Genomic DNA, 144,179 nt, shown 5'->3' with positions numbered 1-144,179 from the left:
TGTTTTTTGTTGTAGGCCTGTGGCAGTCCCTCCGTGATGTGGGCAGTGTGCATGACACGAAGGGCAAGGGAAAGGCTGTAATGAAGGACCTTTCGATCAAGGAGAGTGATGAGCTGGATACAGGTGAGAACCCTTCGACGGAGAAGGGTGTTGAGCTGTATGCAAGGAGTGAAGGGGTGGATGAGGGCTCCCAGCAGATGCCAAATGAAAGCATGAAAACAATGGAGGAAGGCGGTGATGTGAGCAGGAACTCAGAAGATGAAAAAGAAGATGATTTTTTTGTCATGGCTCCTCGTGTGCTAGCGATGCCTGCTGCAACTTACAAAGCAGAAGCTTCTGAGCAGACAGTGGCTAGTGGCTCGAGGGAAACTTTGAAGAATGACAACATAGAAGATGAGCAAGAATTTGGTGACAACAGCCCTCTCGAGGGTTTTTTGCGTAAAGCTCAGCTGAAAAGAAAAGTTGGCCTTGAAGAGGTACCCGAAGACATTGCAAGCACAGCCTGTGGTTCAAACAAGGCTGAAAGCTCCAAAGGTGAAAAGAAAGCCACCCGCTCAAGAGCTTGCAAAAAATTGTGTTAAGACTTATTGCTCCCTACTCGGTTGTGCCCTTCATTGTATATGCTAGACCATTTTGAAACCCAAATGCGTATTGTAACTGACATGCATTTTGTTTTCCAATGAAAATGTATTTTTGTGCAATATAAATCTGAGCAGCAATTCATTGTAATAGTTCATTATAATTTTTGCGGTTTTTTTTTTAACTTGTTCATTTCGTATCGCGGTTTCCTTGCAGAGGAAGAGAAACAGGCATTAATCGTCATGCCTGATGCAACTACGGCCATGCAATGGCAGAAACTACGGAGATGGCGAGTCCACAAATCCAGGCAGTTAAGGAGACAGAAAATGGATATTGAAAAACTCCTTGAACGATATTCATAGCTTGCCCGTAGTATTATTGAGCGCCTAAATTATGTGCACCCAAGTGGGCCGGTTATTTTTGCTGAATGGTATCCTCTACCAGACCCAATATGGGTGCCTAAGCATTTATGTGATGAAAAAAGGGCTCTGGTGCTGGACCTGAACGGTCTTTTGGTGGCAGTGGTAGAGCCTCGCTTTGGTGAAAAACCCCCGGCATATGCAGATGAAATGCTGAAATACGATGTACTTGATAAGCAGGTGTTCTGTCGCAAGGACAACCATTTTTTTTTAGACTGGTGCTTGCAGTTCTTTAATGTGTTTATATGGAGCACAAGCCTCCATAGTAAAGTCATGAGTATTTGCCGTACTGTTTTTAAAGAGAAGTGCCAAAGATTACTGGGTTTTTTGCTCAAGCGCACTATACAAAGCAATCCTGGCATATCCAGAGAAAACCTGTGTTTATGAAAGACTTATCCTTGTTCTGGAAACACACTTCGGGGTACAATGCCCAAAACACACTTATAATCGATAATAGCTTCTACAAAGTGTTTCAAAACCCACCACAAACTTGGCTTGTTACTCCCAGTCTAGAGCACCAGAGTGCTGAGCAGAGGGAAAAGTTCCTTATAGAAACTTTGGAAATCCTTGCTTTTTCTTTAGCTGCAAACGGATGATCGGGAAGCATATGTTGCTGATAATGTGTTTGAGACAGGCTCAGATGAGTTTTCTGATGCAGTCGTCATACGTTTGCTTGACATTCAAAAGATGGATTTAGAGGCTAAAAGACTGGAAGAAATTCATCACAAACAACGGGAAGTTGACCTAGAAGCAGAAAGAGAGAAAGAAAAGCTGGAGAGGGAAAGAAGAGAAAGGGAGCAACATAATGCCAACCTAGAAGCAGAGGAGGAAGCAGAGAGAAAGGAGGAAGCAAAGAGAAAGGAGGAAGTAGAGAGAAAAGAAAAGAGGCAGGAGGAAGAAGACAAACAGCGAGAAGGACAGCCCGGTCACTACAAGCGCCCTCCGAGGAGGCCTAAAGGGTTTTGGGGGCAGTGACTGTCATTGTAAAATTGAACCCTATGTAAATAATTTGATGTTGGCAATTAATGTAAACAGTTTGATAGTTAGCATGCTGAGCATGCTGACACAAAACCAACTTTATAATAAAACTGCATACCCTTACAGCAAAGTGGTATATAGAAAATCCAATGGATACAACTTAAAAGTTGAAGGGCATGCTATTACAGATTGCTTCATAGCTTTCTGGAGCGATTGTGTACACATGCCTTCTCCTTGGGACATGCTTCATGGGTATTTTGATACATCGCACCAGGTGTGAAAGTAGGTGGATGATAGGCTGTCTTGAAGGTGTATGCATCCAATTGCTTGTAACACAGTCCTTGCACAACATATGAGCCTCTGTCAATTACATTGCTCCATTCATCAATGTACCCCTTCTCCACCTTCTCCTTTTTTGCAACACACTTGACCAGATAGAAATCCACATCTTCGGCGTTGGTTAAAGCATCTAGATTTACAGCAAATGTGTCTCCAGAACATAGAGCGCTACTCGAAACATCATGATGACCTTCGTATGTGAAGTAATCATAGCCAACGACTTCCTCTATCGAAACTTCATCTATTTGCTCAAGTAATGGCTGCAGAATCTGATAATCCCAAGCCTCCACGTGAGCTTTATTGATGTAGCGATTCCACCTTCCATTCATGCATGCATCACAGAAGCATGCCAACTTTCTTGTTGCAAGGGCAGTTGGATCCTGTGGGTTGTGACCACGAATAGCATGCAAAGAGCGAGTTTTTGCCACAGTGGCACAATTCCACTTAACTTCCCTGTTAACATCTCCCTCTTTAACCTCCCAGAACACACGAGCACATTCCCTTTCTTTTGAAGGATATGATGCACGTGCTCCCTACGATAGGTTGGCCTGGCGATAAGAAACCACTTATGATGCACACTGCAATATAGCTCCATTAGGTTTTAGTTGTTCATGGGTCAAGGTTCTTTTCACAACTGCTCCTGCACCATCATGCTCGCCCTTGTCATGCCCTGATCCAAAGAAGAACCAGCTCATCCCAATCCCTATGAGTCCACCATATCTTGCAACAAAATAGAAAGGCCTGGCTCCCTTGAATTGCGAGGCCGCACCATGTGACCACACCCAATGTTGTTTACAAGTGACACCCTCTTGTTGTAACCAGTCACGGTGTAGCATGAAGCAATGTTGCACAAACAGTGTGTCATGCACCCTATCATTTGATATGAAGAAGTGGATTGTTATGACTACCTCCCCTGCCTTGCGGTAGTATATTATGTGTACAAAAATAGTTACTTGACTAGAGTGCCAATGCATTGACTGAATCTCATTTTGCTTCTTGAAGGCGTAATTTTCAGCAAAGTCAACAATTGAGACAATGACATCATCCGGAAAGCAAAGTATACAATCCTTAAATTGTTGTCCTTGCCATCATGCCACATAGTTATGAGTGATGAAGAGCTTCAACTTGGTCTGCAGCAGTCGAAGAAACTCCCAGGACTGCATTTCTTTATGCAAAAGATCTTTTCTTTTCTTACTGTTTCTATGCCTGTCTTTTGCTTCTACATACGCAAATACTTTCACATTAATACTCTTACCTGGCTTTGTTGTTTCTAAGCAACATAATTCTAACTTCTTTACTCCACATATCTTACAGTCTCCCATCAGGCATTCCCTTCTATGGAAAACTGCATCTGCTAGCTTTGGACAGAGAACGGACTCCCACATCTGTGTGACACCTTTGAATGTGTGATGTGAATCCAGGCAGCCGCTGCTAATGTTCTTGCCTGCAGCCCAAAAGCACGAGAGCACATGTGGTTCAGTGTGTCTTTCAAAAAGGTCATCTGCACATGGTATTCGCAATAGATTGTGTACCTATCCTTTAGCCTCCTGCAAAAGAATGGCTTTAACATCTCAAACATCCTTATGCCAATCTTGCAATCTGGATGTTTTTTTTTTAATCTTTGAAAGAGCTTAACCTGCAATATCCATATTTGATCAGTATGTTTACTAGGAGAAATAATCCAAACAGGACTATACGCATTGCTACTTAATACATCCACCATAGAAACAAATTGGTGTGTTAAACAGCACATTGTATGGTCCTAACATGCATGTAACTGGGTATGGTCCTAACATGCATGTAACTGGGTATAACATTGTATACTAAGCATGCTAGTTAGCATGCTGAGTATGCTAACTAGCATGTTGAGTATGCTAACTAGCATAGCTGAGTATGCTAACTAGAATACTAGTTGTGCTAACAAGCACAATCAGTGTGTAGTGTAGCATACGATGCATACTCATCAGCATGCTAGTTAGCATGTTGAGTATGCTAACTAGCATGCTGAGTTAGCATACTAGCTGTGCTAACTAGCATACTCATCAGCATACTAGTTAGCATACTCATCAGCATGCTAGTTAGCATGCTGAGTATGCTAACTAGCATACTAGCTGTGCTAACAAGCACAATCAGTGTGTAGTTTAGCATACGAGGCATACTCATCAGCATGCTAGTTAGCATACTGAGTATGCTAACTAGCATGCTGAGTAGCATACTATCTGTGCTAACTAGCATACTCATCAGCAAACTAGTTAGCATACTAGCTGTGCTAACTAGCATACTCATCAGCATGCTAGTTAGCATGCTGAGTATGCTAACTAGCATGCTGAGCATGCTAACTAGAATATTGTTGTGCTAACAAGCACAATCAGTGTGTAGTTTAGCATACGAGGCATACTCATCAGCATGCTAGTTAGCATGCTGAGTATACTCATTAGCATGCTAGTTAGTATGTTGAGTATGCTAACTAGCATGCTAAGTTAGCATACTAGCTATGCTAACTAGCACACTAGTTGTGCTAACTAGCATATTTGTTGTGCTAACTAGCATACTCATCAGCATACTAGTTAGCATACTAGTTGTGCTATCTAGCATACTCATCAGCATGCTAGTTAGCATGCTAAGTATGCTAGTTAGCATAGTTGAATATGCTAACTAGCATACTAGCTGTGCTAACAAGCATAATCATTGTGTAATTTAGCATATGAGTCATTGTTAACCACATGAATGTGTGCTAGGAAGAATAGAAGGTATGCTAACTAGCATACATATTGTGTTAACCAGCACACTTATTATGTTGAACAGCATAGCCAACACACTACGAATGCTAACTAGCATAAATCAGCTTACCCATTATGCTACTTAGCATTCTCATCTGTGCTAACTAGCATACTCATGAGCATGCTAGTTAGCATGCTGAGTATGCTAGTTAGCATAGCTGAATATGCTAACTAGCATACTAGCATAAACCAGCTTACCCGTTATGCTACTTAGCATTCTTAGCTGTGCTAACTAGCATACTCAGCATGCTAGTTAGCTAGTTGAGTATGCTTACTAACATGCTGTATTGCTAGTTAGCACAGCTGAGTATGCTAACTAGCATACTAGCTGTGCTAACAAGCAAAATCAGTGTGTAGTTTAACATATGAGTCATGGTTAACCACACAAAGTGTGCTAAGAAGAATAGAAGGTATGCTAACTAGCATACATATTGTGTTAACCAGTACACTTGTTATGTTGAATAGCATAGCCAGCACACTAGCATAAAAGGTGTTAAAGTAGCATACATATTGTGCTAACCAGCGTAGTCCTCAAGATCACTAGGCATGCTAACTAGCAGAAGATTTATGTTGAACACCATACCCACCATACAGGAATGCTAACTAGCATATACCATAAACAAGCTTACCCATTATGCTAGTTAGCATACTACGAAAGGTAGCTAGCATACTCATTGTGTCAAAGAACATTCTGAGCATGCTAGTTAGCATAATAGGTATGCTAACTAGCATAAAGGGTGTTATAGTAGCTTACATATTGTGCTAGACAGCATACTTATCATGCTAAACAGCATACCCATCATACTAGGAGTGAGACTATGCTAACTAGCACACATGCTAGGTGGCATACATAGCATAACATATTGTGATAACTAGCATGCTCTGTATGCTAGGTAGATTACTAGCATGCTAGAATGCATAAGTTATGGTGCAAGTATGTCATTGATCACCTGAGACTCATCCAGCAGGTGCACAGGGTGTTTTATGTATTTCCTTCCCACTCTCTTTCGACAAACATCCTTCTTGTTGGGTGAAACACGAGTCTCCTCTGTCCAAAATGTGTAGACCAATTCCTTAATTTCATCTGTGATAGGGCTATGACGGTGTTTCTTGTGATCCAGCCAATGAAAACAGTCGAGCATTGACACCAGACTTCACCTGCCGTGATTTTGCTTTGAACAAGCTGCGACGGTCGACTTTTAGGACCCTGGAGAATTTGGCAATAGGCATGTTTTCCTTTGACTTTATCATCATCTGCAATGCTCCATTCTTCAAAAATAGCTCCTCGTTAGAAGCTGGTTGCTTGACGATAGCTAGTGTGTTGTGGACATTGGAGACAATTGCACTATGCACAGCAGCCTCCTCCTCTAAAGACTACGGATTGCCCGAACAAGCGGATGTTGAGCAACAAGATTCCAGATTTCACACTTTGCTTCTTTGTTGAGACCTTCAGTCTTGCTCTTGAAAGCTTTCACAATCTCGAAGGAGATTTTCCTTTTCTCCTCATCGTCGACGGCATGATGTCCTCGTTTCGTTGTCATCTGTCGTTGCTCCCGCTGTTTACGCTTTCTTTGTGTCTCATATTTCGTGATAATAGAAAGAGCTGGATGCTGGTAGTTGTGATTCATTTCCTGTAATGGCTCCCTTCTGTAATGGCTCCCTTCTGTCCCCATTTCTAGTGGCAATAATGTTGTCTGCTGGTTTTCCATATCTGTAAGTCTGCTAAGCTTTGACAACTCAACTTCGAGGCAAGAAGCAATGCGAGAGAGAGAGAGAGAGAGAGAGAGAGAGAGAGAGAGAGAGAGAGAGAGAGAGAGAGAGAGAGAGAGAGAGAGAGAGAGAGAGAGGGGGGGGGGGGGGGGGGGGGGGGGGGGGGGGGGGGGGGGGGGGGGGGGGGAGGGAGGGAGGGAGTAGGAACAGGGCAAACTGCAAACTGGTCTGAGAGTGAGACACAGAGGGAGTCTGCACCGCACAGAGAGAGAGAGAGAGAGAGAGAGAGAGAGAGAGAGAGAGAGAGTAAGAACAGGGCAAACTGTAAACTGGTCTGAGAGTGAGACAGAGAGGGAGTCTACGCCGCACAGAGAGAGAGAGAGAGAGAGAGAGAGAGAGAGAGAGAGAGAGAGAGAGGAGAGAGAGAGAGAGAGAGAAAGAGAACAGAGGCCACACCTCACGTCGTCGTCGTAACTGAAAACAGAGGCCACACCCCATATGGGAGGGAACAAATAATATATCTTATGGTTATTAAAATTTCAAACTTCACTTGCTCTTTGGTTTTGAATAGATGCTAACAAGCACCTCTTACTAGCATTGTCCGGGACACCAAAAAGCATGACAAGTTAACATGCTTATACCCCATGGTATCATGGCATAGCCCCATGGTACAAGAATCATTGAAATTATAAGAAATAATTACGAAATAATTATATGGAATAAAATTTATCTAGTTCATAAAGAATCATTATGAAATAACTTCATGGCATCATTAAAAAAATCCATAGAATAATAAACATAACAAAATATGTGCAGATATATACAAATCAAGTACTCAAACACATCATGGCATCATGGAATAACTCCATGGAATAATAATCATTTCAATAAAATGAACGATCAATACAAACGACTTATCATCATCAAAGAAATGTATCATGACATCATGGAAAAACTCCATGGAATAATAACCATATCAATAATAGAACCATCAATACGAACAACTTGTAATCATCATGGAAAGGTATCATGGCATCATGGAATAACTCCATGGAATAATAACCATCTCAATAAAACAAACTGTTAATACAAATGACTTGTGATCATCATGAAAACGAATCATGGCATCATGGAATAACTCCATGGAATAATAATCATCTCAATAACAAACAATCATTATGAACGACTTGTAATCATCATGGAAACGTATCATGACATCATGGAATAATAACCATTTCAAAAAAAAAACCAAACAATACGAACCACTTCTAATCATCATGAAAACGTATCATGGAATAATTCCATGGAATAATAACCATCTCAATAATAAACAATTAGTAAGAATGACTCCTAATCATCACATTAAAACATAAATCTCAACAACGACTTGTAATCATCATGGAAACGCATCATGACATCATGGAATAACTCCATCGAATAATAACCATTTCAAAAAAAAAAACTAAACAATACGAACCACTTCTAATTAGCATGAAAATGCATCATGAAATAATTCCATGGAATAATAACCATCTCAACAATAAACAATTAGTAGGAATGACTCCTAATCATCACATTAAAACATAAATCTCAATAACAAACGATCATAAGAACTGATGATAAGTAAAAACCATAAGTTTTTAATATTTTAGCTGAAAATCAATTGTTAAAATGTATCTCTTTGATAAATCATCAAAATTATAACTCTTTAATATCTATATGTAAAGAGTTGATATGAATCAATAAATTACAATAATTTAGCATGAGTTATCGATGATATCAAATCATTAAAATTATAACTCTTTGTTTTTTCCAATCAAAAAAGAAAATAAATCATCAAAATAAAACTCTTTGATAAATCATCAAAATATAACTCTTTGATAAATCTTAAAAAACATAATCATTGACATTAACAAAGAAGAAAAATAATATGAATTATCAAAGCATAAGTATCAATATCGACCAAAAATTATAAAATAAATCATCAAAATCGTAAGTATTTTATATGTAACTACATAAATCATTGAAACATAACACTTTAATATTCCTAAAAAAAGAATAAAAAGAATTATCCAAACATAATTCTTTAACATGAATCCTCGAATATAACACAAATTGTCAAGATTGTATAACTCTCATTAATTTCAATTTTATATATATATATATATATATATATAATATACTCCAAAGACATTATGTCAGTGTATTTCTCTAACATTGATAGGATTTCCATCTTGTGCTCTTTGATCTTATGATATTGACAGATTATACATAACTCAAAGACAAAGAGAAGTATCTGAGAGATGGTATATGTTTATCGAATTAAATATAATCCATGAAAGGTAAATCAAAGATTCATAACAAGAAGCTTAATACAAATAAATTCAAAAATATAAAAGCTTATACCTTTTCATGATCTCAATTAAAAACGTATTAAAAATAGTTACAAATTCCTTGTAAACTACCTTTGGTTACAGAATTTGACAAAACCGACAGCTTCGGAATGCCCCAAAATCTTAAGAACGACTCTTCAAACACTGAAATTTGAGTTTCAAGCAGAAAGTTATGATGATTTTATGTTTTGCTGAATTGCAAATTTTTGTTGCGCGAAGCCACATGAGGTAAAAAATACTTTATTTTTGTGAAGAAAAAGTAACCACGCTCTGATACCATGTTGAAAAGACAGAGAAAGAGAAGGACAAAAAGATGATACGTAGAGAGTGCAACCCAAAAGTGTATAGAATACGCACACAAGATGATATATACATACAAGGCATCCAACAATGCTATATTCTTGAGGGATTCGCTATGTGTAAAACTACCATATTACGTACGTTCAACACATGTTTGTAAAACCCCTTATCCGTGAAATTTTTTTAGGAATATAATGTATCTTTTTCTTTTAAAATTTATATATTTTTTCAATTTTGAAAAAATATTAGCCTTTTGTATTTATATTTATGTAAGTTTCAAGAACTTTAAATACCCTTATGTTGAAATCATGTGATAGGTTACATTTTTATTAGGTGACCTCCACAAGAGTAACTTCACATATAGGCTCAATATCTAGGGAAGCAGTAGTTCAACTCTGAAGCTATCTATAGGTCCTTGTGCCACTTTGAGCTATAATGATAATGACTCTAGGGAAGCAGTAGTGGTATCAATTTCTTCTTCAAGCTATAAGTATTGTAATGCCTCTGTCTCTAGCAGCACTGATTCTTGTAGGGATGCTTGTAATTCAGCTATTTGCTTCTAATATTCCTCCTTCATGGTCATGAAGGAGAGTGAGAGCTCGCTTCTTTGCATCTATTCCAATTCAAGCTCTATCTCTAAGTCTTTATTTTACTTTTCGATGGCCTAATATGCTATGTGAAGCTACTTTAAATATAACCCTGAGTCCCTTCTATATATATACCATCTTCTGAGCGTATTCTTTAGGGTTGCACTCTCTGCATATCATTTCTCTGTTGTCCAAAAATGAGATACAGAAGGAATGTCACATGTCCATGCTGTGATGGGTATCTTACCAGAGGGTGTAGTAGTAGGAAGATGATTCTTAATAAATACTACTGTCAAAGTAGATTCAGCCCAAAAAACACATGATAACCTAGAATGAATCAACATACATCTTACAGCATCGAGAATAATGGGATTCTTTTGTTCAAAAAAGCCGTTCTGTTGAGGTGAATATGGAATTCCACTGTCAGCACAATAAGTCACAAACTCTCGAGAAATGTATTTGCCTCCATTGTCACTACGAATCTTCTTAAGTCAACAACTTGTTTGAAGTTCCGCAATTTTGTGAAATTGTTTGAAAATAGATAAGGCCTCAAATTTTTGTCTAAATAGAAATACAGTCGTATACTGTGAGAAATCATCAATGAACATAATGAAGTAGCGATAGGTGATATCAAAGAAGGTAGAGGTCTGTATATATCAGTATGAACAAGATTCAATATGTCATGAGAATGAGTTGTATTTGAGAGAGGAAACGATTGAAAATTATGTTTCCCAAGAGCATAAAACTCACAAATTCCCATCTGGGGATGAGCTTTAAGATCCATTTCATGAACAAGATCACGACACTGAAGGTCAAAGAGTTTTGAGAAATCAGCATGAACAAAACAATGATGCCATACTTTGCAATCATGATCACCTAGAGCACTGACAACATTTGCTACAGCATCATTGAGAAAGAGTTCAAACAAATTACCGTTTCAAGGACCAGTGGCTATAATATGTTCATCTTTCTCAATTTGGCATTTGGTATGATCAAGTTCAAGAAAGAGACCAAGATCAACAAGTCTAGAAACTGAAAGAAGATTACATTAAATATATGGTACATGTAATCGTTCTCGCAAAATTCAAGTGGAAGAAGATAAGGTACCAAGATATAAATTTCCAATACCCTTTACTTGACAAGTCATATCATCAGCAAGATAAACAACACGTTGAACTAGTAGTGGATGATAGTTATGGAGTCACTAAGACTGAATATTCACAAGAAGAAGAAGAATCTCTAGATAAACGTGGTTGTTAAATAGTAAAGTTGTCCAAAAATCATAGGCAATGTAGATAAGTGAGATGTTACAACCATCTTTTGATAGAGCTATCCATTCACACAATCAAGGTCAAGAGGGTTTGATCCTTGCTCAGAGGACTAGAACCAGTTAAATGTACAAATATCCAAGAAATCCTTTTTTATATAGTAGAAAATTAGGTAGGTAATGATGACACGACCCATTAAATCTATTCAGGAAGAATCTCACATGAGAAAAAGTTAGAGACCAATCAAGCAACCACAAGGTCATCCACAGATAGTCATTCAAATAATGCAAAACGAGGCTAAAAGGACCATTCAATGCTTGAGGCAAACCATAAGCCCAAGCACTATCACTCCAAGAATCCAACAAAGCATAGAGAGAATCCAACCCAAGCATAGCTATGAGTGTGTAAAAAAGAAGCAACCAAGGTAGGTAGGGTAGGTAGAAGCCACCAGTTCACCATTAACTTACACTTAAAATGCCACCATGAAAATGAGACCATTGTGAGCAATAAAATACCAATGTTAGCAACAAAAATCAAGTCATTCAACTACATATCAAAAGGGTTCCGAAAAATTCTCTAGCACTATGAAAAAGTACAATCATTTCCTTCCATGCTAGTTCGGCACAACTAAGTTTATCGAGGCCAAGATCCAATTGAATATTTATCATCATCATGAACTCAAATTAAGTCAAAACCATTGTATGCCATAGCAAGGAATTTGTATTCAAGCATCCAATGATAGAAAAATCCAAAAAGCACCTTAATACATAGCCTTTTAGAATCTCCATTTGTAGAAAAGGGGAAATTGGCTCATAGCTACTGCCAATCCCAAATGAGTCACCATCTCAAAGCCTTGTTCCTCAAATACTTATATTCTCAGAAGAAAAATAGAAACGGTATCATCTTAAAGACACATCAACCATCATTATTGAAGGTAAAGATTAGAACAAACTATCCTTGAAAAGAAAACCACATCCATTGCCAAATTTTAGAGGAGAACCTTTGAAAATGAGGTAGTCTCTATGGCTTCCATGCAAAGAGGAAAGTAGACAGAACAGACATCTTACTTTGCAACGTCTCAACTTGCTCTGTCACTTTCTTTTTAACATAATATGTAGAGCATGAAATCCAAAATCTAAGTGATGGATGAGAATCCCTCACCTAAATAGGAGAGAGGATATCTTTTACTAACCTCCACCAAGTCAATCCAAGCATGTTTAGATCTATCATTTGGCTAAAAATTATCATAAACAAAGAACCAATGTTGCCATCTCAATATTGGTCAATTTTGAAAATGAAAACCACTTTAAGATGCAAAAATTTGTAGATAACATTTATATGAAATCAAGAAAAGGGAAAAGGACATCAGAAGGTTCAAGAGGTAATGGAAATTGATGAGGGAAGGAAGTCAGAGCTGACCACTCAGATGTGATGTGGAACACTGCATACTCATCTAGCAACCATCATGAGAGCAAGTGTCATCTCTATCAGACATAAAATCAAGAGGAGTACTATAGAGGTAAAAATGGCATGACCATCATTGGCATGTTGTGATGTCAAAAATGTCTCTACATCACACATACATCTTTGTCATTGCCTCATATTTCTGAAACAACGATGTCTATTGTACCCTGTGTGACCACAATGCCAACAATTCATGTATCAACAAGATCAAGACCGACCTCTCTCACGAATCATCACTATCAACTCTGATATGTCACACATAATGGATGTCACATCAGTGACATGAAGAAAAACACATATGCGTCAAAGTGGGAGACCACTCAAACACTACACTAATCAAATAGAAAATTGCATCAATGCATTTCTCAAATATGCAATTCGTAGCTTAACTATGTTGTACCATGGGATGTATAGACTCGCATTGTCCACCAACATCTATAAACCAGGCAGAATCCATGCATAAACAAGTGCCAAATGATAACATAGGCACAAAGAGTATCAATTCAACACTAAGTATAAAGCACATAACCATACACACAAGTCGTGAGCAAGCATTGTGCTCAAAGATGCATCCCACAAATAGTGTTGCAAATCTGACAACTATGTAAAATCTACACTTGTAAGCATGTAGAACATGTAACTAGTGACTACCTGTAAACTGTATGCAATAGACTCTCAATCAAAATGTTCGTTGATAAAAAATAGTGCATACCATAAACCTATCTGTAGCCTCTATGAGCATACCATAAATATCACTCCTGCAAGGGTGGATACAAGAACACTAAATCTATCTCCAAGCTAACAAAATGTGTCAAAGTGAAAGTAAATACTACGGTAGTGGGAGAGTGTGGATAGCACACACACTCTTTTACCAAATTTTTTGTTGTCTGCAATGCCAAAGGAAAAATGCTCCGACTTTACCTCTCCTCTCTCTCCCTCCTCGAGATCTACCTCTTGCGCTGTTGAGTTAGGTTGTGCGTGTGTGTATCACACACACACAAACCCTCTCTCTCTCTCTCTCTCTCTCTCTCTCTCTCTCTCTCTCTCCTCCCAAGGACTTCCTCTCTTGTTTCTTGCACTACCTCAAGTACTCGCGTTCTCTTCAAGTTTTTGATGCCTTCCTATTGCACTATAGTAAACGTTCTCTAGTGTTCTATTTTTGCCAGCGCCGCCAGTTTAGCCTTGCCTTGAAAACTCACAACGTTGATTTTAATTTCCCAGCTTTAATTTAATTTGTGTTGCCAAAACGTAACATTTTTTCCCCTTCTACGTACCTTTTTGCTAATCGAGCTGCGAGCTTAAGTTTATTTCTCACCTCTTCATTTGTCGCTACCTATGTGTAGAAAGAGTTTTGATTATCTCTATTTTCCCCTTTTGATTTAATTAAGCTTCTCTTCAATCTTGAATTTAGGAAGCTCCTCAAGTTCCCTCTGCTCTACTCAAATCCCTCCTTTACTATGCACTTCACTTGCTCAAGTACACTACGTCAAGCTTAAATTCTTGCTTAACAGACTTAGTCTAGAGCTCCAATTGAGCCTTAGCCACTCCTATAAGCACACGCCCAAGGAAGTCAAGCCCTACCGGCAACCCTAGGTGTGATACCAATTCTGAGTGCACGATGTGTGTGTGTGTGTGTGTGTGTGTGTGTGTGTGTGTGTGTGTGTGTGTGTGTGTGTGTAGGGAAGGGGCTCAGAAGCTAAGGCACTCTATGCAGGTGGAGAATAGAGTAACAAGCTCTTTCTTTGTATATAAAAGAATAAGGTACAAGTTAGTAAAGTCGATGGGCGGCCAAACATCGAACGTCTAGCCTAGGGCAAAGGCACTTCCGCCTTCAACCCCAATAGTATTGAGCTAGCTCTTGCAAATCTTACACTTGTAAGAGTGTAAGTGTAAAGCTTCTAGTTCTCTAAGCATGCAAAGTGCCAATTCAAGATGGCTCACACTCTTGATGGTGGGTTCTCATGGCAATAGGCTCAATATCACACAATCACATGGAAATTTACTCAATTGAGCATTGGCAAGTATGAAAAATCAAGTTAATATTGGATTCACAATGGCTTGATATGGAGGTTAGAATTGGTAGTATTAGTTGTAGATTAGAGTAGTTGTTGGTGGTCGAAAGATTAGAGTAGTTGTAGGTGCTTGTCGTGCTTGCTGACTAAGGTGCTTGAGGTGCTTTCCATGCTTGCTGACTAAGGTTCTTGAGGTGCTTAATGACTAAGGTGCTAAGGTGCTCCACGACTAATGTGCTTGAGGGGTTAAGGTGTTCAAAACTCAAAGCACATCCCTACTCATGAGGGGGAGAGCCCTCTTTGTAGGAGCTAGAGAGAGAACACACACACCCTCACACAAGGCAAGCTTGGTACAAAGAAAGTAAATAGGACACTTGTCAAGCTCCTCCTCATGCTGCCTTCATAGTGTGCCTAAATCCTATTGGTTGTCCTCCCAAGGTATCCAATGATACTTTAGTTAATTTAATTAATTGTTTATGCATTTATCAATTCCTCTCTCTCAAAGGGGAAAGGGGGACACTTGTCCCAAGGCTACCCTTGTTGCTTGATATGCACTAAGCATGTGATTGGTTGGGCGGGCTTGAGGAGGTCCAATCAAACGTAGGCTATACTGCTAGAAGAGGGGGTCAACCAAAGCAAGGAGGGGGATAGCTTGGGGGGTATACTCTCTCTCTCTCTCTCTCTCTCTCTCTCTCTCTCATTGTGTGAGTTGCAAAGTGCAAGAGCTCCATCTCCTTCTCCAAGCTTGTAGAGAAGTTGAGAGCCTACACCAACACTCTTGGCTATGGAATGCAAATCCAACCAAGGGCCATGCTCCAATGCTTAAGCTAGCCATATTCTCCATCTTCATTACTATGCTATTATGTATGCTAAGCAAGAAGAGTGATGATAAGTGAGGAACTATTTCTTTCTCATATGAATGTTTCTTGTTCCTCTTACCTACCCTCATTCCCCGCTAGATCTCTCCACCTTTGAAGGCATTTGAGGCCTTGGGAGTGAGGCTGGGGATGGTTAATGCTTTGTACAAAGTCTATGTTATGCTCGTGATGCATGAAGCTTTCCATATTTATTGCATCACCTAGGTCACAAGGAACACAAATAGTGTATTGTACCAAGTCTCTCTTGATGGGAGAATCTATACTAACACAAAAGCCTATTGGAGGGGGGACCGGCTCCACATAAATATGGTCCTAAATTGTTGTCAAGTTCTCTAACCTCTCTCTCTCTCTTGCAAAAGTATTTTTCATGCCAAGTTAATCAAGTATTATGGCTAAGTTGCTATCCCTAAATAAGTTCACCCTCTATGTTCTCAAAGTAGTCTCACAAAAATGCTCTCTCTAATTCTCTTGATTCTGCTATTCTCTAAGTTCATAGGCCATTTCCATTACCTTGGTATCAGAGATATTGGTTTCTCTTTTCTTGCTTAAGAAGAGAGGTCTTTAAGTTGTCCATGAAAGTTTGGGCATGTTTATTGAAGTAGGGTAAGTGGGACAAGGATCTATTATCTTGGTTGAGAAGAACTTAGTTTGAGGTACACCATTGGGAACTATAGTCTTAATTATGGAGTCTCTCGGGGATTGCCTTTGGCTTAACCACCATTATTGAGCTATGAGCAAGCTCAACAAGATCCATAATCAACCAAGCACTGCTAGACCCTCTCCACTAGTCTTTGCAATCAACGGTGTCTAAACCACGAGTGTGACTTCTTGAGAACTGATTTTCAAAGGTAAAGAAGAGTAGAGCTAAGGTTTTTGAGGGTACCAAAGCACAAAGTAATCCATACATAAGTTTAATTAGCATGGTTGTTGACAATAACCAAGAGATTAGAATGAACATTGATAACTTTTATTTTGCACATGAAGGTTCTAATGATGATGCCCCCATCTTTGCTAATTACCTTGGTACTAGGTTGCATCAAGCTATGGGCAACCCTGCTTTGCACGCCAAAGTTACTCAACAACTTCGTGCTTATAGGATTTCCCTTCCTCTCCAAGAGGAGAGAGAGCTTAGGAGGCCTCTTGATGAGACCCCCAAAAGAAGACTCTCTCCCATAAGAGAGGAGGAATCCAAAGAACAAGAAATAAGTGAATCCCTAAGTTCCTCTGAAGATGTGGCTCCACAAAGACGACGGTCTAGACGATCACCAACTCCTCCCAAGAGGAAACGGTCAACCCACAATCCTTCTCCTCATCACTCAAAAAGGGAAGAGATAAAACCAAGGATGAAAAGGGGAAGAAAGAGGTCACCCTCTTCTCCTTCTTCTTCACCTTCCTCCTCTTCCAACAAAAGCTACAGCTATTCTCCTAGAGAATACAAGAGGGGAGGACATCACAAATCTTATCCTGCATGGCAAAGGTCTCAAAAGCTTAAGAAGTTCAAAGAGGGAGGAAAGAGTATCTCTTTTCTCACCTATGATGGCACCTTTGGTGCTACCAATAAAGTATTGGCCTTCATCTAGCAATTTGATGCAGCCTTTGGAGAGGAGGGCTTCATGGAGTACTCCAAGCTATGCCATGTAGCTATGCACTTCCAGAAGTCTGCTCGTCAATGGTGGGCTAGCCTTTGTGGCAATGACAAAGCCCCAAAGACATGTAAAACTCTACGAGTTTCCATCATGAAGCAATTCCTTGCAAGCGATGCAAAGGACAAAGTGCTTACCGAATGGCAGATTTTGAAGCTTCTCTCCCATGAGTCTATCCACAAATACGTGGACAAGTTTTGGGATTTAAATCTCAAGAATATTCTCTTTCAAAAGATAGACTTCGCCAAGCAAAAGCAACAATTCTATCTGAGATTACCTGACGAGATGGCCGAGTACGTCAACTCCCAATGGCCTAGTTCTATCACCAAAGTAATCCACCACACTATGGTTGCTTCGTGCATCAATTTCCAACAAGGAGCTAGAAGGAATGTCAAACCCATGGAAAGCAAAGACAAAATGATGCAAAAGAGAAAACCAATGCCCAAAATTCTTCCCAAGGCAATTCCAACAACAACAACAACAACAATCGGTCCAAGGAGAAGGGAGTTTACAACGGTAAAAATAAACTCTCTCCTGAAGAGCTTGAAGCTTTTTGCAAGGACCGCAAATGTTTTAAGTGTGGGGAGCAAGGACATGGCTATCGTTCTTGCCCCAAGAGAAATGCGTGCAATGAGACTCCTAGAGCTTCCACTATCAAAGCTCCAAAAGAGGATGCTCATTGCAAAGGATGACCTCTCTCCTATTTTTGGGGAAAGGTAAGGGAGAATGATGCCTTCATCTTGTTTGACCCTGGCTCTACTCACAACTTCATATCAACAAAGTTGGCCACCAAGTTTGGCATTCAAGCTTTTGAGATGGAAGATATTGTAACTACCGATACAGCTTTCAAGGGACAACAAGCCTCCGTTACTCCCTTGATTGGGAAGTTGAGGTTTCATGTCCAAAGCTACGTCGACAAAGAAGACTGTTTTATCTCTCCTCTCCAACATGAGGATGTTATCCTACGAGCACCATGGTTCAACCGCATGGATGCCAACATGAAGTTCCCTAAAAGGAGAATTTACTTCACCTTTAGGGAAAAGAGCATGTATATAGATGCTAGTGAGTATGGTCGTACACTTGTACCCTCTTGCTTTTGATAAATCAATGAAAAGCTCAGTTTTTACGTACATTATTTTTTTCAAAGAGTCCCTAAGAGGTCCTAATGTTTCATCATATATAAATGGTAGAAATCCTTTTAGTGCAAAAGAAAGATGGTGCATACCGCATGTGTGTGGACTATCGAGCACTAAACCATATCACTATCAAAAACAGATTCCCCATACCTCGGGTAGAAGATCTGTTTAATAAGCTACAAGGATTTACCTACTTCATTAGGATTGACCTTAAAAATAGCTACCATCAAATAAGGATAGTGAATGAAGATATCTTAAAGACCGCGTTTTGTACAATGTTTGGTCTTTATGAATATCTAGCCATGCCTTTTGGCTTGATTAATGCACCAGCCACGTTCAATCGTTTAATGGAGAAAATCTTTAGACCCTACCGCAAATTCACTGGAGTGTTCTTTGATGATATCATCATCTACTCTAAGTCCTTATGGGAACACAAGCAACATCTCTAGGTGATTTTTCAAGTTTTGAGGGAGAACAAGCTTTTTATCAATCAAAATAAAAGCAAAGTTTTCCTACAAGAGATTCAATACTTAGGTTATATTATCTCTCAAGATGGTATCTGTATGGATCCATCAAAGTTGGAGGTAATAAAAGCATGGCCCAATCCAAGGAATCTACATAGCTAAGAAGCTTTATTGGTATGTGTGCATACTATAGACGCTTCATAGCAAAATTGTCTCAAATAAGAGGACCATTACATGACTTAACAAAGAAGAACGTTAAGTACTCATGAACTCCTAAGGAGAAAAATTCTTTTGAAAAGCTCAAAGAGAAGCTTACCTCCCAACCAGTCCTTATGCTTCCAGATCTCTCAAAGCCAGTCGAAGGCTCAATATGGATGAACAAGTCTTGGATATATACAAAAAAGAGCTTTTAGTTGTTCTACATGCCCTAGACACATGGAAGCACTATCTATTGGGGACTCCATTTATTTTTATGAATGGACCACCAAAGTCTCAAGTACTTCATGGTGCAAACTAAGCTTTCCGACAAACAAATGAGGTGGGCGAGTTTCCTTTCGCAATTTTATTTTCATATTGCTCACATTGCTGGTAAGCACAATCAAGTGGCCGATGCACTTTCACGACGACCAAAAATTAATGTGGTGTCTATAGCAACTCACAATGGTCTATCTTCTATGATAGATGAGTATGCTATTGACCCTGACTTTAAAGACATAATGTCAGCCCTTGCTTTGGGGAAGAAAGAAGAACCATTCACCTTGCAAGATGGTTATCTTCTCCATGGAAATAGGCTATGAGTTATCCACTCTCTTTGTGAGAAAGTCATGTATGAATCCCATGCTCCCGCAATGCGGAAGCTTAAAGCGAGAGGAATGTATCCCAGAAAGGGAAATCAAAGATAAAGATTATATCCTAGAACCATTTCGTGAAGAATCATTAGAGCCACTAGAATGGGAACACATCTTGGCTACTCTAGATGTGTGTACTATTCAAGATGGTCCAACAACGAAGTTTTGTGATAAAAATGGCTTTGATGTCATTCCTTACTTTGCGGTGAGTGTGATCTAGAGAAACGAAGACGAAGAAGAAGACAAATTCTATGACTCTAAAGAACACTTGGAGCTTCAAAAAGATGCCGACAATGGAAATCCAGACAACCCAATAGGTGACATAAACGACACTTTAACTAATGCATGGTTTTAGGATTGTCCAGATGAAAGACCCAGGAACCAATGTCATCATTACAAGAATACAGTGCATCAGAAGTGGATTCCAAAATCCTCGGTGGTGACACAATCACAACAAGCCACATCATGCGTGGCTCCTATTCAGGAAGAAAAGACTCAGCCAAGAAGAACACGGCCATGTCACAACGAGCTAAGAACGCTCTAATCAACTGGCTAGAAAAGTCATTCCAGACACAGCAATCCAAGAGCAAACAAATAGTAACTTCTCCTAACCAATCAAACCACCAAGGGAAAGTGTCATAAATCGACCTTGCTGAGGATAGTAGTGATAGTGATGATTCTTATGACATCCCTACTAGAAACTCAGGTCATCATCCTCACTAGCAACTTCCGTAAACAACCAAGGAAGGCCAGAAGCAAAGAACAACAAGTTAGAGCCAAAAAGTTTGACGAATCCGGATAACAAAGAACCAACTCGGCCAAAAGCAGGAATGGATCAAGAAGACGAAGATCTCTGATGGAAAATCACAAGATCCAACGCCAAAAGAAAAACAATCAGAGTCTGTAAGAACGGCTTTAAAAATCACAAAGTCGGAAGCTTTCGCAAATCATCTTTGGGTTCCAAAGAAGTTGATTCAAGCACAAAGAGGTCAGGAGTTTATTTGGATTTTGACACGGTTAAAATATCAACTCCCAAAGTCTAAATCCCATGCCCGGCCAAGCGTACAAGGGATGAAGCAAAGACCACAAAAGAGCAGCATCAACGAAATAGCCAATAATCACAAAGAAGTGGGCCCCAAAGGAAAGCAATAAAACTATTGTCATTGCACCGCTACTTGAATTCTTTCAATTCCTCCTACAGTTATTGTACAGTTAGAAGAGAGCTCACTTCAAGCCATAACCCACTACTCAAGAGCAGTGCCAAATACAACAACCAACAACAAGGCTAAAATGGATTCCAAAGAAGCATCAACTAGATAAGTAATCTTTCAAAAAATCTCTACAACCTTCAATCAAGCAAATGACACAGGAGCTTCAAAGACCATCACATCGCTTAGAATATGAAGCCTCATCAGCAAATGTCAATAAGAAAATTTCTTGCACCCACATCTTGCACAATATAATTTTTTTCCATGCATTGACTGTGTATGCATAATAGGGCTACATTACAAGGCCTGCACAGGCACAATTTTTAATTTCCCAAGCACAACACATATCCTTGGTGATACCTTGTTGTCTAGGAGGACTCCAAATAGGAGGGAGGGAGGCATTCTAAATGCGGACCTAATTTATGAATATTAGAGGGCAATGTTTTGTGAGCTACAGTGAATTTTTGTGTTTGATTGTGATAATTTTTTGACAAAATCCAGAGTATATGTCCTCATAATAACGTTACAGGAGGAGTACGGGGATAAAATCCATATATGAGTCCTTATGGACAGGTGTACAGTGTAATAGCGTTTAAAATTTTGTTTGAATGATTTTTGTTGTTTGTTGAGTTGATTTTTTGTTTTATTTAGTTATTATTGAAGATTTTCTTAATTGAAAAGAAAGGAGGAAAATTCCATAATCCAAATGAAGAAAGGACTGAAGAGATGCCAGAGCTATATAAACAGAAGAAGGTACAAGAAAATGACAAAACTTCACGAGGAATGTCTCAAAATCCATATGCACAAGGCTAGAATGTTAGAGGTAAGAAAAGAATGCCGATTAATCTTCAACAACAATATGAGACAAAAAATGACTGAGAATGGTCATAAAACTCCTGGATGGACTACAAGGACAAAGGAAGTTGGTGTGCGGCTAAACGAAAGCACCCATCAAGTGTAAGGTTGCCTATCGGACACTTCAAGCGACTACAAAGCCGTATACAGGAAGTAGATAATGTAAATCTTCTATCTTGTAAGTGACTTAATGAAGCCTCTAATAAAAGGGACTAATTGTTCAGTCATCTATCGTGATAGATATTTGCAGGAGCAACTGGTCATCATCATTGATTCTACATGTGTTTGGAAGTCAGAAGGTGTCAAAACGCCCATCATACGTTTTCAAGCCTAAAATCCAAAAAGTGCCAAATACAAGTTCAGATCAAGCCAATTTGTCAATGGGCTATGAATAGAGAATACAAGCTAAGGGGGGGGGAGGGGGGGAGAGAGAAAAAGGGGGATAAAAATCTAACCCCTTGCTAGCAATGCAATTTTCCAATCTGAAGCCATGATAGCCGTCCACATACCCTGTACATCATATATATGAGCTTTCGGGACAAATGGACAATGATAGCTCATAGATGGTCATCTATCGTGAATGATGTCGGATACGACCCTTTGAAGCAAGTTACTAACTTGGGGAATTAACTGGGGTTTGTCAAGCTTTAATTAAGTTATGTATCAAGTAGAAGCAGTATAATGATTTACACAGCATACAAAACCTAACAGTGGCAAATGCGACTTTGATCACCTTCATGCAAGAACCAAGGAGTCACCAACGAAGAAGAGCAGACACAAATGGTAGAAAAACCGACCTTCACAAGGCTACATATCTTGTCCTTGATGAGATGGATCGAATGCTAGACATGGGTTTTGAACCTCAAATCAGAAAAATTATCTCCCAGATTTGGCCTGACGAACAGACTTTGTATTGGAGTGAAACTTGGCCTAAAGAAGTTGAAGGTTTAGCCAGACGACTTCTACCAAATTCTTACAATATAGTCATTGGTTCACAAGATTTGAAAGCCAATCATTCAAACCTATAGATTATAGAGGTTGTTTCTGAAAATTAGAAATACTCAATAGTGGCAGATTTACTGGAGCGAGTGACGGATGGAGCTTTATCTATCCATGATGATAAGAGTCAAGCTGAATGAGATTGGGTTCTTTCTAAATTTAGATCTGGCAATAGCCCTATAATGACAGCAACAGATGTTGCAGCTCGGGGCTTGGATGTGAAGGACATAAAGTTCGTCATCAATTATGGTTTTCATGGATCATAGTTCTTGTTGTGGTTTGACAAAAGTACAAGCAGTGGAGCACAAGAAAGCAAAACGACAACAAAGACCACACCGACATCAACAAACAGGTCATGTCAAGGACGACATGAATTCGGAGGGGGGAGTGTTGACCCGCGGGTCAACAATACTACATAACTCAACAAAGCCTTATTTTTTGAGAGTTATGAAATGAGCGGATCATGGTTATAAACATCATTTGTAATGAGTAGCTAGTCTAGTTGCAGAAATTGGGGTACAATGGCACTTCCAGATTGTAAATGCAAATCCATTTGACCCCTTGAACTCTATTTTCAGTTTAACCTATGGTAGCCTTAGTATATAAGGTACCTAGGTCATTTTGTAAAGAGAAATTCATCATAATCTAATTTCAGAGCTTCTGTCGATTGTGTGAGAAAGAGAGAGAGCGTGAGCTTCATCCTGACACAACTCCCTACTCACTCATCGCATTTGGGGATTCGACTGCACCACTGCAATAGGCTCGGCGAGAGCTAGGCAACAACGCCAAGCATTCCTCGCGAAACAAAGCACGCGTGCTGACGCATCTACGAGTTATTTATGGTTGTAAGTGTATCAAACAATGTTTGTTTTCTGCCTGCAAGTAGTCGTTAGAATTGTGGCGACATAAGCTATGCATAGGTACTTATAGATTTTAGTTTTGGGCACTTCCAAAATTTTGCTCTGTCTCCATACACGTTTTTCACAGATGGGTCTAGAGTGAGAGTTTTGAGTGTGGAGGCTTTGGGACATGTGTATCCTAGTGAGGGGATGGTGTTCCTTAAGTTTTGTACGATTCTGGTATGGTTTGGTGAGTTTCCTTCCGTTTGTGCGTATGTGGGTTGGGTGGTGTAGTTGAGAGCGGTGAGATTCTTGATTGTGGTTTAGTTGGCCTTCCAAAGTGTTGTATGTGTGGGATGGTCTCAGCCTGACAAGCTATAGAGATTGCCTCCGTACGCGTATCATGGCATCTGTGTCCTCTATTGACATATGTGGATCTAGGTAGTGTTGCATGCACTTTATACGTGGTGTGATTTGCTCCCTCAACACCTAATCAAAAAATCTTTAGGCTAAAAGGGAGAATGTGTAAAATAAGGGGATTCAAGAGGGAAGAGAGATGGTCAAATGTTTAATTTAAAAGAAACAAAAGTTGTAGGTGAGTTTCACAAGGGGTGACAACGGAAAAATGGAAGAAGGAAAAGAACTTTAAAAGAAAATCATAAGCTATAAGCTTCTCTCTAAGTTGGAGTTAGTATGAAGAATTGAACAAAGTGGAAGTGAAGGAGAGGGAGAAATGTAGTTCAGTCCTAGCCCTACAACTTTGTAAAGGAGAAAGAGAGAGGTTCGCTAGATTGTGGAGGGAGAAATTGATAATTCTATGCTCTAGGGCAAAGGTGGATTGTTTGCCTATAGCCAGAATTTTGATAAGGTGTGGATTGGTGAGGAGAAGACAATATTTAAGCCACTTTTTGCCATTGAAAGAGGGGACCAAGAGGTAGAATGCACGAGGTCTACTTTGTCATCCATTGCAAGTTTTTGGAAGGTTTAGGAACATTAGGTATCCTATACTGGTTTATGGGATGGCTTGGTAGAGGTGGTTGGGAGAGGGAGAGAGGTGCAAAGAGGGTAATTAAGATATTACAACAAGGGGATAAGGATAGTAAATTTGGAAGGGAGAGGGAAGGGGGAAGAGATTTTTATTTAGTTACAATGGGTGGTGTAAAAGAGAGAGTGAGGTGAAGTGGAAACCAATGAGGAAGAGGATTTGGGCTTCTTGAAAGGTTGGCAGGAGACCTCTCCATGGGAAGCCTTCGCTAAAGGATGTGGTGTTGATTAGGCACCAAACGGGAAGTTGCGGTTGATTAAGCATCGACCAAGGACGTCGCTTTTTATTAGAGATGTTAATTCAGATAACCATCCTAGCTAGATTAGCATAATGAGATTCACATTTAAATTGTCACCAATTATTCATACGACCTTATGATTTTAAAGCTCTCCTTGGATAGAGCTCTCCCCAATCTGTGGCTCAGGATCATTATTCCCTTGGATGATCTCCCATAGTAAATTCTCTATTAAATGAAATTTAATCTTAGTTTGCCAAGTAAGGAAGTTATTGCCACAACAAAAAATTATTTTCCTTCTTTAAAAGCCATTTTCGGACGGTCCTACCAAGGATTCACTACTTTGGGTGTGTCTATGATCCCGTTACAAAAAAAAATTGATCGGTGTTTCTAAAGGCTTCATGTACCGAGATGCACTTTGGTTTTACGGCTTCCACGAACAAAGTTTTATAATCCGGACAAGCCTCTTCCTTGCCATCCTATAGATTCTTTGCCCTCGGGTAGGTAAAATTTTAGGTTTCATTGCTTGGGAAGTCACCTCTTTCTGGCTATTAACTATTAACTCGTAGTTGGGTTTAAATAGTGAGAGTGCTAAGCGCTCTTATGCCTTCACTCATTAATATTGGCCAATTAGATGGTCTTATCGCTTGATTGTGTCAAGGGTAGTGTTACAAATAGGCGTTTCTTCGTGTAGTGGGAAGATTCCTTCCCTTATGCGACGGCTTGAACCCTCATATCCCATTAACCCCCCTTCGTCAAAAGTTATTACACGAGGTTCGAACCCGCACAAGCTCCACCAACCTCGCATAAGCATCCGGGAGATGTCGCCTACGCTATGCAACTTTAAATTTTATATTTAAAAAAAAGATGAATGTCATCCCTGCACGCTCACCCTTACCTTCTTTGCGTGCGACACCTTGCGTCTTGCACGAGTGCCCTCAGCTCCCTTGCATGCGACCCCTCGTACCCCGCACCTTCCTCGTCTCCTACACCTTGCGTCTTGCACGACTGCCCTCCCCGCACCTTCCTCGTCTCCTATATCTCTCGCCTGATGGCTGACGCCTTGCATCAACGAAGATTCTTTCCCTTTTCTTGAATTAATCCCAGCTGGTACCCCTTCATAAACATTTTAAACAAGGTCGTCTCCTTTAAAGCCCCTTGGTTAAATGAATTTAAAGCAACCCAGACGAGCTCTGCAGAAATAGGCACCGTCAAAGAGAAGCGTTCCTTGCAATTGGCTTAGATGAGCGCAGCGCAAGCGCCTTATGCCCGAGTATCGTCCTACCCAGATGGATGATCTGTACGGCTATTAGTTGCCGAAAGCACCCTCATTCACGGCCTCATGAGAAAACGCTCCACTAGCAACCTCGATTGAAAATCAATGCGATGTCACCATTGGAGCTGATAGCATCGTTAACTCTCACAAAGTACCATTGCTCAATTCTTGCCTTAACCTTGAGCTAAAAAGGTAATTGAACATCAAAAGGGTCTGATTGCCTTGGCAAGGCGATGTAATCACTTGACATTGGAGCATGAATGTAGTGATTTACTGGCTGTTTTAGCATTAGAAAGCAGCTCCATGAGCTGTGCTCTTAAGTTGATGTAGAATGCAAAGTTCTTTGACAAACTTCTCCTTGATTTTATGTCTACAAACAGTTGAAGTAGCTCCATCGCTTAAGCATGAAAAGTGCACCTTCAATTGAGCAATTGAATAGACTAGGTACTTGAATCTTCCACTCTAATAATACCATTTGTTGGTTCGGATACCCACTCTACCTAAATTAGCATAATGAGATGCATTGTGGCTATGCCATAATTGAGTATTAATAACTTAGCACGAAATTATCAGAAAGACACGCTCCTATAAAGTGCAACCTCATGGTGCACAAGCTCACCCACCGATTCCTCCTCGGGGAGAGAGTTGGTTCCTTGTATTATGTGCAAGTGCAAATGCAATACATATCATAGGCCAAATATGCAATGTGTTTAACAACCTTACCCATTGACTGAGTAAAAGTTGATCAAATGAATGTCAATGCAACCAAACCCAAGGGATCAGTAACAGAAAATTATACAGTTGCTAATGAGCCCAACTCCTAGTCAATTAGAAAACTTATACAAATCGTGAAAACGGCAAGGAAACAAGCTTCTAACTTTTTTGAATTGATGCAACTTGGGGCCATCTAGATGAACTAAAGTGTGTGTGCATTCTCAAAACGTGTGCTATAATTGGAGCCAACGTTAGGAGAATGCAAATCCAAGATGCAATGTTCAGAGAAGGGTTATTGAGGTATCCTATTGTGCAAGCTAGAGCCGTCATGTATATGTATGCCAAGTGCGGTGCTCTTTATAAGGTGTAAAGTGTGCTAGAGAAGCTTTGTGCTTACGATCTTGTCTCTAGCATATATGCTAAAAAAGCACTTGACTGTTTTGAACAAATGGTACACAAAAAGTTATCAATTACCTTTCAGTTTGGTGTATTTCTCTATGGAAATTTTCCTAGGTTTTTCTTACCACCACAATCAAACATGCTCTTCCTTCCTATACTATAACTCCTCCATGGTGATGTGACTTTGCCCCCGCCTTATCAATCTTCCCTAGAACACATTGCAACTCCTCCATTCACCACTTTCAACTTGGTCTCTTAAGTCCTCAAAGGACATGGTCGCCTTCAAAACCATTGTCAAGGTGTTCAACCTCTCCTATATGTGTACCACCGCCGCCAATTTTCCCTTTGCTCCCCAGTCTAGTCATTCCCTCATTGCCAAAAATATGAAGTTGGGTATCTAAGAGTTGCAAATGTGGTTAGTGCTAGAAGAGGTGTCATGTGTAGGTATACAAATCTTTAAAGTAATGGAATCCTTATCATGTATTGTACATGCAAAAAAAAAAAGTGACTCTTCAACACTAGAGGAGAAGCATGTCGTGACTCTCCAAAACTAACGGAGATAACAAGTATGCGAGGGAAGGACATGCTCTATACGATTTATAACAATTGGGTGAGGACGATGACATCTCCTTTTCATGCACACGAATGGATTTTTACTCTTGGCAGGGACATCATACTAGCACGTAATGCATTGACCGTGATCTTTTCAAAACCATATCTGTAATTTTTTTATTTCTATTGAAATCTTCTAGCTCTCATTTTCTCTAATCTTGCAAGGTTTGGACATTGAATGAATTGTAAACAAACACTTGGGATAACTTACACTACAAATTTCAAGTACTACTACTTTCCATTGGAGCATGCCATACTTAATGAAATTTTATATTGTGGAACATTATGATTAACAAAATGTGCTACATACTTTAAAAGAATAACGTCGTGTGGCTCTAAATTATTTTGAACAAATGTTGGGTGAGGCCCTTTCTACAAGTATGTAGCACAATGGACACTATTGCCATGGGATAACCAAATTCATGGTGAGATGTGAGTGCAAGGATTCTTAGAGCATGGTGTAGTGCCTTAATATTTGCACTCCATGGATATTTTTGAGTCCAATCGAGCAATTTTATGTTACCATGGCACACTAGTTCTTCTTGATGAGCTTCTTTGGGCCTCTTGAGTCCTCGTTGCTCAGCTCTAAAATTAAAAACTCATTAATAAGTCTTTCATCTTTTACCTTGTACTTGAGGTGTAAGATCTCCACATCTTTTCGCTTAGTGACGTCAAAGGTACAATACTCTCGAAAAGAGCTTGAGCCTGGGCAATCATTGCAAAAATTTAAGGTTCTTCATAATGGGCTTTATGGTATGTTGGGATGTAGACAATTGATCAGCAACACTTGCTTCTTTGGCCCATTTCTCTTCCCTTGTTCCTTTTTAATTGTTTCACGTGAGCTATGCTCAATCCCTTGCCCACCTCCAAGTAATGAGTGGATTGGCTCATCCACTTTCATAGGACCAGCTGTCATCACATGCAAAACATTTGCAACTTTAAGAACATCTTGTATCTTTTCTTCCACAATCTACTCACTTTTGGGTTTAGCAAAGGGCTAGACCAAAGTCTAGGCTCATGTGTTTAGAAGGCTCATCATTTTATTTCTCGTCTTCACCTTTCTCTTCCTCCTCCTCGTCATCCTTTGAACTACTACAAGAGCCTTTGTCTTCCTCAATAGGTCCCTTTAATCACATTTTCTAATTTGGAGGTTTTTTAGTTGGCTTGTTTCCTCTGCAATCCTCTTCACTACATGTACTTTGGCAACAGCTTCAGCCTTTACTTTTTGCCTTTCTTTGTTCTCAGCAGCCCACCAGGGACAGTTCAAGAGGCCCAAAGAAGCCTTGACGTATCAGGCAAGGTGCATCAGGGAGCACACTATTTTTTTAACTAACACGTCAGGCTTTAGGTAGCCTTGAACAGTCCTACTTTTTAGTCAGCAGTTCAAGCTTTGCTTTGTTTTTCTCCCTCCTATGATGTTTTGCCTTTTTCTTTCCCCCTCCAATGATGTTTTCCTGGTGGCATTGCTCTTCATCGACCATTAAGTAATCAAGATAGTGGTGAATTGTCTATACTCTTGTTGCCCTTGATATCCACCTCTTTAAAGGATTTCACTTCTCTAAAATTAACCTCCACCCTACGCAGTTGTGTTCTCTCATAAGTCTATTGTTGTTTGACCATTGGCTTCACAACAATGAACATGAAGACCCTTCTATAGAATACAGTTCAGTCATCCTTACAAAACTTACCATAAATGAAATACAGTAGCTAGGCATGATAAAAAGCGTAACACAGTTTAGGAGTCGACCTTTCCTTGAGATAACCAGCAAAACTTCTGTCTACCATCTTGCGCGAAGAAATCAACTCACACCCAATTATACTTATTCTTAGAGAACGTTACACGAATCAAGACTATTATAATGAAAAGCCAGCGATTAACATAGGCGAACAAGGATTAACAAGGATTAGCATTATCAGTATAACTGCCCCAAAGGACTCTTTGCCACAGGAGCATCAAGGCTCAACTAGGCATGCATGAAGCAATTGGGAGATAAGAGCGCTCCCTGTGTCGATAACAGTACGATGATCTTCGGCTACAGCACTGCCATCTTGAAGCTCAGACAATTAAAAGCTCACTTAACACACATCAGTGGGTAGAATTGTATTGGTTCTTCAAAAATACAATAAACGATCTCTCGCTATAAACTTGGTGGTGCATTGAAAGAATCTCACGGCGCATCTGCCTCTAATTACGATTTTTTTGACAGACAATCCAAATACGTTATTTCTGACAAATGCATATGCTTCAAAACCAAACATTTATACTGAACACTACTCTACCTACCACAGCCCTCTTATTACAGAATTTAGAATAATCTTCATTAGAATTACAATGCAGGCCCTGGCTAGAATGGCCAGCCAGTGAAGACCTGGAAAAAGAGGAAGATATCCAGCAGATCGGCCCCAAAGAGCTCAGATCAAAGCCTCAGTGTGATACAAAGGGTAAAATTTAATAGAACATCAAGAATCATCATCAACAACAAATGGTGCTGTAAATATGAAGCGCAAACCATCTTGAGTATTGGAGAACTCCAGACGCATCTGCACACATCGAACACATTATTTTCTCAACTCTCTGCCCATAATCTGAATCCAACATCAGGTTAACAATCAAAATACCTCCTCCAATCAGAGCTCTGAGAGGAATGCATCTGCCTTAGAATGTCTAGGAAGCACAACTCCTGCTGGTTCAAGAATACACAAAAGCAAACCGAGGCTGTGACTACTCTGTTACTTCCCATCTGAAAAAACAGAAAGATGTTATCACGGTCACATTAGTGCATCATATAGCAATGAACTTGAGAAAGAGAAAGAAAAGAAGAGATAATATTAGAGAGAGAGAGAGAGAGAGAGAGAGAGAGAGAGAGAGAGAGAGAGAGAGAGAGAGAGAGACTTGATAAAGTAGGGAAAAACTCCTGCGGTTGTGTTATATTGCTCTTTGTTCTTCTCGTCTGTCCTTCTGAACTCCATGACCCAATGAGTGAGACTGATGCTACTCTTAAAGGAATCTGACCTAGTTGCCGCGGATCGACCGAGCTAACAGCTGAATAATCTGGCATTCGCCTTCGTTCAGGCCAGTCAGAATTCAGTCGTCTAGCAAAATCTTCAACTTCTCTGCCCATACATAACATTAAATCTTGTCATGAATGTCTATAACAATTTAGATGTATATGTATGTCCCCACCCTACAATGGGGTGTCAGTTGCAATCATAAAACAGGCAACCCCTCCCAAGCAAAACTTGAATTTGAGTCAGTCATATATGATCAAATAAGTAATTTTGTGTAAGCCCGCATTAACACAAAAAGAGAGCACCCAAGTTTTCAGTCGGCATGCTAACTGGAGATAATATCCATCCAGGTTTCAAAAGTAATGCATCCAATTCAACACTCTGCCTGTACCAGCTCCTAGACCCACCAACATCCTCTATTCTATGTTCACTTATTCAACCCTCATTTACATTTAAAAGATTTTCTGATTCAACCAACACATACAAAAACTTACAGTCAGAGAAGAATAAATTCATGTGACTTCCACCAACACAGAAAAGAAGATTGATATGGTGAATCACATTACACTGCAAAAACAAAAAACAAAGCGCTATACCTTGACCTCATCTTTTTGGAAAAGACACTCGAGTATAACAAATGCAGAACTACAAACAACAAACATTGAAGGCAAGCCACCCAAATTATGATCATCAAAGCATAAATACAATATGCGCACCACTACAGAACATTGTAATGCAAGTTCTACTTCCATTGAAGCACCCAATACTGCATCACACCATGCATAGAACAATTTATTCAATAGTCTCAAGTAGCACCAAACAACTTCCCTTTCTCTTAATCTTTTGTGTTACACATCACATTCAGATTTTAGCATCAATATTTATGTACGTGTATTGCAGGCTTTCCAAACTCTGTTAAGCCCTTATTTTGAAGCTCCTACTTTTGGCATCCACAACCAAGGTGGCATTTTTCACAGTTGTTGCAAGTAGCATGACCGCGAAACGCTTAAGGCCCAAACGTTGTGTTTGACTCTGGAACGTTTCACAATTGTCCAATGTCTCACTGAAACGTTTGACCGAAACACCACTTTTGTGTATGTATGGCCGTACGGAATTTCCGGAAATTACGCTGAATGCATTTTGCTGGCTGATTTAGCGCTGGCAGCTTTTGGAGAAGTTTGCTTTTATTTTTAAAAGATTTTCGGGCTCTGCTTTTGGGCATCCCTTGTACGAATAAATAAGTCCTTTGGGACTCATTTCTCAGAGCATCTGGACACAGAGTCTGAGAGTGAGTACCCGGGGGCTCTCTTGTACTTTGCACACAGATTAATATAAAAAGAAATATCAAAAGGTGTGCCAGTCTTTGGGGCCAATACCTCTTGGCACAGAACTACACCGGGCCGTGTCGTCTTTTGTGAACTGTTTTGAAGTGAATCTCTCCAGACCCGGACTTATAGGCACGCGCTCCCGTCTTCAATCGCTCTATCTTACAGGGCATAAAACCATAAGGAATCCCAGATTACACATGGGTTCTCGTGGAGAGTCTGACAGAGATGACACCTCTCAGTGGGAAGGCCAAGGAAAGTTGAAAATCCGGCACGAGAACTGAAGAAAGGAATGAAGATTTGGGCACACACAAAAAAAAAAAAAAAAATCGACGGATAAATTTGCCAGAACGAAGTACAAACGTCAATTGTAGATTGGCATATGTGTGAACAAATTGATTAAGTACTCCAGGGACCCAAGATTGGTGAAACACCTGAAGAATTACCCGATTGAAAAGATTTACTCGAGATGGCATGTGGCCATTGCTTCTCCTCTCAAGAAGGGAGGAAAGCCGAAAGGATGGAGGAGTGCAAAAAAGCAGAACATGTACTCACAGAAAGAGATGGACAAGAACTCTTAAAAAGAAGATGAACCAAAGGACCACCAGAAGATAAACTTGAGTGTTACAGAGCAACAGCCGAGTGTGGAAGAAAAGGAAAGATGAAAGCAGAACTGGTACCACATTGAGTGGAGTCCAAATAGAATCAGATGAGCAGAAGTACACAAGTTTGCCGCACTTGGGGCAAAGTGAAAGATAAGGAAGCCCTCATTCTCTTTGAGAGAGGAGCCAAGGCCAATTTGTTTTCACTTGAATTGGCGGCTCGACTTGGAATTACGCCTGACAGGTTGAGGCCACACGCGGAGGCAGTTCTAGCGGCACCCGGACGGGATGTTGCCATTACACCAATCAATGGCAAACTTCGTTTGCAATGTCAGGGGTGTTTAGGGCACGAGGACTGTTATATCATGCCTTCGGAAGGCTGTGATGTCCTCTGAGGAATCCCTTGGTACCACAAGAACAACGCCATGGTTGACTATCGGGCTGAGAAAGCGACTTTGACAAATGACGGGCAAAGAGATTGTACTTGATGAAATTCAGTTTCTTTACTCGACTTTCTTGAGAGAGGTGAATGATGATTAAAGGTCGAATATGTTTGACCTCGAAAAAGAACGACAAGATTTCTGCAATAGGGGCTGACTGTTTCTCTAAAGGCGTACAAAGCCAGTTGCCTCCTTTGCGTCGTGAAGATCACATGATTGATTCCTGGTAGTACACCACCAAACCGGCCACCTTACAGAGTTAGCTGAAACCCGCCTGTATGATCCAAAAAGGGCGGTAGACTTTACTTTAAACCTTGATTTAGCTTTCACCCATTATTAGTCGTCTATTTTACCTGTACTTTCAAGACACAACAAAGGGGAGAGGGATACAGGCTGCTAGATTGCACCTGTATGAGTAGACGGACACCAGATTGGTCCCTAACTTAGGCGCCCCTTTCGGTATTTCTTTATTGTTCAAAAGAGGGAATAAACGCTGTGGTTCCCTACAAGCTGCCCCGCACAAACTCGGCTGAATTTCCACTGTTCCAGCCCGATTTCGGCAACATAACTGTACTAGAACCCTTCACAGTCAATATTCCCACGCATTGACTGACTTTCCCGACGCATACGGGCACTTTGCAAAACCTGGCGAGAATCTGCAGCACGCTGAATTCTCTGTTTTCAGCCCTGACAATGCGCCAGATCACCTGTACAGCGGTCCCCTTGCATCCCCGAACCTCCTGGGGGTATTAGGAACCGTTTAGGGCCAAAACCCTAAACCTGCAAAAATACACAGCAGGCTGTAATTTACTGTTTTGGGCTCCGTTTCGCGTGCCGGTCGCATCCGTAGCAAGTCCTCGAGCTCCTGCACCTGTAGGGCTACTTGCCCTTTGAATCGGACGAGATTTCTAGCGTGAAACCTCTCCGAATTCACCTGTACCTGCGGGGGGGTTAGCCGCTAGCTAATCCAGTACCTGTACAAGAGGCTCTTGCCTCGGCAATCGCGCATGAACCCACACAACTGTACATTGGTCAAATGAAGAGCCCACTAGAGGGGCATAACATACTGCCAAAGGGGAGAGAGAGGCCAGTGCGTAGCGTGCAGGGCATCACTCCTGGCACCGCACTGTGCATAAGAGGGAAAGCAAGCACTCCATAGCTCTCAACCTGTGACAAAAACTGAAAATGAGGCTCTCCCCCTCCTAAATTCAGCGCCAACTCTTGTTGCATGAGGCAAGTGCACCAGAAGGTGCCACTTGGCACATTTACAAGCATTTTCCCGTTTCGGGGTTGCCGCCTAAAAATCTCCCAACCGGCTGCCTAGTTGACTTCACGGCAGAGTAAGAAAATGTTCCCCTTGTCCTTCCGGAGGTAATGACGCCAACACATTTTCAAGTCCCAAAATAGCAGTTCCCTAAATTTTAGGAGATACTGCCATTGTATCTGTCTAGGTCATCCGACCCTCTTTGTACACTGCGGCCACATCCAGAACTGAAATGTAGCCTCTGTAGCAAAGGATTCCACTTTGGCTAGTCAATGACCCCACTTGGCTAACCATAGTCCTTGTCCAACCTTAGTGCTCTCTTGCCCTCAGGCCTGGACTCCCTCTGAACAGTTCCACACTAGCTATGCAATGCAGGGCAGTTAGATTTCTCGAGGGGTGTTTCCAAAAAGTGAAAGTAAATAGATAATAAGAAAGAAATCAACAAAAAGGATAGATAGTAGTCACACGCTGGTGACATACCCCCCTCTTGAAATCTCAAACGTCCTCGTTTGCATCTATGTTGTACATGCTTACTGTCAACACTGATGTATTCAACACCTGTCGACACATATACGACACATACATGCTCATTGTCAACCCTGGTGTATTCAACACCTTGTTGACTCATGTATTGCTTGCGTGTGAACCCTGTCCCAATGACATAGTGGTAGCTGCGCACTGTGCCATTGCTTTGAGTCACTAACTTTCCAATGACAAAATGGTAGCTGCACATTTTGCCACTGTCTGATACTACACGTTGGATCTCGTAACACTTTCGAGCATACCCAAACCGACAGTTTAAGAATGCAGTTACACATGTACTCTTCAATAGAAGCAATTACTGTATCCTTGACAAACTGACAAGAAATACTCACTTCTATAGAACTAACCAAACTTTTGGACATTCCATAAGAGCAATTGCCAAACTGACAATCTGAACAGCTCTAACATTCATGTAACAGGTATTTCATTTGAGCTCACTTTAAATACCATGTACATCATTTGTTTCAAAAGCCATTGTCACACTGACAATCCATGTAGCTCTGAAACTCATGGGGTCAAGGTAGGTTGCAAATCGAAGGCTTCCAGGTAAAATGATAACACAGTTGGTGACTCTGCAAGTTCACCTTCTTCCATCCACTTAGCATCCATTGGTGGATAGTTTCTGAACTTTACCAAGTAACGCCTAGCAACCTTGCCTTTCACTTTCCTTTCTTTGCGTGCCAAAATCTGCTCCGGGACCAAGATCTCGTCAAGTTCCTCGACTTCCGGCTGATCTTCAGCTGGCATATCTTCTGGCACATCACCCACATAGGGTCTGAGAAGACTCACATGAAACGCATTGTGAATCTTCCAACTGTCAGGCAATTTCAGCCTATATGCAACATCACTGATTATGTCGCATACTTGAAAAGGCCCATAGTAACGCATGCTGAGCTTTGGAAACAGTCTTTCCTTGCCCTTCATCTTCTTTAACCTTGCCTTTTCAAAGCGTAAAAGCACCCAATCACCAAGTGAATATACCACTTCACGACGGTGACAATCAGCTGCTTTCTTTTGCTTTGCCTGAGTCCTTTCTAAGGCCACTTTGACCTTCTTGTACATTTCATCCATGTCCTGAACATACTTATCTGCTTCAAATATCTTGTCCTTTATATGCAGTATGGGAGGAACTTTCTTGCCACCTTCGACTATCTCAAAGGGTGCCTTGCCAGTTGATGAATGCACTGTATTATTGTATGCATACTCCACCAATGGCAAATACTGCTCCCACTTTCCTTTATGCTCTGACACATAGCACTTCAACAGATCTAGGACAGTAGAATTTGCCTCTTCTGACTGCCCATCTGTTTGAGGATGAAATGACGAAGAGAATTTGAGCGTGGTGCCCATATTCTCAAACAAGCCTCTCCAGAACAAACTTGTCATGCGTGGATCACGGTCGCTAACAATCGACTGTGGCATGCCATGATACTTGAAAATATTGCTCATAAACAAGCGTGCCATCTGATCTGGCTTTATCTTCTTCCTGACAGGAATAAAATGAGCCTGTTTGCTGAATCTGCAAATAATGGTCCAAATACCATCGTTTCCTGTCTGCGTTCTCGGAAGATCAAAGATAAAATCCATAGCAATACTTTCCCATGGTTTATCTGGAATAGGTAGTGGTTGCAATAACCCTGGTGCCTTTTGCCTGTCTAACTTGACCTTTTGGCATATTAGGCATTCTCGCACAAAGGCATCCACATCTCTTCTCAATGTAGGCCAATAGAAGAATGTCTCAACCGCTGTAACTGTAGCATCGATACCACGATGCCCTGCATACGGTGGGACATGACTCTCTTCCATAACTTTGCGGCGCAATGGCTTTGTGACACACAATCTGCCATGCATCATCATGAACCCATCTTTGAGAAGATAGTGTTCATGACGTTGTCCATTCATTAGCTGCTCAAAGACCCTTGCAAAATCTTCATCATTTGCATACTGTTCTCTCATATCATCAAGTTCATGATGATAAGGAATCGACACAGCTGAAATTTGTGGCTTCCTTGACAAGGCATCAGCCACAACGTTCTTCTTGCCTTCCACATGCACAATCTGAAAATGGAACATGGACAAAATATTTGCCCATCGCATATGCTTCTCTGATAACTTTGTCTGTGTCAAGAAGTATCGCAAGGTCTGATGGTCCGTTTGGACAACGAAATCTGCACCTAGCAGGTAGTGTTTCCAACTTAAGAGCGCATGAATCACAGCCAGTAACTCTTTCTCATAGACCTGCATGGTCATCTCTGGCCCTTGCAAAATTCCTCTCTCATAGGCTACTACCCTGCCATCTTGCATTAGCACTGCACCAATGCTACTACCACAGGCGTCACACTGGACCACAAATGACTTCCTAAGATCTGGCAACACAATGACTGGATCTGAAGTCATCTTTTCCTTTAAGAGCTTAAAAGCTGAAATCTCTTTCTGTGTCCATCTAAAGGTGACTGCCTTCTTTTGAAGAGCATGTAAAGGTGAAGCAATCTCAGCGAAATTTCGGATAAACCTTCTGTAATAGGAGCATAGTCCCAAAAAGCTTCGGACATCATGCACCGTCTTCAAATCTGGCCATGATTTAATCGCTTCAACTTTTGCAGGATGCATTCTGACACCATCCTTTGACACAATGTGTCCCAGAAAGTGGATCTCTTCCAGAAAAAATTCACTTTTCTTTGCATTGATGAGCAACCTATGACTGCGTAACTCTTTAAACACAATGGCCAAGTGATGCCTATGCTCCTCTTCATTCTTTGAGTAGACTATCATGTCATCAAAGAATGTACCAACAAACTACAGGTGTGGACGGAAAATTCTGTCCATCATCCTATTGAACGTAGCAGGAGCATTTGTGAGACCAAAGGGCATCACTAAAAATTCGTAAAGGCCAAACGTCGTTCTAAAAGCAGTCTTGTGTACATCCTCTGATCTAATGCGGATCTGATGGTACCCACTCTTTAGATCTATCCTGCTAAACATAGCTGCTCCTTTTAATTTGTCCATAATATCATCAATTCTAGGTATAGGGAACCTATTCTTGATGGTATTCTTGTTCAGTGCACGGTAGTCTATGCACATACGCCATGAGCCATCCTTTTTCTGAACCAACAACACTAGAGAGCAGAATGGAGATGAACTGGGCTGAATCAGTGCCTTTTCTAACAGCTCCTGTACTTGGCCCATTATCTCTTTCTGCTGAGCCGCACTAACCCTGTACGGAGGCTTATTTGGTGGGCTACTGCCTGGCACCAAATCTATCGCATGGTCCTCGGGTCTCTCTGGCGGTAATTGAGACGGTAATGAATCGGAAAAACAGTCACTATATTGTTGTAAAAACATTGACCTTTCTTTATCTAGCATAGATAAATTTGATTCATCACAATCTGACACTTCACGTGCAAAAACCAAGTTCGCAGAAAGATGCTTTTTCATTACAAAAGTAATAGCAGAAGCTGATACAGTAGGAATAGAGTCCCCTTTAAGCTTTACATCCAGAATGTGAGTCTTTCCCTTGCTCTGTACAGTGATCTTTTTGTTGTAGGCATCCATGATTCCCTGTACACGAAACAACCAAGGAATACCTAATAACACATCACATCCGTCCAGTGGCATGATGTAAAATTCTTCAGCATCTACATAGGACTGGATATGTCGACGCAACTTTCCAATGATGGGCGTCACAGCCTCTGTATGGCCAAGACATGCCAAACCTGCCTCTACTGTATACCCCATCTCTTCACGTCTGATTCCCAACTTTGAAGCCAATTCTGGGGAAATAAAGTTGGCTTTGGCACCTGGATCAAAGAAGATAAGCACTGTTTGATCCCTGACCTTTCCCCATGCTCTGCAAAGCTCACTTGCATCTGTATTTGGCTTGTCGCCCACCATATCTGGCACTAGACCAGCCATGGGCTTCTTTCCTTTCCTGTCCTCCTTGTCTTCAGAATCAGCTCGCCTTTTCTTTGTAGGACAATTGTAAGCCATGTGGCTAGGCTGCTCACAAATAAAGCATTTGTTCTCTGTCCTCAGGACCTTCTTTTGCTCTTCAGACTTGCGAGGAAAACGTCTTTCCATTTCTTCGCTGGTCCCTTTTCTGATTCAGCCAAAGCTTTGCCTTTCCCTGCGTTGGCCGGCTCCTGAGTCACTCTAGGAACCTCCTTGGGAACATACTTCTTCGCTGAATTTTTCTTGGCTGATCCTTCCTTGACGCCAGTATTGAATTCACAATCTTCTCCCTTGAGCAAACCATTGCCAGTGTTTTCTACCTCGATGAGCTGCGTCAAAGTAGTGACTTTGGTCTTCGTGCAGTATTTTCTCAATCCTTTGGGTAGGCCACAACAGTATTTTTCAATCTGTTCTGTCAATGGCACAAACCTATAGGAAGTTACTGGAAGTAGAGCTTTCCAAAACTTCCGATTGTAATCATCCAGATTTCTGCAAGTGGCAGCATTAAGCTGGTGCCATTCTGTCATGACATCTGCTTCAAAGTCATCAGATAACCATGCTGCTGCAAAAATCTGCTTGAAGTAAATCCATGTGGACGAAGCTTGCCCTTGAAGCAATACAGTTGTCCACCATTGTCCCCCATTCCCTGTCAAGAAAGTGGTTGCCTTGCGGACCTTTGAAGCCTCTGTAAAGTTTCCCCCTGCATAGGCCTTGTCAAACTGCTGGAGGAATGAGAGAGCCTTCTTCCTGTCATCAAACCCTGTAAAGGTCGTGAATGACACACCTTTGCCACCTTCTTTGTACGGAGTTGGCCTCTCCAGCGGCGTTAAATTGTCATATGGAAGTGACTGAAACATGGGAACACTATTAGGGTTCATCTGTGTTCCTTGGACGCTATTAACTTGACCTGAAAATGCCATATATGGCTGCTGATTTGTAATTCCAGCCATACCAAAATTTGCATGTGGCATCCCAAATTGGCCCTGAGTGCTCTAAAACCTTGGTTGCATACCCATGACACTGTACATGGGGTTAGGCATCATCGTTTGAGCACCCCCGAACACTGTTCTTGGCGTATAAAACTGATTTCCAGGTGCATGACCAGCCATGCTCTGGAATACCGATCCACCTCCAAAATAACCAGGGTGTACTGAAGGTGGTGGGAAGACTTGTTGCATAGCCTATAAGTTGCTTCCCTGCCCATTAGAACCAGCTAGAGGCTGCTGAAAGGTGGCGGGCTGAACTGGTACAGCTTGAAAAATTGGCATCTCAGCCACCTGTTCTTGCACCTTAGGCACAGGTTGTGGACACTGCATGTTCTCCGTCAAGTGTACAGGTGTTTCCATTGACTGTGCAGTATGAATCACTTGTGCTCGAGCCTTAACAGGCTTTTGAATATGATCCAGTGACCCAACTTGCTGAGACGGAACAGGAGGTTGCAGTAAAGGCTAAAAACCTCGGATTCTACATTACTTGTGTGAACATAGCCACAACAGTAACCAACTGGGTCCTGAATACATCGTCATCTGTTTGTGGTGGTCTTGAGGACTCACCCACTTCATGTGTCTGTTGACCCTGTGAAGAGGAAACCTCTTCAGTCACATCATCTGGTCTGTCAGCCATAATTGCAATTCCCTGTGTCTTCAAGCCTAATCTGACCAAGGCTCACTTCTATGGGAAAAAGTGATTTAATCGCGTCGATGGAACCATGAAACCGGCCTGTATGATCCAAAAAGGGCGGTAGACTTTACTTTAAACCTTGATTTAGCTTTCACCCATTATTAGTCGTCTATTTTACCTGTACTTTCAAGACACAACAAAGGGGAGAGGGATACAGGCTGCTAGATTGCACCTGTATGAGTAGACGGACACCAGATTGGTCCCTAACTTAGGCGCCCCTTTCGGTATTTCTTTATTGTTCAAAAGAGGGAATAAACGCTGTGGTTCCCTACAAGCTGCCCCGCACAAACTCGGCTGAATTTCCACTGTTCCAGCCCGATTTCGGCAGCATAACTGTACTAGAACCCTTCACAGTCAATATTCCCACGCATTGACTGACTTTCCCGACGCATACGGGCACTTTGCAAAACCTGGCGAGAATCTGCAGCACGCTGAATTCTCTGTTTTCAGCCCTGAAAATGCTCCAGATCACCTGTACAGCGGTCCCCTCGCATCCCCGAACCTCCTGGGGGTATTAGGAACCGTTTAGGGCCAAAACCCTAAACCTGCAAAAATACACAGCAGGCTGTAATTTACTGTTTTGGGCTCCGTTTCGCGTGCCGGTCGCATCCGTAGCAAGTCCTCGAGCTCCTGCACCTGTAGGGCTACTTGCCCTTTGAATCGGACGAGATTTCTGGCGTGAAACCTCTCCGAATTCACCTGTACCTGCGGGGGGGTTAGCCGCTAGCTAATCCAGTACCTGTACAAGAGGCTCTTGCCTCGGCAATCGCGCATGAACCCACACAACTGTACATTGGTCAAATGAAGAGCCCACTAGAGGGGCATAACATATTGCCAAAGGGGAGAGAGAGGGCAGTGCGTAGCGTACAGGGCATCACTCCTGGCACCGCACTGTGCATAAGAGGGAAAGCAAGCACTCCATAGCTCTCAACCTGTGACAAAAACTGAAAATGAGGCTCTCCCCCTCCTAAATTCAGCGCCAACTCTTGTTGCATGAGGCAAGTGCACCAGAAGGTGCCACTTGGCACATTTACAAGCATTTTCCCGTTTCGGGGTTGCCGCCTAAAAATCTCCCAACCGGCTGCCCAGTTGACTTCACGGCAGAGTAAGAAAATGTTCCCCTTGTCATTCCGGAGGTAATGACGCCAACACATTTTCAAGTCCCAAAATAGCAGTTCCCTAAATTTTAGGAGATACTGCCATTGTATCTGTCTAGGTCATCCGACCCTCTTTGTACACTGCGGCCACATCCAGAACTGAAATGTAGCCTCTGTAGCAAAGGATTCCACTTTGGCTAGTCAATGACCCCACTTGGCTAACCATAGTCTTTGTCCAACCTTAGTGCTCTCTTGCCCTCAGGCCTGGACTCCCTCTGGACAGTTCCACACTAGCTATGCAATGCAAGGCAATTAGATTTCCCGAGGGGTGTTTCCAAAAAGTGAAAGTAAATAGATAATAAGAAAGAAATCAACAAAAAGGGTAGATAGTAGTCACACGCTGGTGACATAGCCAAGGCCAAAATAAAGAACCAATGAACCAGAACAGATTTCCACCTAACGAAGATCGATGATATACTCGACAGACTTCAGAATTCTACTTGCCAAATTGATATGAAGAGTGATTATCATCAGATCTGTATTGCTCCTGGAGTCGTCTACAAGACAGCGTTCAAGATGACTTTTTGGATTTTCAAAGAATACCAATCATTTGTGGGCTTTCCAGACACTGAGGAAGCATAAATTGCTTATAAATGTGAAAAAAGAGTGAGTTTTTCTTGCCTGAGATGCATTTCTTGGGACACATCGTCTAACAAAAAGGGTACAGATTGATCTCGCCAAAAGTGACACTATCCGCGATTGGTCTAACTTGAAGAATGTTCATGAAGTTAGAAGCTTTTTGGGCTTGTGTTCTTACTACCGAAGGTTCATTCAAAAGTTCGCAGAGGTAGCTTCCCCTTTACATTTTGACTCAGAAAGGAGTCCCTTTCTAGAAAGGAATCTCTTTGTCGTGGAAATCCACAGAGGTGACTTCCTTTCAGACACTTAAAGAAAAACTGACTATTGGACCAATGTTGGCTTTGCTGGACTTGCAAAAGCCATTCACAGTATATTGTGATGCTTGTGGTCATAGTCTAGGAGCGGTCTTAGTGCAAGAAGGCCATGTGATTGCCTATGAAAGCCGATTGTTTTCAAGGCCAGAATTGACAACACAGATTTATGAGAAAGAGCTTGTGGCAACGGTACATGCTCTTACTCAGTGGCGACATTACCTACTCGGAGCCGATTTCACGGTCTTCACTGATCATCAGAGTTTACGCTACTTCTTGTCACAGAAGCATCTTTCGGAAAAGCAGATGTGGTGGGCTAACATCTTGTCACAGTTTCGCTTCCAGATTGTCCATGTTCAGGGATAGAAAAACTTGGTGGAAGATGCATTGTCTCGGAAACCCCTAGTCTTAGCTATTTTCGCGATTCATCATAGTAGCTTTGAGGACATGGTTGATCAGTATGCCACCGATCCGGATTTTTCTAATATATTCACTCCAATACAGAATGGGGAGGTAGTAGCGGGATATTCCATATGGGATGGCTACTTGATGAAGAAAACAATGTTGTGCGTCACACAGCCGTTGAGGGAAAAGGTTTTGATTGACTGTCATTGTCCACCTTTTACAGGTCACCGCACCATCGACACCATCTTAAAAGGTGTGGAGCGTTACTTCTTTTGGCCGAGACTCAGGAAGGATGTGGACGACTTTGTTCATAGTTGTTTAGTATGCTAGCAAGTCAAGTTTGACACACATAAGGCACAGGAATTACTACAACCTTTACTGTCACGTGCACATCTAACCCTATGTGCATGTGGACAAGCTACTTCAGATCTAGGGTTTAGGTCAGCATAGGAAGTGTTATGGCACCTTTGCGAGCCTGTGCGAAGGCCGTGCATGTTCAGGCACTTAGAGTAGTTGCATATCGTCCGGTTGCACACAGCCTGCTCATCAGCATTACAATCAGTACCCATCATGAGCATTTTACAGTGCACAGAACCCATTTTCCCTACTTTATCCATTTTTCACTTATTATTAATAAGTAACTCTGTTGGGAAACTGGATAGGGAAAATTTGCTAAGCTCTATAAAAGAAACCTAGCGCTAGCACTTTCTGGCAGAAGAGGCAGTAGAGTTCCAACAACTGGCAGTGCACCTTCTCAGCAAGAACCGGCAAAGGACTCAACGTTTTAAACCACAAGACAACCTTGCATTTTCGTACTTCCCAGATCAGCCAGCGTTTTCCAGATTCCAGCCCTAGCATTAGTAGATTGCAGAATCAACCCTAGCGTTAGCAGATTTCCAAGATCAACCTAGCGTTTTTGCAAGTTGCAGATTGCCCTAGCATTTTGCAGTTTCTCGGTGTCTGAACAGCCATTGCATCAGCGTTTTCTATTTTCAGCACTTAGACTCCGCAATAGCAGCCCCAAACCTCGCAGATCTCACCTTCTCGCAGCACATCCTTGCCGCACGGTCAAATCAGCCAACGTTTTCAGTTTCAGCCCGCTATTCGCAGATTTCGGAATCTGCGTTTTCAACACATTGTCGTCGCGTCGTCATCATCGCCGTCCTCGCCGACACAGAGTCAGAATTCAGCAGATAGCAGATTTGCAGATTTCAGCCCCTAGCATTTTCAGATTTCAGCCCGTCTCGTCGTCGTCATCATTGTCGTCGACATTGTCGGCAAGTCCATTGCATCTAGACCATTGTACCAGATTTGTGCAATCAATAGCATAGACCTTTCTCACCATAGAGAGTGGGGCCCTTGGAGAGGGTTTGACAACTTTCTGGTGTTGTATTCTTCTCTCTCTCAGTCTCAGCACCTTCAGTCACAGTGTTTTTCCACTTTGTTTGTGATCATTTGCACTCTCTCACTGAAGGAACGGAAGGCACTCCCTTCCATAAGTAAAAGGAAGCCTTGAGCACAGTTCGGAGCACTCATCTTGACCAAAGTTCAACATTCACTTCCGCTGCACCTTACATTTACCCATTCCATCCGCCCCTGGGAAAGTATTGCAATGGATTTTATTTTTTATCTCCCCAAAACACAGAGTGGGCACGATGGCATTTGGACGGTCATCAATAGATTCGGTAAGCAAGCTCACTACTCGACAGTAAAGAAGACAGTTAAGCCCGATAAGTTAGCAAAACTGTTCGAATATATGGCATGTCTGAGTTCAATGTTTCGGACAAAGATCCCATATCTACTAGTTGTTTTGGACAGCAATCTGGGAGAACATTGGCACGTGGTTGCAGATCTCGTCCTCGTTCCATCCGTAGACAGATGGGCAATTTGAAATAGACAATTCATTGGTTTTGAATTTGTTAAAGTCTTCATCTTCGGATCAGAAGACTAAATGGGAAAAATATTTGCTCTTGGTAGAGTTTGCCTACACCGACACACGGGGAAGGCACCATTTGAAGTGTTCGAGGGTGCTAAGAAGATTCTTCAATTTCTAAGCACCTAAGACAAGATTCTTTTGAAGAAGATTTTTGAAACAACGTAGCAGTTCTCAGAACATATTACTCTGTTGTTACGCAAAGAAACACATGCGATGTGGTTTTTTTTTTTGAATCAAGTCAACTTGGATATTAGATGAATATGCAAGAGATGTCATCACGCCTTGGCATCACTTGAAAATGACTGAGAAAGATACATTGGATGACTACTGCCAGAGGTCTTGGGATACTTGTCGAAGATTCTTTTGAAAGACCAGATTGAGCGGTTCTGCTATAATTTGCTAAAGAGATTCAAGACTATGCTTTAAACCTGAAGTCTGACTCCATTCAGAGACTTATGGGACATGACTAACCAACGATGTGGAATGCATGCCGACTCATTGACTTATGCGACGGGTAGGATAGTTCCACCTCAAAAAGGCAAGAGTCGGCCAGTGAAGAGAATGAATCAAGGGAACCAGATGATAGCTCATCACACGATTCTGGAGAATCAACAGGTTCCGACGAACTAAGGGAATCAGATGCTAGCTCATCACATGATTCTGGAGAATCAGCGGGTTCCGACGAACTAAGGGAATCAGATGCAAGTTCATCAAAGGATTCCAGAGAAAGAGGAATCAGATAACAGTGTCTTAGGATTCCAATGATTGACACTGACGTGCCAATGGACAGGGGAAGCAAAAGATGCTACCCACAGGCACAAGGAAAGAAAGGAAAAAGGGAATTTGTTGGTAGATCATAACATTCCCCAGACCCAAGATAAGATTTTTGAAGACGACCAGTACACGAGGGACTTGGACACTACTTTTGTTAAGTACCAGAAGGCTTTAGCAAAATCTCAGGAACGCCACAAGAAGCCAACAGATTGACACCGTCGCGATTTGAAATTAAAGAAAAGATAAATGATGTCTCCTTTACACTGGAGTTGTACGATACTTGAAAGATTCACAATGCATTTTATGTGAGTCTATTGAAGCCTTTTAAAGGCGATGTGCCCGATGATGGGGAGCCTGATGAGCAACCCGAACTGGAGGAAAGCGAGATACTCATTCCACAACACATTTTGACACAAAAGGACAAAAAGATAAAAGGTAAAGCGATTAGACGATTCTTGCTTAAATTCAAGAACTATACGAAGTGGATGGAATAGGAGGACCTAGCAAATACTCCTCAGATTTTGGAACTTTATCTTTAAGCATTCTCTTTAGCATAATACACTCCGATAGAACCCCAAATTCAGTAAGGGTGAATCTAGTGCTGCGGGTTTGCACAAGAGGGGAGTCACTCCGCTCCTTTGTCAACGAATTACCCCGATTTTTGAATAAGGTCACTGATGTCCCCTTTGGATTTGAGGGATACTAATGGGCTGAGAGTAGCATTTTGTTGTATGACTTTATGACAGGAATTCCCGAAAATGAAGATGATTGATTTGTACTTGTTTGAGTGCAAGAACTGAAAGACAAAATGACTGCAGCATTTCGATCTCATAAATCTCTATAGACATGATTGCAATGAGGATTAGTTAATCGGGCATCCGTGAGGTCCCAAATGGATCCAGATGCGATTACTAAATACGTTGCGATTGGTCATGAGATTTGGAATGATTTTGTCTGTGATTTGTCATGTGATTTGTCATGTGATGTCTTGTGATGTCCGGTGATGTGACTCTCGTCTTGCACAAGTGCTAGATGTGTCGTGTCTAGTGCATCGGTACTAACAATCAGTGTCTACTAAGACAGTTTATGGCCCCTATCTATTTTGCAGGCGTAATCAAGGGCGATTACAATTCTTTCAAGAGATGGGTATGTCACAAACTGGCGACGTGGCAAGCCCCCGGACACACACACACACCCTGTTGACGTGGCAGATTTGCGTAAAACGTGCTGAACAGGCTGACGTGGCAAATCTCCACAAAACGCGCCGACATGCTGACGTGGCACACCGTACGGATAGCAGTACAAACGCTCCGCTTTTTGCGCTAAGAGGCCGTACGAAATTTCCGAGAAATTACGTCGAATGCTTTTTGCTGGCTGATTTAGCGCTGACAGCTTTTGGAGAAGTTTGCTTTTATTTTTAAAAGATTTTGGGGCTCTGCTTTTGGGCATCCCTTGTAAGAATAAATAAGTCCTTTGGGACTCACTTCTCAGAGCATCTGTACGCAGAGTCTGAGAGTGAGTACCCGAGGGCTTTCCTGTACTTTGCAAACAGATTAATATAAACAGAAATAGCAAAAGGGGCGCCAGTCTTTGGGGCCAATACCTTTTGGCACGGAACTGCACCGGGCCGTGTCGTCTTTTGTGAACTTTTTTGAAGTAAATCTCTACTGTGTCGCGGTAGAATCTTGACTTCGGTGTCCAAGTTTGTTACAACATGAGTTGGCAGCCATGCGCTTCTTGCAACCGCCTTTTGCTCTCAAAGCCAACACCATCAATATCGGCCACTTTTCCGGCCGCACTTGCTATTTCTGCTTAAGTCAGCAACCGACTCGGTGCGCATCAGCCACTTGCAAGGCATCTCGCGAGCACTTCATTATCAAAAATTTCTATTTTTATAAATATTGAAAATATTGCCTTATCAAGAGGCCAGTCGCACATGGAAAGAGTTCACTCATTAAGAGATCCTTCACACTAATCAAAATGGCCATCCAGACTTTGGCATCCTCAAAAGAAAAATTTCACAAGATTCAATGGGCATTTCTTCATTCCAAGCAAGTCTTTCAAAGACTATTTTTGGGCAAAGAAAACAAAAAATCTTATGCACGTATCTATGTGTTTTTGCCATCATTGTGAGAGATGTAGACACTAACCTTGCACCGTGCAAGTGTTAAGATCTTTCTCAACTTGGCATATTGTGATGAGCTGGCAATGAGAGTCTATGGCTTCTCGGATGGACATGGCGAGAAGAGCGAGGAGACGCAGAGGAGAGAGAGTGAGAGAGAAGTTAAGAACACATGAATACCACAAAAATGAAAGAGAATTTACCATAATTACAAGTAGTTCACACAAGGGTTGGCCGCCCAAGTTTGGGTTGACCCTAACAATCGCCCCCTTCAACCAAACTTGGCATAATCATCATCACATCATACACCCCCTTGAACTAAGTTCTACACCCTCATGGCACCACAAATTTTAGGTATACTCGCCAACCATGAGTTTTAGGTTTTCTCAAAACCTAGTGCTACTACTGTGCTACCATCATGCGGGGTTTTTGGTTTACGCCTAAACCTCGGGTTTAGGATTACCCGTTAGCCTCATGAGAGTAGGTTACAAAACAACTTGGGCCTTTTCATAATCCGTGAAGGAAGGTCTTATCTCCAGCCTCGTTTTCTTTAGCCGGGGCAGTGTCTAGTCCCTGTACAAAAGTAATTTTAATGAAGCCAATCATGGTCGTGCTTTGTTGCATGCAAAAGCGAACGCAAAGATTTTGTGCAAATATGTAGTGTTGATGCTTGTAGGGCTTTCGATAATCAGAAGATTGAATAAAGCATACATTCCAAGATATATGCAAGACTCAAAATTCATTCCGAATATGCTACAGGAATAGAGCTTTAAAAGGGTTGAGCTCTATGCCAACAGATGCCTTTTGGTGCACATACTTGCATGGGAAGAGGGGCCTCTTTGAGGAATTTGAAATCAATTTAATAAAACTACAAGCATAATGTAAAGCAGAGTGGCAGCAAGGACAGCCGAAACTGCAGAAGATATGTCACGTGCGCACTACACTTGCGCCGTGTGACCAAGCTTCTCCTACAGTCTAGCGTCAGACTTAGCTTAGAACCTAGCCTAGCACCCTTGTGAGCAACTAGCAGGACGTGTATGTCCAAGGCGGTCATAGTTCCATACTCTCTCTTGCACACTACAGTGAGTCGGCATATAGGCATTCAAGCGTGAGAACCACCTCTTATGCGCTCACTTAATTATAAGTGACTTTTGGCATTATTTCCTCAATCATGGGGCTAGAGAAAGGTCTGCTCGACCCAGCCTTTTGAGGCTATGAAGGCAGCCCTATCGGGGCGATAGGAGGAGAAGAGGAAGCAAAAGAAGAAGTACCTGCAGCATCAGTACTCGGCGTATCAGCATCCCAGCGTTTTCAGCCTCCTCACCCCAGCGTTTTCAACCTATTACCTCCAAAAATTTCATCCATCAGCGTTTCTACCTTACAGCATCCAGACCAACCACGCATTAGTGGATTTAAGCCCTGGAGACCAGCGTTTTCAGATTCCAGCCGTCATCACCAGCATTTTAGTTTTCAGCCCTCGACAATAGCAAATCAACCCACAGCTTCGTCGTCGTCGTCATCATCGTCGTCCTCGTTGTCGCAGTACCAAGCATCTCCAGCAATACCCTTTGCTCAAGATGAGTGCTCCGAACTGTGCTCAGGGTTCCTTTTACTTACGGAAGGGAGAGCCTTCCGTTCCTCTAGTGAGAGACTGCACTGGACACAAACAAATTGAATGGACATTGTGAGTGAAGGTGCTGAGACTGAGAGATAGAGAGAGAAGAGAATACGACACCGAAGATGTTGTCAAACCCTCCTCCGAAGGCCCCACTCTCTATGGCGAGAGCAGTCTACTATTGATTGCACAAATCTTTACATTGCTTGGACTTGCCGACTATGTCGACGACGATGAGGACGACGACGAGACGGGTTGAAATCTAGAAACGCTAATGGCTGAAATCTTCAAATCTTGTGTCTGCTGAATTCTGACACTATGTCGATGACGACGATGCGACGAGGACGCGCTGAGAACGCAGATGCTGACATCTGCGTTTTCCAGGCTGAATCTGCAAACTTCACGAGATAAGACCGTACGGCGAGAATCTGTTGCGGGAAGGTGAGATCTACGAGGTTCAGGGACTCTACTGCAATACCTGATTGCTGAAAATTGTAAACGCTGGTGTTTCTTGATGTTCCGTCGCGGTGAATCTACAAAACGCTAAAGTGTCCTGCACATGCAAAAATGCTAGGGCTGAAAATCTACTGCTAGAGGAAATCCACTAACACTAGGGCTGATCTGTTGTCGTCAAGTGGTTCTATTGTGTCTGCTAATGCCGAAGCTCCTCTGCAATGCAAAATCACCAAAGCTGATCTGTCCTTGCACGCTAGCTTGATGCTGAGTTGCAAAAACGCTAGGTCATGCAGTCGGGGGGGCCTGCTGAGAAGGTGCCTGTTGAGCGGTGCTCCTGCTGCCTCTTCTGCCAGAAAGTGCTAGCGCTACGTTTCTATACATACGAAGTTAGCAAAATTGCCCTACCTACTTTCTAACAGAAGTCACTCAAAAATAATAAGTGAAAAATGTCAAAAATAGGAAAAATAGGTCTATGCACTGTAAAAATGCTCCAGATGGGTTCTGACTGAAATCTGATGATCATGCTAAGTGCAACCGGAGGATATGCATCTAATCTAAGTGTCTGGACATGCACGGTCTGCAAACAGATCACAAAAGTGCCAAATCACTTCCTATTCTAGACTGACTTGACTGAATTGAATCCTTGTCATGCTGTAGCTTGTCCACGGACACATAGGGTTGGATGTGTCACGTGACATCCCCTCCTTTTCAAAGTGAAGTACTGCTACCAAACTGTATGGCGTCGAGGGAGATCACCAATAGCATCCGGAATCTTGGAAAGGACTCTTCGCCGGCCCACTCTGATGTGTGGGTCGTGCGATACTTGAACTTCATAAAGGTTTGCAACGCTTGCTTCTTTGGGCCGCGCCGAAAGCGACACAAAGTCTTCGGTAGCTTCTTCGATGCTTCAACTTCGTCTATAGTCATGCGTCTACCTTCTTCAAGGATCTCCGGAGGCTGTAAATTCCTGAAACCACTTCCAACACAAAAGCATGAACATACCCATTCCATGTAAAGTGACTGGAAAAAATTTACTCTGTCGAACAAACTGTGTATGCAATGTAGATGAACATAGAGACGAAGTGCCAAACCGTTCATCAAACACACGCAAACAATGGGGTCGAATCTTGACTTTACAATCTAATTCAATCAACTGCGGCAAATCACAATGGACATGCCCATGCTTGATGCTCAATCTTTCTTGTGCACTTTCTATGACTGTGTCGTGCCAAGGAAGAGACACGGAATGTGACTTCCGTGAATGCAAACAATTCAGCTTTTCATGAAAAATCTGCATACATCCGTGCTGATTCATGAGTGAAACGTGCTCAACGTACAATATGTGATCCCTATGAAAAGGGATCACATCAACACGCTCACTAAAATACAAGAAACGATCACGAATGGAACACTCGAACAATGCGTGTTGACTAATCATTCGTACACATCAGAGTTACCGGGGAACGGATTCTAGAGGCCTTGGAACGCCGGAATGGCGTTCCGGCCGGCTCGGAATGAAGGGAACGTTCCGGAACAGACGGACGTTCCGGCAGGCAGCCTGTGATCGGAACGGCAGGGCAAGAACGGCCAGAAATGCCATCGGAACGGCCGGAACGCCGGAATGTCTGCCAACGGCTATAAACGGCTGTTTTTTTTAAGTTAAAAAATTTGACTGTTTGGGGCAGCAACGTCCACTTATAGTGCCCACCTCCATAGCTTATATAATAGCCTCTTCTACCCCCATTCTTCACATATGCATCAAAGTTGAAGGCCAAGCTCTCCACCTCTCTCTCTCTCTCTTGGGCTAACCCTCAATGCTCAAGGTTGAAGGCTCAAGCCTCAAGCTCTCCACCTCTCTCTCTCTCTTGGGCTAACCCTCAAGGCTCAAGGCTCAAGGCTCAACTTTCAAGCTCTCCTTCTCTCGGTCTCAACTTTCAAGAGGTGAAGCCTCTCTCTCAAGCTCTCTATCTCAAGTTTCAACTTCTCATTGCTCAAGGCTCAAGCCTCTCTCTCTCAAGCTCTCTATCTCAAGTTTCAACTTCTCATTGCTCAAGGCTCAAGCCTCTCTCTCTCAAGCCCACTCTCAAGCTCTCTCTCTCTCTCACGGATAATTCCATGGCCTCTTCTTCTCGTACAACCCCCTCCGTTCATGCGGGCAACACTCAAAAGGCGAAGGAATGGTCGTGGTGGAATGAAGTGACCTCGGAGGGCACCTTGTCCGCGGCGGGAGGTTCTCGTGCATGGGCATGCAAGCTATGCTCTTACACGCGGAAAGGGGGGCATGACAAAGTGAGGGCACACTTTCTTCGAGTGCCGGGACATGAGGTGAGATTTTGCACCAACGTAACCATCAAGAAGAGGAAGGAGCTCGAGGAAAAGGAAAGGCAATTCAACCACAAAGCCAAGCCCGCACGCAAAGGTATTGATCCAAAGACCCTCATTTTCCCTTCTTCCTCTCTACCCGGTGTAGGTGTTGGTTCATCTTCACAAGGTCCAATTCGTTGCCAAAGGACCCTTGCCACCTCTTGGGACCCAAAGAAGAAGGAGGAGGTGGATGCGGCCGTGGCCCGATTCTTCTATCACGACCATATCCCATTTGTCGCGGCGAGGTATGTTCATTGTTTTATGATTTATCAATCTTCTCTCTTATTTCTTCCGTTATCGTCGTTTCCACCTTTTTGATTCTAATCTCTTCTATGTTTGATCGAAATAGGTTGGAGTATTGGAAAGTCATGGTGCAACGGATAGGAGAGTATAGCACGGGCTATGTGCCGCCATCTTCAAAGGCTCTCTGAACCACTTTGCTAGATCGAGAGAATGATATCGTGGAGCAAGCAACCCTCAATATTCAGCGTCTTTGGGCAAAACATGGCGTTTCCCTCATTGCCGACGGATGGAGCGATACAAGGAAGAGATCTATCCATGGTCTCGTCGCATACTCGAGTGGAGAGATGTACTTTGTGCACTCTCATGATGCCACCGAGAGTGGCAAGTCCGCCGATGTCCTCTCTGCAGAGTGGACAGTGGCCATAGAACCAATCGGTGAGCAGCACGTGGTGGCCTTTGTCACAGATGGGGAGGCATCAAACAGGGCAACAGCAGCTATTATAGAGGGCCACTATCCGCATGTGACAGTGTGCTTTGGCATAGCACACTGCTTGAACAATCTTCTAAAAGACATTGGCAAGCTAGACTGGATCGCTCCAGTCATTGCCGATGCAGTGAAGATTGTTACTTTCATCAACAATCACAACTTGGTTCGGAGTGAGTACCTCAAGAGGTCGGGCGGCAAAGTGCTTCTAAAGTATTCAGACACCCGCTTCGCATTCAACTTTCTTCTTGTGCGCAGGCTGTCTGAATGTCAAAATGCGGTCCGACAGGTCTTCATCAGTGATGAGTTCACCACCTCTCCCTATGCAAAGACAGTTGCAGGGATTTTGTGCAAGGATAAGGCAGAGGATCTTGAGTTCTGGAAGGAGCTCAAGAGTCTAGACACACAAGTAAAACCGGTGGTTCATTTGCTTCGAGTTCTGGATGGCATGGATCCTTGCATTGGCAAGATTTATGAGGCAATGGACCGCATGATTGAGCAGCTTGCACAACTTGAGCCGAAAGCAGAGCAATATGAGGAGATCCATGCGCTTTGCAGCTCGAGGTGGAATTCATATGCCTCTCCTTTACACGGAGCAACGTACATGGTGGATCCAAAGTTCCAAGGTGCAGGGCAAGAGACAGATAGGAAAGTCATGAGCCAATTTACAGAGATCTTAAACAAGATGGTTCGAGACAGAGATGGCGAACGCATTGTCAGAGATCAGTTGAGACAGTACAGAGAGATGCGAGGGTCATTTGGCAATCCAGATGCTCATATTGATCGCACGAAGATAGGTTCAGTGCTATGGTAGTAGGACTATGGCTATGATGGCCCTGAGCTTCAGAGATTGGCGATCCGTATTCTTAGCCAGTCAGTTAGTACCTCATGCTTGGAGCAATTGTGGAGTAATTTAGCCACATTGCTTTCAAGAAGAGGAATCAGCTTGGAGTGGAGAAGGCTAATGATCTTCTCTTCGTCAGCGCAAATTTGAAAATGCTTTGCAAGAGTACAGACAAACAGACAGATCCTTTTACACAGTGGGAGATGGAGCAAGAGGCTCCTCAGGCAGGTGGAGATGCACATCCACCAACACCAGGTACTTCATCCATAGTTGAGATCGAGCCGGGCCTAGAGCTCGATGATGAGGAATGGGGGATGTGCATGATTTACAGCCGGCTACTACGGATTGGGAGGCCTCTCAGGCTAGTGGCTCTTGAGTCTTGAGTCTTTGCCATTTATCCGTACCTTCTTGTATGGCTGCTTGAGCCTTGCCCTCTTTGCCATTTGTAGCTACTAGCATCTTTATGGTATTTGTCACCTTCAATCTTTTGGTATTGTGGTCACTGGTTTGCCCCCCTTTGGTTTTTTTGTAGCACCTTGGCGGCCCTTGAGGCTTGTTAGCCACAATTAATTCCAAAGTGTTATCTCTGACTACTACTCTTGCAATTATTTGAGAGCATTGTGTATGGGCATTGTGTTTGCTCAATGTTATATATGTGCTATGTACTCTGGGCGCCGCACATCCCAATCAAGTCATAATAAGGTTGAATGGTCTTTGAACCGTGTTTTTTGTGGGTATTAGAGTCAAAGGACTCTAGTACTACTTGTATTCAAACACATACCGCTAAAAAAAACAATATTTGGGTGTTTTTTTAGCCTCCCGTTCCGCGCCGTTCTCGTTCCGCGTTCCGGGTAACTCTGGTACACATAGTACTTCTAGTAAGGGTTCGCTAGAGAGCCAAGATTGGTTCTTCCCGAGGGGTTCTTTGGACCTAGGCTCGAGAGACAAGATCGGTTCTTGCATGAGGTTAGCTTCACTAGAGAAAGTATCAACTAACACATCATCCTTGTGAACAATCACATCATCTTCATGCAACTCATCATGCTTGTCATTATCATGCAATTCATCATGCTTGTCATTAGCATTCAAATCATCATGCTTATCATTGTCATTCAAATCATGTGTGTCATGCTTGCGAGAAGAAGAGACGGAGAGAGTCTCCTTTTCCTGATTCTGTGCAAACTGCGTCTGCACAATAGAAAAGAGTCGCAAGAACTCTTTTATGTGTTGGTCGCTCTTTTCTTTTCTTGCTTTGTTCTCGCGATCAAATTTTGCTTGTCTTGCTTTGTTCTCACACTCTATGGCTTCCATTCTTGCGTTGTATTCATGATCTATGGCTGCCCTTCTTTCTTCATAGTCACGATCTATGGCTGCCCTTCTTTCTTCTTTTCTTGCTTTGCGTTCTAACTCCCTGTCCATCATCCTCTTGTCGAAAGCCTCCATAGGAGTTAGTGCAATCCTTGTCGTAGATGGGGAAGGGGAAAGGTCGGAAAAACCTCCTGACCAGAGTTCTGCTCTTTTCCACGGGCGCACCCCTTGTCGACCTTGCGCTCACACCAAGGTTGCTTTTCCCACCTCACGTCGATTCGCCGGCCGGTAAGTGCACGGTCCGCTCTCAATGAGTGAAAAGAGACACAAGGGGAGGCTGTGCAAGCCCTTCTTTCTTGGGTTTCCTGTCACTCTTCAAAAACACGATTAGGAATCGACACGCCCAAGAGAACTTGGGTTACGTGCGACCTAAACAAGCAAGAAAAAAAATAAAAAAATTATGTGGTTCTTGTGGTTCTTTCCTTGAGTGATACAGAACACTGTCAAAGCTCTTATACCGATGTAAGGTGCAGCAGAAGTGAATGTTGAACTTTGCTCAAGATGAGTGCTCCGAACTGTGCTCAAGGTTTCTTTTACTTACGGAAGGAAGAGCCTTCCGTTCCTTTGATGAGAAAGTGCAATGGACACGAACAAAGTGAATGGACACTGTGAGTGAAGGTGCTCAGACTGAGAGATAAAATGGAGAAGAGAATACGACAACGAAGATGTTGTCAAACCCTCCTCCGAAGGCCCCACTCTCTATGGCAAGAGCGGTCTACTATTGATTGCACAAATCTCTACAATGCTTGGACTTGCCGATGATGTAGACGACGATGAGGACGACGACGAGACGGGCTGAAATCTGAAAACGCTAATGGCTAAAATCTGCAAACCTTGTATCTGCTAAATTCTGACTCTATGTCGGTGACGATGTCGATGACGACGATGCGACGACAACACGCTGAAAATGCAGATGCTGAAATCTACGTTTTTCAGGCTGAATCTGCAAACTTCGCGGGATCTGACCGTACGACAAGGATCTACTGCGACAAGGTGAGATCTACGAGGTTCAGAGACTCTACTGCGGTATCTGATTGCTGAAAACTAAAAATGCTAGTGTTTCTTGATGTTCCGTCGCGGTGAATCTACAAAACGCTGAAGTGTGTTGCAGATGCAAAAATGCTAGGGCTGAAAATCTGCAGCTGGAAGAAATCCACTAACGCTAGGGCTGATCTGCTATCGTAAAGTGGTTCTGCTCTGTCTGCTAATGCCGAAGCTCCTCTGCAATGCAAAATCGCCAAATGTGACTATGTCAGACTTTGTAATAATTAATGTATTTACGAGAAAAGAATTATCTAATTAAGTTGTGTACACATCAAAATAGATCTAGCAGTTCTAGTGCCTCAGGTGCGCCCAAGTTTGGGCCAGAGCACCTCAAGGAGACCCTAGCAGAAAATAGCATGAAGCCCTAGTGATTGGGAAATCGGGTCTTCAATGAAGGGGTAAATAGTAGCCTCAGATTTCAGGCTCAAAAAATTACGCGCGCTAGTGCAAGCACAGGAATGAGATGGGGTCCTTAGAGCAATAGTAACCCTAAGGCCTGAACTATTTTTACTGCCTTAGGATAAGTCAATTAAATTATTTTAAATTGTCTATGCTGGACCAAATGACCGGACAAATGCGAACAGGTAATGCCAGAGCATTGCTGGTACGGCATTGCGCTGGGGAGCAGCTAACATTGTCATTGGTTGCATCTATGCGTGCAGTTGTGCACTTAATTGCACATTTCATTAATTAGCATAGGACTTTTAAAGTCAAAAGTTGAATGGTTTTTAAATTATTAAGTGTGCCACTTGGCACACTTACCCATGCAATCTCTCTCTCTCTCTCTCTCTCTCTCTCTCTCTCTCTCTCTCTCTCTCCATGCTAGAGCCCCGTCTTTCGGCTGGCTATATGAGAGCAGCCCCTCTCCCTCTTGCGAGGTTGGCAGTGCACTACCCCCCCTAAGTTGAACATCCTCTACTCAGTGAAGCTCTCCATTGAAGATTGAGAGGAGCACCTTGTGGTGTATGTGGAGCCTCTGAGCACCCATCACTTAGAACAAGGGCTCTCATGGTTGTAAGTAGTTGTGGGAGAAGTTTCATCGCATAAAGTAGTGGAAAACTCTCTTTCTCCCTCGTCTAGCTGCTGCAAATTTTCTGTTTTCAGCCCCTAATCACCTGTATTAGGGTGAATTTCAGCAAAGTCTTAATAGAATCTTATTCCTCTCTACCTACTCTACACATACACAAAGTTTGGAGTGTTTCCATCGCGAAAAGGAATTCCATTTCGACATTGGAACACGCTCAGGTAACAATTTCTGGTTATGTGCAGAAAATTACAGCAAGCGTGTGTGCGTGCGTTTTGCATGTTTCTTTCGTGGGTTGACTGCAAGAATGATTATGTCCGAAGAGACACAATTAGCGGAAGATAGACTCTTATTTATGAGAGCTTCTGATGAGTTTTGTGGAAGGTGGACTCTCGCCAACGAGGGCTTCCCAAAATCTCACGAAGAGGAAAGATCCTCAATAGTCAGAGAGCAGTTCTTCTACTCTCTCAGTTAGAAGTAGGAAAAGGACAAGAAATAGAGGACGGGCTTTTGCCCCGTTCCTGTGCTTATAAAGATTCTCCCTTAGTAAGAAAGATATTCTCTTTATGGGGGTGGACCAGCCCATCTTCTGGTCCCCAATGATGTGTCAAGCTTTCTATCTTTCTCTCCAAAGTCACTTGAGTATATAAATTGCATTTAACCGTCAGTTTTCGCTTCCGTATTTTTGTGACAGTGGTATCAGAGCAAGGTCATCTCTCTTCCTTAAGGAATTGACGACTCGTGGCAGACTGCAGAAATGGGAGGACGCGAGATAGAGTTCCCTCTCTTCAACAGCAGGTGGTAGAGTTGCAAAAAGCTCTCTCCCATCCAGAAGTCCAAAAGATTCTCCATACTCTTGAAAAAGGGAAGGAGAAAGTGCCGATGGGGTCGGGAGAAATCCTGCAGAACCAAAAGACGCCAGAACCAAGGAAACATCCTTTAATTGGAACATCCCACATGCACGAGAGGCAGAGGAAACCTCCAGAACGTCATGTGCGGTTTAATCCAAAGGTTCATGAGCAGGATCCTCCTAATTTTCCTCAGTTTTCCTTCACGAAGGATCTGGATGACATAGTCGCTCCAGAAGACATGTTTCTTGATGATCCGTCGCAGCAAGAAGTGCATTCAAGGGAAAGGACTCTTGTCCACAAGGAGTCTAAGCATAGAAAGAAGGAGCACCATAAGAGGAAAGCACCACACGCACAAAACATTCAAGTCTGGAGACAAAGATGTAAAATTCGACACCTACAATGGACGGCGTGATAATGACAAAGCTTTGGCTTTCATCCGCCAATTTGAAGTTGCATTTGCAGAAGGGACCTTTTAAGAAAGATCCAAGCTTCGCCATGTCAGTATGTACCTGAAAGGCACCGCCAGCAGTTGGTGGTTAACCCTGATCTTAGAAAATCGCAAACCCCAAGATTGGACTGTTTTCAAGAAGGAGTTCTACGCAGAGTTCCTTCCTCCAGATTATGAGGAAGAGGTAAAGAAAGAATGGGATCGACTTTCACAGTCAGAGAACGAAACTATTCCACGCTATGTGGACAGGTTTTGGGACGTTCTCTTGAAAGTCACTCCATTCAAGAAGATTGACGATTCGGAGAAGATGCGCAAGTTTGAAGCAGGATTGCATGAAGCCTTGCAAAAGGCTATGAAGCTTTACCCTCGAGGTAACTTGCAGATACTTATGTCAGCTCGCATAGCTGATGGAATACATGACAAGGGTATTCCCAAGAAGATGGAGCAAAGCACCTATCATGCCAAGCAAAAGGCTCTCCATGAGCAGCCTACCTCTACTTCTTCTTCTCAATAGAAGAAAAGAACCGCCTCCGATACAGAAGCAAAGCCAAATCAGCCCAAGAAAGGAAAATATCTCTCTTCTGTTGAATTGAGAACCTACATCAACGAAGGAAGATGCTTCAGGTGTGGACAAATTGGACATATGAAGGGTGATTGTCCTACCAAAACCCTGCAACCACCCTCTTCTAATGTAGTCCCAGATGTACAGGGAAATATAACCAAGGATGGAAAAGAAAGAGCTCTTCTCAAAGCATGGGGTAGCATCAACATCCAACGGGCTCTTATTCTCTTTGATCCTGGCAGTAGAGACAACTTCATCTCTACAAAGCTAGCCGATGACCTGAATTTACAGCCCAACCGTTTTGGAGTTTCTATTCAAGCACAATCTGCTTTCAAAGGGCAGAACTCCAGTTCTATTCCAATCATAGGGAAGCTGAATTTAAAAGTCGACAACTACACAAATCAAGAGTCTTTCTTACTAGCTTCACTTGAAGGGTGTGATGTTATCTTGGGAATGCCTTGGCACTACAAGATGCATCCCATTCCTGACTATGTTTAGAAAACTTTATCCTCTAATCATACAGTAAAGGAATATCTTTCACTCATATAGAAGATTTACAGGCGTTTTCTTCGATGAGGTCTTAATCTTCTCAGAGACGGAAGACAAACACTATAAGCATCTCACATGAGTGTTTGAAGAATTAGGCAAACACAAATTATTTGTGAATGCTAAGAAGAGCGAGTTCTTTCTAAAAGAAATCCACTATTTGGGCCATATAGTATCTCACAACCAGGTGAGAATGAACCCTCATAAGATTCAAGCAGTTGTAGAATGGCCTACGCCAACTACAGTACATGATGTACAAAGTTTCCTCGGCCTCTGTTCCTATTATCGGCGTTTCATTCAAGCCTTTGCCGCTATAGCAAATCCCCTCCATGACCTGACAAAGAAGCGGATTCCATTCCATTGGGGGCCTGGACAAAAACAAGCTTTTGAAAAGCTTAAGTATTCACTCAGTCACGGACCTATTCTCACCGTCCCTGATCTTCGCAAACCTTTCGAGGTATACTGCGATGCATCTCGAGATTGTGTAGGAGCAGTCTTGAACCAAGAGGGTCATGCCATAGCCTACGAAAGTTAGCGCCTTAAAGATGCAGAGTTGCATGCTTCCATATATGAGAAAGAGCTAATGGCAATAATTCATGCTCTTTCTATTTGGAAACATCATCTGTTAGGAGCTGATTTTATTATCAAGACAGATCATCAGAGTCTTCGCTACTTTCTCACACAGAGAAAGTTATCAGTAAAGCAGATAAGATGGGCCAACTTTCTTTCGATGTTCCATTTTCAGATTTTACACACTTCTGGAACAAAGAATGCAGTTGCAGATGCTCTCTCCAGGCATCCAAAGATCAATGCACTGACAACAATTTATCATGAGGAACTAGAATCTCTCAGTGAGATGTATCCTCAAGATCCAAACTTCGCTACAATTTGGGCAAATCTTCAAGCTGTTCACTCAAGGCCACTTTATTCCATTAGGGATAATACGCTCTATCGTCAACAAGCAATATGCACAGCTCAGCCCTTACAACAGAAGGTGATGGAAGAAGCACATAATTCTCCTTATGCCGAGCATCAAGGAATTGCTGCTACCACTAGTGCCCTCGAAAGATATTTCTTTTGGTCAACACTCCGTGCGAACATTGAAAAACATGTACTTGAGTGTTTAGTCTACCAAAAAGTAAAATATGACAAACATAAAGTTTATGGCAAGCTTCAGCCACTTGCTGTGCCTAACACGCCATGGGAAAGTATTGCCATGGATTTTATTACGGATCTTTCTAGATCGAAGAATGGAAATGATGCAATCTCGACTATGATAGACAAATTCAGTAAGCAAGCACATTTCCTTCTAGTAAAGAAGACGATCAAAGCTAATCACATGGCTAGAATATTTCTAGCTCAGATTTTTGAACACCATGGATTGCCAAAGACTATTGTCAACGATAGAGATCCTCGCATGACTAGTCTCTTTTGGCAAGCATTGTTCGAAAACTTGGGAACTAAGCTTGATTTTTCATCAGCTTATCATCCTCAAACAGATGGCCAAAGCGAAATCGCTAATGCCATTGATTTAGACCTCCTCAAGTGCTATGTTTCGGAACGACAATCCAAATGGGAACAGTATTTAGCGATAGTTGAGTTTGCATATAATAATACCATACATTCCTCAATTGGTAAAGCTCCCTTCGAAATTATTTATGGGAAGCCACTCTTACTTCCTATTATGGTTACCAAAGAAAACATCTTCGCCGCAGATGAATTTGTGCGCAATATTGATATTGCCTATCAACAAGTAAAGCAAGCGATTCTTCGTACTCAAGAGCAGCAGAAGAGAAAAGCAGACAAGCACAGAAGGAATCTCAATCTTGAAAAAGGACAATATGTCCTGCTTCGGTTTGAGAAAGCTAGATTGAAAAAGCGGGTCGGAAAAGGGAAAGTTTTACAACTTTCCCATAGATTTTCCGGCCCTTTCAAAATTAAACATAAAGTCAATGACGTGACTTTTAAATTGGATTTGCCTTCTCACTGGCACATCCATAATGCTTTTCATGTAAGTCTCCTCCGACCATATGTTGGACCTCCTCCAGTGGCGCTAGTACAAGAAGATCCTCCAGAAGTCGAAGAGACTGAGGAAATCCTTCAACCTGAACAAATAATACACCACTCTGAGAGACAACTAAAGTCGGGAGCCTACATCGAAAGTATTTCGTCAAGTTCAAGAATTACACCCCTTTAGATGCAAAGTGAATGATTGAGTCCGATCTTAAGGACTACCCAGACATCTTGCACAGTTATGTTGATGCTCTACAGTGGTCAATTGTTTAGAACCAAGAGGGATGTAACTATGTCAGACTTTGTGAATAATTAATGTATTTACGAGAAAAGAATTATCTAATTAAGTTGTGTGCACATCAAAATAGATCTAGCAGTTCTGGGGCCTCAGGTGCACCCCAAGTTTGGGCCAGAGCACCTCAGGGAGACCCTAGCAGAAAATACCCTGAAGCCCTACTGATTGGGAAATCAGGTCTTCAATGAAGGGGTAAATAGTAGCCTCAAATTTCACGCTCAGAAAATTGATGAGCGCGCGGCAGTGTGTGCAAGTGATAGAGCACGCGAAGATGTGCAGGCCTTGAGGCTTGAAGCGGAGGCACTGTGCTGCAGAAGGGAAGCGCTAGCAGAACGAAGAGGGAGAGAGAGGGAGCTCACGTTTTTGGGGAAAACTCAATAAGTGAGTTTTGGGTTTTCCCACTTTTATTATAAGTGACCTTTAAAAAATGTGTCCAGGTTCAATATGAACCTGGACAAAGTATAAAAATGTACAAAAAGGGGTTATTTAGGCCTTTAACCCAACAACCTCCCACTTAAAGGCATAAATGATGCCTTTAAGTTAACCAACTCCCACCAGCTGTATGCAATGCTCATGTTGAGCCTTAGCAAGACTCTTGGTGAGGACATCTGCAGGGTTATCCTGTGTATGGATCTTAGTCAAGTTGACTAGACCATCCTCCAATACCTGTCGTATGAAGTGGTACCGCACATCTATGTGTTTGGTACGCGCATGAAACATGGCATTTTTTGCTAAATAGACAGCACTCTGGCTATCACAACCCAACACGGGTGTATGAGCAGGCATGCCAAGTTCTTTTGCAAGTCTGCCCAACCAAATGGCCTCTTTTGAAGCCTCTATGGCTGAAATATATTCAGCCTCAGTAGTACTCAATGCCACAATTTTCTGTAACCTAGAACACCAAGAAACTGCACCACCGGCAATGGCAAATACATATCCACTGATAGATTTCCTGGTATCCATGTCACCTGCCATGTCTGTATCACAATATCCATGCAACTTTAAGTCACTTTTGCCATAACAGATACACTTTGATTGTGTACCTTTCAAATATCTCAGAATGCATTTGACAGCTTCCCAATGCGCTTTGCCAGGATTCGACATGTATTGACTAAACTGCATAAGCAATGTCGGGACGAGTGGCAACCATAGCATACATAAGAGAACCACAAGCTAATGCATAAGGGATTCCCTTCATTGTTTTCAATGTTACCTCATCCTTTGGGCAATCTGCTTTGCTAAGCTTAGTGTATGGAGGTAAAGGTACTCCAAGAGGCTTAGCATCAGCCATATTAAACCTATCAAGTACTTTTGCAATGTACCTTTCTTGAGATAAAACAGCAATTTCAGCTTTCTATCTCTTTTAATACGCATGCCCAAAATATGCTCTGCATCACCCAAATCCTTCATAGCAAATGTTGAATTTAGCTTACGTTTCAGAGCATCAAGACTAGTCTTATGTTTCCTGGCAAGCAGCATGTCATCAACATAGAGAACAAGTATGATGGGACTACCATCTTCATCCCTTTTCGTATACAAACAATGATCTGCATGGCTGCGTTTAAAGCCTTGAGACAGCATAAAAGTGTCAAACTTCTTATACCACTGCCGTGATGATTGTCTCAACCATACAAAGCCCTTTTCAGTTTGCATACAAGTTCCTCACGTGTAGGAACTACAAAACCTTCCGGTTGTTTCATGTATATGTCCTCTTCAATGTCACCGTGCAAAACAGCTGTCTTTATATCCATTTGATTCAATTCCAAATCAAGCACCGCAACGAGAACAAAAAGGACACGTAAAGTTGTAAGCTTTACAACGGGAGAAAAGATTTCTTGAAAATCAATTCCTTCTTTCTATGCATATCCTTTTGCAACCAATCTTGCCTTGTACTTGGGTTTTTCATCCACAATCTTAATCTTGTATACCCATTTGTTAGGAAGAGCCTTTCTCCCTTTAGACAATGGCACAAGATCCCAAGTATCATTTGCATACAAGGATTTCATTTCCTCTTGCATTGCAAGCTCCCACTTACTGCTTGACTCACATGTCTTTGCCTCTTTATACGTAAGAGGCTCTCCCTCATCTGTCAACATAACATGATGCAAAGAGGGCTCAAAGCGCTGTCTCAACCTTCTGACACGAGTAGACCTGCGTACCCAATGATCTACATTCTCAGGCACAGGTTCTACATCAGGAGGCAACTCATTTCAGCATGCTCATGCTGCTGAAAATCATTTTCAGCCATGACAGGTGGCTGTCCATCCTCATTTGGAGCATCTAAATCATGTCCTACCTCTTCTGGCTCAACGTTAACCGGCTGATTATCAATTTCAGCTTGCGGTAATGCATCCTGAGGCTCCTTTTCAACATCAATAGGTGGCAAGAGAGGCTGAAATTTGACCGATTTCTTGTAAATTTCAGAAGATGTAGCATTTTTCAGCAATTTAGCCTCATTGAACACTACATCTCGGCTGCGTACTACCCTCTTAAACTGAGGCAACCATATCTTGTAGCCCATTTCACCCTCCTCCCCATAACCTAGGAAGAGTCCTTGGATGGACTTGGCATCTAGCTTTGTCCTCAAGTCATTACGAACATGGACAAAAGCCTCGCAGCCAAACACTCTCAAATGATCATAAGAGGCAGGTTTGCCAGACCAAACCTCCTCTGGAATGTCATTTTTCAGTGTACTGTTAGGAGAGCGATTGCGTACATGAACTGGAGTTTTCAAAGCCTCTCCTCAAAACCCATGAGGGAGATTAGCAGTGGACAACATGCAACACACTCTCTCACATAAAGTACGGTTATACCTCTCAGCCACACCATTAGAAGATGGATTATAAGGGGCTGTCAACTCCCTTTTAATCCCATATTCTTCGCAATAACCCTGAAATTCAGCAGACGTGTACTCTCCCCCATTGTCACATCTCAGACATTTAAGCTTACTACCCTTTTGTGTGGTCACAAAAGCATGAAACCTCTTAAATGCATTAAATGTCTCACTCTTATTCTTTAACAAATATGCCCAGCCTTTCCTACTGCAATCATCAATGAATGTAACAAAGTATAATGCACCACCAAAAGACTTAACAGGCATTGTACATACATCGGAGTGAATTAAATCAAGAGCATTAGCTTTGCACGAGACACCAGAATAATAAGAAGAATTCTTTTGTTTACCATACAAACAGTCATTACAGAAATCTAACTTGGTGCCCTTTACATCAACCCTCTTCAAAGAGGAGAACACATCAAGTCCCTTCTGGCTCATATGGCAAGTCTTTTGTGCCACAACTCCAAATGAGAAGCAACTTCAGCCACTGCAAGAAACTTGCCAGGCAAAGCTTTGCCATGTAAATAGTACAATGTACCACTCTTGCATCCCTTGACAATGAGCATTGATACCTTAAGCAACTTCCATGAACCCCCAGCAAAAATGGTTGTATAACCCTGTGCATCCATCTGGCCAACAGACAATAGACTCTTCTTGATGCCTGGCACATACCTGACATTTTTAAGCATAAACTCTTGGCCATTGTTTAATACCAAGCGCACAGTGCCCATTCCTTCAATGTCACAAGCATGGTTATCCCAAGGTAAACCTTGCCATACTTGCCTGCATGATAAGAAGCAAAACACTCCACAAATGGAGTCACATGAAATGAGGCACCTGAGTCTACTATCCAAGACTGTGTAAGGCCATCATTTGCACTTAGCAATGCATCAATGACATCTCTACGTGAGATAAGCATGTCTTCTGCATTTGCTACAACAAAATCTGAGGGGCATGAAGCTGCAACCAAGATCTCTTCACTGTCGGATAACTCTGTGATAACCACACTAGAGGATACATTGACAGTTTCCGAATCCTTGGAGGAGGTACCTGCTGATTTTTCCCCTTTCTTATCCTCTGTCTTCTTCTTCTCCTGTGATTCCTTCTTTCTTTCCTGCTCTTTCTTGAAATACCTGCAATCTGGCTTCTTATGGCCTTTTCTGCCACACTGATAACAAGTCACATCCTTATCCCTAGACTTGCTTTTGCTCCTGTTTTGAGTCTTGGTACCTGTATTTTGCTTTTGACTTCTGCCTCTCGCATTGTAAGCAGAACTACCACCTTCCCCACCACTAGACTTGCGTCTAATTTTCTCATTTAAGATGGAGCCTCGCACTCCATCATATGTGAGGTTGGGGCTATTACTCAAAGAAACCACAAGCGTTTCCCAAGAGTCTGGCAAAGTCATCAACAAAAATATGGCTTTCAACTTGTCATCAAAAGGTTGAAGCCCACTATCCTGTAGCTGACTCATAACACCGGTGAAAGCACTTAAGTGCTCAGAAGCCGACTTGGCTTCGTCAAGCATCATGTTCACCAGTTTGCGCATCCAATGCACCTAATTCAAGGGCGTGGCATCCTCATAAGTGGCCTTCAACTTATGCCAAATTGCATGTGCACTGTCCAAGCCCTTTATGTCCACCAGAATGTCATCGGTCACAGCCATTTTGATGTAGGCCTTTGCCCTCTTGTTGAGCTTGGCCCAATCCTCATCCGGCATATCCTCAGGCTTTACAGCCAAAAGGGCGTCCTCACAATCCTTGAGGAACAAAATCCCCTGCATCCTGTCCTGCCATAGGTCGAAACCTGTACCGTCAAATCGCTTGATTTCCATCAAGCTCTTGGCATCAGACGACGAGGAAGCAGAGGCCGTTTGCACGGATAAAAATACAGCAGAAAGTGTCTACACAAAATTTGAAAAATTTCCAGTGATCACAATGTACCGCACGTTGCATACAATGTGCTGAAAATTTCAGCAATTAACAAGTATCCCCAATGCGTACTTGCATAAACCCACAAAAGGCGTACATAAACCTCAATTTGTGTACATAAACACGGTCCAATTCTGAATTTTCTGCAAATTTACTGTTTTGGCGCATCAATTTGCATCAAATGGACCTGTTTTGAGTGGGAAAAGCAAGGGACATTCATGGGAATCGATTTAGAACACCTGCGTTTTGCTGTTTTGACCTGTAATTTTCTGGTTTTTACCTGTTTGACCTAATTTCAGCCTGTTTTAGGCTGTTTTGGGAACCCAAATCACCCTAGGTGACACCGGAAGCAAGGGGCTTCACGATGAAAGCGGAAATTTGACGCGAGAGAAGCCTTTTGCCTCCTGTCCAGCCACCTGCGCAAAGCTTCTGAAACCCTAATCTGGCTCTGATACCAGTTGATGAGCGCGCGGCGGTGTGTGCAAGTGATAGAGCACGCGAAGATATGCAGGCCTTGAGGCTTGAAGCGGAGGCACTGTGCTGCAGAAGAGAAGCGCTAGCAGAACGAAGAGGGAGAGAGAGGGAGCTCACGTTTTTGGGGAAAACTCAATAAGTGAGTTTTGGGTTTTCCCACTTTTATTATAAGTGACCTTTAAAAAATGTGTACAGGTTCAAAAATGTACAAAAAGGGGTTATTTAACCCAACAAAACTTACGCACGCTAGTGCAAGCACAGGAATGAGATGGGGTCCTTAGAACAACAGTAACCCTAAGGCCTGAATTTTTTTTACAGCCTTAGGATAAGTCAATTAAATTATTTTAAATTGTCTATGCTGGACCAAATGGTCGGACAAGTGCGAACATGTAATGCCAGAGCACTGCTGGTACGGCATTGCGCTGGGAACCAACTAACATTTTCATGGTTGCATCTATGTGTGCAGTTGTGCACTTACTTGCACATTTCATTAATTAGCATAGGACTTTTAAAGTCAAAAGTTGAATGGTTTTTAAATTATTAAGTAAGTGTGCCAAGTGGCACACTTACCCATGCAATCTCTCTCTCTCTCTCTCTCTCTCTCTCTCTCTCTCTCTCTCTCTCTCTCTCTCTCTCTCTCTCTCTCTCGCGTCCCCTCTTCTGGCTGGCTATATGAGAGCATCCCCTCTCCCTCTTGCGAGGTTGGCAGTGCACTACCCTCCCTAAGTTGAACATCCTCTACTCAGTGAAGCTCTCCATTGAAGCTTGAGAGCAGCACCTTGTGGTGTATGTGGAGCCCTCTGAGCACCGATCACCTAGAACAAGGCCTCTCATGGTTGTAGGCAACTGTGGGAGAAGTTTCATCGCGTAAAGTAGTGGAAAACTCTCTTTCTCCCTCGTCTAGCTACTGCAAATTCTCTGTTTTCAGTCCCTAATCACCTGTATTAGGGTGAATTTCAGCAAAGTCTTAATAGAATCTTAATCCTCTCTACCTACTCTACACATACACAAAATTTGGAGCGTTTCCATCGTGGAAAAGACCTCCATTTCGACATTGGAACGCGCTCAGGTAACTATTTCTGGTTATATGCAGAAAATTACAGCAAGCGTGTGTGCGTGCGTTTTGCATGTTTCTTTCGTGGGTTGACTGCAGGAATGATTATATCCGAAGGGACACAGTTAGCGGAAGATAGACTTTTATGTATGAGAGCTTCCGATGAGTTTTGTGTAAGGTAGACTCTCGCCAACGAGGGCTTCCCAATATCTCACAGAAGAGGAAAGATCCTTAGTAGTCAAAGAGCAGTTCTTCTACTCTCTCAGTCAGAAGTAGAAAAAGCACAAGAAAGAATAGAGGACTGGCTTTTGCCCCGTTCGTGTGCTTGGAAAGATTCTCCCTTAGTAATAAAGATATTCCCTTTATGGGGGGGACCAACCCATCTTTTGGTCCCCAATGATGTGTCAAGCTTCCTCTCTTTCTGTCCAAAGTCTCTTCACTATATAAATTGCATTTAACAGTCAATTTTCGCTTCCGTATTTTTGTGACACCAAAGCCGATCTATCCTTGCAGAAACGCTAGCTTCATACTGAGTTGCAAAAACGCTAGGTCATGCAGTGGGGGTGCTGCTGAGAAGGTGTCTGTTGAGCGGTGCTCCTACTGCCTCTTTTGCCAGAAAGTGCCAGTGCTAGGTTTCTATGTAACAAACTTAGTAAAATTGCCCTACCTACTTTCAAACAGAAGTCACTTAAAAATAATAAGTAAAAAATGTCAAAAATAGGAAAAATAGGTCTATGCACTGTAAAAATGCTCCCGATGGGTTCAAACTGAAATCTGATGGTCATGCTATGTGCAACCGGAGGATATGCATCTAATCTAAGTGTCTGGACATGCACGGTCTGCGAACAGCTCACAAAAGTGCCAAATCACTTCCTATTCTAGACTGACTTGATTGAATTGAATCCTTGTCATGCTGTAGCAAAAACGCTAGCTTGATGCTAAGTTGCAAAAACGCTAGGTCATGCAGTCGGGGGTCCTGCTGAGAAGGTGCCTGTTGAGAAGTGCTCCTGCTGCCTCTTCTGCCAGAAAGTGCTAGCGCTAGGTTTCTATATATACAAACTTAGCAAAATTGCCCTACCTACTTTTCAACAAGAGTAACTTAAAAATAATAAGTGAAAAATGTCAAAAATACGGAAAATAGGTCTATGCACTGTGAAAATGCTCTTGATGGGTTCTGACTAAAACCTAATGATCATGCTATGTGCAACCGGAGGATATGCATCTAATCTAAGTGTCTGGACATGCACGGTCTGCGAAGAGACTCACAAAAGTGCCAGATCACTTCCTATTCTAGATTGACTTGACTGAACTGAACTCTTGTCATGATGTAGCTTGTCCATGGACACACAGGGTTGGATGTGTCCGTGACATCACCCCAGCGTTTTCAGCCTATTACCTCCAAAAATTTCATTCATCAAAGTTTCTACCTTTCAACATCCAGACCAGCCAAGCATTAGTGGATTTCAGCCCTAAAGACCAGCGTTTTCAGATTCCAGCCGTCATCACCAGCATTTCAGTTTTCAGCCCTCGGCAATAGCAAATCAACCCACAGCTTCGTCGTCGTCGTCATCGTCGTCCTCGTTGTCAAAGTACCAAGCATCTCAAGCAATACCCATTAGCACCTCATTGGTACCCATTAGCATTTCCAGGCCGGTCATAGTTGCATACCCTCTCTTGCACAGTACATTCAGTCGGCATATAGGCATTCAAGCGTGAGAACCACCTCTTATGTGCTCACTTAATTATAAGTGGATTTTGGCATTATTTCCTCAATCGTGGGGTTGGAGAAATGCCTGCTCGACCCAGCCTTTTGAGGCTATATAGGCAGCCCTATGGGGGCACTAGGAGGAGAAGAGGAAGCAAAAGAAGAAGTACCTGCAGCATCAGTACTCGCCGTATCAGCACCCCAGCGTTTTCAGCCTCCTCACCCCAACGTTTTCAGCCTATTACCTCCAGAAATTTCACCCATCAGCGTTTCTACCTTTTAGCATCCAGATCAGCCAAGCGTTAATGGATTTCAGCCCTGAAGACCAGCCGTTTCAGATTCCAGCCGTCATCACCAGCATTTCAGTTTTCAGCCCTCGGCGATAGCAAATCAACCCACAGCTTCGTCGTCGTCGTCGTCGTCATCGTTATCTTTGTCGCAGTACCAAGCATCTCCAGCAGTACCCATTAGCACCTCACCAGGACCGCAGCACAAGTACCCCTCATCGTCGTCGTCGATGCACTACCCCAGCATCTAGCACCCCTTGCGTTTTGGCTTGGCTCCTACCTAGCTCAACGTAGGGATCATCACGACCTCCGTGTCCTTAGCACCAGAGTACCTTCAATACCCAGCAATACCCACGGTATCAAGCACCAAGTACCTGCAGTACCTAGCACTTAGCCTCTAAAGTACCAAGCATCCACCGCCGTACCCCTCAGCACCCACAGCAATACCCTTCAGTATCTCAGCAGTACCAAGCATCTGCATCAAGTTCCCGTCAGCATTCATCATTTAGCATCATTGTATCAGCATTTTGTGCAAGAAATAAAGCAAGTACTTGCTCTGGCAACACAGCAAGGGGGTCCGTGAGGATGGTTGGACCCTACATGCCATGTCGTCTCTCTTTTCTCTCTCTTTGCCTCACTCTCTCCTTTATTGTTTTCAAGTCAATTTCTCTTTCAAGTGAAGGAAAGTAACCTTATGTTTGTGCGGAGTACTAGTTCCGAGTAACACCTGACATTTGTATCAAAGCTTTGTGCATGTTTCAGCTTCGCGTACTCAAGGGAAGAACCCCAAGTATCCCAAGGACACCAAGGACCCAAAGAACCAAGCAAAATCAAGAACGCAAGCCAAACAAAGAACCCAAGAGAACCTCTCCCAGTTTTCCTTTCCTGAAAGAATCTTCGTGTCCCGATCCCAGACTTGTTAGCCACTTCCACCCTTAGTCCATCGCGCATTGGGCGCGCTCCCGTCTTCACCGCTATGTCTGAAAACGAAGATCGACATCAGATACACGAAAATCCAAATCTTGAGTGCCACGATCTACTTGCCTCCTATGCGGATATTGAAGGAGTTGGAGAAGGATCCCTAACCCTCTTCTGCATTCATATTAGCATATAGCGTGCATTTACTTACGTCGGCCAACAACCATTGGAAATACCTATGAGCACCCTTACCTTTCAGCTTCACCTACAGGCAGAGTCAGCACCTAGGCTGGTATTCTGCGACAGTAGTAAGGCTACCTAGTAACTCGGTTGGTTGGTGTTCACATCGCAACAATACCTACATCCGCAGTATCCACCAGTTTGGAGGTGTTTTCATAGGCTCATGCATCCACAAGCATCAGAAGCATTCAGCATCAGAAGTACACGAAGCATCCAAGGTAGAACTGCGACAGTTGTGCCTCACCTTTAACAAGGGGGGGATGTCACGTGCGCACTACACTTGCAGCACGTGGACAAGCTTCTGCTACAGTCTAGAGTCAGTCTTCGCTTAGGACCTAGCCTGGCACCCTCTAGCAGGACTTGCATGTCTAGGCCCATCATGTTGAGAAGAATTATTTGTTTATGATGAAAACTTCTTTGTGTCATTCATGCATTGAAGCATTGAAAGCATTTCATTTATGGGCCTGAATTCATCGCTCGCCCAAATCACCATACACTTGAGTGGCTTCAATCTATGCCTAGTACACATTGGAGTGATAGACAAGCACGATAGCCTCAATTTTTTTAGCAATTTGGTGGTATGATTTGAGTACCTGCAAAAGCTAATCTTGTTGCTAATGCATTGAGTAGGAAAGGGCAGATTCTCTCATTAGAAACACATTCTTTTCTCTCTATTCAAGGTGTTGATTTTGATGATCTCAAACATAATTACGTAGATTCAAATTTTGAAAAGCATTAGTTACAGGCACATAATGCACCAAGTCCGTGCAATTATGTCATCCGTGATGATTGGCTTTTCTTTAGAAACTGTTTGTGTGTTGTCTCCTCACAAAGCACCAATTTTGAATGACACACATGATGCATTAACGGGTGATCACAGAGGTATAAATGCTACATTAGAAAAGATTCAACAATTTTCTATTGGCTAAAGATGCGTAAGGATGTGTATAACTATGTTACTAAGCGTGATGTATGTCAAAAAGCTAAAGTCCCTCATGGTAAGAAAGAAGGGCTACTCATGTCTTTGCCTCTTCCTGAAGGATCCTTTGAGGATATAAGTATGGATTTTGTAACTAATTTACCTCCTTCCTCATCTGCACGGAACACGCAATCTCTTACTATCGTTGCATGTTAACTAATCTCTTACTATTTTGCATGTTAATCCCTTGCAAGGCCAATGTTATTGCACAAGATGTTGCATAATTGTTTATAAAGCATTGGTGTCAATTGGTATTGATTGTCTAGTCTCTCTAAATCAATTGTGACGGATCATGATACCAAGTTCACATCCCAATTTTGGGTGCTTTGTTTGGAACTTTTGGCACTCAATTAAATTTCTCTTCTGCATTTCATCCACAATCTGATGGGCAAACTCAAATATACAACCAATTGACATTTGATGTTCTCAAAGCATATGTTCATGATAAACAATCTAAGTGAGAACAATATTTGTCGTTAGTTCAAGCTGTCCTAAATGATTCGTTTTCTAGTGCAATCGGTCGTACTCCATATAAGGCAGCTTTTAGCCGACTATTTCAATCTTTGTTGACTAGGTCTATTACTAAAGTTCATGATGCTCATTCTGTTAGTCAAACCTATACGGAGATACTCGAGAGTGTTAAGCTTCGGCTTAGCAAGGCTTGAGAGTCCTATTCAAGGCATGTTAATAATAAGCATCGATAGGATCTCTCATTCAAGGAAGGTGACTAAGTTGGTAAAAGGTGTCCTTAAAATTCATTTTGTATATATGGCATCGTCATAAAGGTAAATGATATTTCCATGCAATTCCGTTTACCAAATTCTTGGACAATGCATAATGTTTTCCATGTTTCTTGGCTTAAACTTTTTCAGGGTGATTTTTCAAGGAGCATTTCACGAGGAGCAACCGGAGATAATTGACGAAGCCCAAGTTATGAAGCTGTAATAGATCCTTTTGCATCGATTCAAGCAGGAACAAAGAAAAGAGCTAGGCAATACTTCCTGAAGTTCAAGGATCGAGGGACACATGAAGCTACTTGAGTGGACGAGGAATTTTTCATCAACTATCCAGATTTGCTAGCCTCATACAAGGAGACCATGCAGCTCGATACCCGTACCTCATCTTAACAAGGAGGGGATGTCACATGCACATGGCTCTGTGTACCACATGGGCATGCTTCATCGACTTCCAAAGCCAATTCTGTACATATCCCTAGATAGAGTGTCTAGAATCCTAGGAAAATTAGTATCGGCAATTTTGTGAGCCTGCTTGCAGGACCTCCATGTCCAGACGAGCCCATTAGATTAAGTTTTTCAGTTTTGGAACCCTCTTGCATAAGTGGTTTGTACACGCATTTTGACAGATGTTATTATACTTCACTGGACATTTGACATGACGTGCATGTAGGTCTAGGTTAGAGGAACATGTCGGCCCAATTCTTTCGTCAAGTGGTTCACAGAACATTGAGTTACCATTGGAAAACTCCCATGTGCGCACATTTGCACATTTTCTTGACCTGACACGATTTTTTCGACTTGGCACTAAAAATCCCCTATAAAAGAAGCATCAACCGTAGTGTTTTTTTCATCAGATCAATCAGCACTACATCAGCCCTAGCGTTTTGTATCTACAACCCTTGGCGTTTTGGTCTTCCATCGCGAGCACGAGCCGGATCAGCCCAATAACCCCAGCGTTTTCAGTTGTTTGTCCGTTCCCTTGCCGGAAAAGTGTTGGATCCGCTAACGCTAATCTCCCTGCAACAGACCGAACCTTCAGCAGCCCGTTGAGTCTCTTCTCGGCCATTTTCTCGGCACATCAAGTGCTCCCATCGCTGTCCAGCATCTGCTCCATCATCAGCTGCGTTTTCAGCCATGCTTAACGCGTCAAATCGGTTGCATTTTTGCAGGCTGTCTTTAGCCCTTCATTCTCACATCGGGAGCGCAAATCAGCCCTAGATCTACCCCTTGGTGTCCATCAGCAACCCCTCATCTAGACGGAGCCAAAGGTGCATCAAATCAGCCCGGAGGTGCTTTCTGAAGAGTTACAGCGACGACATTCCCCCTTCGAGTCAATAGTGTCTACATTTGAGGTATTGCATGTGTGCACATTCCATTTACGCAATCAAAAGCAAATACCACATCGGCAACGGTGTGGGGGGCCCTTGAGAGGGTTGGTTGACCCCATCGCATCTCTCTCTCTCTCTCTCTCTCTCTCTCTCTCTCTCTCTCTCTCTCTCTCTCTCTCTCTCTCTCTCTCTCTCTCTCTCTCAGGAACCATCATTCATGCTAAGTAGCACAAATTCAGGTAAGGAAAGAAGTAAAGATTTGCGGAAGTATATAGTCTAGATCTTGTCAACCATTTCAATTATGGTGCACCTGACAACGAGCTATGGCAGTCATAGTTACCTGGAACGGGAACTGGGAACAGGAACGGGAGGGTCCGGAACGGGACGGGAACGGGGAGGAGGGGGGGGGGGGCCGGAACGGTCCACTAAAGTAAGGCTTGAATTACCTCCATTCAGCTTAGTCCCAAATAAACTCCTAAACAACCCCAAAACTGCCCCCTAACCTGCCCTCAAACTGCACCAAATATGTTCCCCAAACAGCCCCAAATCTGCCCCAAAAAGCTCACTTTTTTGCCCCCCAAGTGCCTACTTTGGTCCGTTGCGCCCCGCGTTTCGCCATTCCGTCTCATGTTCCGCCTCATTCCCCCCATTCCGAAACACCATTCCGTGTACCGGAACGGCGTTTCGTTCCCATCTCCGTTTCGGGAACAGGACTCGTGCGGAACGCTGTTTCGGAACGTTTGGGTTGTGTTCCCCCCGTTCCCTGTTACACTGACGGCAGTGGCAGCAGCAATGAGTGATGATGACAAATGTAAAGTATATGGGTGATTCTCATCCTTTGTTCGAAGGGAGGGATTTTTAGTATGTGTGATACCATGATCCGCTCAGATAATTTGTAGCATGTGTGGCATTAGTCTATGGGACTACCAATTTCTGTGGCTTTCATTAGCATGTGCGGCAAAGCCTATGTGGCAATGACCTCTATGCAGTTGTTCATTAGTCCAAATCCCAAGGGGAGGTTTATTGGGCATGTGGTCTACCAGCTTGTGTGACTTTCATTAGCATGTGCGGTAGAGCCTATGTGGCACTGATCTCTATGCAGTTGTTCATTAGTCCAAATCCCAAGGGGAGGTTTATTGGGCATCTAGTCTTTGGCCCCAACTGTGACGTGCACCACCCCTTGTCCAATCACACCCTGTGTGGCATAAACCATGTGATGCTCCATGTGATAGCATGTGTAGCTTTCCACCTACGATTGTGATGTATATGGTGAGGTTTCACCCCATTATGTAGCCAAGATGTCAACCTCTATGAAGCCTATATAAGAGGCATGTAATCTCTCTTTTCTAATGCATACTTAAGAGTACTTTTAGAGTTTACATGTCTCTCTACTCTCTTTGATTACACACACACACACACATACCATGAATGCTACACTCACTAATCCTCCCTAGCCCTACATACCAAAGTCGAACTTATTCTCTGCCATTTGCAATAAGTATTTATGCATTCTTAATTTCATTGAAATATAAATGAAGTAATCAGAAAGACAAGAAAGAAATGGGATACAGACTGCTTACAAATATACCTAGACGAATCCAAGATAAGCCCAGATTCACCCTTGAAGGAAAGTGCAAGGTATAGACTCATGGTAGTCACCCACAAGACAATATAACCATCAGCTCCATCATGCATAGTATTGACTAAATACCACGACATCCCCACTAACGTCGTCAGTGCCCAATAGTGCGTGTAGAACTAGGTACTAACATATGCTCCCCAGCACAACACACACCACACGCGCACACACATGAGCATACATCAACACAAAGTTCAGCGTACGGAGTATACCTGTCCAACTCCTCCTTCATTAGTGGATCCAAGCCATCATCTCCATCAAGCTCCGCATCGAACGTAAAGGTCTCATCTGACTCCTGAAAAAGCACACCACATCGAATATAAAGGCATCATCTGACTTCTGAAAAGACACAACACATAAACACGTTCTGCCAGAAACAAGTCATTCATGATAATAAAAATGTTTTCCAATCAAGGCTCTTGAATGAAAAAAAATTGAGCAATTGCTCTCCCTTTCCATGTGAGCTAAGCTTTTTAAGGTGCATAAACAAAATGTGGTATGCCAGTACCAGTCTTCTCAAAATACTACGTACTACTCACTGAAGAAAACGTGAAAAACAAGTACAAGTTCCACTTTAAATCAGAAGTATGAGGGAAGGATAACAAACTTTCAGCTGCATTCACAGGCTGAGGAGGACAAAGAATGGACAATTTCTTTAAGCCTTCTTCTGACTCACAATAAGAGCACATACAAATACACCTATGAAAGAACAAATGTTTGTGATATCTACATGTAAGAAGAAGCCTTTGCCTTCAAAATATAGGGGCTTCCCCATCTAGTTGAGTCTACAAATCTCCAGACTATGTCATTGAAAAGTTTGTAGGCAACTGCAGCAACTGCTGTTACATGCCTCTGCTCTGTAGATGTTAATTTTTAAATCCCTGCCGTCACCTTGCAACCTGGTCTAACATCAAGTCGCAAAGAGTTGGCATTTTACTGAGGGCCTTGTTTTAGTCGAAGTACCAGTTCGAACATAAGAAAAATCCAGCACTGCAGTGTTATCTGTTATCACGAGCCATGCGCATAACTACAATCTCTACTTTTCAACAAAAGACGAGTGCTCACCAGATCCATCCTACTACTTGAGGCACTCTCAGACAGTTCACCCTTTGAGAGTTCCTTCTTCTTTCTATGATTGCGCTTTTTTTTGCATCGTCCAACCTTCCCACTTTTGGTCTCTACACTCATAAACCAACAACAATTATGCTAGACAACAATGAGCATTGCACAACACCATATACTAAAAGACAATCTTTAGAATGTGAATTTATCACTGATGCACAATCCAAATGTCCATATTAGCTCACACACAAAAACAAGCACAAAAAATAACAGTGAGTAGCACCCACAAAATTACGCTAGACAACAATGAGCATTGCACAACACCATATACTAAAAGAGCATTTTCAATAAGTGAATTTATCACTGATGCACAATCCAAATGTACACAAAAACACGCACAAAATAATAGCAGTGAGTAACATCCACAAGAAAACTCGCCTTGTAGCCTTGAAAATGGAAACTTTGGTAAAAACCATTTAACTAAACACATTGCACCAAGCTATGCTACTTGTAAACCCCTGCTCAATGAATCTTTCCTCAGTCCACTCCAAATGCTAAAGGCTAGGGCCTTCCCTTTGTCCCCTGCAATCAAATGCCTTCAACGAAACCCAGTAGAGAAGACAATGTCCACAGATAGTGACGAATTTAAAGGCTCTTTTGAATGTGTCACTCTTCCATCAAAACCAAGGGTCCATCCTTACCATTGTAATCAAGCTCATCAACAAGAACAGAGCCCTTAGTGTTTTTTACTTATGGGAACATGTCAAAAATGCATTAGCAAACATCAATGGAAGAGGATGTATGGACTAACAAGAAAGCGTAGGAATCTGAGATATGGCCCATAGAGGCATTGCATCCTTCCAACAAGCTGCTATAAGAACTAACGACTAACGAGGAAATGAGTCGTGACTAGATAGTTTCATTCTTCTGAGGTATAAATAAACCCCCAGTTCTAGAGTCTTGAATAAAAACCAATTCACCCTTACATGCTAAACGCTGTTGAGATACAGCGGAACAAGTGGTGACAAGGTAACGAGAGAGAGAGAGAGAGAGAGAGAGAGAGAGAGAGAGAGGCGCAAGCCCTGGGTCCCAAGGGGGGCGACCCCCACATGGTGGGCCTTGGACGCAGTAGATTGATTTTCCACTGTGACACGGCTCCCTTATTACAACCTTGGACACTCCAAGCGAGAAATGAATAGCAACACACGAACAAAATCTGCAAATAACTGAACTTGACGAGAGAGAGAGAGAGAGAGAGAGAGAGAGAGAGAGAGAGAGAGAGAGAGTTGACATGTGAAGTTTTCGTCCGAGTTACGACCCTATCAACTACCTCATTTTTGTGCTAATTAATGCTTCTTTTAGTGCTAGGCTTCATTATGGCTGAGTCTGCCCTTGGTCTCCGGAGTCATGACAGAAACTCAATACGCTGAACTTTGTGTTGATGTATGCTCATGTGTGTGTGTGTGTGGTGTTAGCTCGAGAGGTAATTGGAAATGCTAATTCTGAGCTTTAAAGAACCATGAACATGCATATGTAGCACACAAACAAGAACAAAAAAGTAAAACTGAAGCGCTTATTGCATAAAAAGATCAACATACACGTTTAAGTGCCAAAAAATTACCCTCTCCTTCACCGTTGATAAACGACAATAATTCTTCCAAAGGACGCTCATCCTGAACTTCTGCTTGAGTAATGCTCTGTTCGTGCAAACAGCACAATGGATGAGAAACATTTCTTCCAAAATTGAGTTCTAGAGCAGAAAGCGGTATTATCAAACCACCTTAAGCTTCTCCCTCTCCTGCAATTCTCTCCTTTTCTTTGCATAAAGACGATTCAGTAATCTAATCCGTGGATCATCTGTTGTATTTTTTAATGGTTCAAGCTTCTCCTCCTATTCATATAAGAAAGTTGACACTGTTTAACACACAAAAACAACTAACAAAACAAGACAAAGCAAAACAAAACCAAATAAAAAGGAAAAATCAGACCTTAATAGCTGAGAGAACCTAAAAATAAAACTCACTTCTGTGAGATCATCAGGCAAATGGAAAGTTTCTCGGATCTCCTCTGGAGTCTTCCCCTCTATCATACGTGCCAGGGCTCTACTTGTCAAATCCACCAATGCCTTCATTTGCAGGCTATCTGCTGCTGCAGTTAATTCACACAACCTTTTTGTATCCAGCCTAATAAATTTCTCGTCAAAAAGCTTGCGTTCCTGCAAGAAAGGATACAAATACTTAGAGTCTCAAAACAAGGAGAAAAGAATAACAAGAAAACATGTAGACTCAAGCCTGCTATGACCACGTTGATTCAATAATTGGTATCGAGCCTTACATTATTTACAGTCTCAAAGCAAGGAGGGAGAAAGTCAGAAGAAAAAAACTTCAAAGAAAAGATTAACAAGACAACATGCATAAAAACCATTTGCAAACCCAAGCCTTTTATGACTTGAGGTGATTCATTAATTTGTACAACCCTACTATGATTGAATTATCAAAAGGAGAGGGGAATCAAATAATTTGCAACTTCAGAAATACAAGACTCTGCTACCTCTTAAACAACTAGGAAACCTCAATGACAATGATTAAGCAAACATTCCTGAAGCCTCTAGGACAGCTACACTCATTACCCTCGAAGATGCATACAGCTTCAAGACAAAAAAGACACTAGAATATCCAAAACTAAAACAGAGGTGATTGCAAAGGTGTAGCTTACATCAGACCATTACATTTGGGATTCCAGAGAAAAATATATGCTACCTAGAATATAATTTTTTTAATTAAAAAAAATCCAAAGACAATCATAATGCAAAATGACTTGAACCTGTAATTAAAATTTAAGGAAATAGTAATAAGACTACTTGAAATAAACCACGTCTACAAACTAGACAGCGGACAGGACAACAAAGGGAAAAAACATAGTAAAAAGAATAGAAACGTAAAAGCAAACAATACAAGAACTGCAGAAACCAGGTAAGATTCTAAAAACTATTTAATAAGACAGAAAGACACCATGTGAAAGTAACCTTATTGGACCTTCCTGGTAGCTGATGGAATCTGCAATACTCCAAAATGGACTTCAGAACACTGAGTGAGACTTGTGAAGGAAGTACGATAGGCAATTTTCTGGATGATCCTTTTCCTTTTTGGTACGCCTCCTTGCAGATGTATGGACACATCATGGCTACTTCTTGTTCAACTTCTTCTTGTAGGCCCTCTGCCGTCTCGAGCCAGATAAGTGACTTCGGCGGTTGGATTAGAGTTCCAGGTACCATGCTTTTAGATGCTTTTACAAGGCTTTCCTCCTACAATCTAGAAACGTACTTTTAAAATCAGCAAAGAGTGTGAATAAGTCATCAAAAAAAATCAGCGCTGCCAATCTTCAAGAACAACCTCTACAACCTCAAGAGAACATCAAACAGATCATAAAAATGCTCATCCATGAATTGCCACCAAAAAAACAGAGGTTCATGGTCAACCTATACCCTCTCATGGCTTAAAGAAAGATGTCCCCTCATATGCACATGCGTGCACGCGCACTCACACAAGACAAGCTCTCCTTGGGCCAGCAAGCTCTCCTTTTTTTTGCTGGGGGTGCGGGGGTGGTGGGGGCGGAGGGGGGGGGCGCTTTATGCATTGACATGCATACACTCATGTCACCCCATGACATAAAAATGAGGAAAGGCCAAATTGTGACAGTTCTATGGTTAGGGTATATGCATTGAGGTCATAGATACAATTGGTCATTGCATTTGTTTGGCCAGTCACACTCTCTCTCTATCTCAGCAGGTAGTCCATGCCAATCTCTTCGTGAAATCCGTAATCCTTTTATATTGCCTACTGACTTTCTCTCTCTAAATTTTTCCTCCACTCTAGATAGAGCTGAATTCTTTCTTTCTTCTCTTGACAGATTCTCTCTCTAGAATCTTCTGATTTCCCTCTGAAAATCTACATAATTTTCTCGCTAAAACAGAGCTTCTCTCTCTTTAAAACTGAATTTAAATCTCTTGTGGCTGTTTATAGAATAAAAAGCTATTTCGTGCGATTATGACGGAAACGTGAGTGAGCCATTCATGGCACAATTAGTAGGTTAACTACAAGAGATTAGAGAGAGAGAGAGATTAACACTAATGGAAGTAGAAAACCATAAGTAGATTGATTAATAAATTAATATGCAATGATGGATACAAAGTAGGCTAATGATGGTAGTGAGTGAGAGGATACAAAGTGTGTAGTTTGGCTTCTTTATAGGGTTGAGAGAGGGCATCTGATGACCTAATCAATGATGTCAAGTATGTAGGCTTCCGAAGTAGAGGGGGTTCTCACTTGTGGTGGTGTGGATGTGTCACACACCCCAACAAGCCTCCCCATGTGTGATATAGTAGCAACCAAAAAGTACAAAGCTGTCCTCCCCAGAGAATTGTCAACATAGTAGCACCCAAAAGTACAAAGCTGTCCTCCCAAGAGAATTGTCAACTGGGTGCAGGACTAAAAGTCAAAACATCCACCCCAGAGAATTGTCAATTGGGTGTAGGATCAAAGTGTGCACCTCCCCTAGAGAATGGTAGGCAACTAGGTGGTAGGCCAAATCAAAATACAAATGGGGCTTTTGACAAAGGTGAAGTCCTGCTGCAAATTGTCAAAGTTTGCCGATGTTGGCTGTAAATTGTCGTCGTCGTTGATGCTCCTCCCCTTCAAATGAATCCTCAAAATCTTGAAAGCAAATGCCGATGTCGGCATGGGATGTGTGTCACAGTTTAATGCAAATGTGAGTGAGGATGGTCTTACCCAATGTCGGGCAGTGTCTGATCCCGTACAAATCTTGTTCTTATGAAGCCAAGTGGTTGTGCTTTGTGTCCATGCAAATGTGTATGCAAGTGGCCGTGCAAATGTGAAGACAAATTTGTGTATGCTATTGGTGCTTTGCGGGTTTTTACAGTCTTGAAATTAGGTATTTCATACACATCAATTTGGGCACTTGAGCTTATGTGGCAGCTCATGGAGCTTGATGACCAAGGTTGGTGGCCGAAAGGGATTGTCTTGATGTACAGGCCCGTGGTAAGAGGGTTCATGCCAGGGCCCTTGAGGTATTCTCCCCTCAACATGGGAAAGACCTCCAACAGACCTACCGAGCACTTAAGATATTGGCACCGTGAGAAAAGGCTCTTGAATGGATGGGGCTCAAAGATTTGTGGCAAGGCCTTTTTGAGGGACCAACTGTGGAAAACAATCCTTAGCAAGGAATCTAGTCTGTGTGCTCTTGCAGCATGGGAATGGCCCTTTGGGGTGGAACCAATCAGTTGCTCATAGACGACGAAGAGAACGTCGATGGCAAGTTGTGTGGTGAGCTGCAGCAAGAACGAGGGTTGCCAGTGCCATCTTGGCAAGGTTTTGTGCAGTAAACGGCGCAGTCCAGAAGACAACGAGCATGATCATGAGCCGCCAGATGATGCCAAGAGGTGGTCGGGGCATGGTCAAAGACAAGCGTAAGCTAAAATGGCCTTTGTTGAAGAATCTTTCGCTCGCAAGGCAAAGAGTTGGCATGACGGTTATGTCGATTGGCTTGGTGCTCACTGTGCTGGATTCAGAACAGTGGTCACACCTAGAAATCTTGCCAAAAGAATCGGCCTAGCCTTGACTTCGGCACCTTTTAAGATCACACACCCTAAGAGTAGAGAGCTAGTCAATTGACCACTAGATCCACATGTGAGGAGGCTCCAAAAATAGCATGATAATTCAAGTTCACAATGCAATAGACCATTATGCTATATGCTGATGACATTTTACTGATTTCAGAGTCACCAGAGGGCCTGCAGAGCCATCTGAGAGCTTTGGATGAGTTTTGTACAGACAAGGGACTCACAGTGAATCTTGGAAAAATCAAGATCATGATCTTCCACACCTCCAAAGCAGTTCAACGAGCACCCACATTTATAGAAATAAGAGGACCAGTAGAGGTGGTCACTCATACATCTACCTGGGAGTCACATTCACCAACAAACAGGGGCCCTTCTCCATGGTACAGGCTACCACTAATAGACTCACCAAAGGATATGCAGCACTCCCCATGCTCAAGCAAAGATGCCATCAGGCACACTTTCAAGAGCCCCACACGAAGGGGTAGTTATTCAACACGTTAGTCACTCCAACCCTGATGTATGCAGTTGCAGTGTGGGCACCCAAATCGACAGATAGCCAATGGGCACGGATTGAGAGACCACAGATTTATATGATTTATCGGTTGTTTAGAGGCACGCACATAGTGCCGTCGGACATCATCAAGGCAGAGCTTGCCACCCCCCCCCATGGTAATGGAGGCACTCTTCTAGATAGTCTGCTTCATCCAGAGAGTGCGAGAGCTCTCGACCAACAGACTCCCACGACGAGCATTTGAGTCAGCTATACAGATATCAGAGACCAAATACAATAGAGCATGGTACACACAGATCAGAGCATGGTTCGGAGCACACGGCCTTGACCAGGAGAGTTTGCCACCTTTCCAGTACGAACCCGACTCCCCCCAGCTTCATCTCTTACGTAGTGAGAGAAACATAGTGATCCAACACGATCTATGGCACCTCTATATCAGACAAACTTGGATCACATCCCCCCTACGACGGAAGATGTCACACTACAGAGACCATTTTCTTACCATATTGGAGAACGGGTTCATACAACGACCACGCTATATGGACACCTACATGCCACACAACTCACGACTGGCAATTGGTCAGCTAAAAGTGTCATCACACAGACTAGAGATTGAGGTGGGGCGAGCTCATGACATTCCCATGGAGGAGAGAGAGTGTGTAGAGTATGCAGAGACGAAGTGGAGAGCGAGGAGCATTTTGTTTGCAGATGCATAGCTTATGCGGATATCAGAGGCCGATACGAGCCCCTATTCAGAGGGCAGCCTACCTTCTGAGCTATCATGCACTCTTTAAATCAGAGATACAGAGCCACAGGGACACACTTCTGTAGCCACCTACAGAGACCCTTTGGGGGGCGGGGGGGAGACAGTCACAACTTACAGAATTCTTTCAGAGAGCTACATTCCTTCCACTCCCGGACCCACCGAGGGGGGTGACCCTTCAGCAGGCTGAGGCGAGGCGAGCCCGACGACGCCCACAGGCTACTAAAGGCTAGGCCCCACGACTCCACCGCAGACAAATCGAAGAGATCCGGACCCCAGCACATCGAGCTGTCGAGGAGAGGAGTGAAACCGGCCCGTAGGGCGCTAGGCTTTGGCTTTCACTCGAAATTCTTTACTTTAGACTTTAGGACACAAAGGAACTTCACGAATAAGCCTGTGACTGGAATTCAACACTTCAAGAGAAACCACGGGCTGGCAGCTAGAGCGCTACCAAGCAGACAACGACACCCTATTGGCCCCAAAGACTGGCACCCCTTTCGGTATTTTTTTTTTCTTATTATACTTGAGAAAAACCTGTAAACTTCTACAAGCTATCCCACTTTTATCGGGCTGAAATTCCTCTACTCCAGCCCGAATTCAGCAACATAACCACAGTAGAAGTCTCCACGAACAAAATCCAAGGCAAACATAGACTTTCCACGCACTTTAGAGCTCTTTGCAAAACCTGCCAAGAAATTGCAGCTCGCTGAATTCTCTGTTTTGCGCTCCGATCCGCATGCCGATCACTTTTCTGGGTAGCCCTTGAGCTCTCGCACCTGTAGAGTCACTTGCCCCTTGAATTAAACGAAATTCCTTGTGGGAAATCTCTCTAAATTGTCTTGTACAAGCACCCAATGCTTTCCCGAGGCTCCCCTTGCAAATAAACGATCCGAACGCTGGCACCGAACCCTCACCAAGCTGTCCAAACCTGTCCATGGCTACAATTGCAAGTTTTTGACCCAATTTTGCCAACATAACAACGCAAAAATCCCTGTAGGTCAAAAGTACACGTCAAGGACACTTTCCCTTGCGATATAGAAGCTTTCCAATGAGCTGCACGTCAATTTCAGCATGCTGTAAGTTTCTGTTTTGCCACTGTTAGGAGCCTACTGCCCTATACACGCATCCCAAGGCCTTTCCGAAGCTCCCCTGGCGATTCCCTGCAGTTTAGGTGCGAAACCCTAAACCTGCAGAAAAACACAGCAGGCTGTAATCCTCTGTTTTGGACCGTTTCGAGCGGAGCGAGCACGCCTATGCGTGTCTCGAGTGCTCCTGCACGCAATGGGACAGTTCCCCTATAAATCGGACAAGTTTTCACGCGAGAAACCCTCCGTTTTTGCATTCCTTCGCGATGGAGTTGTGCGTACTTAAAGGGGATTAGCAATTAGCTAATCCGGTTCCTGTACAGAAGGCTCTTGCCTTGGCAAACATGCATAAAAACCCCAGAATTGTACATGGTCATCTGAGAAGCCCAACTAGTGGGGCATTACCATATGTGCAAAGGGGAGAGAGAGATGCACGAGAGCAAATCATCGCGCTACATAGAGCAAGGGAGAAGGCAAGCTTTCCATTAGCACTTTCATCCACTACTCGCACACACTGTAGCACTTAATGCACAAAATCAGCCTCCTCTCTCAATTTGGGCGCCCCCTCTTCATGTTGATCTGGCAGAATGATCTGGAGCTGCCATGTGTCCCATATGCCTCTTTTGAGTTAATTCCCTAGTACCCACCAACTTATAAGTGTCGCGAGGGGCCTATATGACTTTGAACTGAGCCTAGACACCCTTTTACTGCTCAGATTCCAGTGCCGATTGGCCCGACCAACTCGTGGTGACTTGCACTTCCCGACTGCGGGTGAAACTCTAGGCCGTCGGCCGTTTCACACTGGCCATACAATGTCCGACCATTTTCAACTTCAAAAAGAGGGTCCTAAAAATTAAACAAAAATCATCAAAAAGAAACCAACGGCTCAAGTTAGCAATTGCCACGTCCTCGTGACAACGAGCCCAGATGATGGCTCACCCAGAGGCGTTCATCAAGGCAGGCGTTGCTCCCAACCCTCTCATGTACTACATTTTACACCCCCCCAATAACACAGAGATGGAGCTAGCTAGATTGATGCATTTGCATGGTTGTACTACCTTCAACATATAGACATGAACATATCCCTAGTACAAGAGCTCCACCCATTCCCATAGATCTCGTCACCTACCAAACCTCTTTCTCTCTTTTATTTTGTACCAATCTGAACTATTTTGTCTTTTCCGATAGACAAAGGACATACACACATGCATACTTGATTTGTCTCATGGGCCGACTTCGGCCTCACATAGATGTTAAAAAGCTCTCTCTCTCTCTCTCTCTCTCTCTCTCTCTCTCTCTCTCTCTCTCTCTCTCTCTCTCCTACGACATTTAAAAACTTTTCTTTTCGGGTGGGTGGGTGGGTGGGTGTGTGTGTGTATGTGCACTAATAAAAAGAGGAAAATTTAGTATAACCTTTCTATCACCCAAGTGTGGTAGATTGGTTATGCCATTTCCCTCTTGAATAACACGTCTTGAGTTCAACTCTCCTCGTAGAATAGATCTTTAAGGTCTCTTGGGATAGTTTCCTACAACATTAAAAAACTATTCTTCTTCTTCTTCCTCTCTCTCTCTCTCTCTCTCTCTCTCTCTCTCTCTCTCTCTCTCTCTCTCTCTCTCTCTCTCTCTCTCTCTCTCTCTCTCTCTCTCAAAGGGAAGAGGGGGGGGGGGATGTTTTAGGGTGTCCCTGCTTTTTGGGGAACTTGCTATTGTTGCAAGTCCTCAAAGCTGTCCCCAAAGCCTACCTCTAGTGTACACTTCATACCCCCAGAGATTCTGGGGATTGTTGTGGCGTGATTCCTTGAACAACTCTACTCAAATTTCAGGCTTCAATCTTCTGACTTTGTATCAAAAGAGGAAGGGCCGTTGATAGTGGCAATTCGAGGCCACCGACTATGTACATGAGCATCCTGCTCCGACATCTTTGCAATGTACCTGAGTTTTTTTATCAATAAACTGTGTCCACTCAAGATTGTTTAAAAACATTAACGAGTGTATTAATAATTAGGGATCTCTCCAAAACAATCGGTTTTGAAACAGTGTGACATGTAACGTTTCGCGGTTTCAAGGGTTTCGCGGTTTCAAGGTTTCTGAAACGTTTAGTTTCGGAGCACAAAGAAAGCGAAACACATGTTTCGTTTTACATGTATGTACCTATAATTATACATTGAATATACATACAAATTCATTTGTCAAGACATTGAATATACATAATCTAGATGTGCATGAGCGTCAAAAAATCTATCGATTTTTTTGAGGCGGCCTTTGTACATGGCTTTAAAAATCTCCAAACGGGTGGTTTGACGTCAATTGGTCAAAAGGGATTTCTCTTACACAAGCTCAACTACTTCCTGTGAGTGCACCCCTTGGCGGCCTTGCACTCACACCAAGGTTGCTTTTTCCCATCTCACGTCGATTGGCCCGCCGCTACTCTCAATGAGTGGAAAAGAGGAACGAGGGAAGGCTGGACAAGCCCTTCTTTCTTGGGTTACCTGCCACTCTTCAAAAACACAGATTAGGGATCGACACGCCCAAGTGGCCTTGGCAGACAAAAATTCTTGTGGTTTCCTTGTGCTGCTTTCCTTGAGTGATGATACCGAACACTGCCAAAGAGCTGAGCTCTGATACCAATGTAGTGTGCAGCGGAAGTGAATGATGGTGTATAGCTCAAGATGCGTCGTTAGTGTGTGCTTAAGGTTCATTTTACTGACGGGAAGGAAGAGCCTTCCTTGACTTAATGAGAGCCTTCATCCGGGTAGCCTTGGCACCAGACCCGCCCATGTACCACATCTTACATCCCCCCATTAGTACAGGATGGAGCTAGATAGCTTGATGCACTCTCATGATTGTACTACCTTGAGCATATAGACATGCATACACCCCTAGAGATAGAACTCCATCCCTCCTCAGATACTCCACTACCTACATTCAGTTCAGTTTTGTATCAGTTTTGTTTCATTTGTCTTTCCGATAGACGGATGACATACACACCATGTACATTTGATTTGTCTCATAGGCCGATTTCGGCCTTACATAGACGTTAAAAATCTTTCTTTCTTTCTTTCTCTCTCTCTCTCTCTCTCTCTCTCTCTCTCTCTCTCTCTCTCTCTCTCTCTCTCTCTCTCTCTCTCTCTCTCTCTCTCTCTCTCTCTCTCTCTCTCTCTCTGTGGCGTTTTCTCCAACGAACTCTCTCCCCCTTGCTAGCGCTCCCCTTTCCCTTGCCATGTGCACACCCTCTCGGTGTGGCATCGCTTGTCAAGATGCTCTTGCACCTCTAGCACGATCCCCACCCACTCCTCTGCGTCCAACCATGCTCGCTTTGGTTCATTATTCTTGTACCCTTTCTTGCCTCTAATCGATGATGTGACATCATCGCAATATTCATGCTCAAGATCCAGACATTGGAAACTGGATCGTACCATCTCTTGGCATGTACTCTCTTTGAATGGTATCAATAGTGTAATTCTTCTTCTCCTAATCCTGAGCATTCCAATGCTCCATCACAGAGTGCCTAAACTACTAACAACCCATCTCTGGCATGGCCTTTCTGGTCCTATCCATAACCAGTGTCCTATCCTTGCTCTTATACACCTTGCTAGGATCAAACTCATTACATCAAGTACTATTTCTCTATCCTTTTCATTCTTCAAAGTTCCTTTTCTCGCCCTGTAATCAACCACCACATTGTTCTTATGGAATCAAGGGATTCCCAAAAGGACGTGTCACATCACACCCCTCCAAAGGCATGATGTGAAAGTCCTCGTGCCATAGATACCCCTGACAATGCAACCAAAGTTAGCCTATAACACGTGTAAATTGTAATGGCAACATCCCGTTCTGGTGCCGCTAGAACTGCCTGAGCCAGAGGTCCCATTTCATCTGTCATAATTCCAAGTCGAGTCGCCAATTCAGTCAAGATGAGGTTGACCTTGGCTCCTCCGTCGAAGAAGATGAGGGCTTCTTGATCTTGTACTTTGCCCCATGCTCTGCAGAGATCGGGTCGGTCCCCACAAAATCTGTTACTAGTCCTACTTTGGTCTTTCCTCTCTTTGCTCGCTCCTACGCTGCTTTAGAACTCTCTGGCTTGTCCTCTGAATCTTCTTTAGGTGCTTTGTTAGTAGGGCACTTAGCAAAAACATGCCCTTGTTCCCCACAACCGCAACATTTATTTATCCTCTTTGAAGTATTTGGCTCGTTGCTCTGCTGACAACCGAGGGCTTGAAGGCTTCTTTTACTATTGTTTTCTCTTCCTCTTGATACGGTTGTTCATTTCTCATCGGTCCAAACTCTGACCAATCTATCTATAGGGTACGTAAGAGTGCCCCTATGCATTGCAAACCCTTGCTTTGCGTGCCCCATCAATCATTGCATGGACTCGAACTTCTGCAACAGACAATAATCCCACATCTCTTTAGGTAGAACACAGCAAAATCGCTCAATCTGTTGCTTAAACATGGTTGTCTTGAAAGGAGGGGTTGGTAGAAAAGTGTCCCAAAATCTCTGACAGTACGTATCCATTGTGTCTTCCTGGGCCATTGTAAGGTGCAGTCGAAGTCAATGTTGATCTTGCTCAACATGAGTGCTCCGAACTGTGCTCTAGGTTTCCTTTTACTTACGGAAGGGAGAGCCTTCTGTTCCTTCAGTGAGAGAGTGCAATGATCGCAAACAAAGTGTGCTACTGTGAATGAAGATGCTGAGACTAAGAGTGAGAGATAGAGAAGAATACGACACCAAATGGTTCTCAAACCCTCCTCCAAGGGCCCTGAAACGAATGAGGAGATAGGATCTCTCGGCCACACAGACCGCCTACAGATGCGCGTAGAACGAACCACCCGACCATAGCCACCATCCGGCAACTCCCCCGTGATGGGGCCAGCGTCTGAGGACGTAGGCGTGCACCTGTAAGACCGGGCGTCCCATCCCACCCGGCCTCACCTCCTCGAGGTGACCTCCCGCACTCCTAGCCTCCGGGCTAACCACTCGCACTCTGCCAGTGGGGGTCGATAACTGCAAATGAGGCCTTGGCCTCCCTTTTATAATAGTGGACGGCCACACTGGCCGGGTTCACACCACGTCTGCCCGGACATTGGACGCCCATCCCGACGGCATCTGGGCTAGATCCCTTCTCCTGTGAGTGGGACATAACATACTTCCCCCCTTAAGAACCATTGATGTCCTCATCAATGAAGTGGGGATACTGAGCTTTCAAAGCTCTAACAGGTTCCCAAGTAGCAAACCTTTCAGATTGACCCTTCCATTTGATTAAGTACTCGTCATAAGCCTTTTGGCACGAATGACGGGTACGATGATCCAAAACTGCTTCTGGTTCTCGAGGAATATACTCAGTTTCCATATCTTGCCATACATTTTCCTCGATAGGCACAACAACATCAGCTTCGCCTAATTTCATTTTAAGGCGGCTGACATGAAACACTGGATGTACACTAACATCCGAAGGAAGAGCCAGATTGTAGGCAACCTGGCAAATTTTCTTTGTGATCAAGAACGGACCACAATATCTAGCTGAAAGCTTATAATGCTTTCCTGTTCGCATAGTCTTGGAATCCTTGGGTATCTTCAGATAAACCCATTGTCCCACATCTAGAGTCCTTGGAGATCTCTTTTGATTAGCATAAGTAGTGACTCGATCACGAGCCGTTCTTATGCTATCCTTGGCCAATTCGAGCATTTCCTGCATGTCATACAGGAAATCACGAGCTTTGCGGTCCTTGACTTTCTCTAAGCCAATAGCAATCGGGGATTTAGGCTCAAATCCATACATCAGCATGAACGGGCTAAATCCAGTAGCAGAATGCTTGCTACTATTATAGGCAAACTCTAACTGTGGAAGATACCTTTCCCAGTCAGACTGCCTATGAGAGACATAGGCTCTCAACATGTCCTCTAACGTTTGATTCATCCTCTCAGTTTGTCCGTCGGGCTCGGGATGGTCAGAAGACGACATACTCAACTTCGTCTGAAGGTGAGCAAAGACATCTCGCCAAAATCGGCCAGTGAACTTAGTATCTCGATCACTGACGATATCTTCTGGGAGACCATACAGCTTATAAAGCTGATCGATAAATAAAACCGCCAACTCATGGCTTTTTACTGTCGACTTCGTTGGTATAAACTTCGCCATTTTTGTGAGTCTATCGACCACAACCCAAATAGCGTCATTGCCCCGACTAGTATTTGGCAAACCAACGATGAAGTCCATGGAAATACGCTGCCACTTGGCATCTGGGATTTCCAATGGATGTAACAGGCCAGCTTTCCTAAGGCGCTCTGCCTTATTGACCTGACACTGAGCGCATCTCTTCACATAGCTCTCTATGTAAGAGCGCATTCTTGGCCAATAGAAATATCACTTGACCAAAGCCAAAGTTCTTTGGATGCCTCGGTGCCCAGCGCTAGGAACATCGTGGCATTCGCACAAAATCCTTTGTTGAATCTCATCGATTTCCGGCACGCAGACTTTACCATTTCTAAACAATAGTCCACGTCTAATGGAATATTGTCGTTGTCTCGTCTCTCCAGCACGACTCAATTGGGTCTCCCGACCACCCAAGCTTGTATGCGAGTCATGCCCCACTTCGACCTCGTTCCATATCTTGTGAAAATGGCCATCGGAATGATATAGCCCCCGGAGAGAGAGATAGAAATCCGTCGAGATTTCAGCCATAGACAAGGCATTGACCTCAGGAATCCTGTTGCGTGCATCGGCAACTCGATTGCTGGATCCTTTTCTATAGCGGATCTCAAAGTCAAACTCTTGCATAAGCTCAACCCATCTAGTCTTCCGGCCTCTGAGATCACCCTGATCACAGATATAGCGCAAGGAATGATGATCTGTCCATGCAACAAACTTAGAGCCATACAAGTAGTGCCGCCATTTCCTCAGGGCGTGGACTACGGCGTAAAGCTCCTTTTCATACGTTGGATAAGGCATCTCATCGTCGGAAAGCTTCTTACTTTCAAACGCGACAGGACGTCCATCCTGGTATAATGCCGCACCAATAGCATAATGACTAGCATCCGTTTCAACAACAAACGGTTTGCTAGGATCCACAATGTGTAAGATTGGCGTAGTAGTCACCAAGTGCTTTAGTGTTCGAAAGCTCTCGTCGTAGTAGTCACCAAGTGCTTTAGTGTCCGAAAGCACTCCTCGAGACGCTCATTCCAAACAACAGAGGGATTACCTTGACGATGAGGACCCGAAGTCTTGGGCCATTTCACCCCTCCTTTTAAAAGATACGTAAGCACAGCAGCAACCTTAGAGTAATCCTTGATAAACTTGCGAAAGAATCCAGTAAAGCCTAAAAAGGACTTTACTTGGCGTACATTCTTCACAATGGGCCAATTTCACACTTTATCTAACTTTTGAGGGTCAATGCGAATTCCATCGTGAGTACTGATGTGACCCAAGTATAGAAGCTCTTTTTAAAAGAATTCACACTTCGAATCCTTAGCGTAAAGCTTCTCAGTTCTCAGTACTTCGAGAACAGTGCGTATATGCACTAGGTGCTCAGACAAACTTCGGTTGTAGATCAAGATATCATCAAGAAATACAACAACGAAGTTGCGTAAAAATGGTCTCAGCAGATCATTCATCATCTGTTGGAACGTAGCTGGAGCATTGGTCAAACCAAAAGGCAAGACCAAAAACTCGTAGTGACCATAACGCGTATGGAAGCCTGTCTTAGGAATATCTTCCAGTTTGATCCGTATCTGATGATAGCCTGATCGCAGGTCTATCTTCGTAAAATACAACGCTCCATGGAGCCGATCTACCAGATCATCCATGCGTAGGAGCGGATACTTGTTCTTGACAGTGAGCTTATTCAACCCCTTGTAATCCACGCAGAAGAACTTAGTGTTATCCTTCTTTCGAGAAAGTAGCACCGGCGCTCCCCACGGGGATTTGCTAGGCCAAACAAAACCCCTGTCGAGATAATCCTTCAGCTATCGCTAAATCTCGTCCTGCTCGGTTTTCCTAAACCGATAGGGTTGCTTTGAGAAGGGCTGCCTACCAGCCACCAACTCAATACCATGATCTACTCCTCTCGAAGGCGGCAAGCCAGGAGGTAGATCATCAGGAAAAACATCCTTGAAATCAGTCATGATTTCTCGGATAAGGTTAGATTCGTCGGAATCCCCAAGTTCAACAGAAGAACATGAAACATTTTTACGAAATTCAGTGACAGAAGTACCAAGCACTAATGAATCAAACCAAGCAGATGGTACACATTGATAAAAGTCAACATCAGAAGACTTTATTTCTTTATACATTTCCAAAGCAGTAACAACTGGTATTGCAAAACCATTATTTACAGACTTCTGATTACAAAGCGACAGAGATACATGAGGCATGTTCTGTTTAACAAAAACAAGAGAGTGATGTACATAGTCCATATACAATGAGTCTTGTTTATCATAAAACCATGGAATTCCTAAAATAACATCTGCTCTGTCCAGGCGCATGATGTGGAAGTCCGGGTTCTCTTTGTAATCAGCCAACTCGAGCGACAAGTCTGGAACCATCCGATTGCATACATCCGTATCCACGCCACGAGCCATCTTCACGCGATACTCATGGTCACTGTTTTGCGTCCGCAGGTTCAGTTTCTGCACCAATTTTGCATCCACAAAATTGTGTGAGCTTCCATTATCAAGGAGTACGGTCATGTCGTGACCATTGATCTTCCCGGGGAAACGGAGAAGATCGTGTTTACCAAACACTTTGGTGCTGAAAGTTCAATTTATGCATGAACTGTGCGCTAAATGATGGATTTCAACTTGAACAACATCAGAGTTACCTGAGATCTCGTGAATCTGAACCGAAGGACGGCCTTGCGGTTTCTGCATCTTTTTCTTCTTAGGACAATCCTTGATTTGGTGACCCATTTGGCCACATCTGAAGCAAGCCCCCTTCTTCGCTGCATTAGCAACTGAAGCATTTCTGGCTTTCTTCTTTTCCTGAGAGGATCTCGGCGGTGATTTAGACTTATGCTGGAATCGGGGTCGCTTCCTCGAAGCACCCTCACCGGATTGATGGTCTGCAGTTCTTTTCTTCTCATAATTCGCTCCATTTATCAAATGGAACGTCCTGACCTTGGCCACTACATCCTCGACATCAGTCGGGGCTTTGTCTTTGATTAAGGCCCAACGGTAATCTTCATGTAACCCCAGCAAGTACATGTGCACGGCGCGTGTGGAATCCACCTTGCAGAAGGTGAGCGCCTCCTTCAAAGCTGTCGTATATTTATCAAAAGACAGAGTTTTCATCGAAAGACTTTGCAGTTTGGCATACGCTTTCAAAGGATCCATTTTAGCAAAATCCTTCTTGAATTTCACAAAAAAATATGTCCACGTCGTAGGCTTTTCTGTCATATCACGCCACCAGGTAAGCGCCTTACTGCGCAGATAAAGACGAATAGTCTAAATCCTCCGTTCATCATGCTCCCCATGGAGATCAAAGTATGTGGTCCACTGGTGCAGCCAGTTATTTATAGCCAATTCCGTACACTCTTTCTCTTCACCTGAGAAATTTGTAGTTTTATACGGAATTGTGGCAGTCGAACCACCCGGCGAACGCCCAAAAGCAGCAATCTGCGTCCGCAAATGTTGGGGATGGGTTTCGCCCTCGGAAATACGCGCAGTCGTCGACTGAGCAATATTTTCGAGAGTAGAAAGTCGGGAACTGAGTCCCTGTACGACCCCTTCGAGAGAGGCCAAGCCAAGGTTCGTATGAACATTCGTGTTTTCCAGAGCGGTAACACGCTCGTCGAAGCTCTGGAAAGTGCTTGTAATCCATGTGTAGAGAGCATGCGTGAATGGAATTTGAATGTTACCTGGCGCGTCATCACGCTGCACATCCGAGCTGGAGGAATCCATGGCGAAGTGCGTGAAAAAACTGGAAAATTCACGCGAAACCGAGCCTTTTCTGCACTTTTCGATCGCAAAAAGTTGAAGTTGCAAAGAGCTCTACACGTCGACGTGAGCGTCAGAACGCGAGCAGGTGATGGCGGGAGCGCGAGCAGGTGAGAGAGAGCAGGCTTTGGAGAGGAGCAAGAGAAGCAAATGGGAGGTTTCTGTAAAGTTGCAAGTCTCTATAAGTGACTTTTGTAATAAGCTGCAGAGTTCACACTTTAAATTAAAAAACTTAAAGTGTCCAGACTATAGTTTAAAAAAAACTCAAATGTCCTTGGCCACACTACCTAATGGGCGCCCCCTCTAAACTCCTAGCGTTAAAAAAAAGAAGACCAGCACTGAAATACTCCCAGCGTAAAAAGAAAGAAGGCGAGCGCTGAGGCTGCCACGTGGAGAGAGAAGCCTGCAGGCAGCGCAAGAAGTGAGAGAATATCTTGGCTCGTGGAAGCTTGTGTCTAGCACGCACAAGAGGCTCCAACTAGGAGCCAGCACTACAAACAAAGCCACGCTGGCCTCTGAGTGCTCCGAAACAATTCTCTGCAGGCTGCCATAGAGAGAGGTAACTCTCTCTCTCTCTCTCTCTCTCTCTCTCTCTCTCTCTCTCTCTCTCCATGCTTCGCACAGAGAGGAGGAGGTTACAGAGAAGGTTTTTTTTCATTAAAAAGAACATACTGCATGCTGAATTTAATCCAAAATTAGCAAATTAATAAAGAACATACTGATTTCCATAGCCACCATCCGGCAGCTCCCCCGTGCTGGGGCCAGCGTCCGAGGACGTAGGCGTGCACCTGTAAGACGGGGCATCCCATACCACCCGGCCTCACCTCCTCGAGGTGACCTCGTGCACTCCTAGCCTCCGGGCTAACCACTGGCACTCTGCCAGTGGGAGTCGATAACTGCAAATGAGGCCTTGGCTTCCCTTTTATAATAATGGCCGGCCACACTCGCCGGGTTCACACCACGTCCGCCCGGACACTGGACGCCCATCCCGACAGCATCTAGGCTAGATCCCTTCTCCTGTGAGTGGGACATAACAGGCCCCCCTCTCTATGGCGAGAGAGTTCTATGCTATCGATTGCACAAATTTGGTACAATGGTCTAGATGGAATGGACTTGCCGACGATGTCGAAGACAATGACGACAACGACGAAGACAGGCTGAAATTTGAAAACGCTAGGACTGAATTGCTGAAATCTGCAAAAACGTTGACTTTCTGTTGATCTCTAACATTGTGTCGACGAGGACGGCGATGGCGACGACGCGACGACGATGTGCTGAAAACGCAGATGCTGAAATCTGCCGACTGCGGGCTGAATCTGAAAATGCTCGCTGATCTGACGGTACCGCGAGGATCTGCTGCGGGCAACGTAACCGCGAAACGCGTTTCAGCAAGCATGAACCGCGAAACGGGTGAAACGGCCGAAAAGTTTCACTTGCAAGGTGAAGCGCCCGGAGTGAAACGCCTGAAATGAAAAATTGCCTTTAGAGAATTTAGCCATTAAATAGTTATTTATTTATTATGTATATGCTATTTCAAGGTTAACATAGCATATGTCTCTACTCACTGCACTGTGAACACTTATTTTGTCGATACATAACTCTATATATATACAAAATTGGCGTTTCGGTCAAACGTTTCAGTGAGGCCTTAGCCCAAGGTGAAATGTTTCTGGGTGAAACGCCACGTTTCGGGGTGAAACATTTCGGGTCTAAAACGTTTTGCGGTTATGCTGGCTGCGGGTAAGTGAGATCTGCGAGGCTAATGGCTGAATCTGCGGTGTCTAAGTGCTGAAATCTGAAAACGCTGATGTACTTGGAATGATCTAACGCCGGAATCTACAAACGCTAGGCTAAGTGCTGCAAACTGAAAACGCCAGGCTGAATCTGCTACTAATGAAAACGCTAGGCTGAATCTGTTGCAGAAACGCTGATAAAGGGAATCCAAAAATGCTGGCTGCTTCTGTTGGCTGAAAACACTAGGGCCTCTTGCCGGTCTTGTTGAGAAGGTGCACTACAAGTTGTTGGAACTTCTGTTGCCTCTTCTGCCAGAAAGTGTTAGCGCTAGGTTTCTTTTATATTAGCTTAGCAAATTTGCCCTACTCACTTTTCCAACAAAGTCACTTATTAAATAATAAGTGAAAAATGAGTAAATAGGAAAAATGGGTTCTATGCACTATAAAATGCTCATGATGTACCGGTATTGAATGTCATGCTAATGATCATGTTGTGTGCAACCAGAGGATATGCAACTACTTTAAGTGTCTCGACATGCACGGCCTGCGCACAGGCTCACAAAGGTGCCAAAACACTTCCTAAGCTGACCTGAACCCTAGACCTGAGATAGCTTTTCCACATGCGCATAGGGTTAGATGTGCACGTAACATCCCCTCCTTTTCAAAGTGAGGTACTGGTACCGAGTTGTATGGCATCGACGGAGTGTGCCAACAACTCGTGGAATCCTGCCAAGAACGCTTCGTCGGCCCACTCTGATGCGTGGGCCGCGTCGAAAGAAACACAAAGTGATATGTGGAGGTTTCAATGCTCCAATTGCGTCTATGGACGTAGGTCCACCTTTATCAAGAATCTCCGAGGAGGAAATTTCTTGAAACCATGTCCAACACAAAATCATAATCATACCCATTCCATGTAGAGTAACTAAAAAAAGACGATTCTCCCTAAATGACTGTGCATGTAATGCAGATGAACAAAGTAGAAGAGTGCCAAAGCGTTCACCAAACACACGCAAAAAGTGGGATCGAATCTTGACTTTCGACCTAAACCTATCAACTATGGCAAATCACAAGGGAAATGCCGATGCTTGATAGACAATTTGTCTCATGCTCTTTCTAAGACTGTGTCATGCCAAGGAAGAGACATGAAGAAGCGATTGACGAAACGGACAATCGGAAAACAATGTGAATTCCTTGAATGTAAACTTTTTTTTCTCTTCGAGAGTGATCCGCATATATCCGTGCTCAAGTAAATACGTAAAGACGGCGACGAAAACACAAGAAACCGTCACGATTGAAAAACTCGAACAATGCGTACTGACTAATCATACGAACATAAATACTTCTTGAGTGGGTTCTTTGGACCTCGACTCGAGAGCCAAGATCGGGTCTTCGTGACTGATCGTATCTGCAATGAGGTTAGCTTCACTAGAAAAATCATCATCTAAACCATCATCCTTGTGAACAATCACATCTCTATCATGCAAAACATGTGTGTCGTGCTTTGGAGAAGAAAGGATTGAGAGTGTCTCCTTTCCTTGTTCTTTTTCGTGCTCCGTTTCATGTGTCTTTTCATGTTCTTTGTCATGCAACAAATCATGCTTCTCTAAAATGAGACTACATGTTTTATCCTCGTCCAAAACATGAGTGAGAGATTAGTGACATAGATGGAATCTAAGTGTCACATTGAAGAACCACAAGAGGTGCTCCTTCAACTGTGAGACTGAGAGTGTTCTCTTGCCAACAAACTTGTGGATTATGACCTTTAAACCACTTAATGCCAAAAATCAAATCGTATCCCGAGAGAGGAGAAATCACAAACTTTCGACGAAAACGGACATTTTGAATGGACACGGTCACATCAGGATATTCATGTGTAAACGAAGAGTGCATGCCAAGAGCAAACCTAGAGGCCGCAATGGGATCAATAGGTCGAGCTTCTAGACGTGCGCTCTTCACGAGAGAGTTGCTAACCACACCATGCATACTACCATAATCAAAGAAGACCACAATGCGTTTACCATTCACATAACCGTAACAATGCATGAGAGATGCATCAGCATGATCGTAGAAACTTGGGACACATTAGTGTGGTCGTTGATTGCATTAATAGAAGATGTGAATTCTGTGGGTTCTTTAGGTTCATTCTTAGGACAATCTCGTCTTATGTGACCCTTAGTGTGACACTGATAACATCCACCTTCCTTAGAATAAATGACTTGTTCTTCTGCCGTTATGTATCCACCTATAATTCCTTGTGCACCTTTTTCATTTGGGGTGAGATTAGGTTTAGCAAGTGAGTTAGCTTTACCCTTAGATTCATTTTGAGAGTTCTTTTCCGAAGGGTTAGAGGAAGATTGGCTAGAAGAGTTACCGTTCTGTGGGTTCTAAGGAGTCTGCGAGGTACTGTGAGAAGACTTGTTCTCCTTAGGCTTTCCTTTGTTGTGCTTCATCTCTTAGGAGAGAGCAATCGCTACCGCCTTGTTGAGATCTACAGGGTCGAAGACTTCGACATTGAACCTAATATACTTGTCCAACCCGAAAAATAAAAGCCTCTTTGCGCTTCGCATCCGATTTGCGTAATTGGGTGCCAGGCCGCAAACACGGTTAGAAAAGGACATGACTCGGGTACCATTTCTTGAAGATCGTGTTTACCAAACACTTTGGTGCTGAAAGTTCAATTTGTGCATGAACTGTGTGCTAAATGATGGATTTCAACTTGAACAACATCAGAGTTACCTGAGATCTCGTGAATCTGAACCGAAGGACGGCCTTGAGGTTTCTGCATCTTTTTCTTCTTAGGGCAATCCTTGATTTGGTGACCCATCTGGCCACATCCGAAGCAAGCCCCCTTCTTCAATGCATCAGCAACTGAAGCATTTCTGGCTTTCTTCTTTTCCTGAGAGGATCTCGGCGGTGATTTAGACTTATGCTGGAATCGAGGTCGCTTCCTCGAAGCACCCTCACCGGATTGATGGTCTGCAGATCTTTTCTTCTCATAATTCGCTCCATTTATCAAATGGAACGTCCTGGCCTTGGCCACTGCATCCTCGACATCAATCGGGGCTTTGTCTTTGATTAAGGCCCAACGGTAATCTTCATGGAACCCCAACAAGTACATGTGCACGATGTGTGTCGAATCCACCTTGCAGAAGGTGAGCGCCTCCTTGAAAGCTATCGTATATTTATCAAAAGACAGAGTTTTCATCGAAAGACGCAGTTTGGCATACGCTTTCAAAGGGTCCATTTTAGCAAAATCCTTCTTGAATTTCACACAAAAATCTGCCCACGTCGTAGGCTTTTCTGTCATATCACGCCACCAGGTAAGCGCCTTACTGCGCAGATAAAGACGAATCGTCTAAATCCTCCGTTCATCATGCTCCCCATGGAGACCATTTTGCTTGAGATTGCGCCAATCTTCCTTTAACCGTGCTAGGTACTAAGGTGGCATGAACCCCGCCGTGAGCTTGTCTTGGAAGCCGGCCCAATTGAAAGAAAGGGGCACGCCTTCCTTGGCTTCTTCTAGGTGCGCGGCCAACTGTGCCTCTTGCCACGCTTGACACCAATTAATGGCATCACCGGCAAGATACATGGCTGCCGTCAAAACTTTGTTATTTCTTGTTTTCTTAGTTGTCGTAAAGTAAGCATTAAACTGATGCAACCAAGAATGAATAACATTAGCATCCATCTTACCGTCATACTTACTGAACGTCAACTTCTCAATGACGGGGTTGTTAGAATCCGCTTCTCGACTTATGCTGCCTGATGATTCGCCACGTCCTTGAGTGGCTCGGACTTCGAGTTGAGTACCTGTAGGACCAACTCTTGCATGCGTTGGTCTCTCTACGCCTCACGTTCTAATTCCAAGGCACCTCCTCTTTCTTCGGCCGCCAGGCACGCTTGCTCACGCTCAGGCTCACGCTCCAAGGCTACCCTTCTTTCTTCGGCCTCCAAGCGCGCTTGCTCACGCTCACGCTCCAAGGCTGCCTTTCTTTCTTCGCGGTCACAATCCAAGGCGGCACATTGCGCCTCTTGTTGTAGCATCATGTCCATCATCGACTTGAGCAAAGCCTCCATGGGGACACAAGACTTATTAAAAAGAGAACTAGCGCAAAGATGCTGACTTGGCAGGCCGTACAATCCCGCAAATCGCGCTAGCTGCTCAAGTGGTACTATACGGAATTCCGCCATTTGCGCTGCCACGCGAGTTTTTGGACTAGATGCTTGTGGAACTTGAAGCTTTTGAACTGACTGCTTTTGGGGCTTTGCTTTTGGCATCCCTTGTACTGTTTAAAAGAGCCCTTGGGGCCTCACTCTGCAGAGCATTTGGACGCGGAGTCTGAGAGCAGAGGTCCCTTGGGAGTTGTACTTTGCAATGATTAATGATAAAGAAATACCGAAAGGGGTGCCAAACTTTGGGACCATTACCTCTAAGCACGGAACTACGCCGGGCCGTGTCGACTCTCTCTCTCTCTCTCTCTCTCTCTCTCTCTCTCTCTCTCTCTCTCTCTCTCTCTCTCTCTCTCTCTCTCTCTCTCTCTCTCTCTCTCTCTCTCTCTCAAAGTTCAGTGATTTTTAAGTTTCTATTCGTGTGTTGCTATTGATTTCATGCTTGGAGTGTCCAAGCCTTTTACCGCGATTTGCGTTGTTGACGTGGCAGGTGTACGGACTTCCATGAAACGAGCTGGCAGCTTTCACCGTGTCAGCTTTTGAGACCAGATGCTTTCAGAACTCACAGCTTTTCATGTAACTGCTTTTAGAGGCAAGAGCCTTCAAATATGACCCATGGGCTCTCACTTTGGCAATCTATCGGCGCGAGATGCAAAGCAGAGCAATGGGAGTTGTACCATGTTGAAGCAATATAAAGAAATACCTAAAGGGACGCCAAAGTTTGAGGCCAGTGCTCTCTTGGAATGAAACTCCGCGTCTCGTGTGTCGTGCATCTCTTTCAGTTTGGTGTTATTTGAAGTGCTCAAAGTTATTCTTTTCTGTTGGCACGTGGTGCCCATCTTATTACAACAAGCATCAACCTGCTGTTGACGCTACATCTCCATCCTTTTGTACTCCGTAGATGGAGATGGCCCGTACTGTTCCGAATCTTCCGAAGGTGGAACATGTCCATTGGAATCCTCATTATTCTCTCTCGAACCAAAGTGGTCGGGTACCACAGTTTCCTCATGGCGGGATTCTTCGATTGAATCCCTGTGTGCTGCAAGTGAGGGGATCCGATCATTCGTAGAAGAAGAATCGATTGAGCTTTGATACCACTGTGGACACTCCAAGCCGAGAATCTACCACAACACACAAGAGAAAACTGAAAGAGTTGAACAAAACTAAGAGAGAGACCACACGGCACGACGAAGTTCCGCGCCCAAAGAAACTGGTTCCAAAATCTGGCGCCCCTCTTGGTATTTCTTTATTATTAATGCTTGTAACAAACTGTTGACGTGTCAGCCTAAAGAATGGAGTCAACGTACAGATGTGGCCGAGGGGCCTAAACCATAATTGCTGCTGAAAACCCTAACCCTAAAACCTGCAAACCCTAATTCTGGAAACCCTAACCCTAAAACCTGCAAACCCTAATTTCTGCCAAAAACCCTAATTGCTGCAAACCCTAATTTCTGCCAGAAACCCTAACCCTAAGGCAGGCGACAAATTCCGAAAATTGCGTTGACATGATGACGTGGCAGGCTGTACGGATTTCCACGTTTTGCGTTGGCTGATGACGTGGCAGGCTGTACGGATTTCCGTAAATTGCGCTGGCAGCTTTTGGCATTGCTTTTTGGACCAGAAGCTTTTGAGTTTGAAAGCTTTTCATGTAAACTGCTTTTTAGGCCAAGGGCCTTTAAATATGAGGCTAGGACTCATTCTCTAGCATGCTTCCTGGAGAAGGTGCAGAGTCTGGAGTACCGGCTTGTCGCGTGTCGTCTCTCTCTCTCTCTCTCTCTCTCTCTCTCTCTCTCTCTCTCTCTCTCTCTCTCTCTCAGAGTTCTGTTGTTATTGAAGTGCTAAAGGTCTGCTCAGTCTGTTCTTTTCTATTGGCACGTGGTGCCCGCCTTGTGACAGTGGTATCAGAGCATCAGGCGTGTGCTTTTCTAAAAGCATACCGGTCCTACAAAAGAGCAGACAGAGCTATTGGAATTTGATTCGAGGTATCTTCGCCCTCCAACCCGAGATTATTAGCCACCCCCACCCTTACTTCATCGCGCATCAGGCGCGCTCCCGTCTTCACCGCAGTGTCTTACAGGGCATAAGCCAATTAAGAACCCAATACTTGGAATTCATGGATTCAGCAAAATATTTGCAGTTCCTGCTCAACGAACTCCGGGACATTCTTTCGCGGCATCCTCAGCACAATCTTCCGATGCTGCAAAGTTTTCAACAATTTTTGAACTACATGTTACCCCCTCTGATGCCCCAGGTGGTACCTCCTCCTCCGGCACCAGAAAGTACGAGAGCTTCTAACCGGCAACCTTCTCAGCCGTCTGTTCCAATCGGGGGAGTCTTCAAGAATATGGTGCAACCATCTGACCCTGATCCAGTGCAACCGCCTTTGCCACCGCCATTGCCTCCATCTCCACCACCACCGCCACCAGGGTACAATGGTTGGAGCCCATATGGATACCCTTATTATCCGTACTCGGGATATGCACCTAACCAACCCAAAGATTTCAAGGATGGTGGCACGACAATCAAATTTTTCACTTTTTCTGGGGTGAAAGATCGCAAGAAAGCATTGCAGTTCCTACAGCAATTCGACAACATCTATGCTTTGGGGAACTATACAGAAGAATCCAAGATTTCTCGAGCAGCGGGATTTCTTAAAGACAATGCTATGCAATGGTGGAGTTCAATCGCGACACAACAACATGCTCCAAGGACCTGGCAAGCTTTCAAGACAGTTTTTGCACATAGTTACATGACTTCGATGTTTGAAGTCTGGATTTTGGCAGAGTGGGGCAACTTGAAAATGCTTGCCACCGAAACCATGGACGAATATAACCAAAGGTTTCTCGACATGTACCTTCCGGTGTCCTTTTTTTAGATCTGTTCCCTTGGAGGCCCAGTGCGAGCGATACACCATTGGACTACCATCACCATTGCAAGAATATTGTCTATCCAAGCAAGTCTCTACCATGCAAGAACTTATGGACCATGCCGCGGTCGGCTACAAACTGATGAAGGGAAAGCTAGAGTTTACCACAGAAGAATCTCCGGCCGCTAACCACAACTCTCAGCAACAACGAACAAATTCTCGAGAGTCTCGTGAAAGTCAACCACAAAGGCCTCGTTTGACACCTCAACAACGAGACACCTTACTACAAGAAGGCCAATGTTTTGGATGCTTTCAAACAGGACATAACTATTTTGGTTGTCCCCAACGCACTGACAGACTTGCGGAGCTGACTCCCGCGTCGACGGTCGACAGAAACCCAAGACCATCTCCAACCAAACGAGCTAAACCGGCCATTGGATTAGTACCTGACATCTATGGCATACGCCTTGAAAGTACAAATGAATTGTGTCGAGCATATGGCAAAGTCAACGGTTTGAAAGCCCTAATTTTCTTTGACCCAGGAGCTACAGAGAACTTTATCCATCCACAATTCTTGAAGCAGATAGACTTTGAGTATGATACAGAGGGTGGAGAAATTGAAGCTGAGCTAGCCACGGGGCAAACTCAGAAAGTGGTACCACTCATTGGTGCTCTTCCAATGACTATCCAAGATTATCATGGAAAAGCCAATTTCCACATTATGAAGTTGGGCAATTGTGACGTTCTATTAGGCATGCCTTGGCATGACAAGAATGATGCGACTCTCCAAGTTCGGAACCGAACCATCACTGTGATGCAAAAGGGCAAGCCAGTCGTCCTCAAAGTTCGGTTGTCCGAACAAAACCTTGAATGAACTCTCTAGTTGTTCTATAGTTAGATACTTTTGAACTTTGTTTGAGAAAGTATTGTTTGAAATTTGTTTGAAATGGATGCTATCTATTTAGAACCTGTCTTGGTGCCGATTTGAATTGTTTGACTCTAGTTAGATACTGGTTTCAATGATTGGTGATTTTACTCCCGGGTGGAGAAGTGAGAAATGATGTTTGAGAATGCTTGTTCATACTCATGGCCCGGACCCTTGTGGTTATTTGCGGGGGGAGTATTGAACGTTTGAAAAGTGCTGTTTTTTTTTACTCATGGCCCGGACCCTTGTGGTTATTTACGGGGGGAGTATTGTTGTTGTTACTCATGGCCCGGACCTGGATGGTTATGCGGGAGGAGTATTAAGAAGTCTGAGCAGTGGTTACTCTCAGCACCTCCAAACGACGCAGGCTACGGTCTGGGGGGCGTTTGGTTGTAAAAGGCCTCTATATCTCATGGCCCGGACCTTTTTAGGTTATTTGCGGGAGGAGTGATGAGGGAGTCGTTGAACAGCTCATGGCCCGGACCTGGATGGTTATTTGCGGGGGGAGTGTTCATCGGCGGCTTTATGTTTCTATGTCTTGTAACATGCATATGTGAGCATTTGTGTTGCATTGTGATGTGCCAACCACTGAATATTCCTAATTGGATGAGATTGCCTGGGTATGTAATTTTAGTGCATCAAGACACCCGAGGAAGATCGGTACGGTCTGGGTATGATGGCTAATTTTACTACGCCAGAATATCAAGAGTTCCGATCTGGACGAAAGGAGAAGCTAACTCCTTGATCAAAACAGCCGATAGGAGCAGCTAACTCCTTGATCAAAAGAGCAGAAAGGAGAAGCTAACTCCTTAATAAAAAGAGCAAACCGATTGTCCCTCAGAATGACCCTCGAAAATTTTTTAGCTAACTTGAGTTGTTTTGCAATCGCGGACAATTACTCTCTTTCAAGAAGGGGAGATGTAACAAACTACTGACGTGTCAGCCTAAAGAATGGAGTCAACGTACAGATGTGGCCGAGGGGCCTAAACCCTAATTGCTGCAAACCCTAATTCTGAAAACCCTAACCCTAAAACCTGCAAACCCTAATTTCTGCCAGAAACCCTAACCCTAAGGCAGCAAACAAATTCCGAAAATTGCGCTGACATGATGATGTGGCAAGCTGTACGGATTTCCGCGTTTTGCGTTGGCTGATGACGTGGCAAGCTGTACGGATTTCCGCATTTTGCGCTGGCTGATGATGTGGCAAGCTGTACGGATTTCCGTAAATTGCGCTGGCAGCTTTTGGCATTGCTTTTTGAACCAGAAGCTTTTGAGTTTGAAAGCTTTTCATGTAAACTGCTTTTTAGGCCAAGGGCCTTTAAATATGAGGCTAGGACTCATTCTCTGGCATGCTTCTTGGAGAAGGTGCAGAGTCTGGAGTACCGGCTTGTACTTTGAGGATGCAATATAAAGAAATACCAAAAGGGGCGCCAAGGTTTGGGGCCAATACTCTGGGGTGGAATTCCGCCACTCCGTGTCGCGTGTCGTCTCTCTCTCTCTCTCTCTCTCTCTCTCTCTCTCTCTCTCTCTCTCTCTCTCTCTCTCTCTCTCTCTCTCTCTCTCTCTCTCTCTCTCTCTCAGAGTTCTGTTGTTATTGAAGTGCTAAAAGTCCGCCCAGTCTGTTCTTTTCTATTGGCACGTGGTGCCCGCCTTGTGACAATACTTCACAAAGTATATTGTCCGAGGTTCCTCGTCTCAGCAGCGCTCCCAAGCTAATATATATGAGACTGAGGCCCTGGCAATGAATTTATATTATAGGCCTGGGCCTTCTAAAAGCAATGTACATGAAAAGCTTCAAGTCTAAAAGCATTTGGGCCCCAAAAGCTAGCGCTAGAGCTGCCAACGTGATTTGCAAAAGTCCGTACAGGTGCCATATCGGCAACACAAATCACGGAGGTCCGTACAGTGCCATATTAGTGTGTCAGCGCGAAATAAGGGCTATCTGTACAGCAGTGCCATGTCATCAACTCCACGCAATTTTTAAATCCTTGTGTCCCTTAGGCCCCATCGGACAAGGTCCATAAGTTGGTAGGAACTGAACTTTAAAAACTAGCCACTCGGCAAGACTTGAAAGTTCGTAAAACTTCTTTTGCGTCTTTTTCTAGCGATTTGACCCCTCTCTATCAAACGTCCGTCCTTTAAGTCATGCCATGTCATCACTTTGTGACACTAAGAGAGATTCTTTAGGTTCCTTTCTCCTGGCAAGGACACAAAGATTCTTTGAGAGCAAAAGTCTAAGAAAGAATCTTTAGGTTCTTTTCTTGAGTGATGATATCGAACACTGCCAAAGAGCTCTGATACCAATGTAATGTGAAGCAGAAGTGATTGATGGTGAATGCTCAGGATATGCTCAGTGCATACTCAAGGTTCCTTTAACTAAATGAGAGAGTTCCTTTTACTTCATGACAGATGTGCAAAGACTAGACAGATAGAAGTGAGAATGATACTGTGAATGAAGGCTATGTGAGTGATAGAGAGAGAGAGAGAGAGGACTAACACCAGATGGGGTCCCAAACCCCCCTCCAAGGGCCTCCCCTCTCTATCGCTAGAGGTATTTTCTTTAGATTGCAGAAATGCTGATAGATTGGTCCTAGATGCTGAGATGTTGATGGGATCTTGGGGTAGATGCTTGGATCTACGAGGCTAAGGGCAGAAAATGCAAAATGCTAGGGATGCTGAATGGGATCTGCAATTGCGATGAGGCTATGGGCTGATCTTCTGTTGGCAATGGGCTGAAAACTGAAAAACGCTCGCTGATCTGAGGGCTGAATCTGAAAACTGATTTGTTGTCTTGGGTTGAAAACTGAAAATGCTAGTGCCGATGGCTCGACTTGCGACAGTGCGGTGAGGCTATGGCTGAAAACTGAAAACGTCAGAGAGGCTGAGGTGCTACGGGTGCTTGGTGCTGGTACTGAGGGTATTGGACTTATGCTTCAGAAGTGAACCCTAGGATCACTTATATAGAAAATTAAAACTGGGTTGGGCAATGCAACTTAAAAATCCCACGATTTATAAAATGATGCTAAAAACTTAAGAACGCTCGTCGCTCGCTCATCTGAGGGCGGAATCCGAAAATGCTTGCTGATCTGTTGTCTTGGGTTGAAAACTCAAAACGTTAGTGCTGATGGCTCGACTTGCGACGGTGCGGTGAGGCTATGACTGAAAACTGAAAACATCATAGAGGCTGAGGTACTATGGGTGCTCGGTGTTGCTACTCAGGGTACTGGACTTATGCTTGAGAAGTGAACCCTAGGATCGCTTATATAGAAAATTAAAACTGGGTTGGGCAATGCAACTTAAAAATCCCACGATTTCTAAAATGATGCTCAAGTGTCACTTATTAATAAGTTGATGAACTACTAATAAGAGGTGCTTCATATGCACTTATTACCTAGGTTCTTGGTACTAATGGTGCTGTATGGGAACTCTCCCCAATGCCTATACCTAGCAGACAGTGTCTATGCTCATGTGCAATCAGAGGGTAGGTATGCAGCTACTCTACAGTGCCACACAGTGCCAAAACACTTCCTAAGCTGTCCTAAACCCTAGAAATTGAAGTTACAGCTTGTTCACATGCACATACGGTTAGATGCGCACATGACACGTCAAGCAAGTAATTCTTTAGGTGTTTCACATATTTCGGGTTCTTGAAGTCCTTGATCAATCTTTTCATGCATGTGTCAACGTGCAATTGACGTTTGTACTCCACTCTATCGAGATTCCCTATCGAAAATTTGCCAAAATCTCCGGACTCCTCAGAAGAAGTCTTACTCCCGTTGGAATCTCTATTATTTTCCTTTGTTCTCCCGCTCGAATTAGGCTCTTCTTTATCTCCCCGTAGACTAACAATCAAAGGAGTGTCATCTATCAAATTCTCCGCGAGAACCCATGTGTGTTGCAGAAAGGCTCAGATCCTCCGTAGAAGAAGAATCGTCCAAGCGTTGATACCACTAACGAGACGGTAACGGATGGCCGATCCTCCAAGGTGATCAATTTGAAGAATGACACCGGAAGATAAACATCAAGAAACCTTTGATTGTAATCTTCCATGGTTTCTGTGGCAAGCATCTTCAAGTTATTCCATTCCGACAAAGGTGTACTTCAAAAACGGATGTCATGTGGCTCCAGGCAATAAAATTCTTGAAAGCCTGACAAGTCCTTGGAGCGTGCGGATTAGTAGCTATAGAACTCCACCACTCCATAGCATTATCTTTGAGAGAACCAGCGGCTCGAGAAATTTTGGATTCTTCAGTATAATTCCTTGGAGCGTGAAAATTATCAAACTATTGTAAAAACTGTAAAGCTTTCTTCTTATCTTTCACGCCTAAAGAGGTGAAAAATTTTACTGTACATCCACCATCCTTGAAATCCTTTGACTCGTTTGGTGCAAATCCAGGATGTGGATAGTAACAAGGATATCCATATGGGCTCCAACCATTGTTTCGGGAGGTGGTGATGGGCGAGGTAGGGGCAATGGTGGTGGCAAGAGACAATTGCACTGGATCAAGATCAAAAGGTTGAACCATGTTCCTAAAAACTCCCCCAATTGAAATAAGGACTGAGTAGGTTGTCGGTTAGAGGCCCTCGTGCTTTTTGGTGCGGCAGAAGGTGGTACTGCCGGAGGCAACAGAGGGGGTAACATGTAATTCAAAAACTGCTGGAAACTTTGTAGAACCGAGAGATTCTATTGAGGATGCCGCGAAAGTATGTCGCGGAGCTCGTCAAAGAGAAAGTATAAGTACTTTGTAGAATCCAGAAACGCCATCTTGCTCTGTTTGTTCTTAGGAGGACCAGTAACAGGACGGTACCATGTGACAACTGAAAGAACAGACTGAGATAGACTTTGAGCACTTCAAAACATCTGACCTAAAAGAGAGAGAATTCACACGACACAGAGTGGCCAAGTCCCACCCCTAGTGCATTGGCCCCAAACTATGGTGCTCCTTTCGGAATTTTTTTATATTCCTTCAACGAGATACAACACCTGTGGCTCTACTCTGCATCTCCCGCGGGTAAAATGCCAGAGAGAGATAGAGAGCCCACAACACATATTTAGAGACCCTAGGCCTATCCAAAAGCAATTACATGAAAAGCATTGGGTTCTAAAAGCAACTGGTCCCAAAAGCAAGTGCCCTTGGGGTTGTTCGTATAGCGATGCCACGTCATCTACAACTAGCACAATTCGCAGAATTCCGTACAACAGCCACGCCATCAGTCTTTTACGCCAATTAGTGTGTGTGTGTGTGTGTGTGTGTGTGTGTGTGTGTGTGTGTGTGTGTGTGTGTGTGTGTGTGTGTGTGTGTGTGTGTGTGTGTGTGTGTGTGTGTGAGAGAGAGAGAGAGAGAGAGAGAGAGAGAGACCTGTTTTATTTAAATTATTACGGCCCCTCGACAAAGGTTTTGCACGTTATTCGGGGTTAAGATCTTTAATCCTAACCCATCTTTAAATTTGGGCCACTCGGCAAGAATCCATAAGTTGGTAAATCCTTTTGCTTCTGCTAGGGTTTAGGCCCCTCGATCGATACCTACACGTTAGCTAGGGTTAGGCTCAGGGAGTCCTAACCCACTGGGTCTTCAGTAGCTTGACACATCAGCAATTTGTGACACCCAGATTTCTAGCCCGGTGGTCATAACTTTCTTCAGGCACAGAGAGGCATGTGAGCAGGAAAGACGAGCAATTGGAGCTCCCTATTTTGTCACGTGTACATCTAACCGTATGTGCATGTAGACAAGCTATCTCAGGTCTACGGTTCAGCTCAGCTTAGGAAGTGTTCTGGCACCCTTGTGAGCCTGTGCGAAGGCCGTGCATGTCCAAGCACTTACAGTAGTTGCATATCCTCTCATTGCACATAGCAGGATCATTAGCATGACATTCAATATCCATCATGAGCATTTTCCAGAGCATAGGACCCTCTTTGCCAAAATACACATTTTTCATTTATTATTTACTAAGTAGCTTTTGTTGAAACAGTGAGTAAGGCAAATTGCTAAGGCACTATAAAAGAAACCTAACACTAGCATTTTTTAGCAGAAGAGAGAAGAAGTTCCAGCAACTTGCAGTCTTCTCTCCTCCACAAGACCGGCAAAAGACAGCCTAGCGTTTTCAGTAAACAGAAGCAGATAGCGTTTTTGGATGCAGATCCTCTAGCGTTTTTGTTGCAGATCAGCCTGGCGTTTTCAGTTTGCAGATCTAGCCTAGTGTTTTCATTAACAACAGATCTAGCCTGGCGTTTCCAGTTCCCAAATCAAGCATAGCGTTTCCGACGCCAGATCAGCCTAGCACATCAGCGTTTTCAGTTTTCAGCACCTAGCCACATCAGATTCAGCCCTTAGCCTCGCAGATCTCACCTACATGCAGCAGACCCTCGCCGTACCATCAAGTCAGCCAGTGTTTACAGTTTCAGCCCGCTGTTTTCAGTTTTCAGCGCATCATCGTTGAGTCGTCGTCATCGCCATCCTTGCCGACACAGTGTCACAGATCAGCAAAAAGTCAGCGTTTTTGCAGATTTCAGCAGTTCAGTCCTTAGCCTCGCAGATCTCACCTACCCGCAGCAGATCCTCGCCGTACCATCTAGTCAGCCAGCATTTACAGTTCAACCCGCTGTTTTCAGTTTTCAGTATCTGCGTTTTCAGTGCATCGTCATCGAGTCGTCGTCATCGCCATCCTGGCCAACACAGTGTCAGAGATCAGCAGAAAGTCAACGTTTTTGCAGATTTCAACAGTTCATCCTAGCGTTTTCAGCTTTCAGCCCGTCCTCGTCGTCGTTCTCATTGTCGTCGACATCATCGGTAAGTCCATTGCATCTAGACCATTGTACCACATTTGTGCAATCTATAGCATAGACCTAGAGAGGGGGGCCCTTGGAGGAGGGTTTGAGAACCATCTAGTGTCGTATTCTTCTCTCTCTCTCAGTCTCAGCACTTTCATTCACAGTAGCATTCACTTTGTTTGTGATCATTGCACTCTCTCTCTCTCTAAAGGACGGAAGGCTCTCCCTTCCGTAAGTAAAAGGAACCCTTGAGCACAGTTCGGAGCACTCATCTTGAGCAATATCAACATTCACTTCCATTGCACCTTACATTGGTATCAGAGCTTTGGTAGTGTTCAATATTACTCAAGGAAAGAACCACAAAAAAAAATTTGCTTGTTGCGATCGCACGCAACCCAAGTCCAGTTGGGCGTGTCGATTCCTAATGGTGTTTTTGAAGATTGACAGGTAACCCAAGAAAGAAGGGCTTGTCCAACCTCCCCTTGTTCCTCTTTTTACTTATTGAGAGAGGACCATGCACTTAGCGACCGGCCAATTGACGTGAGGTGGGAAAAAGCAACTTTGGTGTGAGCGCAAGGCCGCCAAGGGGTACGCCCACACGGAAGAGTCGAGCTCGAGTAAGAGAAAAGCCTTCTCAAACACCGATTGCAAGCTAAAGAACCTCAAGAACTCAAGAACCTCAAGAACTCAAGAACCCAAGAACCCAAGATCTCAATGTATGGTCATCACCCAAAGCGGAATGGATACTTTGCGTGAAGGTGATGAGAGTGGAGGTGGTAACGAAGAATTTTCCCCACCAGGAGGATTTTTTTCCAACCCTCCCCCTTCCCCATCTACGCCACGGATTGCACCAAATCCTATGGAGGCTTTGGTCAAGCCGATGATGGGACATGATGCTACAACAAGAGGTGCAACGCGCTGCCTTGGATCCCAAGCGCGAAGAAAGAAAGGCAGCCTTGGAGCGTGAGCGTGAGCAAGCGTGCTTGGCAATCAAAGAAAGAAAGGCAGCTATGGATCTTGAGCGTGAGCAAGCACGTGAAGCCCAACCAATAACGGCCAAAGAAAGGCGAACGGCCTTGGAATTAGAGCGTGAGGTGGAGAGAGACCAACGCATGCAAGAGTTGGTCCTACAAGTACTCACCTCGAAATCCGAGCCGGTCAAAGATGTGGGCAGTTCATCAGGTAGCAAGAGATTCGAACTCCAACAATCCAATCACTAAGAAATTGACGTTCAGTAAGTATGATGGTAAGATGGATGCTAATGTTATTCATTCTTGCTTGCATCAATTTAATACTTACTTTGCAACAACAAAGAAAACAAGGAATAGCAAAGTTTTGGCGGCAACCATGTATCTTACCGATGATGCCATTAATTGGTATCAAGCATGGCAAGAGGCACAGTTGGCCGCGCACCTAGAGGAAGCCGAAGAAGACGTGCCTCTTTCTTTCAATTGGGCCGACTTCCAAGACAAGCTCAAGGCACGGTTTATGCCACCTTAGTACTTAGCACGGTTGAAAGAAGACTGGCGCAATCTCAAGCAAAATGGTATGACAATCATGTCTTTTTCTAACTGGGTTTTGTAGTTCGGCACCCAATTACGCAAATCGGATAATGAGCGCAAAGAGGCATTCCTTTTTGGGTTGAACGAGTATATCAAGTTTGATGTCGAAGTACTCGATTCCATGGATCTCAACAAGGCGGTAGCGATTGCTCTCGCATAGGAGATGAAGCACAACAAAGGAAAGCCTGAGGAGAATAAGTCTTCTCACAGTACCTCTCAGACTCCTTACAACCCACAGAACGGTAAGAACGGTAAGAATAGTAACTCTTCTAGCAAATCTTTCTCTAATCCTTCAGAAAAGAACTCTCAAAATGAATCTAAGGGTAAAGCTAAAACACCTACTAAACCTAAGCTAACCCCATATGAAAAAGCTGCACAAGGAATTTTAGGAGGATACATGACGCCAAAAGAACAAGTCATTTATGCTAAGGAAGTCGATGTTATCAATGTCACATCAAGGCTCATATAAAGAAGACATGTCCTAAGAATGAATCCAACGAACCTAAAGAACCCACAAAACCCACATCCTCTGTTAATGCCATAAATGAGAACACTAGCGTGTCCCAAGTTTCTCACGATCATCTAGTTGATGAGTCTCTCATGAAGTGTTATGGTCATGTGAATGGTCAACGCATGGTAATCTTGTTTGATTCCGGCAATATGCATTATGTGATTGGTGCCTCTTGTAGAAAGAGCCCGCTTGGAGGTTAGCCATACGACAACTCTCGAGGTGTCAGGCTTCGCTCCCGGTATGGACTCTCTCATTACACGAGAGTGCCTTGATGTGTTCCTTCCGTAGAAAATTTGTAGTGTCTCCTCTCTCTCAAAATGTGATATGACTTTAGGCATTCCATGGTTTCGTGAGCATAACCCTCTCATTGATTGGGCAAACAATACTCTCACTCTAAATGCCAAAAGTGAATCTCCCATTATCATTCGTGGTGAGGGGGATCTTCGTTCTTTACCTCTCATTTCTAATGTGCAAGCGAAGCTTGCAAAGAAACAAAAGTGTCACGTGACACATCCAACCCTATGTGTTCATGGACAAGCTAAAACATAACAGGGTTCAGTCAGTCCAGTTAGTCTAGATTAGAAGTGATCTGGCACTTTTGTGAGTCTATTCGTAGACCGTGCATGCCCAATCACTTAGTGTAGATGCATATCCTCTGGTTACACACAGCATGATCATAAGCATTCCCATCAGAATCCTTCCGGAATTTTCCAGTGCATTTAACCTATTTTACCTATTTTTGACATTTTTCACTCATTATTTTTTGATTACTTTTGTTGGCAAGTAGGTAGGGCAATTTTGCTAAGTTTGTATATAAGCAAACTAGAGCTAACACTATTTGGCAGAAGAGGCAACAGGAGCCAAGCTCAACAGGCAACTTCTCAACAAGACCTTGGCGGTTGCCCCCACCAAGCAAGAAGAACTTCAGCCCCTAGTGTTTTTCCTTCCACAAGCCTTCATCGCCAGAAGATTCAACCAGCCATCTAGCGTTTTTGAAACCAGCAAGCTCGCGTTTTTCATCTGCATCAGCAGCATTTTTCAGCATGGAGAACCCGCAAGTACGACCCTAGAACAGTAGCAGATTCAGCCCCTAAAGGTATTAGACTCAGCCCATGAAGAAGTAGCAGATTCAGCCCCAGCAAGACCTCAGTTTTCAGCCTTGAAGATCATCAGTTTTCAGCCCTAAACCTGCAGATTTTCAACGTCAAAGACCCTAGAAAAAAGCCCCCAAATCAGCGTTTTTGGACTAGTCGCAGATTTCAACCCATAGCATTTTTGGACAGCAGTAGAAAGACTGCAGATTTCAGCCCTTAGGTCGACTCCGTCATCCCTGTCGTCATCGTCGACATAGCCTAGACTTGTGTAATGGAATTTGCCTATTCAATTTGAGAATAGCGGAATTTAATGAGAGTACTTTCAAGAAATGATTTTGTGAGCATAGCGGGTAGACATAATTGAAGATAGCAACATAATCATAGCAATTAGTTAACTTGGCATAGACAATACTTTTGCAAGAGAGAGAGTTTAGAGAACATGACAACAGTTAAGGACCGGACTTATGTGGAGCCGGTCCCCCCTCCAATAGGCATTTGTATTATGATTTCTCCCATAAAGAGAGACTTGTTACAATACAGTCTTTGTGTTCCTTGTGACCTAGGTGATGCCATGAAGATGGAAGGCTTCATGCATCACAAACATAACATAAACTCGAAGAAAGCTTTAACTATCCCAAGCCTCAGTCCCAAGACCTCAAACACCTTCGAAGGTGGAGAGAGCTAGCAGGGAATGAGGGTAGGGAAGAGGAAGAAGAAACATTTCGTAGGAGAAAGAATTAGTTCCTCACTTATCATACTCTTGTTGCTAGCATACATAATAGCATAGTAATGAAGAAGAAGGAGATGGCAAGCTTAAGCATTGAAGCATGGCTCTTGGTTGGATTTGCACTCCATAGCCAAGAGTGTTGGTGTAGGCTCTCAACCTCTACTTGCTTGGAGAAGGAGAGGGAGCTCTTGCACTTTGCATAGTACACAATGAGAGTGCTTGTGAGTGTGTGTGGGTGAGTATACCCCCTAGGCACCCCCCTAGCTTGCTTGGGTCGACCCCCCCTTGTAGCTCATGCTTGAAGCTCATTGGACCCCTCCAGGCCTGGCCAATCACAAGCAGGAGCCATTACAAGCAACATGGGTAGCCTTGGGACAAGTGTCCCCCTTTCCCCTTTGAGAGAGAGGACTTGATAAATGCTAAAACAATTAGATAATTCATGTAATTTATCATTAGACCCCTTTGAAGCCTAGCCAATAGGCTTCAAGCAACACATGAAGGTAACATGGGTAGGGCCTGACATGTGTCCTTGCTGCCTCTTCAAGTTGGGGCTTCCCTTGTGTGTGTGAGTGGGTGTTCTCTCTCTAGCCCCTAGGAAAAGGGCTCGCCCCCCCTCTTGTAGGAATGCTTTTGACTTTAGGTGATCAAGCACCTTACTCACCAAGCATGACAAAGCACTTGAACTAGGGGGTGTTCCCACAAGCATCTCAGGCAAGCTTCTCAAGGCACCTCAAGTACTTTAATCATGCAGCAAGTCAAGCACCTCAAGCATGGAGCCAGTCAAGCACCTCAAGCATCTTAATCAAGCACCTCAAGCATGACAAACACCTCAAGCACGACAAGCACCTCAAGCAGGACAAGCACCTCGAGCTTGGGCCGGGTTCCCACCTCAAGCTCAGCCCTGGCTTACCTAAGGTCAAAGGACTTTTACACACATTTATTGGAGGTCTTCAATGAAGCTAACCCTAAGGTCTTATGCTCCATTGGTTAGCCTTGCTCTTTGATAGACCATCTCCCTTTTGGGCCCCTTTACCATTGGCCCCGTGTTGAGATAGATCTATAAACACATATCTATATCTTAACACTTGTTCCCGTTTATTCTCCCACATTAAGTGATCAATTTAATATGAGAAAATCATTTGGGTTGGTTAGATATTAGATTTTATGACAACTTGCATTAGTCTCATGCATTCCATTTGTACCAGATTGTGCAATCATAAGTAGACCACTTTTGCCGACGAGAGTGGGGCCTTCGGAGGAGGGTTTGACGACGTCTCTAGTGTCGTATCTCTATTCTCTCTCTATCTCTCAGTCTCATACACTTCCATTCACAGTGTCCATTCACTTTATTTGTGATCATAGCATTCTCTCATTAAGAACAGAAGGTTCTACCTTCCATAATGTTATGTCCCGCTCACAGGAGAGGGGATCTAGCCCAGATGCTGTCGAGATGGGCGTCCAGTGTCCGGGGCGGACGTAGTGTGAACCCGGCCAGTGTGGCCGGCCATTATTATAAAAGGGAGGCCAAGGCCTCATTTACAATTATCGACCCCCATTGGCAGTGTGCCAGTGGTTAGCCCGCAAGGCTAGGAGTGCGCGAGGTCACCTCGAGGAGGTGAGGCCGGGTGGTATGGGACGCTCGGTCTTACAGGTACACGCCTACGTCCTAGGACGCTGGCCCCAGCACGGGGGAGTTGCCGGATGGTGGCTATGGTCGGGTGGTTCATCCGACGCGTATCTGTAGGCGGTCTGTGTAGCCGAGAGATCCTTTCTCTTTGTTCGTTTCATGGTATCAGAGCCGGCTTGGCTGCACGAGGGACTGTGTGCACACCTATGGATAGGTTCAAGTCGGATAGTCTTTGTTTCATGCAATTTTTGATGAAATAGTTATTTAATTAATCATTTTTCTTCTCATGAGTGTGCGTATAGGTGAAAATTAATGTTTCTTTGCTGTTTTTTTTATAAAATTCAGTAATCTGACAGGCGGGAATGTTGAAAGTCAGGAAGTTATTTGTTAATTTACTGATTTCTTTTGTGAGTTTCGATGAAAATCACTTTATGCTGTTTAATTTGCTCACTGGGCATTAAATTTAGCATAGTTTATTGAACTCCCTTTGTATTCCTCTCTCTGAAGTGCTGCAGTGAGTAAATACATAGAGAGAGAGAGAGAGAGAGAGAAAGGGCGCATTGATTCCCCTTGCAGTCTCCAGTGTGGAGCGAAGGGAGGGGTGCTGCCCTTGATTTGCAGCAAAGAGGAGAGAGAGCTAAGCTCTTGCGCTGCACAAGAGGGGAGACGGGTTGCGCAAGTGGGCACAAAGAGAGAGCGCACACGGGTCCAGCGGACTTTTTTTTTTGCGTTGGCTCCTAGCTAGAGGCCCCTTCGCGTGCTGCTGGAGGCCCCTTGTGCGTGTTGGCCACGGGCAACCACACGCCCTCTCCTCTCCTTCGTGACCTCCACGCGGCACCATCAGCGCGCAGCTTCTTTTTTTTTACGCTGCAGAATTTGCGTTGATTTTTTTTTAAAGGGGGTGCCCATTATGTTATGTGGCCAAGGACACTTACATTTTTTTTTGAAGTATGGTCTGGACACTTCATTTTTTTTAAGTTAAATGTGAACCCTGCATATTGTTAATAAACTCACTTACAGAGTTGCAGAAACTTACAGAGACCTTATTTCTTCAGTCTCCTGCTTCTCCCTCGCGCTTCCTCTCTCTCACCTGCTTGCGCTCCCGCGCTCCCGCTATCACCTGCTCGCCTTCAGACGCTCACGCCGACGCGTGCAGCTCCTCGAACTTCACTTTTTCGCAACCGAAAAGTGCAGAAAAGGCCCGGTTTGCGTACAAATTCTAGTTTTTTCACGCACTTCGCCATGGATTCCTCCAGCTCAGATGTGCAACGTGACGACGCGCCAGGTAACATCCAAATTCCATTCACGCATGCTCTCTACACATGGATTACAAGCACTTTCCAGAGTTTCGACCTACGTGTTACCGCTCTAGAAAACGTGAATGTTCAGACGAACCTTCGCTTGGCCTCTCTCGAAGGGATCGTACAGGGGCTCAGTTCCCGACTTTCCACTCTCGAAAATATGGCCCAATCGACGACTGCGTGTATTTCCGAGGGGGAAACCCATCTCTAGCAATTGCGGATGCAGATTGCTGCTTTTGGACGTTCGCAAGGTGGTCCGACTGCCACAATTCTGTACAAAACTACAAATTTCTCAGGTGAAGAGAAGGAGTGTACGGAATTGGCCGTAAATAACTGGCTGCACCAGTGGACCACATACTTTGATCTCCATGGGGAGCATGATGACTGGAGGATTCAGATGATTCCTCTCTATCTGCACAGTAAGGCGCTTACCTGGTTGCGTGACATGACAGAGAAGCGTACGACGTGGACTGATTTTTGTGTGAAATTCAAGAGGGATTTCGCCAAAATGGACCCTTTGAAAGCTTATGCCAAACTGCAGTCTTTCGATGAAAACTCTATCTTTTGATAAATATACGACAGCTTTCAAAGAGGCGCTCACCTTCTGCAAGGTGGATTCTACGCACACCGTGCACATGTACTTGCTAGGGTTACATGAAGATTATCAAGGACAAAGCCCCGACTGATGTCGACGATGCAGTGGCAAAGGCCAGGACGTTCCATTTGATAAATGGAGCGAACTATGAGAAGAAAAGAACTGCAGACCATCAATCCAGTGAGGGTGCTTCGAGGAAGCGACCCCGATTCCAGCATAAGTCCAAATCACCGCCGAGATCTTCTCAGGAAAATAAGAAAGCCAGAAATGCTTCAGTTGCTGATGCAGTGAAGAAGGGGGCTTGCTTCGGATGTGGCCAGACGGGTCACCAAATCAAGGATTGCCCCAAGAAGAAAAAGACGCAGAAACCGCAACTCCGTCCTTCGGTTCAAATCCACGAGATCTCAGGTAACTCTGATGTTGTTCAAGTTTGAATCCATCATTTAGCGCACAATTCATGCACTCATTGTACTTTTAGCACCAAAGTGTTTGATAAGCACGATCTTCTCCGTTTTCTCGGGAAGATCAATGGTCACGATGTGACCGTACTCCTTGATAATGGAAGCTCACACAATTTTGTGGATGCAAAATTGGTGCAGAAACTGAGCCTGCAGAAGCGGGACAGTGACCATGAGTATCGCGTGAAGATGGCTTGTGGCGTGGATACGGATGTATGCAATCGGATGGTTCCAAACTTGTCGCTCGAGCTGGCTGATTACAAAGAGAACCTGGATTTCCACATCATGCACATGGACAGAGCAGATGTTATTTTAGGAATTCCATGGTTTTATGATAAACAAGACTCATTGTATATAGACTATGTACATCACCTCTCTTGTTTTTGTTAAGCAGAACATGCCTCATGTATCTGTGTCGCTTTGTAATCAGAAGTCTGTAAATAATGGTTTTGCAATACCAGTTGTTACTGCTTTGGAAATGTATAAAGAAATAAAGTCTTCTGATGTTGACTTTTATCAATGTGTACCATCTGCTTGGTTTGATTCATTAGTGCTTGGTACTTCTGTCACTGAATTTCGTACAAATGTTTCATGTTCTTCTGTTGAACTTGGGGATTCCGACGAATCCAATCTTATCCGAGAAATCATGACTGATTTCAAGGATGTTTTTCCTAATGATCTACCTCCTGGCTTGCCGCCTTCGAGAGGAGTAGATCATGGTATTGAGTTGGTGGCTGATAGTCAGCCCTTCTCAAAGCAACCCTATCGGTTTAGGAAAACCGAGGAGGACGAGATTCAGCGATAGCTGAAGGATTATCTCGACAGGGGTTTTGTTTGGCCTAGCAAATCCCAGTGGGGAGCGCCAGTGCTACTTTCTCGAAAGAAGGATAACACTAAGCGCTTCTGCGTGGATTACAAGGGGTTGAATAAACTCACTGTCAAGAACAAGTATCCGCTCCCGCGCATGGACGATCTGATTGATCGGCTCCATAGAGCGTTGTATTTTACGAAGATAGACCTGCGATCAGGCTATCATTAGATACGGATCAAACTGGAAGATATTCCTAAGACAGGCTTCCATACGCGTTATGGTCACTACGAGTTTTCGGTCTTGCCTTTTGGTTTGACCAATGCTCCAGCTACGTTCCAACAGATGATGAATGATCTGTTGAGACCATTCTTAGGAAACTTCATTGTTGTATTTCTCGATCATATCTTGATCTATAGCCGAAGTTTGTCTGAGCACCTAATGCATATACGCACTGTTCTCGAAGTACTGAGAACTGAGAAGCTTTATCCTAAGGCTTCTAAGTGTGAATTCTTTAAGAAAGAGCTTCTATACTTAGGTCACATCATTACTGGCGATGGAATTCGCGTCGACCCTAAAAAATTGGATAAAGTGCGAAATTGGCCCATTCTGAAGAATGTGCGCCAAGTCCTTTTTAGGCTTTACTGGATTCTTTCGCAAGTTTATCAAGGATTACTCAAAAGTTGTTGCTCCGCTTACGCAACTTTTAAAAGGAGGGGTGAAAGGGCCGAAGACTTTTGGGTCCTCGTCGTAAAGGTAATCCCCCTGTTGTCTGGAATGAGCATCTCGACGAGAGCTTTCGGACACTAAAGCACTTGGTGACTACTGCGCCAATATTGCACATTGTGGATCCTAGCAAACCGTTTGTGGTTGAAACGGATGCTAGTGATTATGCTATTGGTGCGGCATTATACCAAGATGGACATCCTGTTGCATTTGAAAGTAAGAAGCTTTCTGACGCTGAGATGCGTTATCCAACGTATGAAAAGGAGCTTTACGCCGTAGTCCACGCCCTGAGGAAATGGCGGCACTACTTGTATGGCTCTACGTTTGTTGCATGGACAGATCATCATTCCTTGCGCTATGTTTGTAATCAGGGTGATCTCAGAGGCCAAAAGGCTAGATGGGTTGAGCTTATGCAAGAGTTTGACTTTGAGATCCGTTATAGAAAAGGATCCAGCAATCGAGTTGCCGATGCGCTCAGCAGGAGGTCAATGCCTTGTCTATGGCTGAAATCTCGACAGATTTCTATCTCTCTCTCCAAGGGCTATGTCGTTCCGATGGCCATTTTGGCAAGATATGGAACCAGGTCGAAGCGGGGCATGACTCGCATACAAGCTTGGGTGGTTCGGAGACCCAAGTGAGTCGTACTGGAGAGACGAGACAGCGACAATATTCCATTAGAGGTGGACTATTGTTCAGAAATGGTAAAGTCTGCGTGCCGAAAATCAATTAGATTCGACAAAGGATTTTGTGCGAATGCCACGATGTTCCTAGCACTGGGCACCCAGGCATCCAGAGAACTTTGGCTTTGGTCAAGCGATATTTCTATTGGCCAAGGATGCGCTCTTACATAGAGAGCTATGTGAAGAGATGCGCTTAGTGTCAGGTCAATAAGGCGGAGCGCCTTAGAAAAGCTGGCCTGCTACACCCATTGGAAATCCCAGATGCCAAGTGGCAGTGTTTCCATGGACTTCATTGTTGGTTTGCCAAATACTAGTTGGGGTAATGACGCTATTTGGGTTGTAGTCGATAGACCCACAAAAATGGCGAAGTTTATACCAACGAAGTCGACAGTAAAAAGCCATGAGTTGGCGGTTTTATTTGTCGATCAGCTTTATAAGCTGTATGGTCTCCTAGAAGATATCGTCAGTGATCGTGATACTAAGTTCACTGGCCGATTTTGGCGAGATGTCTTTGCTCACCTTCAGACGAAGTTGAGTATGTCGTCTTCTGACCATCCTGAGTCCGACGGACAAACTGAGAGGATGAATCAGACGTTAGAGGACATGTTGAGAGCCTATGTCTCTCATAGGCAGTCTGACTGGGAAGGGTATCTTCCACAATTAGAGTTTGCCTATAATAGTAGCAAGCATTCTGCTACTGGATTTAGCCCGTTCATGCTGATGTATGGATTTGAGCCTAAATCCCCAAAAGTTATTGGCTTAGAGAAAGTCAAGGAACGCCAAGCTCGTGATTTCCTGTATGACATGCAGGAAATGCTCGAATTGGCTAAGGATAGTATAAGAACGGCTCGTGATCGAGTCACTACTTATGCTAATCAAAAGAGGTCCCCAAGGACTCTAGATGTGGGACAATGGGTCTATCGAAGATACCCAAGGATTCCAAGACTATGCGAACAGGAAAGCATTATAAGCTTTTAGCTAGATATTGTGGTCCGTTCTTAATCACAAAGAAGATTGGCCAAGTTGCCTACAAGCTGGCTCTTCCTTCGGATGTTAGTGTACATCCAGTGTTTCATGTCAGCCACCTTAAAGTGAAATTGGGCGAAGCTGACGTTGTGGTGCCTATCGAGGAAAATGTATGGCAATATATGCAAACTGAGTATATTCCTCGAGAATTAGAAGCGGTTTTAGATCATCGTACCCGTCATTCACGTCAAAAGGCTTATGACGAGTACTTAATTAAATGGAAGGGTCAATCTGAAAGATTTGCTACTTGGGAACCTGTTAGAGCTTTAAAGGCTCAGTATCCCCACTTCATTGATGAGGATATCAATGATTCTTAAGGGGGGAAGTATGTTATGTCCCGCTCACAGGAGAGGGGATCTAGCCCAGATGCCGTCGAGATGGGCGTCCAGTGTCCGGGCGGACATAGTGTGAACCCGGCCAGTGTGGCCGGCCATTATTAAAAAAGGAAGGCCAAGGCCTCATTTACAATTATCGACCCCCATTGGCAGAGTGCCAGTGGTTAGCCCGCGAGGCTAGGAGTGCGTGAGGTCACCTCGAGGAGGTGAGGCCGGGTGGTATGGGACGCTCGGTCTTACAGGTGCACGCCTACGTCCTCGGACGCTGGCCCAGCACGGGGGGACTGCTGGATGGTGGCTATGGTCGGGTGGTTCGTTCGACGCGTATCTGTAGGCAGTCCGTGTAGCCGAGAGATCCTCTCTTTGTTCGTTTCACATAAGAACAAAAAAAACCTTGAGCACAATTCGGAGCACTCATCTTGAGCAAAGCGCAAACATTCATTCCGTTGCACCTAACATTGGTATCAGAGCTTTGGCAGTGTTTTGTATCACTCAAGGAAAGAATCACAAGAAATTTTTTTTCTTGTTGTGATCGTGTGAACCCAAGTTCGCTTGGGCGTGTCGATTCCTAATCGTGTTTTTGAAGAGTGATAGGAATCCCCAAAAAGAAGGGCTTGTCCAGCCTCCCCTTGTGTTTCTTTTCACTCATTGAGAGCGGACCGTGCACTTAGCGGCCGGCCAATCGACGTGAGGTGGGAAAAAGCAACCTTGGTGTGAGTGCAAGGCCGCAAAGGGGTGCGCCTGCAGAAAGGAGTAGAACTCGGGTGAAGAGAAGATCCTTCTCAACACGGTTTGCAAGCGAAAGAAAACCTCAAGAACCTCAAGAACCCCAAGAACCCAAGTTCCTCGTGAACTTAAGAACCCAAGACCCCCAAGAACCCAAGTTCCTCGTGAACTTAAGAACCCAAGACCACAAGAACCCACAACTTCACTGGATGGTCATCACTCGAAGCGGAATGGCTACTTCGCTTGGAGGTGATGAGCATGAGAGAGGCGAAGAAGAATTTTCCCCACCGGGAGGTTTTTCCGACCCTCCCCCTTCCCCAACGAGTTGTACCAACTCCTATGGAGGCTTTCGACAAGAGGATGATGGACAAGAAGTTAGAAAGCGAAGAAAGAATCGCAGCCATAGAGCGTAAGTACCAAGAAAGAATGGCAGTCATAGCCCGAGCGAGCGAGCAAGCCCGCTTGGAAGCCAAAGTAAGAAAAGCAGAAAGAGAGGAGCGTGAGCGTGAGCAAGCGCACTTGGCGGCCGAACAAAGCGCTCGACACATGAAAGAGATGTTGCGACTCTTTTCTCAAGTTCAGACACAAATGCAAGAAATTCGGGAAAAGGAGACTCTCTCGGTCTCTTCTTCTCCAAAGCATGACACACACGATTTGCATGATGATAAGCATGATGAATTGCATGATAATGATGAGCATGATGATTTGGATGATAAGAACAAGCATGATGATTTGCATGATGATCAAGATGTGATTTCTCACAAGCATGATGTTTTGCATGATCAAGATGTGATTTCTCACAAGCATGATGAGTTGCATGAAGATGATGTGATTGTTCACAAGGATGATGTGTTAGTGGATGCTTTAGCGAAGCTAACCTCGTTGCAGATTCGATCAATCACGAAGAATCGATCTTGGCTTTCGAGTCGAGGTCCATAGATCCCCCACAAGAAGATTCGATAGATCCCGAAGAACCGATCTTAGCTCTCGAGCCTAAATCCAAAGAACCTTCAAAGGAAGTATTATGTGTTCGCATGATTGATACGCACGCATTGTACGAGTGTTTCATTCATGATCGTTTCCTGTATTTTAGTCAGCGTCTTTATGTGATCCCTTTTACTAGGCATGACATATTGTACGTTGAGCACGTTTCACTCGTGGATGAGCACAAATGTATGCGGATTTTTCATGAAAAGCAGAAAAGTATGTATGTAAGGAAGTCACATTCCATGTCTCTTGTCACCAGCGTGTGACTACTATCTATCCTTTTTGTTGATTTCTTTCTTATTATCTATTTACTTTCACTTTTTGGAAACACCCCTCGGGAAATCTAACTGCCCTGCATTGCATAGCTAGTGTGGAACTGTCCAGAGGGAGTCCAGGCCTGAGGGCAAGAGAGCACTAAGGTTGGACAAGGACTATGGTTAGCCAAGTGGGGTCATTGACTAGCCAAAGTGGAATCCTTTGCTACAGAGGCTACATTTCACTTCTGGATGTGGCCGCAGTGTACAAAGAGGGTCGGATGACCTAGAAAGATACAATGGCAGCATCTCCTAAAATTTAGGGAACTGCTATTTTGGGACCTGAAAATGTGTTGACGTCATTACCTCCGGAATGACAAAGGGAACATTTTCTTGGTCTGCCGTGAAGTCAATTGGGCAGCCGGTTGGGAGATTTTTAGGCGGCAACCCCGAAACGGGAAAATGCTTATAAATGTGCCAAGTGGCACCTTCTGGTGCACTTGCCTCATGCAACAAGAAGTGGCGCTGAATTTAGGAGGGGGAGAGCCTCATTTTCAGATTTTGTCACAGGTTAAGAGCTATGGAGTGCTTGCTTTCCCTCTTATGCACAGTGCGGTGCCAGGAGTGATGCCCTGCACGCTACGCACTGCCCTCTCTCTCCCCTTTGGCAATATGTTATGCCCCTCTAGTGGGCTCTTCATTTGACCAATGTACAGTTGTGTGGGTTCATGCACGATTGCCGAGGCAAGAGCCTCTTGTACAGGTACTGGATTAGCTAGCGGCTAATCCCCCCACAGGTACAGGTGAATTCGGAGAGGTTTCATGCCAGAAACCTCGTCCGATTCAAAGGGCAAGTAGCCCTACAGGTGCGGGAGCTCGAGGACTTGCTAGGGATGCGACCGGCACGCGAAACGGAGCCCGAAACAGTAAATTACAGCCTGCTGTGTATTTTTGCAGGTTTAGGGTTTTGGCCCTAAACGGACCCTAATACCCCCAGGAGGTTCGGGGATGCAAGGGGACCGCTGTACAGAGGATCTGGCACATTTTCAGGGCTGAAAACAGAGAATTCAGCGTGCTGCAGATTCTCGCCAGGTTTTGCAAAGTGCCCGTATGCGTCGGGAAAGTCGACCAATGCGTGGGAATACTGACTGTGAAGGGTTCTAGTACAGTTATGCTGCCGAAATCGGGCTGGAACAGTGGAAATTCAGCCGAGTTTGTGCGGGGCAGCTTGTAGGAACCACAGCGTTTATTCCCTCTTTTGAACAATAAAGAAATACCGAAAGGGGCGCCTAAGTTAGGGGCCAATCTGGTGTCCGTCTACTCATACAGGTGCAATCTAGCAGCCTGTATCCCTCTCCCCTTTGTTGTGTCTTGAAAGTACAGGTAAAATAGACGACTAATAATGGGTGAAAGCTAAATCAAGGTTTGAAGTAAAGTCTACCGCCCTTTTTGGATTGAACAGGCCGGTTTCATCTCTTCCTTGGCATAACACATTTGTAGAAAGAGCACATGAAAGAATGAGCACCAAGCATGGGCATGCGTTGTGAATTGCCACGGTTGATTGCTCTAGATCATAAGAGAAAGATTCGATATCATTGTTTGCATGTGTTTGATGAACGGTTTGTCACTCCGTCTTTATGTTCATCTACATTGCATACACAGTCTTTAGAGAAGACAAGATTTTTTCCACTCACTTTACATGGAATAGGTATGTTTATGGTTTTGTGTTGGAAATGGTTTCAGGAATTTTCAACCATGGAGATTCTTGAAGAAAAAAGAAGCATGACTCTCGACGATTGAAGCATCGAAGGAGCCACACGAGACTGTCGCTTTCGGCGCGGCCCAAAGAAGCAAGCGTTGCAGACCTTTATGAAGTTCAAGTACCGCACGACCCACACATCAGAGTGGGCCGGCGAAGAGTCCCTTCCAGGATTCTCGATACTATTGGCGATCTCCCTCGATGCCATTCAGTTTTGTACCAGTACCTCACTTTGAAAAGGCGAGGATGTCACGTGACACATCCAACCCTATGTGTACATGGACAAGCTACAGCATAACAGGATTCAGTCAGTCCAATCAATCTAGATTAGAAGTGATCTGGCACTTTTGTGAGTCTATTCGTAGACCGTGCATGCCCAGTCACTTAGTGTAGATGCATATCCTCTGGTTGCACACAACATGATCATAAGCATCCATCAGCATCCTTCAGGGGAATTTTCCAGTGCATTTAGCCTATTTTGCCTATTTTTGACATTTTTCACTTATTATTTTTAAGTGACTTTTGTTGGAGAGTAGGTAGGGCAATTTTGCTAAGTTTGTATATAAGCAAACTAGAGCTAGCACAAGACCTTGGCGGTTTCCCCCACCAAGCAAGAAGAAATTCAGTCCCTAGCGTTTTTCCTTCCACAAGCCTTCATCGCCAAAAGATTCAGCCAGCCATCTAGCGTTTTTGAAACCAGCAAGCTCGCGTTTTTTATCTGCATCAGCAGCATTTTTCAGCATGGAGAACCCGCAAGTACGACCCTAGAACAGTAGCAGATTCAGCCCCAAAAAGACCTCAGTTTTCAGCCTTGAAGATCATCAGTTTTCAGCCCTAAACCTGCAGATCTTCAACGTCAAAGACCCACAGAAAACAGCCCCCAAATCAGCGTTTTTGGACTAGTCGCAGATTTCAGCCCATAGCGTTTTTGGACAGCAGTAGAAAGATTGCAGATTTCAGCCCTTAGGTCGACTTCGTCATCCCCGTCGTCATCGTCGACATAGCCTAGACTTGCATCAGTCTCATGCATTCCATTTGTACCAGATTGTGCAATCATAAGTAGACCACTCTCGCCGACGAGAGTGGGGCCTTCGGAGGAGGGTTTTACGTCTGGTGTGGTATCTCTCTTCTCTCTCTATCTCTCAGTCCCATACACTTCCATTCACAGTGTCTATTCACTTTGTTTGTGATCATAGCATTCTCTCATTAAGAACGGAAGGTTCTACCTTCCATAAGAACAAAAAAAAACCTTGAGCACAGTTCGGAGCACTCATCTTGAGCAAAGCGCAAACATTCATTCCGCAGCACCTAACAAGGAGAAGGAGACTCTCTCAGTCCTTTCTTCTCCAAAGCACGACACACATGTTTGCATGATAGAGATGTGATTGTTCGCAAGGATGATGGTTTGAATGATGATATTTCTAGTGAAGCTAACCTCATTGCAGATACGATCAGTCACAAGGGACCGATCTTCGCTCTCGAGTCGAGGTCCAAAAACCCACTCAGGAAGTATTGTGTGTTCGCATGATTGGTCAGCACGCATTGTTCGAGTTTTTCATTCGTGACAATTTCTTGTATTTTCGTCACACTCTTTATCTGTTCCCTTTTCACAGGCATGCCGTATTGTACGATGCGTATAACTAACTCACGGATGTATGCGGATCACTCTCGAAAAGAAAAAAAGTTTGCATTCAAGGAATTCACATTGTTTAGCGATGGTCCGTTTCGTCAATCGCTTTTACATGTCTCTTCCTTGGCATGACACAGTCTTAGAAAGAGCGCGAGAAAGATTGGCCATCAAGCATCGGCATTTCCGTTGTGATTTGCCGCAGTTGAAAAATTTAGGTCGAAAAGTCAAGTTTTGATCCCACTTTTTACGTGCGTTTGGTGAACGGTTTGGCACTCCATCACTTTGTTCATCTGCATTGCATGCACAGTCTTTTAGGAAGAATAGTATTTTCCCAGTTACTCTCCATGGAATGGGTACGATTATGATTTTGTGTTGGAAGTGGTTTCAGGAATTTTCCTCCTCGGGGATTCTTGAAGAAGGTAGACCCACTACCATAGCCAAAGTTAGAGCATTGAAGCCACAACAGATCATTTTGTGTCGCTTTCGATGCAGCCCAAAGAAGCAAGCACTGCAAACCTTCATGAAGTTCAAGTATCGCACGACCCACGCATTAGAGTGGGCCGGCGAAGAGTTTTTCACAGGATTCCACATGTTGTTGGCGCACCCCCTCGACTCCATACAGCTCGGTACAAGTACCTCACTTTGAAAAGGAGGGGATGTCACGTGCACAACTAACCTATGTGCATGTGGATAAGCTATCTCAAGTCTAGGGTTCAGCTCAACCCAGGAAGTGTTCTGGCACTCTTGTGAGCCTGTGCGCAGGCCGTGCACGTCCAGGCACTTACAGTAGTTGCATATCCTCTCATTGCACATAGCAGAATCATTAGCATGACATGCAGTCTCCATCATGAGCATTTTCCAGAGCATAGAACCCTTTTTGCCAAAAATACACATTTTTCACTTATTATTTAATAAGTAACTTTAGTAGTAATAAGTAACTTTAGTAGGAAAAGTGAGTAGGGCAAATTGCTAAGGCACTATCAAAGAATCCTAGCGCTAGCATTTTTTAGCAAAAGAGACAGAAGTTCCAGCAACTTGCAGTGTTCTCTCCTCGGCAAGACCGGTAGAAGATAGCCTAGCGTTTTCAGTCAACAAAAGCAGATAGCGTTTTTGGATGCAAATTCTCTAGCATTTTTATTACAGATCAGCCTGGCGTTTCCAGTTTACAGATCTAGCCTAGCGTTTTCATCAACAACAGATCCAGCCTGGCGTTTCCGGTTCCCAGATCAAGCCTAGCGTTTTCGACGCCAAATCAGCCTACCACATCAGCGTTTTCAGTTTCCAGCAACTAGCCACAGCAGATTCAGCCCTTAGCCTCGCAGATCTCACCTACCCGCAGCAGATCCTCGTAGTACCAACGAGTCAGCCAACATTTACAGTTTCAGCCCGTTGTTTTCAGTTTTCAGCATCTGCGTTTTCAACGCATCGTCGTCAAGTCGTCGTCGTCGTCATCCTCGCCGACACAATGTCAGATATCAGAAAAAAGTCAACATTTTGCAGATTTCAACAGTTTAGCCCTAGCGTTTTCAATTTTCAGCCCGTCATCATTGTCGTCAACATCGTCGGCAAGTCCATTGCATCTAGACCATTGTACCAGATTTGTGCAATCTATAGACCTCTCGCCATAAAGAGGGGGGCCCTTGGAGGAGGGTTTGAGAACCATCTGGTGTCGTATTCTTCTCTCTCTCTCTCTCTCTCTCTCTCTCTCTCTCTCTCTCTCTCTCTCTCTCTCTCTCTCTCTCTCTGTCTCTCTGCACTTTCATTCATAGTAGCATTCACTTTGTTTGTGATCATCGCACTCTCTCTCTAAAGGACGGAAGGCTCTCCCTTCCGAAAGTAAAAGGAACCCTTGAGCACATTTCGGAGCACTCGTCTTGAGCAATATCAACATCCACTTCCGCTGCATTTTACATATTGGGACTCGTGTGTCGAAGTTCAAGTTATTGATGTTTGAATCTGTGTGTCAGAGTTCAAGGCACACTACATTTGGCAAGAAAGTAGCACCTAAAAAACGTGTTTTTTAAATAGTGTACAGAACGGGACGTTTTAAAACGTTAAGTATGTTTGCCTTGTTAAAAAAACGTGGGCAGTTTATAGACCTTAATTAAAGTTGGCTTGCCTTAGAGTTTAGGGTCTATAAATGTTAACTTTCCATTTAAATATGTGCAACATTTGACTTCAATAAATTATATACCTCTGTGTGGACCCATATAATATAATACTTGTAAAAAATATACATTTCAAGAAAACCCGACGTATTTTATTTTGATCCTCGAAAAATATGTCTAGTACGCGTATTAAAAGCCCCGTACAAAACGTCCCGTCCCGTACCTTAGATGCTATAAGAAACCAACGTGACATGTATAAAACACTATGGACATGTGCAAAATTCATTGTTGTTAGCCGGCTTATGGATAGGATGTGTTCCAAAATTCATTATCTTGGAAAGCTTGGACGTGATGTGTTCAAAGTTCACAAGTATCCCAACCGGTGTTGGGGTGTCCATGGTAGCTTCTACATCTACTTGGTCTTCCTATATATGTCCACTATGAGATGCAGAGATGGTGTTAAAGTTTATGCATCTCAAGTGAATGCCCAATGTGATCCTAGTTATTAATTTGTCCTTTCAGTATTTATTTTACTTATTTGACAAGATTCTAGTTAGGGCAATTTATATATATACCTTCATAAGTTCAGAATAGTCTGAACTCACGAATTATAAGAGGGAATAAAGCACTCATAAACTATAAAAGCAAGGGACACAAGAAAAGAAAAGAAAAACAAAAACAAACAAACAACCAAACTAAATCACTTTGTTTGCTATGAAACAAAACTAGATAAAACAAAACATTATTAACTTAAAAATGTTTTTAGAAAAGGCATGTGTATGTTGGGTCACCTAGTATTTTATCAATCCATTGCCATGGTTGGTTGGTTCAGCAAAACTCTCTCTCTCTTTCTCTCTCTCGTGCACACTCTCCATAGCTCTATACTTCCGCATCGTCGACTTTGACAATTCACACATACAGAGGGATTGCATGGGGATCTAGCTTGCACATGGTGGACACCCCTCGATTTGCCCTCGGTGTGGACATCCTATAAAGACTCAAAAGACACTGCTGAATCAGACACCCCTTGGTTTGCTCTTGGTGTGCGCATCCTTTACAGACACAAAGACACTACCTATGGACTTGCCCAAAGTCCAGTCAGCTTATTAGTAGCCTGGCCACTTGTCTGCACGCCGGGGATATCGCTACAAAGTTTTTGAGGGGACACCTAAGCCTCTAGCAATGGCAGTACGTGCCTTGAAGACTTTAGTTGGAGCTAATATACACACTTCAAGGCCAGTATGGCACAATACAAGGTAGCTCTGATGGAGCACAAAGACAATGCCGAGCTTTCATACAGCAATGGCGGCCATGGCCATTCTTCACGATTGGCCAGGGTATCCAGATGCACTATCGACCACCTACGTGGCTCCCCCCCCCCCCCCCCCCACCAAACCTCCTTTCGTGATTTAGTCTTTATATTTTTGTGAGCATGGGAGAGTCTCCCGTTTTTCTCTTGTACAATGTACCCTATTGCTATGGGAGATGTAGTCCATTGCACAATTTCAAAATACTAACAGAAAGGACCTTTTTCACGCAACACAAAGATGGTATCTCTTGTAAAGCCTCTCTTTAGGTGGGATTCTTTTGCCTACCAATTGCCCCACTTACAAAGGGTAGCAATGAGGGTTCTAGATCTATGGTTTCATTATGAATTGTGGTTTACCTAATCTCGTAATTCTCTCAAGTCTTTATATACCTAGATGAATCCAGGATAAATATGATTCAACTTTAGTCTACTCTCTTACAATGTCAGCACACTCAATTTCAATCCTCCTCCCACATCCAATTACATGACTTCTCAGCACCCCACTATGGTGGCTAACTCCAGGTAGTTTCCCACCTTGCACTTTGAGTGCCAGTTCAGAGCGAAGCACTCGAACCCCAAGATTTTCCCTTGCCATCACTTCAAAGCTCAGAATACCCATCAACAGATCAGAGCAGCACCCTGCCAGGCATAAGAGAAGTGTTGGACATCTCGGTATATTTGGCCTTACAAGACATCCTTGTCTGTATATACAAGCAGGGTGCGACAACACCAAGGTATTTCAAAGGCTGACTGCCTCATGTCGCTCTCTTCAAAAGCAGTGTTCAACACATAATCTCACTGCATTCTCTTAAACAGGTACACTTGGGCTGCATCGAGACAGGAAATTTGATTGTGTGCGCCACTGCAACACTCTGTGTGTGTGTGTGTGTGTGTGTGTGTGTGTGTGTGTGTGTGTGTGTGTGTGTGTGTGAGAGAGAGAGAGAGAGAGAGAGAGAGAGAGAGAGCACCTGAATACGCCACTGCACTGGCTATGGGCTGTACTCCAAATTGGCAGGCTCCAAGCACCTTGAAGAAACATCGACTACTGTATAGAAAATGAGGGTTAGTATTAACAGACAATGAGGGTTAGTTTCAATACTTAATTGACGACGCATATGTATATATGATTCTGCATCAACGGACAACTAGTGGTTCGACACTCTAGGCGGGATCCCCCCCAAATTTTCTCACACACAGGACTCAAAGTAAAAGTCAACATTTCAATGTTGATAATATACTAGTGAGAAAGAGAGAAACTACAAATAAGCAGAGGATAGATAAAGATTTAACGAAATGAGAATTTTCGTTCTACAACAGTGAAATCATAGAGGTTACACTACTTACTCCCTGAAAAGCTTTGGAATATGACTACATAATACTCTAGTGGTACTTTTTCAACAAGAAGATGCTCAACATATCGCAAGAGTTGGGAACACACACCACAAGGGGCCTTTTCTTGTTGTGACGCAATGGGCATCGCTTGATCGTCGCTTGCACAATGTTAGCAAATTAATAAAAATGTCGCTAAAGCATTGTTACAAGTGTCACAAATAGTGCATGATAAGTGTTGTTAATTTGTGCCACCTTTAGCGACATTTACAAATTGTCTTGTGTCACTTAAGCAACAAGTGTCACATAAGCGACGCTTGCAATTTCAAATAATATTTGTGAAAAAGCCACTGGGAACATTTGCTCTCGCGAGCACTTCGACAGATAGAGCATTGAAGAGTTCCATAGATGTGTGTGCGCCAAGGTGAGTTCCCTCCCCCCCCCCCCCCCCCCCCAGCGCACACACGCACACATGCATTCACACAACACACACACTCTTTTTTTTTGTAATGTCATTTTGAATTACCAATGGGAAACCTCAAGACGAGGAAAACCTATGAAAAACTACAAACGGGAAATCAGAAACAGTCAAAGTAGAGCTCGTAATGGCTAACAGGAATCTCATCCAAGTCATAGGCCACTCGGAGAGACTATAGAAGAGATGTCTTGAAGAAGAAAACATAGTCCCTTCACACACACACACACATCTCTTAGGCTCTTGATACCCACCTTTTACAGTCCTAGTAGTGTTTCTGTTTAGTCAGTTTCTTTCTTTCCTTTTTATCCAAACCTCGTATTAGATTCACCATGATGTAACTCTATGGTCTCATAGGAGAATATGGCCTTTTAGAAGAAGTTAATATAATATTTCATTTCATTCTCTCTCTCTCTCTCTCTCTCTCTCTCTCTCTCTCTCTCTCTCTCTCTCTCTCTCTCTCTCTCTCTCTCTCTCTCTCTCTCTCTCTCTCTCTCTCTCACACACACACACACACACACACACACACATATGTATATATACAAAAAGTGGGTGTGTATCTCAGAGAACAGATACAAACTGGTGAATATATGTATCAAAATCTAGAGATGACTCGCATCGATTGTGATGCATGATTGTGCCTATGTCCTCCATGGTGAGAGTCTGCACAGAGCATCTCCCATGTCTCACCAATATAGACCTGATCCTATGTTGCAGCCTCCTTCATCGATGGGAGTATCTTGTTATCTTGGGCCCCCTGGATGTCCCAAGCTCTGCTACTCGATCACTCAATATACCTCTGCTACTGATTATGCCTCCTATCCCTCCTCTCTGGAGTGGCTAGTCTTGTCTTTGTTCAAACTCTGGATGGAAGAGCATTGCTCAATTTCTAGATGGAAGAGCATTGTGAGTTGTCTCTGAATGTGTCTCCCGATGTGTGAGCCTCTCTCTCTCTCTCTCTCTCTCTCTCTCTCTCTCTCTCTCTCTCTCTCTCTCTCTCTCTCTCTCTCTCTCTCTCTCTCTCTCTCTCTCTCTCTCTCTCTCTCTCTCTCTCTCTCCAACCCTGCTCGATATCATTGAATCTCCACTAATAGATAGAGACCAAGACATCTATAATCCTGGTATTTCATAACTCTAGATAGAAGGGCAAAACCCTCTCTAAAGAGGCAGTGAAGACAGCCACATATCTCATTGTATGTTGTACAATGGCATATATAGTTGATCTTTGTCTCTAGCTCTCTCTCAGACAATTGCACAACCTAGCCTCAGCTAAAATGCCTTGATATTGGTCCGTCTCAACCTCCAATTGATGTGATGATGTCCAAATTTGTCCAATAGCACATCATAATCCATGGGAAAAGTGAGTGTCCATGTAGGCAGGCCTAGATAAGAATCCATCCTCTGTGAACTAGAGAAAATGCTCTCTATATGTAGTCATCTTTGTGCCCAGTTCCTATATAGGTTGTGTACATGTCCTCTGCGTATCAAATTCAAAGATCATGTCGTTGAAGTCTAGTGACCTCCCTGAGAGAGAGAGAGAGAGAGAGAGAGAGAGAGAGAGAGAGAGAGAGAGAGAGAGAGAGGGTGCATCTAAAAATACTGAAAGGGGAGAGCATGTCCATAGAGAAATCATGTAGCTCAAACCATGTTGCCATATGCGCATACCAACATGATGTATCTCCCTGTGCTATCAAGTGTTGGGAGGACTAGAGAGACACACACACAAATGCAAGAAAAGGTAAGAGAGAGAGAGAGAGAGAGAATAAGAAACACTCACACATACATAGATATATATATATATATATATATATATATATATATGAAATGAAATGTTATATTAATGTCTCTAGAAAGAGGCTACCACTCCAACACACTACCAATGGACACTCAATTGTTATCATCAGGTGGAACCTCACACTAAAAATCCAATTTGATGTGATGTTCATGATGGCCAGTCTCGGCGATGCTAAAGACGAATAGAGTCCCCTACTTAACGACAATCGGGTCTCGTGCAAGAGAATCAAAGTACACCCAAAGGAATCTCTCCCTCTATGGAGGCATGCCAGTTGGGTGGAATGGTCTCATCAATCTCTCTCGGATGAGTGGCAACCCCTCTGCAGATCTCGTAGGTTGCTCTAATAACCTATGACCCAACAAAGGAAGCATCGGACCAGCGGTGTAAAGAGCTTGCTGGCTCATGATAGACCATAGGGATTCTGAATGCATACTCTCCATCCAACCTTTGCCCTTTATAAGCACCCCCGAGCTACGTTCAAACCGGCCCATGGCCTCTAGCCTAATATTACTCTCCCCTTAGAGAATTTTTTTCGTCCTCGAAAACAAAAGTGGAAAATTTCTTAAGAACACTAATGTTTTGCCAAGTGGCACCTTCCTCATGTCTATCTTTCCAGTTGAGTGTCGCATAAGAGACGCTTGCAATTTCAAATAATATTTGTGAAGAAGCCACTGGGAACATTTGCTCCCGCGAGTACTTCGACAAATAGATTGAAGAGTTCCATAGATGTGTGTGCGCCAAGGTAAGCTCCCCCCCCCCCCCCCCCCCCCCCCAGCGCACGCACACACATGCATTCACACAACACAAGCATGCACACACACACTCTCTTTTTTTGTAATGTCATTTTGAATTACCAATGGGAAACCTCAAGACGAGGAAAACCCATGAAAAATACTACAAACGGGAAATCAGAAAAAGTCAAAGTAGAGCTGGTAATGGGTAACAGGAATCTCATACAAGTCATAGGCCACTTGGAGAGACTGTAGAAGAGATGTCTTAAAGAAGAAAACATAGTCCATTCACACACACACACACACACATCTTAGGCTCTTGATACCCACCTTTTACGGTCCTAGTAGTGTTTCTGTTTAGTCAGTTTCTTTCTTTCCTTTTATCCAAACATTGTATTAGATTCACCATGATGCAACTCTATGGTCTCATATGTCAATATGGCCTTTTAGAAGAAGTTAATATACATTTCATTCTCTCTCTCTCTCTCTCTCTCTCTCTCTCTCTCTCTCTCTCTCTCTCTCACACACACACACACACACACACACACACAAACATCTTAGGCTCTTGATACCCACCTTTTACAGTCCTAGTAGTGTTTCTGTTTAGTCAATTTCTTTCTTTCCTTTTATCCAAACCTTGTATTAGATTCACCATGATGCAACTCTATGGTCTCATAGGTCAATATGGCCTTTTAGAAGAAGTTAATATAACATTTCATTCTCTCTCTCTCTCTCTCTCTCTCTCTCTCTCTCTCTCTCTCACACACACACACACACACACACACACACATCTTAGGCTCTTGATACCCACCTTTTACAGTCCTAGTAGTGTTTCTGTTTAGTCAGTTTCTTTCTTTCCTTTTATCCAAACCTTGTATTAGATTCACCATGATGCAACTCTATGGTCTCATAGGTCAACTTGGCCTTTTAGAAGAAGTTAATATAACATTTCATTCTCTCTCTCTCTCTCTCTCTCTCTCTCTCTCTCTCTCTCTCTCTCTCTCTCTCTCTCTCTCTCTCTCTCTCTCTCTCTCACACACACACACACACACACACACATGTATATATACAAAAAGTGGGTGTGTATCTCAGAGAACAGAAACAAACTGGTGAATATATGTATCAAAATCTAGAGATGACTTGCATCGGTTGTGATGCATGATTGTGCCTATGTCCTCCATGGTGAGAGTCTGCACAGAGCATCTCCCATGTCTCACCAATATAGATATGATCCTATGTTGCAGCCTCCTTCGTCGATGGGAGTATCCCGTCATCTTGTGCCTCATGGATCTCCCAAGCTCTGCTACAATATACCTCTGCTAGTGATTGTGCCTCGTATCCCTCCTCTTTGGTTGGTCTCGTCTTTGTTCAAACTCTGGATGGAAGAGGCATTGCTCAATTTCTAGATGGAAGAGCATCGTGAGTTGTCTCTGAAATGTGTCTCCTGATGTGTGAGCCTCTCTCTTACTAACCTTGTTCGATATCATTGAATCTCCACTAATATATAGAGACCAAGACATCTATAATCCTAGTATTTCATAACTCTAGATAGAAGGCCAAAACCCTCTCTAAAGGGGCAGTGAAGGTAGCCACTTATCTCATTGTATGTTGTACAATGGCATATATAGTGAATCTTTGTCTCTAGCTCTCTCTCAGACAATTGGCACAACATAGCCTCAGCTAAAATGTCTTGATATTGGTCCGTCTCAATATCCAATCAATGTGATGATGCCCAAATTTGTCCTATAGCACATCATAATCCATGGGAAAAGTGAGTGTCCATGTAGGCAGGCGTAGATAAGAACCCATCCTCTGTAAGCTAGAGAAAATGCTCTCTATATGTAGTCATCTTTGTGCCCAGTTCCTATATAGGTTGTGTACATGTCCTCTGCGTATCAAATTCAAACAGATCATGTGGTATAAGTTAGTGATCTCCCTGAGAGAGAGAGAGAGAGAGAGAGAGAGAGAGAGAGAGAGAGAGAGAGAGAGAGAGAGAGAGAGAGAGAGAGAGAGGTGCATATAGAAAATACTTAAAGGGGAGAGCATGTCCATAGAGAAATCATGTAGCTCAAACCATGTTGCCATCTGTGCATACCAACATGATGTATCTCCCTGTGCTATCAAGTGTTGGGAGGACTAGAGAGACACACACACAAATGCAAGAAAAGGTGTGTGTGTGTGTGTGTGTGTGTGTGTGTGTGTGTGTGTGTGAGAGAGAGAGAGAGAGAGAGAGAGAGAGAGAGAGAGAATAAGAAACATTCACACATACATAGAGAGAGAGATATATATGTATATATGAAATGAAATGTTATATTAATGTCTCTAGAAAGAGCCTACCACTCCAACACGCTACCAATGGACAGTCAATTGTTGATCAGGTGGAACCTCACACTAAAAATCCAATCTGATGTGATGTTCATGATGGCAAGTCTCAGTGATGCTAAAGACGAATAGAATCCCCTACTTAGCGACAATCGGGTCTTGTGCAAGAGGATCAAAGTACACCCAAAGGAATCTTTCCCTCTAGGGAGGCATGCCAGTTGGGTGGAATGGTCTCATCAATCTCTCTCGGATGAGCGGCAACCCCTCTGCAGATCTAGTAGGTTGCTCCAATAACCTATAACCCAACAAAGGAAGCATCGGACCAACGGTGTAAAGAGTTTGTTGGCTCATGATAGACCGTAGGGATTCTGAATGCCTACTCTCCATCCAACCTTTGCCCTTTATAAGCACCCCTGAGCTGCATTTAAACCGGCCCATGGCCTCTGGCCTGATATTACTCTCCCCTTAGAGAATTTTTTCGTCCTCGAAAACAAAAGTGGAAAATGTCTTAAGAACACTGATGTTTTCCCAAGTGGCACCTTCCTCAGGTCTATCTCAGGCCTAGATAAGAACCCATCCTCTGTGAACTAGAGAAAATGCTCTCTATATGTTGTCATCTTTGTGCCCAGCTCCTATATAGGTCGTGTACATGCCCTCTGCGTATCAAATTCAAACAGATCATGTCGTATAAGTCTAGTGACCTCCCTCCGAGAAGAGAGAGAGAGAGAGAGAGAGAGAGAGAGAGAGGTGCATCTAGAAAATACTGAAAGGGGAGAGCATGTCCATAGAGAAATCATGTAGCTGAAACCATGTTTCCATCTGTGCATACCAACATGATGTATCTCCATTGGGAGGACTAGAGAGACACACACACACATGCAAGAAAAGGTGTGTGTGTGTGTGTGTGTGTGTGTGTGTGAGAGAGAGAGAGAGAGAGAGAGAGAGAGAATAAGAAACACTCACACATACATAGAGAGAGATATATATATATATATGAAATGAAATGTTATATTAATGTCTCTAGAAAGAGCCTACCACTCCAACACGCTACCAATGGACATTCAATTGTTGATCATGTGGAACCTCACACTAAAAATCCAATCTGATGTGATGTTCATGATGGCCAGTCTCAGCGATGCAAGACGAATAGAGTCCCCTACTTAGCGACAATCGGGTCTCGTGCAAGAGGATCACAGTACACCCAGGAATCTCTCCCTCTATGGAGGCATGCCAGTTGGGTGGAATGGTCTCATCAATCTCTCTCGGATGAGCGGCAACCCCTCTGTAGATTCCATAGGTTGCTCCAATAACCTATGACCCAACAAAGGAAGCATCGGACCAGCGGTAGTGTAAAGAGCTTGCTGGCTCATGATAGACCATAGGGATTCTGAATGCCTACTTTCCATCCAACCTTTGCCCTTTATAAGCACCCCCGAGCTGCGTTCAAATCGGTCCATGGCCTCTGGCCTGATATTACTCTCCCCTTAGAGAATTTTTTTCATCCTCGAAAACAAAAGTGGAAAATTTCTTAAGAACACTAATGTTTTCCCAAGTGGCACCTTCCTCAGGTTTATCTTTCCACTTGACTAATGCTTGTTGACATACATGATGACGCGTACATAGATCATGATAATCGATAATATGCTCAAACTCATGTGGCTGAGTTGGAGGTTCAGTGAAATCAACCAAAATATGTTGGTCAATAACATTGTTGTCCTTATGTAAGTGTTTACGTAAACGACTTATATGGAATACAAGATGAATGCAAGAGTGCACATGTAATGAGAGTTTGTAGGCCATATCACCAACGCGCTTGAGTATCTTCAAAGGCCCACAATATCTCGAACATAATTTAGGTATAGACGTAGTCTTCAAACTTTCTGAATGCTCTTGCACACGCAAAAATACCTCTTTCCCTTTCATGAAGTTAACTTGCCGATGTTTCTCATTAAAATACTTTTTATACCAATCATGTGCTTGTCGAACATTTTGATGAGCGAGTCTCAACATTTCCATATGGTCTTGGAGGAAGTCCTTGACCTATTGAAGCTTCTTAGTCGCCAAGCCCACCATAACTGGTGACCTAGGTTCAAAACCATGCATAAGCATGAAAGGACTAAAACTAGTTGTCACATGCTTAGCACTATTGTAGGCAAACTCAAGAATAGGGAGATAATCTTCCCAATCCAATTGCTTCTTGCTAATGTATGCTCATAGCATATCCTCTAGTACTTGGTTGGCACATTAAGTCTGACCATCTGTTTCAAGATGATCTGTAATATTGATGTTGAGTTGTGTACCCAATCGTTTAAACACAACCCTCCAAAAATGGCTGTTAAAATTGGGATCACAATCATTCACAATGTTACTTGGCAACCCATACAATCCATACATATTGTCAATAAATAATTTAGCTAACTGTGGAGCCTTAATTGTGGATTTGGTTGGAATGAACTTGCAAAGTTTAGTCAATCGATCTACGACCACCCATATCAAGTCATGACCTCGTACAGTGGTTGGTAAACCCACAATGAAGTCCATAGAGATACTTTTGCACTTACCATTAGGAATATCCAATGGATGTTAGAGACCTCTTGCCTTCATGCGCTTTGCTTTATTTACTTGACATATCTGGCAATGCAAGACATAATCTTGAACATAGCCATGTAAGCCTAGCTAGTAAAATTGTCATCATACAAGTGCATACGTTTTCTTTCTGCCTAGATGCCCTGCACTTGGACTGTCATGAGATTCATAAAGAATTTGGTGTCGAATGTCCACATCCATCAGTTTACAAACTCTCGCCTTGTGGAGTAGGTACCCATCATCTTTGGAAAAAAATCATCTTCCATCTCTGTAACTCATCACTCAAAAGAGGAGAACTAAGTATGTAGGTCAAAGACACACTACAAACATTGGAGTGAGAAGGATCCCTCTTTTGCACATGGCTCCACACTTTGGATTATGCATCATTATGTTCATATTTTCCCTTGAGAGATCCCAAAATTGTATCATCCTTTACGATACAGAGCTTTGCATCATACTCTTGAAGAATCTTAGTCCCTACCTGGCCTTTTGACACTTCAAATCTATTTGTTGTGTAAACCGTTTGATACTTTCATGGTGAAATACAATCTCGAACTAAGCTCCATACAAATAATGTTGCCACATTTTCAAGGTAGACACTATTGCATAGAGTTCTCTTTCGTAAGTAGAATAATTCTAATGTGTTGAATCAAGCTTCTTGCTTTTCAAATGCAATTGGCCTTCCCCCTGCAGAAGGATTGCTCCAATAGCATGATTACTAACATCCGTTTCTAAAATAAATAGTTTCAAAGGATCTACAATAGCCAATATAGGAGTTGTAGCTAATGAGTCCTTGAGAGCATCAAAACTTTGATGTTGAGCTTCTTCTCATTGAAAGGTTTTTCCTTTGGCTTTCAATTGGTCCCTAATCGAAACAACAATATGAGCATAGTTTTTAACGAAGCTTCGATAAAAACCTGCAAATCCCAAGAAGATATGTAACTCTTCTATATTTTTGGGAGAAGGTCATCTCCTAGTGGCATCCACTTTGGATTTATCCATATGTAGCTTATCAGTTGAAATAACAATGCCCTAAGGAGTGAATTTCCTCCTTGAGAAAATCACACTTTGATTCTTTGGCATATAACTTATTTTCTTGTAGCAATTCAAACACCTACTTTAGATGTTGTAAGTGCTCTTCCTCAGAGACGCTATACACTAGAATTTCATCGAGAAAAATGATAAAAAACTTGCCCAAATATGGTTTCATGACACTATCCATAAGCTTGAAAGTTACGAGCGCATTGATCAACCCAAAGGGCATAAACCAAAACTCATAGAGTTCAACAATGTTCAGAATGCAGTTTTGGGTATATCTGCAAGCCTAATGCGTACTTGATGATATCCTAATCGCAATTCTATCTTTGTAAAGATACGAGCGTGGGTAAGCTTATCAAATAACTCATCTACTCTCGACAACAGATACTTGTTCTTAATAGTAATCGCATTCAGTCCACGGTAATCTACACACATGCACATACTATCCTTCCACCTTGATAACCTCATAATGACTCATTCTGTAAGGTGGTTTAATTTCGGCTTACTGCTTGCAACCACATCTATTCCATGTTACACAGCTCGTGTCGGTAGTAACCTTGGTGGCAAATAATCTAGGAGTATATCTTTGTATTCCATTAATAAATATTTTAACTTATTAGCAACATTTGATCGTTTTGGGAGAGAGAGAGAGAGAGAGAGAGAGAGAGAGAGAGTTGAAAGAGAAGAGAGAGAAGCATGCAGCATTGAGGAAGTGTCATTCAAAACATTATCAACATTTGGCAAAAAATTACACAATGAGTAACAAAAAAAGAGTTCTTCTATTTCATCTTGAGAAGAGAGCTTCATAAGCCAGATGTACAAATGAGTGGCAAGGAAGGAACATCCTTCTCCCCCAACAACAACACGTGCACACCATTGGATTCAAACATCAAATTATTGTGCTCGTAGCTACATTTAAGTGATGATCCTAGACTATGTAACCACTCCTAACTAAGGACTACATATGTTCGCTGATCTAGATTCATGACTTGAAAATTCAAGGATGTGTGATACCCTTGAATCTCCAGTGGTACATCTTTCACTTGAGTATCCCACACCTCATTGTCATCCATTCATCATCTCACTATCGTGTAACGATGCAAACTCGGAGTCTGGGGCAACTTGAGCCGTTTCACTAACTTATAGTTAATGAAATTGTGAGAAGCACCATTGTCCACCAAGATTCACACCTTGTGACCTTGGATAGAACCTCGTGTAACGATGCAAATTCGGAGTCTGGGGCAACTTGAGCCATTTCACTAACTTATAGTTGATGAAATTGTGAGAAGCACCATTGTCCACCAAGATTCACACCTTGTGACCTTGGATAGAACCATGCATATGCACCAACTCATGTGGACCAAAAGTCAGATGCCACATTAAGGCCGTGATACATCACTCGTGCACGACTACGGTGTGTGTTACCTCCACATTGGAGAAAAGAGAGGAGGACTCAAGAGGCAGCAGTTGCACCATGTGCACCACTGTCCAGTTACAGCTCATGCACTCAAAAAGATGTTTTCATCCAGAGTGGATCAGGTTGATCCCATTATCATCAACATCACCATGATCAACATCATATGCGCGTCGCAACGGTAGACATTGACAAAGCTCTTCAGCGACGGACAGTGATGAAGCTCTTCAGCGACTGCTGAAAATAAGCGACGGCTGCAATATTTTCTCCGACAAGGCCGGTTGTAAGACATCCTCAGGCATTCACAATGATGATAATGATGCATTTTTAGGATTTCAATTTAATCTTTCACTTTACTTCATTTTATTTTTGTACCCAGACATTGTATTAGATCCATAAGGATTGTATCAGTTTGGTCCCATAGGCCTTTGGAAGACGGGTAATATAACATTTCATT

The 144,179-nt window shown here is 43.5% G+C and overlaps 1 protein-coding gene across 2 annotated transcripts; it reads right to left on the bottom strand.

Annotated features, from left to right (window-relative positions):
* Nucleotides 1-30,257: 30,257 nt before the first annotated feature.
* Nucleotides 30,258-133,231, bottom strand: LOC147430401 (SKP1-like protein 21). Of its 2 annotated transcripts, XM_086494864.1 has the most exons (11): nucleotides 133,001-133,231; nucleotides 80,448-80,733; nucleotides 79,446-79,637; nucleotides 79,203-79,313; nucleotides 79,044-79,119; nucleotides 77,426-77,538; nucleotides 76,573-76,655; nucleotides 30,874-31,094; nucleotides 30,715-30,721; nucleotides 30,600-30,631; nucleotides 30,258-30,521 (listed from the first exon to the last, which is right to left on the bottom strand). In XM_086494864.1, the coding sequence occupies exons 2-11, from the start codon at nucleotides 80,694-80,696 to the stop codon at nucleotides 30,454-30,456; spliced, it is 1,152 nt and encodes a 383-aa protein (XP_086350990.1). In that variant the 5' UTR covers nucleotides 80,697-80,733; nucleotides 133,001-133,231; the 3' UTR covers nucleotides 30,258-30,453. The 2 variants fall into 2 exon arrangements, 1 of the variants encoding a protein (XP_086350990.1); XR_015185786.1 differs by having other exon boundaries at nucleotides 30,600-30,721; nucleotides 80,448-80,726; nucleotides 133,001-133,227.
* Nucleotides 133,232-144,179: the final 10,948 nt, after the last annotated feature.

The sequence above is a fragment of the Adiantum capillus-veneris genome, chromosome 22 (assembly GCF_014529385.1).
Source record: "Adiantum capillus-veneris isolate H3 chromosome 22, ASM1452938v2, whole genome shotgun sequence".
Taxonomy (NCBI): domain Eukaryota; kingdom Viridiplantae; phylum Streptophyta; class Polypodiopsida; order Polypodiales; family Pteridaceae; genus Adiantum; species Adiantum capillus-veneris.
The sequence above is the reverse complement of the archived record's forward strand: the minus strand, read 5'-3'. Positions and strand labels throughout refer to the sequence as shown.

Bases quoted from the DNA above. Each gene is read 5' to 3' on its own strand.
- LOC147430401 (XM_086494864.1), bottom strand. From the start codon at position 80,696: ATGGTACCTGGAACTCTAATCCAACCGCCGAAGTCACTTATCTGGCTC. The intron at 77,539-79,043 runs GTAATTTTTTGG...TTATGAGTGTAG, and splicing joins TATCAACGGTGAAGGAGAGG to AGACCAAAAGTGGGAAGGTT. The intron at 30,522-30,599 runs GTATTTTGATTG...CGATGTGTGCAG, and splicing joins CAGAGCTCTGATTGGAGGAG to ATGCGTCTGGAGTTCTCCAA.